Source organism: Pogoniulus pusillus, chromosome 32, assembly GCF_015220805.1.
Source record: "Pogoniulus pusillus isolate bPogPus1 chromosome 32, bPogPus1.pri, whole genome shotgun sequence".
In the NCBI taxonomy this organism is placed as follows: Eukaryota; Metazoa; Chordata; class Aves; order Piciformes; family Lybiidae; genus Pogoniulus; species Pogoniulus pusillus.
Genome location: NC_087295.1, coordinates 12,196,600 through 12,338,130, shown reverse-complemented (window position 1 = coordinate 12,338,130; position 141,531 = coordinate 12,196,600). Strand labels below are relative to the sequence as shown.

The window sequence follows — 141,531 nt, the reverse complement described above, 5'->3', positions numbered from 1 at the left end:
CATCCTGTGTTGCTGCCCTGGGCTTGTTGCTGATCTTAGGCACTTTGAGCGGAGTTTCGCTATCTGGGCAGCTTTGCAAACTCCGAGCGAAGAGGCAAGCAAAGGGAGGTGCAGCGCACACACTCCTGCAGCATAATTGTCTGACATCTGTAGCAGTTAATTGCTGGAGATGAGAAGCACATCAATCTCGGGTTTATGACTACACAGAGATCAGCAGCATTACAAAGCAGGGTCTGTTCCACATAATGGCCACGGAACAGGCACAAATTGATTTTCATTTGCATTGTAAATGACTCGGCGCTGCTTCCCATAGCTCTCATAAGACAAGGAGTTGGGCTCAGCCCAAGATGCTTTCAACTTCTCTTTCTCCAGCTACAGAAAGTTCAAGAATGAGTAACCCATTAAAAGGACTTTGCTGCAGTCTCTGACCAGAGACTCAACTCTGTCCAACCATAGTAACAGAGTTTATTTATAAAATAAACTTTGTTGGGCGAGTTCAGCAACATCTTAGTAAGTCAGGTAGGGAAGGCTTACAATGTGTGAACAGGTCCTTGCAGGAGGTGGAGAGCTGACACAGCTGCTTCTGCCCCTTGCTATCTTTAAAGCATCAAACTCTTTACTGAGGCTGAGCTTCACTTCCATTAGCATTGTAAAGTCAGTCGTGCTCCAAGGGCACGGAGGAGTGGATACTGGAATGGGCTGCCCAGGGAGGTGGTGGAGTCGCCGTCCCTGGAGCTGTTCAAGGCAAGATTGGACGTGGCACTTGGTGCCATGGTCTGGCCTTGAGCTCTGTGGTAAAGGGTTGGACTTGATGATCTATGAGGTCTCTTCCAACTTTGATGATACTGTGATACTGTGATACTGTGAGTCTCAGATGTTGAGCTCAATGGGAGTCTGCTCAGGCGCAGGAGTAGACTCGGGGCTGTGATGGTTGGAGTGTTCCCTGCCCCCCCACACCTAAGAAAATCAGACTCAGCCACTGAGAATTGAAGGAATGAAGCTTATATTTACAGTTTAGCACAATATGCCAGCAGATATTTACAATATACAGACAGAAGTAGACAAGGTAAAAGGTAATACAGAAACACAGCAGCCCTCCCAGAAACCTGAGTCCCCAGGAGGGGCTCCCAACCACCCTTCCACCTTCTCCCACCCCTCTACCTTACCCCAGACGTTGCCTTACGTTCAAAGATGACTTTGGAGGGTCAGCCAGGGGGTTAGGAAGCAGAAGGATTAGTTAGCAAGTTAGGGAGAGAAGTGCCTGTGGCCAAGAGCCCAGAGAGAGACTCTATTATCTATGTTTGTGTTCTTGTTCTAATCCATCTCAGCAAGCCTATGAGTGCAGCAGCCATCAGCATTGCTTCCTTTTCACAGCCTATCATCTAATTCTTCTCACCAGAACATCCCAGCTAGGCTCAAACTAGCATAGGGGCTAAAGGAGAAGCAGGCACCATATGTCTCATCTATTATTCTCCTGCTCTAAATATAGCCCAGGCTAGTGCTCAGAAGCTATGTGATGGGCTCACGCAAGCTGGGCAGCCTTCCAACCTGATGTCATCACATGGGACATCCTGCCTGCCACAGTGGGGCCTTGTCCAGCCAGCTGGCCCTGCAGTCCCCCTGCTTGTGTATCCTCCTGGAAGTGGGGGCCAGCTTTTGCTACCATAGTCAGGATCTCCTGCCATGGTTTTGCTTTCCCTTCCTGAAACAAGAACGTTCTGAGGGCCTTTGGAGCGTACTGGAAACCACTGGAACTACTGGGAACAAAGGCAGTCTGTTAGCTTCTCCCCAGCCCAGATGTCAGGATGACTTCATTATAAACTCCCTACCCCCCTCATGGAAATTCCTGTCAGGAAGAGAGGCTGGAAAGGGGCCCAAGCAGCTCCTCCAAAGACTGTTCACAGATTGGCAGCCCCGAGTGTTCACTACTTATAAATTAAGCCTATGAAACCCTGCAGTCACTAAAAATAACCCATCTGGGTGCCTGTCTATTTATCTGTCAGGTTGAGGGGCATGGCAGGTATGTGTCACATAATAACTTTTTGGCTGCCACAGTCTTATTCTTTTGGGTTTCTTTTTCAAGAGATCATAATAGGAGTTCCTTGCATAATATCTTGACTCCAGGAGCTGGGATGCTGGAGAGCAAAGCTACACCCCTGAAGTATGAAAGTTGATTGCCACAGTCATGCAGGACAGTCTCCCACTGCTAGGCAAGTCACTTCTACTGATTTTGCTCATCAGAAGAATGGTGACAGAAAGTGGTTGGCTCTTTTGTTAGCTAAGGGCTCACATGGGGCAGAGTAGGAAACATACTTAAGTCACCGCTGAACAGGTGAGGTTTCGACAGGAGCTACTCTTCAAAGCAATGAGTAGGCTACAATATGTGACAAAAAGCCACTTGGAGAAGGATCTTACAGGGTATCATCTGACATGAGGACATGAGGCACAACCTGAGCAACTCCTCAAAGCAATGAGGAGGCTACAATATGTGACAAAAAGTCACCTGGAGAAGGATCTTACAGGGTATCATCTGACGTGAGGACACGAAGCACAACCTTATGTGCAGATGGGGCTCTGTACTTTCCTGTTCTTGGGGATATGCAGCAAGAGCAGTGTGGGCAGCAGGGCAAGGGAGGGGATTCTGCCCCTTGGCTCTGCTCTCCTCAGACCCCACCTGGAGTCCTGTGTGCAGTTCTGGAGCCCCCAGCACAAGAAGGACATGGAACTGTTGGAGTCAGTGCAGAGGAGGCCACCAAGATGCTCAGAGGGTTGCAGTAGCACTGCTATGAGGACAGGCTGAGAGAGTTGGGACTATTCAGTCTGGAGAAATAAGGTTCTGGAGAAGAGAAGGCTTTGAGGAGACCTTGGAGTGGCCTTCCAGTATCTGAAGGGGACCTACAAGTGGGCTGGGGAGGGACTATGGACAAGGTCTTGTAATGACAGGATGAGGAGGAATGGGTTTAAACTGACAGAGGGGAGATTCAAACTAGATGTTAGGAAAAGTTTCTTTGCAGTGAGGGTGGTGAGACACTGGCACAGGTTGCCCAGGAAGGTTGTGGCTGCTCCCTCCCTGGAGGTGTTCAAGGCCAGGCTGGATGAGGTCTTGAGCAACCTGTTCTAGTGGGAGGTGTCCCTGCCTATGGCAGAGGATTGGAACTGGATGATCCTTGAGGTCCCTTCCAACCTAGACCATTCTATGAGTCTATGATTATGAGTATCTGGCCCCACACTACATTGATGATTAACATAACTTTGATTAAGAAAATGGAGAATGAACTTATTTTCTCTTGGGGTTGTTCTGTTTGTTTGGGTTGCTTTCTCTGCTTGCTTGGTTGTTTGGTTGGGGATTTTTTTGGCACATCATTAAAATAGGTTTCAAAACAAGGCAGTTAGGTATTCTTCAGACAGCAACTTTTGTGTCTGACAAAGTGTGAATAGCACCTAAAGATGAAATCCTTGATCCTGATGATCAGAGGGAAGAAGCAACTCCCCTGTGGGGACAGGCTGAGAGAGTTTGGACTGTTCAGTCTGGAGAAACAAGGTTCTGAGACCTTAGAGGAGCCTTCCAGTAACTGAAGGAGGTTACAGGGGAGCTGTAGAGGGACATTTTACTAAGGCCTGTAGTGAGAAGACAAGGGGGAATGTCTTCAAGCTTGAGAAGGTTAGATTTAGAGTGGACATTAAGAAGAAATTCTTTACTGTGATGGTTTGGGTGTTGCCTGCCTCCCCCCACTTTGGAAATCACCCAGACTAGACTCAGCTGGCTCTGGAAATTGAATGAAGCTTATATGTACAGCTCAGCTCAAGATACAAGCAGATAGTTACAGTACATACAGTTATAGACAGAAATAGACAAGGTAAAAGGTAATACAGAAACACAACATCCCTGCCAGAAACCTGAGTGCCCAGGAGGGGCTCTCAACTGCCCTTCCACCTTCTCCCACCCCTCAACCTTACCCCAGACGTTGCTTTGTGCCCCAAGGAAGAATGGAGGTCAGCCAGAGGAGTTAGGAAGCAAAGTGGATTAATCAGAGAGACAGAGGATGAGGTTAGAGAGAAATGTAGCTCAATGCCCAGGCGGTGCCTGAATGCCTTATCTGTGTTTTTACTCTTGTTCTTATACCTCTCAGCAAGCCTATGAGTGAAGTAGACATCACCACTGTTTCCCTTTCACAGCCTGTAATCTAGTTCTTCTGACCAAGACATTCTGGCCAGCTTCAAACTACCACATTTACTAAAGCCTGTAGTGAGAAGACAAGAGGGAATGTTTTCGAGCCTGAGAAGGTTAGATTTAGAGTGGATATTAAGAAGAAGTTCTTTACAAAGGCTTGCATTGATAAGACAAGAGGGAATGTCTTCAAGCCTGAGAAGGTTACATTTAGACTGGATATTAAGAAGAAGTTCTTTACAGTGAGGGTGGTGAGACAACTAGAACAGGTTGCTTGTGGAGGTCATGGATGCTCCCTCCCTGGAGGTGTTCAAGGCCAGGTTGGACTAGGCCTGGAGCTACTTGGTCTAGTGGAAGAGTCCCTGCCAATGGCAGTAGGGGCTGGAAATAGATGATCTTTAGGGTCCCTTCCAACCTAAACCATTCTGTGAAGCTATGAATCCTCCATTTCCTTCACGATGTACTTATCACAGTTGTCTGTATTTATCTGTACCACAGATATGATACAAACCTGTATTTATCACAGATACAGTCTGTATTTATATGTCTTTTACACACCAGAACAGGACTTTTTTATCTTGGGAATGTTCAGACAGGAGGCAGCAATGCTGACACAGGAAGACCAAACAACCTCCAACCCTCTCCCACCCACCCTGCACATCCCAGCCCCAAACACAACCTCCTTCCACACAACTGACTCCAACCTGCCTGGGGGTTGGAGGATGTCCCTCACAGCCCCACTGGCAGTGAAATGTGGGGGGGTAGGAGGATCTGCAGGGGACTGTTAACAGTCAAGGAGCAAGAGAAGTTGTAGAGCAAACTGTTTGCTGCTAGGTTAGGTAGGAGCAATGGTAGGAATTCCCCTACCACTACTTGAGTTCTGTTGCTTCACTTGAAGACAACTCAATGAATAAACACAGGCTTTAGCAACCTCTAGTGTTTTGAGTGCAGTGCTGTGATCTCTGCTCCAGAAGAATGTGGTGGCTGTGGTGAATCTCTGTAGACAACCATATGAGACACCCAAAAAAAAAAAAAAAACCAAAAACAAATGAGAAAAGTGGGAATGGAACAGGAAAATTGTGGGGAAGATGCACTGTAAAGGAAGTTGTGTCATTTACACTGAAACAAAGCAAAAATAATGGGAGAAACCAGAGGTGGCATTATAGATGCAGGTTGCCAAATCATAGAATCAAGCAGGTTAGAAGAGACCTCCAAGCTCATCCAGGCCAACCTAGCACCCAGCCCTATCCAGTCAACCAGACCATGGCACTAAGTGCCTCATCCAGGCTTTGCTTGAGCACCTCCAGGGAAAGCAACTCCACCACCTCCCTGGGCAGCCCATTCCAATGCCAATCACTCTCTCTGCCAACAACTTCCTCCTAACATCCAGCCTAGACCTCCCCTGCCACAACTTCACACTGTGTCCCCTTATTCTGTTCCTGTTTGCCTGGCAGAAGAGCCCAACCCCACCTGGCTACAGCCTCCCTTCAGGTAGTTGTAGACAGCAATGAGGTCACCCCTGAGCCTCCTCTTCTCCAGGCTAGAATTGCCAATGTTCTTATCTGTGCCCTTTGAGACTCTCTTCTCTTTCATTCTCTTTCACAAGCACTAACCCTTTGCCATGGAACACTGCTGGCATCCCTTTGTGTTCTGGCTTGAAGCTAATTGGAGTATTTTAACAAGAGAAGTTAGATTATTGACTGTGAAAAAGAAAAGTGATGTCTGTTTCACTCACAGGTTTGCTGAGACATATAAAAACCAGAACACAAGCATAGTCTTTCTCCCTGACGTCTGCCAAATTAACTGCTTCTGCCTGACCCTGCACATAACCCAACTAATCATTTTGCTTCTAATCCCCCTTGCCGAATCTTCCAACTCCCCTTGCACATAAGGCAGACTCTGGGATAAGGGAGGAGGGTGAAAACAAGGTGGAAGGATGATTGGGAGGCCCTCCTGGGCACTCTGATTGTTGGGAGGGGTATTGTGCTTCTGTATTACTTTTAACTTGTATATTTCTGATGCAGCTGTAAAGGTCTAAATCTGCTGTAACTATCTGCTTGTACATTGTGCTAAGCTGTGAATATAAAGCTCCATTCCTTAACTTCCAGCCAGCTGAGTCCAGTCTGGGTGAAATTCATTGTGTTTAGGGGGCGAGTGATGCCTAGAGCTATTACATCTTGCACTTTCATAGGCACAATAATGAGTAGGAGTGCTTCTCATGCAGAGTACAAGGCAGCTCTCAGACTCATTCATTCTCACTCTTGTGTCTGACAGCACTTCTATTATTTCCTTTTTTTTAACCCCCACTCCTTTCCTTTCCTTTCCTTTCCTTTCCTTTCCTTTCCTTTCCTTTCCTTTCCTTTCCTTTCCTTTCCTTTCCTTTCCTTTCCTTTCCTTTCCTTTCCTTTCCTTTCCTTTCCTTTCCTTTCCTTTCCTTTCCTTTCCTTTCCTTTCCTTTCCTTTCCTTTCCTTTCCCACTTCCTTTCCTTTCCTTTCCTTTCCCACTTCCTTTCCTTTCCTTTCCTTTCCTTTCCTTTCCTTTCCTTTCCTTTCCTTTCCTTTCCTTTCCTTTCCTTTCCTTTCCTTTCCTTCCTTTCCTTTCCTTTCCTTTCCTTTCCTTTCCTTTCCTTTCCTTTCCTTTCCTTTCCTTTCCTTTCCTTTCCTTTCCTTTCCTTTCCTTTCCTTTCCTTTCCTTTCCTTTCCTTTCCTTTCCTTTCCTTTCCTTTCCTTTCCTTTCCTTTCCTTTCCTTTCCTTTCCTTTCCTTTCCTTTCCTTTCCTTTCCTTTCCTTTCCTTTCCTTTCCTTTCCTTTCCTTTCCTTTCCTTTCCTTTCCTTTCCTTTCCTTTCCTTTCCTCTCCTCTCCTCTCCTTTCCTTTCCTTTCCTTTCCTTTCCTTTCCTTTCCTTTCCTTTCCTTTCCTTTCCTTTCCTTTCCTTTCCTTTCCTTTCCTTTCCTTTCCTTTCCTTTCCTTTCCTTTCCTTTCCTTTCCTTTCCTTTCCTTTCCTTTCTCCTTTCCTTTCTCCTTTCCTTTCTCCTTTCCTTTCTCCTTTCCTTTCTCCTTTCCTTTCTCCTTTCCTTTCTCCTTTCCTTTCTCCTTTCCTTTCTCCTTTCCTTTCTCCTTTCCTTTCTCCTTTCCTTTCTCCTTTCCTTTCTCCTTTCCTTTCTCCTTTCCTTTCTCCTTTCCTTTCTCCTTTCCTTTCTCCTTTCCTTTCTCCTTTCCTTTCTCCTTTCCTTTCTCCTTTCCTTTCTCCTTTCCTTTCTCCTTTCCTTTCTCCTTTCCTTTCTCCTTTCCTTTCTCCTTTCCTTTCTCCTTTCCTTTCTCCTTTCCTTTCTCCTTTCCTTTCTCCTTTCCTTTCTCCTTTCCTTTCTCCTTTCCTTTCTCCTTTCCTTTCTCCTTTCCTTTCTCCTTTCCTTTCTCCTTTCCTTTCTCCTTTCCTTTCTCCTTTCCTTTCTCCTTTCCTTTCTCCTTTCCTTTCTCCTTTCCTTTCTCCTTTCCTTTCTCCTTTCCTTTCTCCTTTCCTTTCTCCTTTCCTTTCTCCTTTCCTTTCTCCTTTCCTTTCTCCTTTCCTTTCTCCTTTCCTTTCTCCTTTCCTTTCTCCTTTCCTTTCTCCTTTCCTTTCTCCTTTCCTTTCTCCTTTCCTTTCTCCTTTCCTTTCTCCTTTCCTTTCTCCTTTCCTTTCTCCTTTCCTTTCTCCTTTCCTTTCTCCTTTCCTTTCCTTTTTCCTTTCCTTTTTCCTTTCCTTTTTCCTTTCCTTTTTCTTTTCCCTTTCCCTTTCCCTTTCCCTTTCCCTTTCCCTTTCCCTTTCCCTTCCCCTTTCCCTTTCCCTTTCCCTTTCCCTTTCCCTTTCCCTTTCCCTTTCCCTTTCCCTTTCCCTTTCCCTTTCCCTTTCCCCTTTCCCTTTCCCCTTTCCCCTTTCCCCTTTCCCCTTTTCCCCTTCCCCCTTCCCCCTTCCCCCTTCCCCCTTCCCCTTTCCCCTTTCCCCTTTCCCCTTTCTCCTTTCCTTTCTCCTTTCCTCTCTCGCCTCGCCTCACCTCGCCTCGCCTCTTCTTTCTCCTTTCCTTTCTCCTTTCCTTTCCTTTCTCCTTTCCTTTCCTTTTTCCTTTTCTGGTTGGCTCTGGTTGGCTTTCTGGGCTGCAAGTGAACACTGCTGGCTCCTGTTCTGCCTGTCTTCAGCAGAACACAGTGTGCAGCATGAATGAACTCTGTGAGCTGAAGTGCTAAGCTGGAGCAGCCTATGTGGGGGGTGTCCATATATATTTATTGTACAATGTAAAGATATATGTATTTATTTCACAATGAACTCTGTGAGCTGAAGTGCTAAACTGGAGCAGCCTATGTGGGGGGTGTCCATATATATTTATTGCACAATCTAAAAAATATATATATATTTATTGTACAATGTAAAAATATACACATTTATTGAACAATGAAATCTGAGCTGAAGTGCTAAGCTAGAACAGCATATTTGCTGTGTGTAGTTATATATATTTATGGTACAATGAAATCTGTGTGCTAAGCTAGAAGAGTATATGTGGGGTGTATATATATATTTATTGTCCAATGTAAATATATATATCTATTTATTGTACAATGAAATCTGTGTGCTAAGCTAGAACCAGCATATGTGGGGTGTGTATATCTATATATTTACTGTACAGTGGAAATATATATGTATTTATTGTACAATGAAATCTGTGAGCTGAACTGCAAAGCTGGAACAGCATATTTGGTGAACTCTGAGCTGAAGTGCTAAGCTAGAACAGCATATGTGGGGTGTGTGTATACATATATATTTATTTTACAATGTAAATCTATCTATTTATTGTACAATGAAATCTGTGAGCTGAAGTGCTAAGCTAGAACAGCATATGTGGGGTGTGTGTATATATGTATATTTATTGTACAATGTAAATATATACATTTATTGTACAATGAAATCTGTGAGCTGAAGTGCTAAGCTGGAACAGCATATTTGATGTGTGGATTTATATATATTTATTGCACAATTAAATCTGTGTGCTAAGCTAGAAGAGCAAATGTGGTGTGTATATATATATTTATTGTACCATGTAAATATATGTATATTTATTGTACAATGAAATCTGTGAGCTGAAGTGCTAAGCTAGAACAGCATATGTGGTGTGTATATATATATATTTATTGTCCCATGTAAATATACATATATTTATTGCACAATTAAGTCTGTGTGCTAAGCTAGAAGAGCAAATGTGGTGTGTATATATATATTTATTGTACCATGTAAATATACATATATTTATTGTACAATGAAATCTGTGAGCTGAAGTGCTAAGCTGGAACAGCATATGTGGGGTGTGTGTATATATATATTTATTGTACAATGTAAACATAGACATATTTGTTATACAATGTAAAAATATACACATTTATTGAACAATGAAATCTGTGAGCATAACTGCTAAGCTGGATGAGCATATTTGGTGTGTGTATTTATATATATATATTGTACAATGAAACCTGTGAGCTGAAGTTCCAAGCTGGAACAGCATATTGAGTGTGTGTATATATATATTTATTGTACAATGAAATCTGTGTGCTAAGCTAGAACAGAAATATGTGGTGTGTATATAAATATATTTATTGTGCAATGTAAATATATATGTATTTATTTAACAATGAACTCTGTGAGCTGAAGTGCTAAGCTGGAACAGCATATGTGAGGTATGTATATATATATTTATTGCACAATGTAAATATATAAATATATATATATTGTACAATGAAATCTGTGTTCTGAAGTTCTAAATTTGAAAAGCATATATGGGGTGTGTATATATATATTTATTGTACAATGTAAAAATATACATATTTATTGTACAATGACATCTCTGTGCTGAAGTGCTAAGCTAGAACAGCATATGTGGGGTGTGTATATATTTATTGTACACTGTAAATATATGTATTTATTGTACAGTGTAAAAATACACATATTTATTGTACAATGAAATCTGTGAGCTGAAGTGCTAAGCTACAACAGCATATGTGGTGTGTGTATATATATTTATTGTACAATGGAAATACACATATTTATTGCACAATGAAATCTGTGAGCTGAAGTGCTAAGCTACAACAGCATATGGGGAGTGTGTAATTATATATATTTATTGTACAATGGAAATATATCTATATAGTACAATTTAAAAGTATATATATATTGTAAGGTGTAAAAATACACATATTTATTGTACAATGAAATCTGTGAGCTGAAGTGCTAAGCTGGAACAGCATATGTGGAGTGTGTGTATATATATATTTATTGTACACTGTAAATATATGTGTTTATTGTACACTGTAAAAATACACATATTTATTATACAATCAAATCTGTGAGCTGAAGTTCTAAGCTGGAACAGCATATGTGGGGTGTGTGTATATATATATTTATTGTACAATGAAATCTGTGTGCTGAACTGCTAAGCTAGAACAGCATATGTGGGGTGTGTATATATATATTTATTGTACACTGTAAATATATCTATTTATTGTACAGTGTAAAAATACACATATTTATTGTACAATGAAATCTGTGAGCTGAAGTGCTAAGCTGGAATAGCACATGTGGGGTGTGTATATATATATATCTTTATTTTACAATGTGAATACATTTATTTCCTGTACAATGAAATCTGTGTTCTGAAGTGCTAAGCTGGAACAGCATATGTGGGGGGTGTATATATATTTATTGTACAATGTAAATATATATCTATTTATTGTACAGTGTAAAAATACACATATTTATTGTACAATGAAATCTGTGAGCTGAAGTGCTAAGCTGGAACAGCATATTTGGTGTGTGTGTATATATATATATTGTACAATGTAAATATATATATATATATTGTACAATGTATATATATTTATTGTACAATTTTAAAGTATATATATTTATTGTACAATGTATACATCTTTATTGTACAATGTATACATATATATATATTTATTGTGCAATTTAGAAGTATATATATGTATTGTACAATGTAAAAATGCACATATTTATTGCACAATGAAATCTGTGAGCTGAAGTGCTAAGCTGCAACAGCATCTGTGGGGGGTGTATTTATAGATATTTATTGTACAATGAAATCTGTGAGCTGAAGTGCTAAGCTGGAGCAGCATATCTGGGGTGCTTGTATGTATATATATATATATTTATATATTTAATGTACAACTATACAGTCCCTAAGTCTTCAGGGGCAGTGACTACTCCACACTTCAAGAACTCAAGCTATTCACTGGACCACATCTGAAAAGATCAGGCCAGCACTGACAGCATGCCAGTGTTGGCAGCTAACCACATCACTAGGTTCAGGTGGGAATCCAAGATCTGTTTCAAAGGGCCGTTAAGCCTTTGAATTTTGGATCAGTTAGTCTCAGGGGATCTAACGTGGCATAGCTCCTTCTTCTGCCACGCTCAGCACTTACATTAAACCAGCTTAAACTTGCTTGGGCTTGGTATAAATCCCTGAGCCTTGCATCCACTCACTGATAAGCATCTTGCACCCATTTATGCATTGCTTCTCCATGTGGCCCTTGAGTCAAAAGGAGATGCTATCAGCTTTACTCTCCTGCCTTCTGGGATAGAGGAAAGACTCAGCAAAAAGGCAGCACGAGGGAGCATGTCAGTTAAGCTAGTGGGTAACTCTCAAAGAATCAAAGCAGACAAACTTGTCCTTCTGGAAAGGGCAGCTTTTTTAACACTCTCATTTGGGTTTTCTTTTCCCCCTGAAGCATAACAGCTTCTGATGTCTCGTCGGATGGAAAGAGGGGAAGACAGGGGATAGCTTTGGAGTAGCTCAGGAAATGTCTGGTGGTGCTATCAGCACAGCTTTCATGACTGCTGTACCACAGGACTGAAATGGCATCTATTCTACAGGTTCTGTATGACACACGGCAAGTTTTCAGCTCCTGCTACGGTGAAGAAGTTGGGGGGGGAGGAAGGAGAGGAGAGGAGAGAGTGCTGACTCAGGGCTGCTCTCTCCAGCGGCAGAACGTGATTGTCTGAACACCTGCTTTCAGTATGCAGAGTGCTGCATCCAGTTCTGGTGCCTCCAGCATAAGAGGGACATGGAACAAATGGAAGTGGTCTAGAGGAGGGTCATGAAGATGACCAGAAGGACAGGCTGTTCAGCTTGGAGAAGAGAAGCCTCAGAGCAGCCTTCCTGTGACTGAAGGAGGCTACAGGGGAGCTGGAGAAGGACTTTGTACAAGGGCTTGTAGTGATATGATTCCACCTGGACTCCTGTGTGCAGTTCTGGAGCCCCCAGCACAAGAAGGACATGGAACTGTTTGAGCTAGGCCAGAAGAGGCCACCAAGATGCTCAGAGGGCTGCAGCAGCTCTGCTATGAGGACAGGCTATGAGAACTGGGGCTCTGCAGCCTGGAGAAGAGAAGGCTTTGAGGAGACCTTATAGAGGCCTTCCAGTATCTGAAGGGGACCTACAGGTGGGCTGGGGAGGGACTATAGGCAAGATCTTGTAGTGACAGAATGAGCAGTAATAGTTTTAAACTGGCAGAGGGGAGATTGAAACTAGATGTTAGGAAAGGGTTCTCTGCAGTGAGGGTGGTGAGACACTGGCACAGGTTGCCCAGGGAGGTTGTGGCTGCTCCCTCCCTGGAGGTGTTGAAGGCCAGGCTGGATGAGGCCTTGAGCAACCTGTTCTAGTGGGAGGTGTCCCTGCCTGTGGCAGGGGATTGGAACTGGATAAGCTTTGAGGTCCCTTCCAACCTAAACCATTCTGTGATTTTATGATGAGTTCTCAAGCTTTAAGGTTGAGAAGGTTAGATTTAGACTGGCTATTAGAAGGTTGTGCCAGGAGAAGTCTAGGCTGGATGTTAGGAGGAAGTTGTTGGCAGAGAGAGTGATTGGCATTGGAATGGGCTGCCCAGGGAGGTGGTGGAGTCGCTGTCCCTGGAGGTGTTGAACTAAAGCCTGGATGAGGCACTTAGTGCCATGGTCTGGTTGCTTGGACAGGGCTGGGTGGTAGGTTGGACTGGATGAGCTACTTGGTGCCATGGTCTAGTTGACTGGATAGGGCTGGGTGCTAGGTTGGCCTGAATGAGCTTGGAGGTCTCTTCCAATCTGCTTGATTGTATGATTCTATGATTGTGGTGAGACACTGGAATGGGTTGCCCAAGAAGGTCACGGGTACCCTCTCCCTGGAGGTGTTCAAGGCCATATTGGATGAGGCCTTGAGTAACCTTGTCTAGTGGAAGGTGTCTCCACCCACAGCAGGGGCTTTGGAAATAGATGATCTTTAAGGTCACTTCCAACCTAAATCATTCTATAGTTCTATGAATCTATGAATACACTCCTGTGGCACAGAAGGTTCTTTGCTTCCTGTTCCATCTGCATGTGGACTACTCTAGAAGCAAAGCATTCATACATGACAACAGAAGAATCACAGCTAGGAACCTCTGAGAAGAGCTCTAATTTATTTTCAACAGGCACAGCAACACACTCAACTATTTTTTCACACATTATCTATTATTTTAATACATTCTTCTGTGCTCTGAAGTGAGAACAGTAAAGTCATCATAATTCTACTTCTGAACAGGCTGTGGATCAAGTGCAATATTTAGACTTGTCTTGACCTTCATAAAATATCTCCCTGAGAATGGCATGAAGTCATCTGGCCTCATGCCTCTACAAAATCTGTATTAAGATGGGGAGGGGAAGGGTGAAAATTGACTCTTAAACACTTCTAAGCAAAACTTTTAAGCACTTCTAAGCCAAAATATCACTGTTTGTGTTTATTTCAACATTCAGGCTTTTTGCTAAAACTAGAGAACTGTGATTTAAAACAAATGGCTGTCAGCTATGATGGATTATACTTTCTTTTCACTGTTCCTGTAAGTCAAATGGTACTGGCATGAGGTTCAAAGACAAAGTCCAAGTGGTGAGTTACAGTTACAAGACTGCAGTCTGTGCCTTAACAGTTAGAAGTGAAATAAAAAGAAACCAACTCAGAATGCAAGACAACTGAGAGTATTCACAACAATGCCACCAAGTTAGCTGAGCACACCTGGCAATTTGTTTTCTTCAAACTATGGCAAGTTTCCTGCAAGAGTGGTCAGGCTTTGGAACAGGCTGCCCAAGGAGGTGGTGGAGTCACCACCTCTGGAGGTGTGAAAGAAATGTGTGGACATGGCACTCTGGTTTAATGGCCATGGTGGTCTTAGTTTGATGAGTGGACTCAATAATCTTGGACAACTCTTCCAACTCTGTGGTTCTCTGATATTACTGTCTTTTGAGAATCATAGAGTCAGTGGGGTTGGAGGAGACCTCCAAGCTCATCCAGTCCAACCTATCACCCAGCCTCTGTCCAATGAACTAGACCATGGCACTAAGTGCCCCAATCAGTCTTGTCTTGAACACCTGGCAGGGGCGGTTGGACTTGATTATTGCCTTGGGTCCCTTCCAACCCCTAATAACCTATGATCGTGTGGCCCCCAGGGACAGCTACTCCACCACCTCCCTGGGCAGCCCATTCCAATGCCAATCACTCTCTCTGCCAACAACTTCCTCCTAACATCCAGCCTAGACCTCCCCTGCCACAACTTCACACTGTGTCCCCTTCTTCTGTTGCTGCTTGCCTGGTAGAAGAGCCCAACCCCACCTGGCTACAGCCTCCCTTCAGGTAGTTGTAGACAGCAATGAGCTCTGCCCTGAGCCTCCTCTGCTGCAGGCTGCACACCCCCAGCTCCCTCAGCCTCTCCTCACAGGGCTGTGCTCCAGGCCCCTCCCCAGCCTTGTTGCCCTTCACTTCATCTACTTATTGGAGAGGTCTACTTCAAAATTAATGGCAAGTCAGGATCTGCCATCTCAGAGGCAGTAGGGAAAGGATTGTCTGTCTAGACTCAGCTTCTCCTTCAGACTGGCAGTTGAAATGTTGCCAAAACAAGTAAATTAAATACTGCTGTAAGCAGGGCTATGTATTAACAATGTGTAAGTCATGGAGCAAATGGTCTTTAGTTTTCTGCTGCTTCCACTGCCTGAATAGCTTTGCTAGTGGACATTATCCAGTGAGCATGACCTGAATGAAAATGATTACTGAAGTCAAATTAATACTACCACTGCAAAATGGCATATTATCAGAAAGGGAGACTCACAGCTCTCATTCCAAATGCACACATGGCTAATAAATTTGGGGCAGACTGTAACACTCTATCTTATATTACAGAATAGAATCATAGAATCAGTCAGGGTTGGAAGGGACCGCAAGGATCAGCCAATTCCAACCGCCCTGCCATGCCCAGGGACACCCTACCCTAGAGCAGGCTGCACACAGCCTCAGCCAGCCTGCCCTTAAACACCTCCAGCCATGGGGCCTCAACCACCTCCCTGGGCAACCCATTCCAGCCTCTCACCACTCTCACGCTCAACAACTTCCTCCCCACCTCCGGCTTTGCTCCATTCCCCCCAGTCCTGTCACTCCATGAGAGCCTAAAATGTCCCTCCCCAGCTTTTCTGTAGGCCCCCTTCAGATCCTGGAAGGCCACAAGAAGGTCACCTGGGAGCCTCCTCTTCTGCAGACTGCACAGCCCCAACTCTTTCAGTCTGTCCTTGCAGAAGACAGTACTGACCCCAAAGTAGCCTTCCAGAAGTCAAAAGGGATGATTTGGAGTAAGGAAAATGTGAAGTAAGAAAAAAGTGGAGGAAGAAAAATTGTTCAAGACCTCATCCAGTCTGGCTTCAAACACCTCCTGGGAGGGGCCATTCACAACCTATTCCAGAGTCTCACCACACTTCCACTGGAGAACTTTTTCCAAAGATCCAGTTTAAACCTACTCTTCCTCATCTTAAAGCCATTCCTTCTAGTCCTGTTGTTCAACCCCCTTGCAAAAAGGGACTGAGGTGGATCTCAGCTCGTCAGCAGCCCTTGCATTTCCCTCATCTCGTTGATCATTATCCCCTACTGCCCCTCAGGAAGCAGTGGAGCCATCACACCATCCCACAGGTGTCCAGGACTCTTTCCAGCAAGCTTGATTCTTTCTCTTTCCCTCTTCCATTCCAGTTTAAAGCCCTGTCAGTGAGGCCAGCCAACTCCCACACTAAAACCTCTCTGTCCTTCTGAGTGAGGTGTACGCTGCCTGCTGCCAGCAGGTCTGGTGTCAGGTAAAGTGACCCAGGATCAAAAAAAACCACCCAAAATTCTGCTAGTGGCACCAGGCTAGAACCCAGGAATTAATCTCCTCAGTCTTTTCCCATATCTTTGGGTCAGTCCCTGCTACTGGGCTGGAGGAGAACACCACCTGTGTTCCCAAGCCCTCGAGCAATCTTCCCAGAACTCAAAAGTCTATTTTAATTGCCTTCTGGCCCTCATCTGCAGTGGCTCAGTCAAGTTAGCACCTTCCTAGAAATGTCTTGACAGATAAAAGCAAAACTGCTTTATTTTTGATGTGGAGACATATGCCCTCTGTTTGGGTGGAGTTATTCAAAGCTCTGGTGCCTCAGGGCACTTGGGCACTATGCCAAGGTAACAGTTAAACTAGATCCCTACTGGCTCATGCTCAGTCAGTGTCAATACTTCTCCAAGGTGCTTTTCCACTTCCAGGCCTGGGGCTAGGACAGGCAGTGAGAGTTTAGGTGCATCCATGTCACTTCTAGGAGGGACACATCACATATGGATCATAGAGGAGAGAGAAAAGGGATCAAGCAGTGCTACAGGCTGGGGACAGAGTGGCTGGAGAGCAGCCAGGTAGAGAGGGACCTGGGGGTGCTGGTAGATAGTAGGCTGAAGATGAGCCAGCAGTGTGCCCAGGTGGCCAAGAGAGCCAATGGCATCCTGGGCTGGCTCAGGAGCAGTGTGGCCAGCAGGACAAGGGAGGTTCTTCTGCCCCTGTACTCAGCACTGCTCAGGCCACACCTTGAGTGCTGTGTCCAGTTCTGGGCTCCTGAATTCAAGAAAGATGTTGAGGTGCTGGAAGGTGTCCAGAGAAGGGCAAGGAAGCTGGTGAGGAGCCTGGAGCACAGCCCTGTGAGGAGAGGCTGAGGGAGCTGGGGGTGTGCAGCCTGCAGAAGAGGAGGCTCAGGGCAGAGCTCATTGCTGTCTACAACTACCTGAAGGGAGGCTGTAGCCAGATGGGGTTGGTCTCTTCTGCCAGGCAAGCAGCAACAGAGCAAGGGGACAGAGTCTCAACTTGAGGCCATTTCCTCTTGTCCTATCATTAGTAATTCGGGAGAAGAGACCAGATCCAGCCACAGCTTCTTTCAGCAGAGATTTTCCTGCTCTCCATTCTGCCTTTCCATTTGGTACACTTTGCAGGGAGTCCTCCTGTGGCTAAGTCACTGAAGACTCTTCTGTCGCAATCTCTTGATAAGTACTACAACTTGGCTGCCTTCTGATGTGCTTTTGCTTTGCGATCCATTCTCCACATTCAGTGGAAACGCCTAAGAGTCAATTGAGAGTGATTGCCAGAGAGTGATTTGCATCGGAATAGACTGCCCGGGGAGGTGGTGGAGTCACTGTCCCTGGAGGTGTTGAAGAAAAGCCTGGATGAGGCACTTAGTGCCATGGTCTGGTTGATTGGCCAGGGCTGGATGCTAGGTTGGCCTGGATGAGCTTGGAGGTCTCTTCCAACCTGATTGATGCTATGATTCACAGATTCTGATGGGAGGGATGGAAGACTTGCCATCCAGTGCCTGCAGGTAGAGAAAGAGTGACTGTTGCTCAACAGCTGTTGACCAACAGGTTTAGCACTGAGTGGGTGAGGACCATCTGGAATCTCATCAGCATGTGGGAGGCTGGGCAACAAAGGCAAGATGCTCCAGGTCCACATATGCAGAGGATTGCCTAAGAAAGCATGGCATGTCTGAAAGAGATCAAGGGAAATGATTTAATTAGAGACAACTGGACAAGGCCCATTTCTGACTCTTTATCCACCAAAAAGGCAGCAGACTGACCTGCTGTAGAGCAGTGAAGGGGAAAGGGACCTGGGGCTCATGGAGGATGGAAGAATGACCATGAGCCAGCAATGTGCTCTTGTGGCCGGGAGGAGCAATGCCATTCTGGGGTGGATTAGAAGGGTTGTGGTTAGTAGGTTGTGAGAGCTTCTCCTGCCTCTTTACTCTGCCCTGGTGAGGCCACATCTGGAGTACTGTGTCCAGTTGTGGGCCCCACAGTTCAACAAGGACATAGAACTGCTTGAGAGAGTCCAGCACAAAGCCACAAAGCTGCTGAAGGGAATGGAACAGCTCTCTTACGGGGAGAGCCTGGGGGAGCTGGGGCTGTGCTGCTTGGAGAGGAGACTGAGAGGTGACCTCAGCAATGGTTATCAATATGTGCAGGCTGAGTGCCAGGAGGCTGGAGCCAGGATCTGCTGAGTGATGCCCAGTGACAGGGCAAGAGGCACTGGGTGGAAGCTGAGGCACAGAAGTTTCAATTAAACACGAGGATTATTTTTTTCCCCTGTTAGGTTGACAGAACACTGGAACAGGCTGCCCAGGGGAGCTGTGGACTCTCCCTCTCTGGAGATATTCAAAACCTGCCTGGATGCATTCCTGTGTGATCTGGTAGAGGAGATCCTGCTTGGGAGGTGAGTTGGACTGGATGAGCTTTGGAAGTCCCTTCCAGCCCCTGACATTCTGTGATATGTTCTACTGTCCATTTCCAACCCAACAAACACTTGGGTTATCTGGGAGAAGGCAAAGAAATTCCTATTCTAGTCCCCCAGTTCGACTGCAAGCTTTCCCTAAGGTCACAGTCAAGGAACATACTTCTTAAATCCTCCTGATGTTTATGTGTGGTTCACATTATCATGTAAAAAATACATTGCAATATGTTATTTGCTTTGTTTTGGAATTTCAAGGCCTTTCTGTGGCTTTTCCATGCCACAGACTTTCACATATAAATCACAGGGGTGGGAGGAAAGGCAAATCTTCTCCTGCTCCTCTTCAACATTCCAAAGAAAACAGTTGGGGAGAAAGTTGCCAGTGGCTAATGTAAACTTCTGCATCAGCTCATCCAAATTATCTCAGCTGGCAGAACTCTCTCTGAAAATGGCAAATCCTTCCCAACTGAAAACATAACCTGTTCTAAGTGGTACAGTGTGCTAGGCTGAAGCTAGCTAGAATGCTTTGGTGAGAAGAACTAGATTACAGGCTGTGAAAGAGAAACAATGGTAATGTCTACTTCACTCATAGGCTCACTGAGATGTATAAGAACTAGAGTGTAAATATAGATAAGGGAGTTGCTCTCTGTCCGGGCTGTGGGTTGCATTTCTCTCTCTAACCTAACCTGTTGTCTCTCTGATTAATCCATCTGCTTCCTAACCCCCCTGGCTGATCCTTCAGTCTTCCTTGGGCACAAGGCAACGTCTGGGGTAAGGTAGAGAGGGGTAGGGAGAAGGTGGAAGGGCAGTTGGGAGCCCCTCCTGGGGACTCAGGTTTCTGGCAGGGCTGTTGTGTGTCTGTATTACCTTTTACCTTGTATATTCCTGTCTATAACTGTCTATACTGTAACTATCTGCTTGTATATTATGCTAAGCTGTACATTTAATCTTCATTCCATTTCCAGAGCCCCTGAGTCTAGTCTGGGTGATTTCTAAAGTGGGGGTGGGTAAGACCCAAACCATCACAGATAGGTTGGGGTTAGCTGCCAAAGGAAAGTGTATAAATTGAAAGATAAACATATTAACTTCTCTAAATTCCATTCAATTCCCTGTGTCAAGTATTTTTCCTGTTGCCTGCATCTTCATGGCTGCTAGCTTTGACTGAATTGCCCACTGAAAGACTTCAAAAGGATGAGTGGGTGTATTTCCAGTCACAGAATCACAGAAGCATGCAATGCTTATATTATATATTACTTTTATTTCATTTTATATGATAGCATGCCATTGCTGTACTAATAAATATCTTGAGGGTCATATCCTTAGAATAAGCTAAGAAAACATGACCTAAGTCTCTCTCTAAAGTGCCTTGAAATCATAGAATGGTTTAGGTTGGATGGAACCTCAAGGATCATCCAGCCCCAAACCCCCCAACATAGGCAGGGACACCTCCCACTAGAACAGATTGCTCAAGGCCTCATCCAACCTGGCCTTGAACACCTCCAGGGAGGGAGCAGCCACAACCTCCCTGGGCAACTTGTGCCAGTGTCTCACCACCCTCACTGCAAAGAACCCTTTCAATCTCATTGCTGTCTACAACTATCTGAAGGGAGGTTGTAGCCAGGTGGGGTTGGGCTCTTCTGCCCAGGCAACAAGCAACAAGGGGACACAGTCTCAAGTTGTGGCAGAGGAGGTCTAGGCTGGGTGTTAGGAGGAAGTTGTTGTCAGAGAGAGTGATTGGCATTGGAATGGGCTGCCCGGGGAGGTGGTGGAGTTGCCATCCCTGGAGCTGTTGAAGCAAAGCCTGGCTGAGGCACTTAGTGCCATGGTCTGGTTGCTTGGCTAGGGCTGGGTGCTAGGTTGGACTGGATGAGCTTGGAGGTCTCTTCCAACCTGGTTAATTCTGATTCTAGGACTGTTTGTTCACTCATTGTCATTTTTAGGACTGTTCATTCCCCAGTCAAGTAGAAGGTGTCCCTGCCCATGGCAGGAGAGTTTGGAACTGAATGACTTTTAGGTCCTTTCCAACCCACAGAATCCCACAATTCCATGATTTCATTTGCATGAAGATCAGTGGTGCTTTGAAGAGCAAAGCTGTCTTCAAACTTGCCCACAGAGCCTCCGTTTTTCCTTTACTTGCTGCTCATAAATATTGTCCTGGCCATACTCATCACTAGCAAGTGGTTGTCTTTGCAGTGGTGCCCAGTAATAAGGCAATGGGCAATGGGCACAAACTGGAATTTCTTTACTTTGAGGGTGCCAGAGCCCTGGAGCAAGGTGCCCAAAGAGGTTGTCAAATGTCTTTGTCTAGAGAGATTCCCAATCTACCTGGCCATTGTGATCCTAGGCACCTTGTTGTAGATGATCCTGCTTTAGCAGGGAGCTGGACCTGATGATCTCAGCCTGCAGAAGAGGAGGCTCAGGGCAGACCTTATTGCTCTCTACAACTACCTGAAAGGAGGTTGTAGCCAGGTGGGTTTGGTCTCCCCCCAAGCACTCAGTGACAGAACAAAAGGACACAGTCTCAAAACTGCACCAGAGCACATTGAGGTTGGATGTTCACAGGCTCACAGGATGTTAGGGGTTAGAAGGGACCCAAGGAGATCATCCAGTCCAAGCCCCCTGCCAGAGCAGGACAATCCTATCTAACACAGATCACAGAGGAACACATCCAGACAGGCCTTGAAAGGCTCCAGAGAAGGAGACTCCACAACCTTCTGGGCAGCCTGTGCCAGTGCTCTGGGACCCTTCCAGTCAAGAAGTTCCCTCTTCTGTTGAGGCAGAACCTCTTTTGCTGCAACTTACACCCATTGCTGCTTGTCCTATCCCAGAGAGCAAATGAGGAAGTGATGTTAGGAAGAAGTCATTCATGGAAAAAGTGGCATCGAAATGGGCTGCCAGGGGAGGTGGTGGAGTCCCCATCCCTGGGGGTGTTTAAAAGCAGCCTGGATGAGGCACTTAGTGCCATGGGTCAGTGAATTAGAAGGGTTAGGTGATAGGTTGGACTGGATGATCCCAGAGGTCTTTTCCAACCTGGTTAATTCCGTGACTCTGTGATCTCCAGGGGTCCCTTCTGCTCCCCACCATGCTGGGACTGAGTGATTCTGTGAACTAGGCAAACGCAAAGCACAGGTTCCGCCAAACGAGTGCCTTGTTCTGCCTGCAGCTGAACGCACCCCACACCTGCAGAAGCAACTCGCTGCCAAAGGCAGCCTGTGACCTTGCTCCTGCGCTTTCAAGGGCCGCTTCAAAGTGCTGCGGAACGCCATTTCGAGCAGAGGGCTTCCAGCAGTGCGAAGGGAAGGTTAACCGGGAACTTTGGGGCGAGCAAAACACGTCCTGCAGAGTCATGTGGCTTGGCAGCACAGCCCAAACCCCAGCGAGACGCAGCCACGAAGCTGGGCAGAAGGCTGCTGCTCCTTTCTCCGGAGGAGCTGCAGAGCGGAGGCAAACAGGCTGTGGCCGCGGCGAGCCGCGGGCTGGCTGCTGCCGGCTGGAGCTGGTACCCGCCGCTGCACGGAGCGGACACACGGGCACGGCGGAGCCGCTCTGCGGCGCTCCCCGGCCCGGCGCTGCGGACGGGCGGGCAGTGCGCGGCGGAGGCAGCGCCGACCTCGGGCTGACACGGGCCGATGGCTGCGAGCCCAGCCGCCTCCCCGAGCGGGACCGGGGACAAAGGGCGAGGGCAGGCCCATGGTGGGCAGGCGCCGCGGGCTCGGCTAGGCTTGCTCCGGCCGGCAAGGAGTATGCGCCCGGGCGCGCAGGGCCTGGCAGCGCCGGCGCGGGCAGGGCAGGGCAGGGCGCAGCAGGCCGGGGCCGGGAGGGGCAGGGCAGGGCAAAGCGGTACAGCGCCCGGCGGGACACGGCAGAGTAGGGCCGGGCTAGGCAGGGCGCAGCAGGCCGGGGCCGGGAGGGGCAGGGCAGGGCAGGGCAAAGCGGTACAGCGCCCGGCGGGACACGGCAGAGTAGGGCCGGGCTAGGCAGGGCGCAGCAGGCCGGGGCCGGGAGGGGCAGGGCAGGGCAGGGCAAAGCGGTACAGCGCCCGGCGGGACACGGCAGAGTAGGGCCGGGCTAGGCAGGGCGCAGCAGGCCGGGGCCGGGAGGGGCAAGGCAGGGCAGGGCAGGACACCTTGGAGTGGCCTTCCAGTATCTGAAGGGGGTACAGGAAGGCTGGGGAAGGACTACTGACAAGGTCTTGCAATGACAGTCCAAGGAGTAATGGGTTTAAACCAGCATAGGGGAGATTCATGCTAGCTGTTAGGAAAGGGTTCTTTGCAGTGAGGGTGGTGAGACACTGGCAGAGGTTGCCCAGGGAGGTTGTGGCTGCTCCCTCCCTGGAGGTGTTCAAGGCCAGGTTGGATGAGGCCTTGAGCAACCTGTTCTAGTGGGAGGTGTCCCTGCCTATGGGGTGTGTGTGTGTGTTGGAACTTGATGATCCTTGAGGTCACTTCCAGTCTAAACTGTTCTGTGATTCTATATGGCATTTCAGGACATGGTTTAGTGGTCACTGTAGTGCTGGGTGGATGGTTAGACAAGATGATCTTTGAGGTATTTCCCAGCCTTAACGAGTCTACAATTCTGTCTTCACTGGTATAGACCAAAGGTCCATCTATCCAGTTCCTAAGTCTGGCTGTTGAGTTGATTCCCAGGAAAGAGTGAGAACAGGGCAACCATATAGGACATATCTCCTGACTGTTCTCCTCATCTCTGGCTGTTGTCAGTTCAGGGGATTTTCTGTAGCTGATGTGGTTTGGCTATTTAGCAGATCTCAGGAGACCTATCTTCCAAATACTTGTCCAGTCTGCCCTTGAACCCACAATAACCCTTTTGCATGCAGAAGACTCAAAGTCTGTGTTTATACTACTAAACTAAACAGCCAGTTCACAAGTACAAGCCATGTCCTGCAGTGCTGGGTGCTGTCAGATTGTTGGTAAGGACTATGGCACAAGCTGACCATTATTCCTCCCTAAACAAAGCCTGGGCAATCTAAAGCATCAGCACACAAAATGCTCATTGGTCTCCCTCCTTTCTAGGGCAGTAAGGCAATTGTACACTGAGACCATTCCTGAGGCTGTAACCCAGTAAGGCCCTGTGGTTGAATGGTTGGCCTGAAGGAGATGTGTTGGGCAGTCTGAAAGTGGCTGCTTGCTTTGAGAGGATGGGAAAGCTTAGCAGTGGAGATGCATGTCATGTCATACTAGTGAGTTTTGATGCCAGATATGGTTCTTGTTCTTAGCCTGTTTTACATATAAGCACTTACACAGCTAAGGGACTGGCATCATCTTTTGTGCTCCAAAGCTGCTATGAGACTCTGTTGTCCTAGAGTCAGGAGCAGGACATTTCATTTTGAAAGAAGACAGGTATTACAAGCATCCCAAGAGTTTTCACTTCCTGACACAGGCAGAGGGTAAATAAGAGTTATTTCTTAACCTCAATAACAAGCCCTTGCTTTAAAGCAATGAAAGTGAGGCCACTGCTGGAAGGAGTGGGGACATCCTGATCAGCTCTATTGTTGAGCCTTTTTGTCTTGGTTTTCACTGAGCACCCGGCCTGGTGTGAGCCAGACCAGCACTGATTCTGCTCGGTGCTGTGACTGTCCAGCTTGGTCTCTACTCGGAGCCATCACTTTCTGCAGATAAGGCAGGTTTGCACAGGCAGTGACAATGCTGATGAGGAGAGTTAGCACCATGGGTTGGATTGCAGACCAAGGGCACTGCTACATCTTGTGTGCCACCTTGGGGTGCAGGAAGGAAAAGACTGCAGCTATGGGAAGGATGGAACAAGACAGGTGACCTTAAACTAACCGTCAAGGGATTCCATCCCATGGATGGCATCTTCAGTATAAAGCTGAGGAGACAGCAAAGTCAAGTTCTCTTCAGTGGTTAGCATCCCATGAGGACTCTGTCTGTTCTGCCTTTCACAGGATCACGGGATGTTAGAGGTTGGAAGGGACCCAAGAGATCATTGAGTCCAACCCCCCTGCCAGAGCAGGACAACACACTCTAATACAGATCACAGAGGAACACATCCAGACAGGCCTTGAAAGTCTCCCAGCCCATGACTTCCTAAATTCAGTCTCCCAGTCCATGAGTTTGTAAATTCAGTCTCCCAATCCATGAGTTCCTAAACTCAGTCCAAGAATCCAGATGCTGAATTTGGTTCAGCTGCTGCTGAGTCCAATCTGGGACTTCCCCAGTTTCTGCCCTCAGCATCAGTGGTGACATCATTGCCATCAGGGCTTGGCTTTGATACTGGTTTGTATCTATTTGTATCTCTTTCATTTTATTGTTCTTATTTCCATCCCAGATAGTTTAGTTTCTTTCCCAACACATCAGTGTCTCTCCCTTATTCCCTTCCTCTTCCCTTTTGGAAGCAGGATTTACAGAGAGCTTTTGGCAGTCCTCTAGGGGACAGCCCAGCCCTGACCCTTGACAGAACTGAATGTTTTCTATTGGGAAGACAAACTTTGCACAACTGTACAAAAAAATCTCCTCTCTGATTTCTAGGTTAGGGGACTCTAAAGTAGAACATGGTGTACCATGGGAAACCTCTTTAATTCTCTTCCTTCTGTTCTCTGCAGGGTGGCTGTGGTGAAGGCTATCTCTTTCTTATGGTTATACACAGAATCATAGAGTCATTTGGTTTGGAAAAGATGTTTAAGGTCCTACACATGGACTCAGGCATCCAAGCTGCCCAGTTTGGGTTCAGAACTTTCTGTTCTTGTTATAGAAATAATAGCAGTACTATGACAATAATATGTAACTGGGATGGTAACATGGGATTGAATGAAATGCTCTGCTTCTAAATCTCTGTTACTAATACAGAAGTCATGGCAGACTCTTCTGCACATAAACCTACACATAAGATGATATAATTGGTAAACAAAAGATATGATAGTGCAAATTTTAGTGCAACTACCACAACAAAGTATTGTTCAAACTCTTCCTGTGGAGCAATTTGTCCTTTTCCTCATGGTGTTTTTGGGCAGGAGCACTGAAGCTCATGCTGTCAGTAATAAAAAGGTAGAAATAAGATGATTTTTCAACTGTGATTTTACATACCCTGTTGAAGGGAATCCATGGATGAAGAAACTCTCTAAGTTTTCTCTTTACTACATTTATCACACATAGTGGGGTCTAAGTTGTAAATACTGTTTTGTTTTTATTTTCATCTAAACCTATAGTTAGATTTCTATGGTTTTTTTTTCTTACAATCATAGAATCAATCACTTTGGAAGAGACCTCCAAGCTCATCCAGTCCAACCTAGCACCCAGCCCTAGCCAATCAACCAGACCATGGCACTAAGTGCCTCAGCCAGGCTTTGCTTCAACACCTCCAGGGGTGGTGACTCCACCACCTCCCTGGGCAGCCCATTCCAATGGCAATCACTCTCTCTGCCAACAACTTCCTCTTAACATCCAGCCTAGACCTCCCCTGCCACAACTTCACACTGTGTCCCCTTCTTCTGTTGCTGGGTGCCTGGCAGAAGAGCCCAACCCCACCTGGCTACAGCCTCCCTTCAGGGAGTTGTAGACAGCAATGAGCTCTGCCCTGAGCCTCCTCTTCTGCAGGCTGCACACCCCCAGCTCCCTCAGCCTCTCCTCACAGGGCTGTGCTCCAGGCCCCTCACCAGCTTTGTTGCCCTTCTCTGGACACCTTCCAGCACCTCAACATCTCTCTTGAATTGAGGACTAATGAATTGAGGATTAATGAAGTATTACCATTCTCCCAGAAATGCCAACTGTAGTCATACCCAAAGCCTAACAGCCATTCTCAGATTCAAAATGTATGGAACAAGAGGCACTAGCATTTAAGAATTTCAATTAGTGTGGTACTTTGCCAGCTGCTGATATACATGTATGTATCAGGAGCATTGGAAGGGATTGTCCCCCTGGACTCAACACTGGTGAGGTCATACCTTGAGTATTTGGTTTAGTTTTGGGCCCTTCAGTAAAAGAAAGACATTGAGGTGCTGGAGAGGGTCCAATAGAGGGCAATGAAGTTGGTGGAGGTTCTGGAGAACACATACTATGAGGGAAGTGGGTTTGCTTCTGCTGGAGAAGAGGAGGCTGAGGGGAGACCACCTGGCTCTCTACAACTCCCTGAAACTATCTGAAGGGGGCCTACAAAAAAGTTGGGGAGAGACTTTTCAGGCTATCAGGGAGTGACAGGACTAGGGGGAATGGAGTGAAGCTGGAGATGGGTAGGTTCAGACTGGATGTGAGGACAAAGTTCTTCATCATCAGAGTGGTGAGATCCTGGAATGGGTTGCCCAGGGAGGTGGTGGAGGCCCCATTCCTGGAGGTGTTTCAGGCCAGTGTGGATAAGGCTGTGGCCAGTCTGATCTAGGGTAGGATGTCTAGGGTAGGGGTTGGAACTAGATAATCTTTGTGGTCCCTTCCAACCCTGACTGACTCTATGATTTTATGATTCTATGATTCTATGAAAGGAGGCTGGAGCTGGCTGAGTGTTGATCTCTTAGGAACTAGTGATAGGAGGAGAGGAGATAGCCTCAGGTGGCATCAGGGGAGGTTTAAGTTGGACATTAGAAGAAACTTCTTCACAGAAGGGGCTAACAAACACTGAAACAGGGTTCTCAGGGAGGTGGTTGAATCCCCATCCCTGGAGGTGTACAAAAGACAGAGGTGTGATGCCTTGGTAGCATTAGGGAGTGGCTGGACTTGGTGATCTTAAGTAAAGGTTTCTCCCAACTGCAGTGATTCTCTGATTCCCTGACTTTGCTGCTGTTTCTGTGTCATTTGTGCTGCTTGTTGCTCTTCTGAGCGCATGCACAACTCTACTCCAGCAAAGCCCAGCCCTCATGTTTGTGTTCAGCTCCCAGAGAAATCCCTCCACCCACACAGCTCAGCATCTGACCAGCCATGCATGTGGCCAGTGTTCTGGGCGGTGGCTCCCTATTGCTTCAGCAGTTGCATTGAATAAGGATTTAACTTCTCCTGATGTAGGGCAACTACACTGAGCAGCTTCAGCCCCAGCTCATTCAGTGGTAGCAGCGTTCACCACTGTGAGCAATGCAAGGATTAGTTGCTGTCTTGGGCTTCAGCCTGCAGTTAGTCTTTTATAATGTGCTAGTTTGAAGCTAGCTAGACTGTTTTGGTGAGAAGAACTAGATTATAGGCTGTGAAAAGGAAACAGTGGTGATGTCTGCTGCACTCATAAGAGGGGATTTTGGGAGGGGTGTTGTGATTCTGCATTACCTTTTAACTTGTATATTCCTCTAGATAAGTCTATCTGTTGTCAATGTCTGCTTGTATATCGTGCTAAGCTGTAAATGTAAAGCTTCATTCAATTTCCAGAGCCTCTAAGTCTAGTCTAAGTGATTTCCAAAGTGTGTTTTGGGGGAGGTGGGTAACACCCAAACCATCCACATATAACAATGGAACTAAATGATATGCAAAGTTTGAAGCAGCTCCCATTTCACACAGTATCACACAGTATCATCAGGGTTGGAAGAGACCTCACAGATCATCAAGTCCAACCCTTTACCACAGAGCTCAAGGCCAGACCATGGCACCAAGTGCCACGTCCAGTCCTGCCTTGAACAGCTCCAGGGACGGCGACTCCACCACCTCCCCAGGCAGCCCATTCCAGTGTCCAATGACTCTCTCAGGGAAGAACTTTCTCCTCACCTCCAGCCTAAATCTCCCCTGGCACAGCCTGAGGCTGTGTCCTCTTGTTCTGGTGCTGGCCACCTGAGAGAAGAGAGCAACCTCCTCCTGGCCACAACCTCCCCTCAGGTAGTTGCAGACAGCAATAAGGTCTGCCCTGAGCCTCCTCTTCTCCAGGCTAACCAATCCCAGCTCCCTCAGCCTCTCCTCGTAGGGCTGTGCTCAAGGCCTCTCCCCAGCCTCGTCGCCCTTCTCTGGACACGCTCAAGCATCTCAATGTCCCTCCTAAACTGGGGGGCCCAGAACTGAACACAGTACTCAAGGTGTGGTCTAACCAGTGCAGAGTACAGGGGCAGAATGACTTCCTTTCAGCACTGTAGGCTCCTCTCTTATTCTATACTGAATGATTGCAAGCAGTATTTGTGGGATCAAATCTATCTTGTTTCCAAGTGTCTGTCATTTGGAGACCTTCAGTACAACAAATAAAAGGAGGCAGAGTTACCTCAGCGACAATCAGAATGTCAATACCATGAAAAGCATCACCCCATATGGAAACAATAACATCTGCAGAAGGCAGAAGGCATTGCCTCCATCTTCCTACTACCCCCAGCATATTTTCCTTACTGCACAGTTGAAAATCACACTGCTGTTGCTTTTGAAAAGGAGAAAATTCACAGCTTCACAAATCAATTCCAAATGTAGGCTTCTTCTAAGAACTTTGTGTTTTCCTATCATCTGTTATTGCCACATCTCTCACAGATCCCACAACATAGGACAGCAGATGATTTAGTTCAAATGATTCTCCATTGTTTTTAATATTTTTGCCATCCCAAAGGGGGTGTGTGTGTGTGTGTTATTTATATGTTTAATAATTTCCAGATTGTTGAGCTGCTAGCCTGTGCAGTTGTCTGGAAGAAAAAAAAATGGCTATTATTCATCTTTATTCAGTCAAAAATGGCTCTGGACCTCTGGTTGGATTATTAATGCAAAACTGCTCAGGCTGGATTAGGTTTGTAATTTCACTTTTTTTGTTTAGATCTAATTAAGAATGAGGAAAAAGCCTTCTTTGGTCAGACTCAGAGAGGAGGGAGTGACTGCATGACTGACATCATCTGACAGCAAGTTTAACATACTTCTGTATGTCTGTGTTTCCATTCACTTAGCCATAGAGCTATTTGTGTTATGTATCACTTCTATTTCATTTTATAGAATAGCATACCATTGCTATACTTAGAAATGTCCTGAGGGGCTTGTCCTTAGAATAATATAGAAGTCACCTAGCCAAGAATCATAGAATCAGTCAGGGTTGGAAGGGACCACAAGGGTCAGACAGTTCCAACCCCCCTGCCATGCCCAGGGACACCCTACCCTAGAGCAGGCTGCACACAGCCTCAGCCAGCCTGGCCTGAAACACCTCCAGCCATGGGGCCTCAACCACCTCCCTGGGCAACCCATTCCAGCCTCTCACCATTCTCATGCTCAACAACTTCCTCCTCACCTCCAGGCTGAATCTCCCCACCTCCAGCTTCGCTCCATTCCCCCCAGTCCTGTCACTCCCTGGTATCCTGAAAAGTCCCTCCCCAGCTTTTCTGTAGGCCCCTTTCAGATACTGAGAGGCCACAAGAAGGTCACCTCAGAGCCTTCTCCAGACTGAACAGCCCCAACTCTCTCAGTCCGTCCTCATAGGAGAGCTGCTGCAGCCCTCTAGTCTCTCTCTAAAGAGAATCATGGAATGGTTTAGGCTCACAGGATGTCAGGGGTTGGAAGGAACCAAAAGAGATCATCCAATCCAACCCCCCTGCCAGAGCAGGGCCATACAATCTAGCTCAGGTCACACAGGAACACATCCACACAGGCCTTGAAAGTCTCCAGAGAAGAGGACTCCACAACCTTTGTGGGGAGCCTATTCCAATGCTCTGTGGCCCTTCCAGTAAAGGAGTTGCCCCTTGAGTTGAGGTCCATAATAAACAGAGCACTGTCCTTTTCCTCCAAGCAACAAGAGAAAATTCCCAAGGGAGTGTGCTGTAACTCCAGATGCCTCTACATGTCTACATGGACAAGTAGTTTGTGCAGTGCACTCAGATTATTGCATTGAATCAGTGAGTAAGGAAGTTCCTATTTCTGCACAGAGTCCACTTCAGGGCTGTGTTCTTGACTAGTGCTCTAAACCCAGTGTCCCTTTATGCACATGAATCAATGGGGCACTCACTGGTTCAGACCCAAATGTTCCCAGATCATCAGGAAGCAGCAGGAAGAGGATTTGATTTACTCCCCTTGTTTCCTGGTCATGTATAACAAGGATATGTGCATATCTTTCCAGCACTGACCTGGGAATTCTGGTTCACCATGTTCACCATGAGACAGCAGTGTGTTCTTGTGGCCAAGAAAGCAAATGATCTCAAGTGCATTAAGAGTGAAACCTGCAGGTTGAGGGAGGTTCTCCTTCTGCTTTGCCCTGGTGAGGCCACATCCAGAGTATTGGGTCCAGTTCTGGGCTCCCCAGTTCAAAAGAGACAGGGAACTACTGGAGTGAGCCCAGCAGAGGCTACAAAGATGCTGAGGAGACAAAAGCATCTCTTTGAGGAGGAAAGGAGGTCTCTCAGACCTGGGTCTGTGTAGCCTGGAGAAGAGCAGCCTGAGAGGGGATCTTCTCAATGCTCATCAGGAGCTGAAGGGCAGGTGCCAAGAGGATGGGGCTGGACTTTTCTCAGTGATGCCCACTGATGGGACAAACTGGAACTCAAGAGATTCCATGTAAAGATAAGGATAAAATTCTTTGGAGTAAGGTCCCTGGAGCAGGCTGCCCAGAGAGCTTGTGGAGTCTCCTTCTTTGGAGAGATTCCAAACCTGCCTGATCATTGTGATCCTGGGCAACCTACTGTGTGTGATGCTGCGTTAGCAGGAGCCTTGGACTGGATGATGCACAGAGGTTCCTTCCAACCCCCACCCACCATGTTGTGATTGTGGGATTTATCTTTCTGAGAAACTACTGAACACAGAAGCAGCAGAATGTTTGTTTGGATGCTGTCATTTGACTTCCCAGACTCTCCTAAAAACTGACAGAGGGAGGTTTTATTTTTCTGGCTCCCAGCCAAAAGCAAAACATACAACACTCTTGTGAATTGCTGAGATAGGCTTGGTGCAAGGATAACTCTGCTGAAATTTGGAACCAGCCTATTTACAGTCTTTTTCTAGAAAAACTAGTAATAATAATAATAATAAAAGTTCTAACTAGCCCTGAGGGAGATGAGAGTTTGAAAACCAGAACAACCACAAGAAGCATCAGACAACATGGGATACTGAGAATGCGTCATCAAATACGTCACGTGTATTTTGGTCTCTTTCTAGGTATGGCTTCCCAGGCTTGAGAATGTGACTAAGGGGGGAAAAAATACAAAAGAGAAAGAAGTTTTACTGCTCTGGTCCTGGGAAAGTCTTTTTTTGTTGTTTTTTTCAATTTGTAGTAGATCATAGAATGGTTTAGGTTGGAAGGGACCTCAAGGATCATCCAGCTCCAACCCCCTGCCATAGGCAGGGACACCTCCCACTAGAACAGGTTGCTCAAGACCTCATCCAACCTGGCCTTCAACACCTCCAGGGAGGGAGCAGCCACAACCTCCCTGGGCAACCTCTGCCAGTGTCTCACCACCCTCACTGCAAAGAACCCTTTCCTAACAGCTAGTTTCAATCTCCCCTCTGCCAATTTAAACCTATTACTCCTTGTCCTGTCATTACAAGACCTTGTCAATAGTCCCTCCCCAGCCTTCCTGTAGGTCCCCTTGAGATACTGGAAGGCCACTCCAAGGTCTCCTTCAAGCTTTCTCTTCTCCAAGATGCAGAGCCCCAGTTCTCATAGCCTGTCCTCATAGCAGAGCTGCTGCAGCCCTCTGAGCATCTTGGTGGCCTCTTCTGGACTGACTCCAACACTTCCATGTCCTGCTTGTGTTGGGAGCTCCAGAACTGCACACAGGACTCCAGGTGGGGTCTCAGGAGAGTAGAGCAAAGGGGCAGAATCCCCTCCCTTGCCCTGCTGCCCACACTGCTCTTGCTGCAGCCCAGCACAGGGTTGCTGTCTGGGCTGCACTCACACTGCAGGCTCATGTTGAGCTTTTCATCAGCCCAGACCCCCAGGTCCTGTTCCTCAGGGCTGCTCTCAGCCATTCCCCACCCAGCCTGGAGTTGTGTTTGGGATTGCACTGACCCAGGTGCAGGACCTTACACTTGGCCTTGTTGAATGTCATGAGGTTGGCCTGGGCCAACCCCTCCAGTCTGTCCAGGTCCCTTCCTGATCTGAAGATCCATGCCTAGCTATATGGGAGTCTTGGGCTGATGGTTGGACTTGATGATCTTGAAGTTCTCTTCCAACTGGAACAATTCTATGATTCAGTGATTCTAAAAGACAATTCATGGTTGTGGAGCCATTTTAATTTTCCAGCAACTCTTAAACTCAGTTATGCTTTGAATTTGCTCTTCCTGTTCTGCTTGGGGAATAGGCTGAAATGCCCAGCCCATATGCCCACAGTCAAAAAGAATCTATCAAAGAAGGCCTGCTTGTGAAACAAGGAGTGAAGCACCTCATATCCATAAGATATTCACACCCACTTTAAAGTGCCACACCAATCCTAATTAGCAAAGCAAACTAATTTTTCCTACAAGAAGGTGCAATTTTGTACCTTGACTTTGGTGCTTTATAATTCTTTGTAACTCTTCTTCTGTGCCACTGTAAAGAAAATAGGTTTCAGGCTGAAAGTCTTGCAGGCCTCTTTGGCATATCATAAAATCATTGTTTCAGTTGGAAGAGATCTTTAAGAAAGAGTCCTCTGGACCTGCTCCAGCACTTCCATGTCCTTCTTATGCTGGGGGCACCAGAACTGGATGCAACACTCCAAGTGGGGTCTCATGAGAGCAGAGTAAAGGAGGAGAATCACCTCACTCATCCTGCTGGTCACACATGTTCAGATAAGCAGCACAGGCTGGCATTTGTGAGGGATTCAGTGCAGCTTTCTACTGTGTAAGAAATGAGTGCATCCTTTTTGTGCTTCCATAAATGACACAGCTCTGTAAATTCAGTTCTCTGATATCTTCTATCCATGATCTGCATGAGAGGATTGAGTGCACTTTCAGTAAGATGCATCTGAATCTGTAAGAAATGAGTGCATCCTTTTTGTGCTTCCATAAATGACACAGCTCTGTAAATTCAGTTCTCTCTGATACCTTCTATCCATGATCTGGATGAGAGGATTGAGTGCACTCTCAGTAAGATGCTTCTGAATCTGTAAGAAATGAGTGCATCCTTTTTGTGCTTCCATAAATGACACACCTCTATAAATTCAGTTCTCTGTTATCTTTTATCCATGATCTGGATGAGAGGATTGAGTACACTCTCAGTAAGATGCATCTGAATCTGTAAGAAATGAGTGCATCCTTTTTGTGCTTCCATAAATGACACAGCTCTGTAAATTCAGTTCTCTGATATCTTCTATCCATGATCTGGATGAGAGGATTGAGTACACTCTCAGTAAGATGCATCTGAATCTGTAAGAAATGAGTGCATCCTTTTTGTGCTTCCATAAATGACACACCTCTATAAATTCATTTCTCTGATATCTTCTATCCATGATCTGGATGAGAGGATTGAGTACACTCTCAGTAAGATGCAGTCTCATCATTCATTCTGAACAATCTCAACTGCATCCTCCCCAGTCATACAGTGGAAACTAATGCTTGCATGATACTTTGAATATGGCAAGGGTCTTACCATACCTGAAGTCTCTCTTCATGTCTGTGAGCCACCATCCTTCTTCCTGTGCTTATTTAGGCTAAATTCCTATTTGGAAAGTCCACTCATGAAGATGCTAAGAATGTTTTATTTACAGTACTCTGCTTCAGGTACTTTAAGGAATGAGTGGGACAGAATAATGTATTTAGCTGGCTACATCTCATAAGCTGGTGGCAGACAAGAAGAATCTTAGCTAAGATTTAGATATCTGCTCTAAGCTGGTTGTTTACCATGGCTCTATAAATTGTGGTCAGAAAGAGCTATCTTGGGAAGGTGATTTACTCTGTTAAATTACCTCTCTAAAAGAAAACTTTCCCCTAAAAAGGTCCTCTTTTGGAAATATCTGTTTTATTAAACTGAGAATGAAGGCCTCATGCAAGGCTCCAGGACTGGGACAGAGTGGTTGGAAAGCCTCCTGACAAAAAAAGACCTGGGGGTGCTGGTTCACAGCTGCCTGAAGATGAGCCAGCAGTGTACTGGGCACTGCTGAGGCCACACCTCAAATACTGGTTTTGGTTTGGGGCAGCTTGCTACAGAACAGATATTGAGGTTCTGGACTGCATCCAGAGAAGGGCAACAGATCTCTAAAGGACCTGGAGAACAGGTCTGGTGAAGAGCAGCTGAGAGAACTGAGGTTGTATAGTCTGGAGAAAATGTGGCTGAGGGGAGACCTTCTGGTTCTCTACAGCTCGCTGAAAGGAGGTGGGAGTGTGATGCAGGTTGGTCTCTTCTCCCTGGTATCAAAGGGTAGAATGAAAGGAGATGGCCTGAAATTGTGCCAGGAGAGGTTCAGGTTGAGTATTAGGAAAAGCTTCTTTACTGCAAGAGCAGTCAGGCATTGGAACAGCCTGCCCAGGGAGGTGATGGAGTCACTGTCCCTGGAGGTGTTCAGTAAACATGTGCACATGGCACTTCAGGGCATGGTTTAATGGCCACAGGAATCTTAGGTGGATGGTTGGACTCAGTGATCTTAGAGGGCTTTTCCAACTGAAACAGTCCTATGATCCTGTAGTAAAATAGATGGTTGTATTTTCAGATGACTGAATCCTACCCCTAGGAGATGGAAAACAAGACTATAAGAACATGCTTGCATTGCAATCCTGGGCAACAGGCTGTGGATGACCCTGCATTAGCAGGAGCATTGGACTGGATAGAATCATAGAATCATAGAATCAAGCAGGTTGGAAGAGGCCTCCAAGATTATCCAGTCCAACCTAGCACCCAGCCCTAGCCAGTGAACCAGACCATGGCACTAAGTGCCTCATCCAGGCTTTGCTTCAACACCTCCAGGGATGGTGACTCCACCACCTCCCTGGGCAGCCCATTCCAATGCCAATCACTCTCTCTGACAACAACTTCCTCCTCACATCCAGCCTAGACCTGCCCCGGCAGAACTCGAGACTGTGTCCCCTTGTTCTATCGCTGGTTGCCTGGGAGAAGAGGCCACCCCCCACCTGGCTACAACCTCCCTTCAGGTAGTTGTAGACAGCAATGAGCTCTGCCCTGAGCCTCCTCTTCTGCAGGCTGCACACCCCCAGCTCCCTCAGCCTCTCCTCATAGGGTTTGTGTTCCAGGCCCTTCACCAGCTTTGTTGCCCTTCTCTGGACACGCTCCAGAGGTCCCTTCCAATCCCCACCACATTGGGATTCTGAAATCCTGTGCATCCTTCTTCTGACTGCCAGAGCTTCGAATCAAATGCTGTGGTTCACTCAGATGTGCTGTAGTGCAGCACCCATTGGTGTGATCTCTGACATATCACTGGCTTTCCACACCCTTGCTACAAAGGCAACTCAGCCACACTGTTGGCAGAGTTAATTTTCCATCTGCACTTGTCAAACGACCCTGCATTGACCTTGGCTTGTGCTATTTAAAAGTCTAGACTAAGCTCACTAATTGTGTATTTGAAAAGAAAAAGCAGACCATTTTCCTTTGGTGACATTGCAACTATCTCATCATATTAATTTGCCTTCCAAATGGTGCACCACAAAGTTTCTGGAATCTTATAAAAGGAAGAAGAAAAAAGGGGGTGGGGGAGAAAGAAATAATTCTGATGGTAGGAATCACATTTCAGCTTGATCAAAACTTTCTTGTCACAATTTGAATTACAAGTTACACTGATGATAACATGTAAATGAGAGGTGTGTGGTTGTGGTGAAAGAACAGGGCTGCTCACTTTCATACGTCTGTGGAATCATTAAGGTTGGAGAACACCTTCAGTATCATTGAGTCCAACTGTTAATCTAACACTGCCAAGTCCATGATTGACTGGCTAGGGCTGGGTGCTAGGTTGGACTGGATGATCTTGGAGGTCTCTTCCAACCTTGTTGATTCTATGATTCTATGAGTTACTCAGCAGTGTTACTCTGCTGTGTTACTGTGCCCTGCTCTGAGCAGGACCAGCACTGACCAGTGCTGTGAGTTCCCAGCTCAGTCTCTACTCAGGACCAAGACTCGCTGCAGCTCAGGGCAGGTTTGCAGGTTTGCTGCTGCTAGCAGTGGCAATACTGATGGGGAGAGTTAGCACCAAGGGTTAGACTGCAGACCAAGGGCATTGCTACTTTGTGCCACATTGGAGTGCAGGAAGAAACACGCTGCAGCTGCGAAGAGGAAGGGACAGGACAGGTGACCTTAAACTGATCAATAAGGGATTCCAGCTCACAATCATCTTCATGAGAAAGCTGAGGGATCATAGAATCATGGAATCAACCAGGTTGGAAGAGACCTCCAAGATCATCCAGGCCAACCTAGCACCCAACCCTATCCAGGCATCTAGACCATGGCACTAAGTGCCTCATCCAGTCTTTTCTTGAACACCTCCAGGGAGGGTGACACCATCAGGGGCAAGATCGCTTCTTCAGTGTCTGGTGTTCCATGAGGAGAGCCCATGAGGTTTCTTCTGCCTTTGCTCCCAATACATGAGGCCCTGAATCCAGTCCCAGAATCCAGCTGCTGAATCTTGTCCCCATCTGCCACCAAGTCCAGTCTGGGACTTCCCTAGTGTGCATTCACAGCATCAGTGCTGACTCTGACATAATTGTCATTATGGAGTTGGTTGGATGTTGGTTTGTATCTATTTCATTTTATTGTTCTTATTTTCATCAGTTTTAGTTTCTTTCCCAACCCATCTATCATAGAGTAGAACCATAGAATTCAGTTGGAAGAGGCCACTAAGATTATTGAATCCAAACATCAGCCTAACACCACCACGGCCACTAAACCATGTCCTTAAGTGTGACATCCACACGTTTCTTGACACCTTCAGGGACAGTGACTCCCAGGGAAGCCTGTTCCAATGCCTTTTCTTAAAGACATCTCTCTCCCTTATTGCCTTCCTCTTCCCTTTAGGAGGCAGTGGGATTCATAGAGAAGACCTCTTACTTGTTTAGTGGCCGGTGCTGCCCTGACCCTTGATCAGTGCTAAAGCAGAAAAGGAGAAGGCTTCCTCTTTCTGTTAGACTTAATCTGAGCCCTGATACTCACTACTAGACCATCCCAGTGATTTTCAGCCTTCATCGCCTATAAACAAACAGAGCAAACCAGAGAGTTAACAGGAAGCTTTTCTGCAACAGAGGAAAAACTCCCCAACCCAACCCTGTGTATATTGTGCTTGATGAATTCCCGCTCTGTAGATGGAGTCGCCTGGATTTAGTGAGGTTCTAATTCAATCCTGGGCAACGTGCGACCTCTCTTGGTCAATATACAGAACGAGCAGAAGGACAGAGGGCTAAAAAGCTTCATCTCTCCTCCAGCATATCTTTATTTCCCGAGGAAACGCCTCGGTCTACTCTTACACCACACTCTTCACACATAAAATCAGCCTTCGTTTATCCTGCTGTATTTTATCCTTTCAAGATGGTATCTGGAAGGTATCATTACCGAATAAAGTGAATAATAATTACCTACACAGACCCATTTTGTTACCAAAGTGCACGTGGTGTGATTTGCAGTGCCACGACCTACTGGTAACATATTTACTGCACTCTTCCACTTGAACTTAGGCACCCGAACAGCTGATGCATTGCTGGTGGGTGCGGCTCAGTGTTAGTGATGGAGCTGAAAACAGAGCCATAGTCTGGCCCTTACCATACTCAAAGCAGAACATATTTGTCTAAAACAGCATTTGTGAGCATTATTGGGTTTATTTTGCATGAAGAGAAAGCTTCTATCACTGAAACACAGCATATATATATATATATTCACAACTATGTCTTCACCTCACCATCTCCCTCCTCATCAGCTCACATGTGAGCATCATCACACAGGACAGACACAAATTTTGGTGTTTATCAATTGGGATTTTCACTATTAAAGCTAAGCTGAGGTTAACAAGGAGAATGAGATGAGCTGGGCAGAATGGGAGTGGAATTCACAGGGGCTACCAATAGAAGGCTCAGGTTAACAAGGAGAATGAGATGAGCTGGGCAGAATGGGAGTGGAATTCACAGGGGCTACCAACAGAAGGCTCAGGTTAACAAGGAGAATGAGATGAACTGGGCAGAATGGGAGTGGAATTCACAGGGGCTACCAACAGAAAGCTCAGGTTAACAAGGAGAAGGAGATGAGCTGGGCAGAATGGGAGTGGAATTCACAGGGGCTACCAAAAGAAAGCTCAGGTTAACAAGGAGAATGAGATGAGCTGGGCAGAATGGGAGTGGAATTCACGGGGGCTACCAACAGAACATCACCGCCTGTGTGGTGTGAAAAAGACAGAGGGTTTTCACTGTGGGGTTCTTTTAGGGTTTTGTTTTCCCCTTTCTGGATTTGGAAGGATGTTGCAATGGAAATTTGTCTTATGGAAGGAGAAGTTGCATGGGCTCAGGAAACACTTTAAAAAGAAAGAGGAGGCACAGCCATGAGACTGGAGCATAACGCAGACTGTGTCCTGCTTCAACACAATGTATGTCCAGGCATTTCCTCCCATCGCCCTAGGAAATGCAGCTGTCTTGTAAGTTGTTAACTGGCCCCAATATATAGAATCATAGACTCATAAAGATTGGAAAAGACCTCTAAGATCAAGTTCAACGATCGACCTAACACCATTTTGTTCACTAAACCATGCCCTGCAGTGCTGCATCTACATGGGGTTTTTTGACACTTCCAGGCATGGTGACTCCACTCCACCCCTCCGGGGAGCCTGTTCCAGTCTTTGATAACACTTCCAGTGAAGAAACTTTCCCTATTAGTATCCAATCTAAACCTCCTCCAGAGAAGGGCGACGAGGCTGGGGAGAGGCCTTGAGCACAGCCCTACGAGGAGAGGCTGAGGGAGCTGGGATTGGTTAGCCTGGAGAAGAGGAGGCTCAGGGCAGACCTTATTGCTGTCTGCAACTACCTGAGGGGAGGTTGTGGCCAGGAGGAGGTTGCTCTCTTCTCTCAGGTGGCCAGCACCAGAACGAGAGGACACAGCCTCAAGCTGTGCCAGGGGAGATTTAGGCTGGAGGTGAGGAGAAAGTTCTTCCCTGAGAGAGTCATTGGACACTGGAATGGGCTGCCCGGGGAGGTGGTGGAGTTGCCGTCCCTGGAGCTGTTCAAGGCAGGATTGGACGTGGCACTTGGTGCCTTGAGCTGTGTGGTAAAGGGTTGGACTTGATGATCTGTGAGGTCTCTTCCAACCCTGATGATACTGATGCTGTGATACTGATACTGTGATACAATTTCTGGCCCTTTCTGCTCATCTATCGCTTGGTACCAGGGAAGAGATCGGCCACCACCTGGCTTCAGCCTTCTTTCAGGGAGTTGTAGAGCAAGGTCTCCCTTCAGCTTCCTCTTCATCCAGACTAAACAACTCCAGTTCCCTCAGCCGTTCCTCACCAGACCTGTTCACCAGCTTCATTGCTCTTCTCTGGACATGGTCCAGCCCCTCAATGTCCTTCTTACAGTGAAAAGCCCAAAACTGAATGCAGTCCTCCAGGTGTGGCCTCACCCGCTCTGAGTCTCTCCCCTGATCCTGCTGGCCATACCCTAGCCCTGAACGTGCGTGTCTGTGCCTGTGAGCAAAAGTATGGCTCCTCCGTAGCTAGGGCTCTCAGCCCCACAGGAGACAGGGCTGAGTGCGGGAGTCCAAACCAGGACACTCTCCGCAAGCTTTGCTCCGCTCTTCTCTCCAGCTGCCAGGGACACAGGCGGCAGCAGCAGCACGGCGGGGGCAGGGACACACGCTGAGCCACATAGGCTGCCCCTCTCCCCTCACAGCTGAACCACAATGCCCTAACCCCCACGGCACTACTACTGCTGCCGCCGCACTCCCTCCCTCCCTCCCTCCCTCCCTCCCTCCCTCCCTCGCTCGCTCGCTCGCTCCTTCCTCTCCTTCCCTCCCTCCCCCCGCAGCGCCCTATGACCGAAACCTGCGCCTGGCGAGCCCGGCGCTTCCCGCCGCTCGTTACTCACGGCGCGGGGCGGGCCGGCGCAGCGGCCCCTATATAGGGGCGGGCCGGGGAGGCACGGAGGGGACAGATGGGCGCGGAGTGGTGGGGAGCGGAGCTGGAAGGCTACGAGCGAAGGGAATAAACCCCAAAGGAACACTGCTCTCTTAATTCCCCTCCCCCCTTCCGCTTTTTCTCCTTTCTTTTCTCCTTTCTTTTCTGAGGAGTTTTTGACTTAAGTTTTCTTCAGATCGTCTGGGCTTGGCTTTTTAATTTTTTTTTTTTAAGTCTTTTTTTTTTTTTTTCTCCTGGGTGTTGTGTGTGGCCAAAAAAAGAACCAGCTTAGTGTCAAGCCAAGTGATTCAGGCGCTCTGCAAGGAGGAAGCAGGGAGAAAAGAAGGAAAAAAGTTGCCTTTGTCGCCAGCGAGCTCGTAACTGCGTTTATGTGACCAAAGGCAGGCGGCTGAAGAGCGGGGTCGTGCCGGCTGCACAGCCCTCTCGCCTGCAGGCGCTGCTGGTGGGGCTCCTCTTCTCGCAGCCCCCTCGGGCCGTGCCCGCCGCTCCGCTCGCCGACCCGCGGCCTCAGGCCGGACTCCGCCTGTGCCGCTTCCCTTAGCCGGGGGTGCGCGGCGGCACCTCCCGGCGGCCCCCCTCCCGCTCCGCCCGTTGCCATGGTGCGGCGGCCCGGCGTGCTGTGGGCAGTGGCGGCGCTGGCGCTGCTGGTCCGGCGGGCGGCGGCGCTGGCGGGGCCGGTGGTTCGCTGCGAGCCCTGCGACGCGCGGGCGCTGCAGCAGTGCAAGCCCTTGCAGCCCGACTGCGCCGAACGGGTGCGGGAGCCGGGCTGCGGCTGTTGCCTCACCTGCGCCCTGCAGCTGGGACAGCCCTGCGGGATCTACACGGAGCGCTGCGGCGCCGGCCTCAGCTGCCAGCCGCGCCGCGAGGAGACGAGGCCGCTGCAGGCGCTTCTGGAAGGCCGCGGGCTCTGCACCAACACCTCGGCGGGCGGCAAGCTGCGGGCCTTCCTCCTGCCCGGCCCGCACGCTGCAGGTAAGCGGCTGCGCCTCGGGGCGGGCAGGGGGGTGCTGAAGCGTGAGGAGGTGGCTTGCATGCGCGCCTCTTGCCTTGCTCTCTGTCCCCTTAGTTTGTGTGAAGTTCAGAAGCAAGTTGGCGGCAGCAGGAGCGGCTTGCGGCAGGGCTGCGCCTCCAGAAAGGCCCCTCGCTCGCCGCCGTTCCTCGGCAGCCACGTAGCCGAGCCTGGGGTCGATTGGAAGCTGGCAAAGGGGAGATACAACACAGATAATCTTATTTACCTCTATGTCTGTGCGCCTCACCGCCTCTGCCGTGAGGGAGCTGCGCGCAAAGGCGGCAGAATTGCTCTTTGTGAAAGGAAATCGGGGGGAAGGGATCGCATGTTGGTTCTGCGGGTGCCTGGGGCTGGCAGGCTGCAGAGTCTGGATGGAGAGAGAGGGTGAAATCGTCTGCATTTGGCCCCTGGTGTTCTTGGAAAGAGGGTGCAGGAAAGCTGCAGCGTGGGTTAACCCCACCCCGCGCAGCAGCTTGGCCAAGGCAGTGCAGTACTCTGCACAGAGAACCAAAAAGGAAAAGAAGCAGCTAAAAGAGTTAAACGTTCCCCAGCCCCGGGTTATTCAGAACAAAGCCTTCGCACAGCAGTATTTAAGAGGACGTTGGTTTTTCTGCCTGCGCTGCAAATCAATCTTTGATCGAGCGAAGCTTTCCTGTACCTCTTGGATGTCTTGTAAATGAGACGCTCACAGAGAGGGTTTTGTTTTGTTTGAAGAGGAAGGGACGGTTGGAAAAAGTTCTGTTAGCCTGCACATTTGGAAGCTTAAGACTGGGAAACTTGGGATTCAGATCAAGAAAGCACAGTCCCTCTGTGCAAACATTTCATTACACTGTTTGCTAACCGACAGCAAGTATGTTAACATTTATTTAATAGAAAAGTGTGTCAAAAGGCTTTCCACTGTTTGCATTTTTTAAATAGCCAGTTTTTCTGCTGGGTTGCAGGGACTCTTTGGCTGGCCTCTCCTTAGCCGAGGAAGCGGCACCAGTTCTCCGGTTATCTCTGGCTCCCATGGCTGCCAGCCGCCTCATGTTAATTATTCATGCGCTGCTCCCAAGCTGTGCCAATTTGCATGAGAGTTCAGGGTTTCCCACTGAAATTCGGACTCTTTCTGGGACGTGGAGCAGCATCCCTCATCACACGAACGCGGTTCTGCGTGTGCATTCTTCCCAGGAGTGGGAAGGAGGGGGTCTTCTCCATCCTTGAGAGCTGGTGCTGTTTAATGGAGGAGGAGTGCTCCTGGCAGTTCACTTAGCAAAAGAGAAAGGAGAAAGGCAGAGCTGCACTTTGCTGGAAGTCTTCCCACTTTCAGCCTAAATAGTCCAAATGCCAAGTTCCTGCTTCTGCACTCTGGTTTTGAAATCAGTAGAAGCTTTGATTCCTTAAGAATGCAAAGGAGGACCCTTAAAGTTTACAGACGAGGAGTGAAGGTTTTTAACGTGGTGTATAAGGAGAAAGAAAGCCGAACCTGTGTGTGACCCATAATGTGTGCCTCCTCATGGAGCCCCTCTGCTTCCAGCTCTGAATCCAACACGTACCATCTCCTTTACATGCAGCTAGGCTACGTTGCTTCACACACTTTGGGCTATTCCTAGTTGATGGAGGTTGCCAGTAATCACTGTGATGTGATGTGTATTACAGTAGCTTCTTCACAGCAACCCTAGGAGGCCGCTGACTGACTTTCCAGTTGATTTTTTTGGGGGCACAAAAGGGTTAAGTATTGGTATGCATGTGTGACCCTTCTAATCTGCTTTTTAAAGAGAGCAAAGTAAGTCTGATAGCAGGTTTTGTTTCTGTTAGGAGCAGGTAAAGCTGAGGAAGCCACCAAGTTTTGCATAACCGAATTCATCACCTCTGCTTTACAGTTTGAAATGTGGCACTCTGAGTGTCCCAAACTGGAGTGTAAGAAGTGCTGGTGGAACATGCTGGTCTATCTAAACTGAAATGACCAACCTGGGAATTACTTCTTGCTCATGAAGAATTTTCTGCCTTTTTGGTAGGGGAGGCAAACTAATGAACTGGATTGAATGCAGTCAACCTAGTAGGCAGTAGTATTTATATTTAGGAGATTCAGGTTTGCAACATGGTAACGTTTTTATTCTGTCTTTTCTTCATTGACTTCATTGAGTGTCTTTTTTCAAACTTCATTGAGAATGTGGAGGAAAAAAACCCCACTGTTTAAAAACAGGACATTAAACCACTAAAAATATGTTCAAATACCGCTGAGAGTCTGAGTTATACCCACAAAAGCCAGAAAATTCAGACTTAAGACTTAAACTTCCTTAATCCATTTGCACTGGGAGTTAGATTTTCCTGGTCAATTATGTCTGTTGCCAGCAGTGGCTACACCAAAACCGCCAGTACCAAGATGTTAACTGGGATCCCTCCTCCTCCTCGTGTGCCTCCCCCTGTTCCTGTGCATTGGCAGCATGACTGTACAGCCTGTGTTGAAGTATTTAGAGCCAATGGACTGCGTGAATGTGGGCTTTCAGGTTTAGTACTGAATTTCTTGGCTTTTGTGGGTTCTTTTTTTTCAGCGAGCCACGAAGTAGAACTTTTAATCCAGATTTCCAGGATGTTCCTTGCACAGCAGTTATCATTGTGCATTCCCAACGTGATTTCCTTAAATAAAACAACCCCCTCCCCCCAAGAAAGGGCCAGCAGCCAAAGCAGCAACTAATGGGGCTGAGCTGCTTAGCTGATAGGAATATCCAAAGTTGAAAGATGGCCTGGGGGGGATGCAGTCGGTTAGTTCTGCTTGCGGGGAGCCTCCTCGGAGGGAGAAATGCAGTGTAGACGAATACCTCGGGAGGTACGGGAACACTGGGCTTATGCAGTATTTTGGGAAGGGAAAAAAAAAACCGTGCTTCTGCTGTGTTTTTTTGTGGAGGGCAGTTTAAAGAGAAAATATTTTTCGAGGCAGGTGTTTGTCCCTTTGGCACGGGTGCAGCGTGCACGGCGTTTTTTTGTCCGTTGCCTTTTAACTGTGCTTTGTGCACCTAGAAGTGTTTCTGACTTTAACAGCGGAAGAATAAAAATATGCTGGTTGGTTTTTGGGTTCGTGTCCCCCCCCACACACACCTTGTCCTGTACGGTCAATAAAATTAAGACATGAAAAAGCGTTAAAAATAACTTAACGAGAACCATGAGTTGTGGCAGGATTTGTTACATTAACGCCTCCTTTCTGTAAGGGGGGGAAAAAACCCAACCCAAACCAAAACGTTGCCATCCCCGGGAAGGACAAAGAGTAGCGCACACACCGCGGCTCCTAAGCTACCCAAACCAGCCGCCATGAACCGAAGCTGATTGAACAGCCCCGGGGTGAGCAGTGGCGGCGGGGCCAGCCCCGAGCTCCGCGGTTGGGGATCCCAGCGCTCCGCCGCGGGGCCTGCCGGCGCTCCTGCACCACTGGCCGCGCAGACCTGCCCCCTGCTGCCGGCGGGCGGAACTGCAGCGAGGGGCGAGCTTTAGGGCTTGGGGTGATGGTTTGGGTGTTCCCCGCCCCCCCCCCCACTTTAGAAATCACCCAGACCAGTCTCAGTCGGCTCTGGGAATATAAATGAAGCTGTTTATTTAGAGCTAGCACAATAGATAAGCTAGCTTCAAACTAGCACACTTGGGTAGCAAGCACCGGCAGTGCCGGCGTACCTTGCCAGGTGTGCTAGTTTGAAGCAGGGTAGAGTGTTTTGGTGAGAAGAGCTAGATCACAGGCTGTGAAAGGAAAACAGTGGTGATGTCTACTGCACTCAGAGTCTTGTTGAAGAAGAAAGGAAAACATTAGATAGCACTCTCGCCTTTTTGTCTCACACTCTGCCTTGAGCTTCTGACTGAGCTGCATCTCCCTAACCTCACCTTCCACTCACCTTTGCTTCTTAACCTCTTGGCTGAACCTCTGTTCTTCCTTAGGACTAGGGTAAGGTTGAGAGGGGCAGGGGGAAGGTGCAGGGGTGGTTGAGAGCCCCTCCTGGGCACTCAGGTTTCTGGGAGGGGAGTTGTGTTTCTGTATTACCTTTTACCTTGTATATTTCTGTCTATAACTGTATATACTGTAACTATCTGCTTGTATCTTGTGCCAGCTGTAAATAAATAGCTTCATTTATATTCCCAGAGCCGACTGAGCCTAGTCTGGGTAACTTCTAAACTGTGGGGGGCTGGGGAACACCCAAACCATCACACCAGGTTGAGGGGGATGCTTCAGTTACCACAGTCACCGCTTGCACGTTCAATAGGGAGTTCATCACTATTTGGTCCAGGAAAATTAAGCACCTAGACTAAATACATCTGGCAATTGATTAACATTGTTTCTTTGCTGCATTTGTTTTTTCTTGAAGAGAATTCCAGTGATTCTGAAGAAGACGACCAGAATACCAGCAGCATCGAGAGTCAGGCCTTCCCCAGCTCCCACAGGGTGCCGGACTCCAAATCACATCCGCCCCACATCAAAATAGACATCATCAGGAAAGTGCAAGCCAAAAACACACAGCGTTATAAAGTGGAATATGACTCTCAGAGCACAGACACACTGAACTTCTCTTCTGAATCCAAACAAGAGACCGAATACGTAAGTACTTTTGGGAATAGAAAGTCATTGCTCAGCCCCTGAGTGTCTTCATGTTATGTGCGTGCATGTTGTGCATGTGATAAGATATACTAAAGAACTACGTGGTGGAAACTGTTGTAGCCATTTAGGACTTAGTGACTGTTTAAAAACTACTGGCTCTGCAAATGCCCACAATCAGCAGATCACGTTCTGAAAACATGGGGGCCTGACACTGTAACAGTTATATCGTTACAAGTGTGATTTTCAACCAGTCGTTTCTTAGAGATCAGAAGTTCTTGTTGTTCTTCCCAAGTGGTGTAATTACCACCACTCGGACCTGGGACAGATTTAATAGTGTCATCATTAAATTTGGTTGCAAACAGCCTTGTTGAATTGCAGTAATTGAAAAAAAAGGTGGTTTATATCCCATGTAGCAGCACTGTGCTCATGCTTCACAGCACAAGCCAAGGGTGGAGGACTTAGCCTGGGCTGAGAACTATTCATGTATATATATATATATACACATTATTCTGAACTACTGGTTTTCAGTTATCCATTCCATTGAAGCTTTCAAATTCAGCAATATGATGAAAGTCAAATGCCATTAGGGTAAATCTACCAAGAAATGTATTTCAGTTGCCCACTTCTTTACCTACTTGGTGCAAAGGCAGCTTTTCCAAACCTGAGCTGTGTTATGTAGGAGCGACGTACGGACTAGGCAAGACTTCCCATAGCTATATGTGGCTGTGATTTCAGCTGGGAATGCCAGTCTCTGCCTCTCAGCATGGGGCCTTTGGTCTTCACAAGTAGGTTTCTCCTCACTAAAGCAGAAAGGCAGAATTTTGTCTGTGAATGGTCTGCAAGAGTGCTGATCTGATAGTGCTGTTCAGCCTGGAGAAGATAAGGCTCTGGGGAGACCTCCTAGGGGCCTTCCAGTACCTGAAAGGGACTACAGGAGAGCTGGGGAAGGACATTTTATATGGGTTTGTAGTGATTGGACAAGAGCCAATGGCTTGAGTTGGAAGAGAGGAGATTTAGATTAGATATTAGAAAGAAATTCTCTACAATGAGGGTAGTGAGATCCTGTAGCAGGTTGCCCAGGGAGGTTGTGGAGGCTCCAAGCCTTGAGTGCCACATTGGATGAAGCCTTGAACAACCTAATCTAGTGGGAGGTGTCCCTGCCTGTGGCAGGGGGCTGGCACTAGGTGATCTTTAAAGTCCCTTCCAACCCAAACCACTCTAAGATTTTGACATATCCAGCCATCTCTTTGTTCTAATGGAGCTGTTTGGGTTTATGTTTGTGGCTTGCTAGAGACATGTTAACCTCCACGTGAAAGAGAGCTTTTGGGAGCAACAGTTTCATTTGTGTTTTCTAAAACATGTTCATTCACAGGGTCCCTGTCGCAGAGAAATGGAGGACACTTTAAACCACCTAAAGATCCTGAACGTCCTGAGTCCCAGGGGCTTTCATATTCCAAATTGTGACAAGAAGGGGTTCTACAAGAAAAAGCAAGTAAGTACAGAGTCTGGATCATTTCAGTGAGAACACTTCACCTTTTTTGCTTCTTTGCTGATAGGTCTTGCCAGCAAGGTGCATTGGGTTATCATTTTACAGAATAACCTGTTGATTTCCAGTTTTAGGACCTGATCTGATAGTGCTGAACCTTGTCAAGTGGGGACAGTGTTTTTATTTTCTCTTGGTCATGACAACAGATTCATTTGAGAAACTTCATACCTAATCACACATGGGTTGGCTGCTGTCCTAGATACTAATGCCCTTTGGTTTAAAAAAAGCAGTGCCTCTGTAATAAGGCACAGAGCTAAATGCTGCAGTCGCCATATGACTGCAATAGATCAATGCTTTGAATTGTAAATAGCTACTGGAGAGTTCCTAGAAGAACGGCCTTGGATCATGTTACAGAGAGCAACTTGAGAGAGGGATATATCTGTCCTTTATGTGCTACCCTGATCACTTCCAAAATCCAGGTCATGTCATCAGGAAAGTGATACATCTAGGAGTTACTCTGCAGCAAAGGATGATTTCTCAGCCCTCTCTGCTTCTGGGGTCGTGACCTTTCTTGACAAATGCAGACCTAAACTGCAGATCTTTCTGCTGTAGTTGTGTCAGCTTGAGCTATGGCATCATTCTTCATTCAGTGCCACTGTTGAAGCTCCTGAATTCAGGAGCTTGGGAAGTGCGAGGCATGCCAAATTCTTTGCTTAGAGTGTATACCACATCTAATTCCAGTGTTTAGTTAGTGACCTGCCTTCAAATGTGTGTCTTGGTATAATTCCAACATTTTCTGAATTCCAGAGATCCTTAAACATTTTCATAGAATCATTTGGTTGGAAAAGACCTTTAAGATCAAGTCCAACCATTCCCTAACTCTACCGAGCCTGGTGCTAGACCATGTCCCTCAGCACCACATCTCTGCCTCTTTGAAACGTCTTCAGGGGTGGAGATTCAGCCACCTCCCTGGGGAGTCTCTGCCAGTCTTTGAGAACCCTTTCAGTGTAGTTTCTTCAAATATCAAACCTAAACCTCCTCTGGTGCAACTTGAGGCTCTTTTCTCTCCTTCCATCAGTTGCTACCTGGGAGAAGTGACTGATGTTCTGTGGCTCCCAGTGTCCTTTCAGGGAATGGTACAGAGCAGCCTCCTTTTCTGAAGACTAAATATCCCCATTTCCCTCAGCTGCTTTTCACCAGACCTGTTGTCTAAACCCATCACCATCTTTGTTGCCCTTGTCTGGACCTGCTCTGGCACCATAATGTCCTCCTTGCAGCGAGAGCCCCAAAATTAAACCTAGTACTTAGAGTGGGGCCTCACCAGTTCTGAGTCCAGAGGGACAATCACTGCCCTGGTTCTGCTGGCCACACATTCTTCAGGGCAAACCCTTTGTAAGGGACAGATTTTGTCTGTGGACTGTCTTGTCTCTCCCATTTGGTTTCAGATGAGTCACTCTCTCTCCAGGAACCAGAGGATTTGTTGGTTCTGTTCTTACTAGCTAATGCTGTTCATTAATTGGAAGTGAGAGGCCAACCTCTAACTAGGCAACCTTATTTTAGGGATGGTAACTCCCTGCTTTTTGGCTTTCAGCTCTCAGAAACAGCCTTTCCCTTTTGGGTATTCCCTGGAGCTCTGCATTAAGCTGGCAGTGTCAGGTGGGGTGTTTGCAGTAAGGAGAGGTTTCCAGCCTTCCCTTCTGCCATCAGCTCAGCATTGACTGCGCTGTTTGACCTTCCATGCATGCTGCTGAGCTTGTCTACACTCCCCAGCTTTTCCTGAGCAGGTGGTGGCAACTCCCAAGCAGGGACAGAGTTTCTTTTTTGTTTGGAGTTTTGAGAAGCCTATGCCACTGATGTCCTGCTGCGTGTAAAGCAGCAGAGAGCAGCGCTCACATCTTGGCCTCCATTTGCTCTGCAATGGTTAGACTGCTGAGTGGAGTGAGCCTGGGCCTGTGCCATGAAAGCTTTTGCTTACTGAGTCCAAAGCAGCACAGCGTTTAGCTGTGTGGAAGGCACACAGGCCTACTGTAGCCCTTTTCCAGCTCTGTGTATTACAGAAGCCCGCAGATTGGTATTTACTTTGTTCAGCAGATCTTCCTTTCATCTGCCTTCAGACTCTGAGGGTTTTTGCTCCGTCAGCAAAAAGCTGGTGGTTTGCAGGCAGCCTGCAGCTTGTGTATGTAGTAAAGCAGAGACACAGTAAGCACGTATTAAAGTGCCTGGCTTTAGAGGATGACTGTACTTAAAAGGGCAGTCATAGTTCTGCTGCTGAGGTAGGAAAAAAAGCCCAAAATGTGAAAGAAAAAAAGCCAGGAAAGACAGCTAACTTCCCTGCTCATTGTTCCTGGAAGGTGGTTGGTGTGAAATAAGGTGCAGAAGACAGATGAGGCTTCTGCTCTTTGCGCGGTGTCCCTGCGGTCTGGAGACCTTCAGGTTGCTTTAGCCAAGGCTCCTGCACTGTAGGCAACAGCCCATCCAGTCAGCAAATGCAGAGGGTGAAGAGGCATCTTCATACCTGGCCAGCCTCCTGAATCACCCTGCCAATTTATGCAGTGGTACTTGGAGACAACTCGGCAGCTTGTAGGAGATGCCCACAAATGGAACCCCTGTGATTAAAACGTTTGAGCCGAAATCCAGTTGGAGTGCTTCTCCTGGAAGTGAACTCCAGTCAGCCCTGGGAGCAGGCCTTCATGGGTGGGGCTCACTGAGGCAGGCTGCTTCTCAAGGGAATGAAATGCAACTCCAAAATAACGCACTGCACTTGTCCTCAGAGGGAAAAAAAAAACCACACAGCAGTCCTAAGAGTGAGTCCTGTCCAGGCTGAGCTCCCTGTCCACAAGGCAGTGTGATACTTGTGTGTTTTTTCTTTTCCTTTTTGGAGCATCAACACATAGCCCTGATATTCTGAGATCTGTGAGCAGATGTCTAAGCTCCTTAGCAGAAGCTAGGCTATTTTATTAATTTCCTTCATAGAATCAGCCAGGTTGGAAGAGACCTCCAAGATCATCCAGTCCAAACTATCACCCAGCTCTATCCAGTCAACCAGACCATGGCACTAAGTGCCTCATCCAGGCTTTTCTTGAAGACCCCCAGGGACGGAGCCTCCACCACCTCCCTGGGCAGCCCATTCCAATGCCAATCACTCTCTCTGTGAAGAACTTCTTCCTAACATCCAGCCTAGACCTACCCTGGCACAACTTGAGACTGTGTCCCCTTGTTCTATTGCTGGTTGCCTGGGAGAAGAGGCCACCCCCCACCTGGCTGCAATGTCCCTTCAGGTAGTTGTAGACAGTAATAAGATCACCCCTGAGCCTCCTCTTCTCCAGGCTAAACAGGCCCAGCTCCCTCAGCCTCTCCTCGTAGGATTTGTGCTCCAGGCCCCTCACCAGCTTTGTTGCCCTTCTCTGGACATGTTCCAGCACCTCAACATCTCTCTTGAATTGAGGGGCCCAGAACTGGACTCAGCACTCAAGGTGTGGTCTGAGCAGTGCTGAGTACAGGGGCAGAATAACCTCCCTTGTCCTACTGGCCACACTGTTCCTGATGCAGGCCAGGATGCCATTGACTCTCTTGGCCACCTAGGCACACTGCTGGCTCATCTTCAGCTTACTACCTATCAGTACCCCCAGGTCCCTTTCCTCCTGGCTGCTCTCCAGCCACTCAGTCCCCAGCCTATAGTGCTGCTTGGGGTTGTTGTGGCCAAAGTGCAGAACCCTGCACTTGGCCTTGTTCAATCTCATCCCATTGGCCTCTGCCCACCCATCCAGCCTGTCCAGGTCCCTCTGCAGGGCTCTCCTACCTTCCAGTGCTATTATTGGCAGCCTTCAATGTGTAATTCAATTACATTCTGTTGTGACAACAAAACTCAGAATAATAGGTTAGGAAACAGTAAATCCATCCAAAACCATTCTTAATTCTGCAAACAGCTGCCAAAACCACCAACTAGAATAATGATGTAGATAGGTGTGTGCTGGTAGGAATCTGATAAATTATAATCACCCTGGGAAACATTAAAGCCTATTCAGGAGGCACTTTAGCTGTTTGAGGTTTTTTTTCCAGCTTTCCCAGTTACCTGCAGTTATTTTTTCCAGACATTTTTGGATATCTAGAGATTAACTTCTCCAGGAATAACCGTGGGAAACAATAGGCAGGTGATGTTTAAGAACATAAATTGAGCTGTCAGGGTATAACATACAAAATATTTCACAGGTGTTTGTGTATAAAGTTTAAAAGACTCAGACGTTAAAATTTGGAGTCTTTGACTTCATAAATCACACACGGAAGGTTCTGCTATTCAGCCCTGGTGTTTGGGGATGTTTATGTGGAATAGATTGTTTCTGCCTCAAGAATGGGGGGGGAAAAAAAAGGTTTTGATGAAGTTAGAATTATTTTACAGGGCAATTACCAGATTTGCCCCATATTTGTGTCCTGGACCCAGATACTCACCTAAATGTGAGCTGGCATCATTCCACTGAAAACAGAGCTGGGCTTGGCGGGAGCCAAACGGCTCGAGGTATATGTCAGTGCTGTCTGCTGTCTGTTCCAGGAGACCACAGTTGTAGCTCCACAGAGACCTCTGGGCTGACCAGGAATTCAATGGGATACCATATGCTTTGCTGTGCCCCACGAATGCCTCTGTGGCATTTCTTTGTGGAAGGGAGAGGAGCAGGTGGCATGGAAGCTGGCAGCTGGTGCTCCTATCAGAAGTAATTACTGGCTCCACTGGTTGGGCAGTTTTCCAGCTTTTTGGACTTCTGAACTCGTGCAGAAGCACTAAGCAGTGCCATGAAATGTATGTGGAGCAAAGAATTCGTTAGAGAGCATATTAAGCAATTGCATTTTCTCTCTGTGTGCTTGCCACCATGGGCGACTCCATGGAACTGTTGCAGCATGTCCAGAGAAGTGGGCTTATTACTGTCTACAACTACCTGAAGGGACACTGTAGCCAGGTGGGGGGTGGCCTCTTCTCCCAGGCAACCAGCAATAGAACAAGGGGACACAGTCTCATGTTGTGCTGGGGGAGGTCTAGGCTGGATGTTAGGAGGAAGTTGTTGTCAGAGAGAGTGATTGGCATTGGAATGGGCTGCCCAGGGAGGTGGTGGAGTCACCATCCCTGGAGGTCTTCAAGAAGGGACTGGATGAGGCACTTAGTGCCATGGTCTAGTTGACTGAATAGGGCTGGGTGCTAGGTTGGCCTGGATGATCTTGGAGGTCTCTTCCAACCTGGTTGATTCTATGATTCTAAGGGCTGAATCCCCTGCTGTGGGGATAGTGTCAAGAAACTGGAGTTGTTCAGCCTGGAGAAGACCCTGGGGGGGACCTTATAGCTGCCTTCCAATACCTGAAGGGGAGCCTGCAGGAAAGCTAGAAAGGAACTTTTCATAAGGGTGTCTAGTGATAGGACTTTGGTTTTAAACTGAGGGAGGTTTAGACTGGATCTTGGGAAGAAGTTCTTAAGTAGGAGGGGGGTGAGACTCTGGAACAGGTTGCTCAGAGTGGTCGTGTATGCGTCCTCCTTAAGGCCAGATTGGATGTGGCCTTGAGCAACCAAGTCTAGTTGAGAGGCAGACTTGTCCATGGCAGGGGAGTTGGAGTGGATGATCTCTGATGTTCCTTCCAACCTAAGCCATTCTGTGAATGCCACTAGCTGCTTTGAGATGAAAGCATTACTGGTGTATGAGAAATGCTTTCTTATTATCAGCGTGGCCCAGCAGGTAGCACCCAATGGCGGCTTGGAGAAGGTGAAATTGTGTCCTCACAGAGCTTATTTCAGTTGTAGAATGATCTAAACATTTTGTTCTCCAGCTGAATTGTCTAGAAGAAAGACAAAATAAATCCTAGGAGTATGCAAGGTGTTCCTGCAGACAGGCTCCACGTGGTTGTGAATCCCCAAAATCCATTATGCAAATGTCAAAAGCAACCAAAAGCTCCAATGGCATGAGATAACTTTAATTGATCATTTGTTTTGAGGGTGATGCAAGCCTATGAATCAGCAAGGGTTGTGTAACAGCCTTCATATAGTGCTGCTAAAAGGGGAGGTTGTGTTACTATTATTAGCAGAAGTGTAGCTTCATTGCCCAAGCCCCAGGCTGGCAGCCAGGAGCCCTGTGCTCTAATTCCAGCTCCATCTATGCCTGTGCTCTTCAGAAAAACAACTCAAGAACTGCTGCCTCAGTTTCCTTTTCTGTCAGATTGGGAGTCAGACAGAGGTGGTTGTTTATGAATTCTTCAGTTCTGAGCACAAACAACTTAAACCACCAAATATTGATACCGCTGAAGGTAGAGTCCAGTCCGTTTGACATAAAAATGGAAGGCAAATTTCCCGCTGATGTCAGTGGATGTTGAGCAGCCCTTCACAGACCTACTGGAGAATAGGCATAAGCCCAGGCTGGGTCTTTCAGACAATAAATATCAGTTATAAAACTTGGGTGTAAAGATTGATTGCAGAAAACCAGCCACACAGGTAACAGGGACTCAGATGCAGTTCGTCACATAGTTTGTCACATAATTAATGTAGCTATGTCCTCAATAGGTTTGAACATCTTCAGCCTGGCTTATAACAACTTGACAGGTACTTTGAGCTTGATCTTGTCATGCAGTCATAAAATCACTGCCTCATTTGGGTTGGAAATGACCTTTAAGATCAAGTCCAACCATTATCTAACACTGCCAAGCCTGGTGCTAAAACATGTCCCCCAGCACCACATCTTTTGCCTCTTTAAAACACCTCCATGGATGGGGATTTGACCAACTTCCTGGGGAGCCTGTTCCAGGTTTTGAGAGCCCTTTCTGTCAAGAAATTGCTTCTAATATCTAAGCTGAACCTCCTCTGATGCAACTTGAGGCCATTTTCTCTTCTATCACTTGCTCCTGGAGAGAAGAGATGAAGCCTCACCCAGTTCCTACCTTTCAGGGAACTGTAGAGAGCAGTGAGGTCTCCTCTCTGTCTCCTTTTCTCTGTGGTGAACAACCCCAGTTTCCTCAGCTACTCCTCACCAGACATTCTCCAGACCTGTCACCAGCTTCGTTGCCCTTCTCTGGACATGTTCTAGTACCTCAGTGTCTTTCTTGCAGTGAGGGCTTCAAAACTGAATCCATTACTCAAGCAGTGGCCTCACCAATGCTGAGTTGAAGGGGACAATCCCTTCCCTGGCCCTGCTGGCCACACTAATGCTGATTCAGGCCAAGATGCTATTGGCCATCTTGCTTGTCTTGTGTTGCTCTCCACTTCTGTGAGTTTAGTGCAGAAGGACTGCAGATTCAGAGAAGAGAGGGCATTTTGTGATTGCTGCACTAGGCTTGTTACTCAAAAATACACCACAAGGGTAGATTAATTTGCAATTAGGGTGATTAACATTACCTCATCTGCTCTGAAATAAAATAAACAAGATGGCAATGTGTTACAAAATGTGTGTCAAACATGTCATATACTCTCATCTCTTGCACAATTTCCTAGGGAAGACTCTGTACCCTTCCACATGCTGCCACAAATTAGTTGGCTCAGGAGCCAATGTGCTGGTGCAAGCTCTCCCAGGAGTGATCCTGTGTTCACAGCTCCCTCCAAAATGCCACCTTTTCACCTGAGCTCTGTAGCTAGAGGTGGTAGAGGTCAGGCATTTTGGGCAGCATGGGAAGTGCAATCTTTGCTTGTTGTAGTCTTATGTACCTGCACATGGACAAGAGCTGTTGTTTTGTGAACCACATGGGAGATGGGGATGGTCTTGTTAGATGTTGAAGAAAAACATTTACCTGCCTTGTACTAGCCTGAACCTCTGAAACACTTGGAGACTATTTGATCTTGGAGACAGCATTTGCTTTGCTTGCATGATAGGCTTTGCAGTGTTGGCAGCTGTCACCTGGCTTTAGCCCAGCCTGTCATCTTTCAGAGAATCACAGAATTGTTTGGGTTAGAAAAGACCTCTAAAATCATTGGGTGCAACTGTTGACCTAACACCACCATAGCCACTAAACCACGTTCCCAAGTGTCTTGTCCACACATTTCTTGAACACCTTCAGGGATGGTGACTCCATCACCTCTCTGGGCAGCTTGTTCCAATGCCTGGCCACTCTAAAGAAATTTTTCCTAATATGCAACCTAAACCTCCCTGGCACAATTTCATGTTGGTGATGCAACATTTGAAACCTCAGTCTTGGCAAGGCTGGTGCTTGCAGTTTGCAGTGAGTCCTGCATCACCCAATCTCAAAATTTGAGCTGGTGTGGAGGCAGTGAGGTTGATGGTGGCAAACTCAGTGAGATAATATGTCCTGAATACATGGGTAAAAGCCTTGCAGGGTCCCAGAGGTTCACAGTACAAGCAAAGCCTGGATGAGGCACTTAGTGCCATGGTCTGGTTGACTGGCTAGGGCTGGGTGCTAGGTTGGACTGGATGATCTTGGAGGTCTCTTCCAACCTGGTTGATTCTGTGAATATGAATATATAACTGGAAGCACACTGAATGCAGTCTGCAGCGTGCCACCTCAGTCTAGTTTCTGCCGTTCTTGTTTCCTAGACACTTCTATGATCATTTAGTACACACTGGACTTAATAATGTGTTTTTACTGCCATACTCTTCCTGAAGTTTGGTGTGGCTGCCTCCAGTAGGATCAGGTTGGTCTGCAATGCTGTCAAATCCCACCAGGCAACTTCTAAAGCTGATGTGGATTATAGACTAGTATATGAGCACCCTTATTTATAGGCAGAGACCCGTGTAAAGTTCTAGCACACCTAGCAGTTGTTGAAGTGATGACTCCAGTACAGAAGGATTATGTATCTGTCAATAAATGGCAGCTACAGGATGGAAATGCCTCCAGCCAACAGATGCAAGCCAAGGCTGTTTATTGCTGCAGCAGTTGGCTTTGCCAGACCTGCACTTCAGTGTAGAATGAAGCCCTTAACTGTCTGTTCCAAAGATGGGCCCCACTCACTCGCCTCACCGTCGTAAGCAATGCTGCTATTCCAAGTGGGTATGCAGTCACAAGTGGTGTTCCTCAGGGCTCAGTGCTGGAGCCAGCTCTCTTCAGCATCTTTATGAGTGATCTGGAGGTGAGGGAACTGAGACACAATCATTAAGTTTGCAGGTGACACTGAGATGGGAGAGAGTGTTGACCTGCTGGAGGGTAGAAGGGCAGTACAGAGGGATCTGGACAGGCTGGATTGATGGGCCATGACCAGTTGTATGGAATTTAACAAGGCCAAGAGCTGGGTCCTGCATGCACTTGCATCAAAACAGCCTCATGAACACTTCAGGCGTGGGGCAGAATGGCTGGAAGCTGCCCAGCAGAGGAAGACCTGGGAGTGTTGATTGACAGCCAACTGAACGTGAGCCAGGGTGTGCCCAGGAGGCCAAGAGGACTGCCAGCATCCTGGCATAAATCGTGACTGGTGTGACCAGCAGGACCAGGGAAGGGATTGTACCCTTGTACTCAGCACTGGTGAGGCCACAGCTGCAGTACTGGGTTCGCTTTTTGGGGCCCTCACTACAGTAAACCCATTGAGGTGCTGGAGAGGGTCCAGAGAACAGCAGTGAAGCTGGTGAAGATCTGGAGAACAGGTCTGGTGAGGAGCAGCTGAAAGAACCAGGACTGCTTAGTCTGGAGAAATGGAGGCTGAAGGAGGACCTCCTTGCTCTCTACAGCTTCCTGAAAGGAGGTTTGAGCCTCTTCTCCTTAGTAATAAACAATAGAAGAAGAGAAAATGTCCTCAAGTTGCACCAAGGGAGATTTAGCTTGGATATTAGAAGACATTTTTGACTGAAGGGATTCTCAAAGACTGCAGCAGGCTCCTCCAGAGGGTGGTTGAATCCCCACTGCTGGGAGTCCTCTAAAGACGCAGAGATATGGTCCTGAGGGACCAGTTCAGCACCAGACTTGGTAGAGCTGGAGAGGGGTTGGACTTGGTGATCTGGTCTAGTCTAAGCACAGCAGTTGTGTGGTTTGCACTGTGCTGCCCAGTGATCCATCAGGCTGTGCTTAGGTCATGCTCTGAGCAGTTTCATGGTGTAATTAGCCCTGGAGGATGAATGGCCTTGATTGCCATGCTTCGGAGTGGTGCTGAATGTTCCAGCTGATTCTGTCAGATACAAGCCAGACATGGAAGCAGAGGTATCCAGTGAGGAGGACTCCCTGCCCTGTAGCACTGAAGAACAGAGCAAACAGGAGTGCTGCTAACTGGGCCTTGTCTTTTCTTGCAGTGTCGCCCATCCAAGGGCCGAAAGCGAGGCTACTGCTGGTGCGTGGATAAGTATGGCCAGCCGCTGCCTGGCTACGACGGCAAGGGCAAGGGGGATGTCCACTGCTACAACTTGGAAAGCAAATGAGGGCTGGCTGCCAGCTCTTCTGGCACCTGTGCATGGCCATTGGACCTCGCAGAGACCTTGGAGGGGCTGGGCAAGCGCTGTGGACTGCGTGGAGCAAGGAGCTCTTTGCTACGTCTGGGAATGGGGAGCCGCAGCCTCCACAGGCTCTCCTGCAGCTGCACCCTGCCACCCACATGCCTTGGGCTTCCTATGGACGTGTAGGGAGCTCTGGATTCCCACCCAAACCTGCACTATTGATACCCAGAGAGAGAGAGAGAGAAGAACAAAAGGCACTTGAGAATGGATTCAGGGAGTCTCCACTGACTGTTGGAAAGAGCAGCCTGTGACCAATTTGATCCCGAAAGAAACTGTTGTGGGGGTTTCTTTTTCTTCCCCCCTTTTTTTTTTTTGGTTGTTTTTTGTTTTGGTTTTTTTTTTTTTTTTAAATAATTGTAAGCTTGTAAAAGTATTAAAGCAAAAACAAAAAAGAAACCCAACAAAAATCCCACAAGGATTTAAAGGTTTTTTTGGTATTTTTGGTACAGCTCTTGACGGGAAACTTAAATCTTCACGGGTAAAAAGTTTTATACTCTAAAGATCTGAAAGAACTGTTTCAAGAAGCATATTTCTGAACTAAAAGATGTGGCTATTTTTTTTTTTCTTCTTCTTCTTCTTCTTCCTGTAAAATATAGTATGGATATTCTGTTTAGTCTGTATTTAATATAATTGTGTTGTTTGTTTTGGGTTTTTTTGTTGTTGTTTTGGGGTTTTGTTTTGGTTTTTTTTTTAATAAATCTTATTTAAATGTAACATGTGAACACCAAATACTAGGCAATAATTATCCTTCTGTAGGCAAGGAGGAAGTTAAGGGTATGGAATGGTGTACAGATGTGTATAGATCCATGTGCACTCACACTGACCTATTCTAGACAATAGAAAGGGATTTTGTGGAGCCAAGGATGTGTTTCTGGAAGTGATGGTGGGGTAGGATAAGAGGCAATGGATTGAAGCTGGAAGAGGGGAGATTTAGACTGGAGATCAGGAAGAAATTCCTTGCAGTGAGGGTGGTGAGCCACTGGAACAGGTTGCCCAGGGAGGTCATGGATATCCCTTTCCTGGAGGTGTTCAAGGCAAAGTTGGACCCAGCCCTTGAGCAACCTGATCTCATAAGTGTCCATGCCCAAGGCAGGGGGCTTGGAACTAGGTGATCTTTAAGGTCCCTTCCAACCCAAACCATTCTGTGATTCCATTAATTATTTTTTTGAATCATTATTTGAATTAACTTCAACCACCAAGACAATATCCTTTGGGGTTTTTTCTTTCTTGACTTGTGACTATTTCATTGGTGTTTCTAACGTACCCGTCACTGAATTATGCCACTGGAAAGGACTCAACGTTGCACTGAAGCTGTCCATAAAGCCTTCTTCCCTCTGTCCTTCACTTCAGTTTATGCAACTGGGCTCACATTTCCTGCTCATGCAAACAGACAAGAAAAACTTGGCCACTCCACTGCCAGCCCTTTCGAGTTGCTTATTTATTCTGAGAAGCTCTATCTACTCTGTGTCACCTTGGTACACTCTACCGACAGCAGATGTCCTGCTTGAGGAACTCCCGTGTCAGACACCGCCAAGGAGATGGCCGAGAGGGAGGGATCATGAACTCTTGTTGCTTCTTTTGACTTTGGTAGAAATGATTCACCTGCATCTAAGCATAAGACTAAGGACCCTTTGAGTTTAATGACTGAAGCCAACTGTCTGCCGCGACGTCGCGCGTCGTTTTCATTGGAAGGGAAGGGATTTGGTTTCGTGTGATGCTTTCAGATGAGGAAGACTTGGGCAGAGTTTCTCCTGTTTGCTTTGAGGCTGATTGTTTCCTGAACTTGGATGGAAAAAAAAAATTGTGGATGATGATGATGATGATGATGATGATGATGAAGAAATCTGGAGAAGCACAAGGGCGGCCGGTGATAATGTAACATCTCTCTGGAAAGTAATGCCATATTTTATATATATGTATTTATTTATATATTTTATATAAATATTTTATATATTTATATAAATATATAATATATTCTTATATGTGTCACTATCAATCTTTGATGTTGCTGTAGTGGGGGGAAAAAAAACCCAACCCAAACCCCAACAACAACAAAAAAAACGAGAGAAGAGAAACCAGCGACACTGTAATTTGCTGTTGGGTTGGGAAATCTCTGGAGAATGAGGGGGGGTGGGTTTCCAGCTGGATGTGCTGATGGGGACAGAAGGCTGTGGGGATGAGGAGCCTTATCTTCCCCCACCCCATGAATTCAAAGCATCCTTCTTCCTGCCAGCAGTGGGAAATGTCTTGAAACACTTGGTGTTTGATGTCACCAGCTACTGAAGCTCTTAACACTTCAAGGCCAGGTTGGGTGGGTGTTGGTCTCTTTTCCAGAGTAACAAATGATAGGACAAGAGAAAATGGCCTCAAGTTACACCAGGAGAGGTTTAGGTTGGATAGTAGAAGAAACTTCTTCACTGAAAAGGGTTATCAAAGATTGGAACAGGCTCCCCAGGTGGAGAGATAAGGTGCTGAAGGACCTGCATTTTGCACCAGACTTGGTAGAGTTAGAGAGTGGTTGGATTTGATGATTAAATATCTTTTCCAACTGAAATGATTCTGTGATTCTGTGACAGGAGAGGGCTGGAACTGCATAATCTTTACCCCTGAAGAACACAAAAGCCAGGCTGAATGGGGCCTGGAGCAACCTGGTCTGGTAGGAGGTGTTGCTGCCCATGGCAGGAGGGTTGGAACTGGATAATCAAAAGTCCCTTCCAACTTAACACAATTCTGTGATGCTATGAGGTGGAGATATTTGCTTACCATCACTCAGACGTTTAGAAAGCCTTACACCAAAGTGGATTTGTTAGTTGAACAGCCCTGTGTGGCTTCTGAGCATCCTCTTAACAATATGAGGTCACATCACTGTTGCAACTGAAACTTTTCTAACCTCAGAGCAGAGAAGTCTCTGTGAAATGTTGCTTTCTGGAGGCTAGCAGAGATTCCCTAACAGTTCCAGAAAGCTTTGTGAGGTGGAGACTTACTGCAATCTTTTTTATTGCTAGTACAAATGCCTGCTAAGATTTGTTGGGGGAGAAAAAAAACAAACCCAAACCAAAACACCCAAACAATAATTTCTGAGCCTTTTTGTTTTTATAAAGAGTTGTAAAGCACTTCCCTTGCCATCATTTCACAGAGGGAAGAAGGTTAAAAACACACCAGTATTTGGAAAGGTAACCATAGAAAGGAAAATGAGAGGCAGATTCAGAGAAGTTAGCATTTGGCCTTATTTCTAATTGCTATCTCTTGAGCCTTCTGAAAAAGAAAAGCATCTTCTCTTCCCCCTCCCCCCCCCTCCAAAAACCACAACCAAACAACTAACATTGATGGCTGCCTTGCAGGCCACGTTTTAGCACTATGCAAGACATTTTTAAAGCACTTGGTGGTGTTCAGCTGGGGTGGTTTAGTCTGGAGAAGAGGAGGCTGAGAAGGGATCTTGTTGCCCTCTACAGCTACCTAAAAGGAGGCTGTAGTGAGGCTGGAGCTGGTCTCTTCTCCCCAGTTACTAAGGATAGGACAAACCGAAATGGCCTCAAGGAGGTTTAGGTTGGCTGTTGGGAGGAAGTTCTTCCCTGAGCAGGTGGTCAGGCACTGGAACAGGCTGCCCAGGGAGGTGGTGGAGTCACCATGCCTGGAGGTGTTTAAAAGGAGAGTGGCTGTGGTGCTTGAGGCTATGGTCTGGTGATGAAGGCTGCTGGGATGAAGGTTGGACTGGCTGATGCTGGTGGTCCTTTCCAGCCATAGCTATTCACAGTGATGAGATGTTGTGCTGAGGGGTTTGGTTTGGTCAAGGACTTGTCAGTGTGAAACTACTGCTTGGACTCAATGATCTTGAAGGGCTTTGCCAATCTAAGCAATTCTGTGATTGTATTTTGTTCAGTTTTTAAGCTTTTGGTGTTTTGCCCTGCCATGAAAAGCATATCTATGCAGAAGCAGCTGCCTAGTGAGGGTCCTTTGATGATGTTAAATTTGCCTAATCTGTGCAGAAAACCAACTTTATTTTTAAAGCAATTGTCCATCTAAAGGAAATCAAAGAGATTTAAGCAAGCATTCTGTCAGAGATGGGCAGCAAAGCTGGTGAAGGGTCTGGAGAAAAGGTGTGGTGAGGAGCTGTTGAGGGACTGGGTTTGTTCAGGCTGGAGAAGAGGCAGAGAGGAGATCTCATTGCTCTAACTCCCTGAAAGGAGGTTGGAGCCCAGTAGGGGTTGGTCCTTTCTCCCTAGTGACAATTGGTAGGATGAGAGGAAATGGCCTGGAATTGTGCCAGAGGAGGTACAGGTTGGATATGAGAAGGAACTTCTTGGCTGAAAGGGTTCTCAAAAAAAGCCTGGATGAGGCACTTAGTGCCATGGTCTGGTTGATTGGACAGGGCTGGGTGCTAGGTTGGACTGGATGAGCTTGGAGGTCTCTTCCAACCTGGTTGATTCTATGATTCAAAGACTGGCACAGGCTACCCTGAGAGATGGTTTGATCCCTATCCCTGGAAGTGTTTCAGGGAGACAGAGATGTGGCTCTGAGGTATATGATTTAGCACCAGTTGGTGGAGTTAGAGAATGGTTGCCTTTGATGATCTGAAAGGTCTTTTCCAACCTGGCTAATTCTGTGGTGCTCTGAATGATTTAAGACATGGCAATCAGCTCCTTTAGTGACACTAAAGTAACAGAGAAAACATTAATAGCCATAAGGAGGGAGGGGGGATGAATATTGTCACTCTGCAAGCCATTTTGGTTATTTTCCTTCCAATAGATGCCTTTACAGCAAGGGCTTTGTCTAAAAATAGTCCCTGCACAGTTTCTCACCTGCAATTTCAGGCTTCCCCTTTGACAGGAGTTGCCTTGCAGTTACTTGCACCCCTGTTGGGCACTCCTCTTTTTCTGTCTGATGTTCCTGGCAGCTGCCAATCTTGGTGTGAAATGCAAAAGTAAGATTACTTATCCCACCCCAAAAAATGAAACTAACAGAATCAGTGGTGGGCTGGTCTCTTCTGCCAAGCAACCAGCACCAGAACGTGGGGACACAGTCTCAAGTTGTGCCAGGGGAGGTCTAGGGTGGATGCTAGGAGGAAGTTGTTGTCAGAGAGAGTGATTGGCATTGGAATGGGCTGCCCAGGGAGGTGGTGGAGGCACCGTCCCTGGAGGTGTTGAAGCAAAGCCTGGATGAGGCACTTAGTGACATGGTCTGGTTGATTGGCTAGGGCTGGGTGCTAGGTTGGACTGGCTGAGCTTGGAGATCTCTTCCAACCTGGTTGATTCTATGATTCTATGATTCTTCTTTTAACATTTGTTCAACCTTGCTGTTTGGATGAAGACAGAGTGGCTGAGAGCAGCCAGGCAGAGAGGGACCTGGGAGTGCTGGCAGATAGTAGCTGAAGATGAGCCAGCAGTGTGCCCAGGTGGCCAAGAGAGCCAATGGCATCCTGGGCTGGATCAGGAGCAGTGTGGCCAGCAGGACAAGGGAGGTTATTCTGCCCCTGTGCTCAGCACTGCTCAGGCCACACCTTGAGTGCTGTGTCCAGTTCTGGGCCCCTCAATTCAAGAGAGATGTTGAGGTGCTGGAAGGTGTCCACAGGAGGGCGACAAAGCTGGTGAGGGGCCTGGAGCACAGCCCTGTGAGGAGAGGCTGAGGGAGCTGGGGGTGTGCAGCCTGCAGAAGAGGAGGCTCAAGGCAGAGCTCATTGCTGTCTGCAGCTACCTGAAGGGAGGCTGTAGCCAGGTGGGGTTGGTCTCTTCTGCCAGGCAAGCAGCACCAGAACAAGGGGACACAGTGTGAAGTTGTGTTGGGGGAGGTCTAGGCTGGATGTTAGGAGGAAGTTGTTGTCAGAGAGAGTGATTGGCATTGGAATGGGCTGCCCAGGGAGGTGGTGGAGGCACTGGGCCTGGAGGTGTTTAAAAATCGTTTGGATGTGGTTCCTGGGGCTCTGGTTTGAGGGTGAACTGTGTAGAGTAGGGTTATCAGTTGGACTTGGTGATCCTGAGGATCTTTTCCAGCCTGAATATTTCTGTGATTCTGTAAACCATGTCCCTCAGCACCACATCTCTGCCTCTCTTCAACACACCCAGGGGTGGGAATTCAATCACTTTTCTGGGCAGCCTGTGCTAGTCTTCTGGAGCTCTACAGTGTGGTGTCTTCACCTCCTCCAGCTGAGGTGACTTATTTTTTCATGTGAACATTTCTCACCTTTATTTCCTCCCCCCCTCCCTATTTTTAACCTTTTGGAAGAGTTTTTTAAGCTGTTAGAAAAATCTCAGGTGAAGTCTCAGAAAACCCCTTGCAACTACTATCATTCACACCTCACTCACCTGGGAGGGCACTTCAAGAGCTTATTCTGTGCTCTGCAAAAGCTGCTACTTTCATTTGGAGACTTTTCATCTCTACTGCCTGTAGCCCAGATTGATGGGGCAAGTGTTTCACAGGCTCACAGGATGTTAGGGGTGGGAAGGGGCCCAAGGGGATCATCCAGTCCAACCCCCCTGCCAGAGCAGGACAATCCCTTCTAACACAGATCACACAGGAACACATCCCGACAGGCCTTGAAAGGCTCCAGAGAAGGAGACTCCACAACCTCTCTGGGCAGCCTGTGCCAGTGCTCTGGGACCCTTCCAGTCAAAAAGTTCCCCCTCGTGTTGAGGCAGAACCTCTTTTGCTGCAGCTTACACCCATTGTTCCTTGTCCTATCCCAGGCAGCAGTGAGCAGAGCCTGTCCCCCCTCCTGGCAGCCCTCAGATATTTATAAACATTGATCAAGTCCCCTCTAAGTCTTCTCCAGACTAAGCAGCCCCAGGTCCCTCAGCCTCTCCTCAGCCATGCCCTCCACTCCCCTCATCATCCTCCTAGCCCTCTGCTGGACCCTCTGCAGCAGATTCCTGTCCCTTTTCATTCAACTGGGGAGCCCAAAACTGAACACAGTATTCAAGATGAGGTCTCAGCAGGGCAGAGCAGAGGGGTAGGAGAACCTCCCTTGATCTGCTGGACACACTCTTCCCAGGATCCCATTGGCCTTCTTGGCCACAAGGGCACATTGCTGTGCCATGGGTAACTTGTTAGCCACCAGCACCCCCAGGTCCCTCTCCACAGGACTGCTCTGCAGCAGATCCCCTCCCAGCCTGTACTGCTGCAGTTTATTATTCCTCCCCAGATGCAGGACTCTGCACTTGTTGCCTTTGCCCAGTGCAATAAATAGTTGCATAAATCCCTATAATTGACCAGAATGCAAGTTAAAGATGCCTGCAGGCAGCTCTATTATCTTTCTAACTAGTTGAGAAACTTCTCTTTTTCTTTCCTTTCTTTTTTTTTTTTTTCCTAATGGACTTCATGTGCTATAATCTTGAGCTCAGAATATCCCTTTCCACCTTTTTGGCATGCACATCCTTCAGGGCATAATGTTTAGCTATTTGTGCACAGGGGAAGAAGGAGGCTTCAATGAACAGCAAAAGCCACAGAATTAATTAGGTGAACAGGCTGAAGTTTTTATGACTAAATTCCATAGCAACCTTAACACATGATTCCATAGCAACCTTAACAGCATAATTCTTTATTGAACCCAGCCCTAAATTCATAGCTAATGGTTTTACAAACCTTCTGGGAAATCAGTTTTTGGTATCTCTTAAGCTGCTCACTGAAACCCTGAAAGCAAGGATGGCTCCACAGGGATTCGATGTCTCAGCAATAGGAGTTATGTTTAAAGTATGAAAACTGCTGAGCAATTTTCTCTGGGTGCCAAAGCATCCCCTGCTAGGGTTCAAAATGAAGGGTTTCCATAGGTAGCTTGGTTGTTCCTGGCTGTGGTTATCCTGTAGGAACGCCTTCCATCTGGGGACTTCTATCAGAAGGTGCTTAATTCCCATGTTAGAAAGGACTCCTTAATCTTCACCCCCTCACTCTTCCCTGAGATTCAGACAGGAGATCATAGAATCATAGAATCAAGCAGGTTGGAAGAGACCTCCAAGCTCATCCAGTCCAACCTAGCATCCAGCCCTAGCCAATCAACCAGACCATGGCACTAAGTGCCTCAGCCAGGCTTTGCACCAACACCTCCAGGAACAGCAACTCCACCACCTCCCTGGGCAGCTCATTCCAATGCCAATCACTCTCTCTGACAACAACTTCCTCCTAACATCCAGCCTAGACCTCCCCTGCCACAACTTCACACTGTGTCCCCTTGTTCTGTTGCTGCTTGCCTGGCAGAAGAGCCCAACCCCACCTGGCTACAGCCTCCCTTCAGGTAGCTGCAGACAGCAATGAGCTCTGCCCTGAGCCTCCTCTGCTGCAGGCTGCACACCCCCAGCTCCCTCAGCCTCTCCTCACAGGGCTGTGCTCCAGGCCCCTCACCAGCTTTGTTGCCCTTCTCTGGACACCTTCCAGCACTGCAACATCTCTCTTGAATTGAGGAGCCCAGAACTGGACACAGCACTCAAGGTGTGGCCTGAGCAGTGCTGAGCACAGGGGCAGAAGAACCTCCCTTGTCCTGCTGCCCACACTGCTCCTGATGCAGCCCAGGATGCCATTGGCTCCCTTGGCCACCTGGGCACACTGCTGGCTCATCTTCAGCTCCTATCTACCAGCACCCCCAGGTCCCTCTCTGCCTGGCTGCTCTCAGCCACTCTGTCCCCAGCCTGTAGTGCTGCTTGGGGTTGTTGTGGCCAAAGTGTAGAACCCTGCACTTGGCCTTGGTCGATCTCATCCCATTGGCCTCTGCCCACCCATCCAGCCTATCAAGGCCCAAATCAAGCTTATCCTGGCCAGTATCAGGAATGCCTTCATCTGCCAGCATGCAAAATGTCATTTGTTTAGGGCCATTAGAAGTGCTGTGGTGTGTCTAAAGCACTCAACCTTCATTTGAATTCGGAATCCCCATCTGTGCAGATATCCAAACACTGTTCAGACATGGTCTCAGGCAACCAGTTCTAAGTGGCTATGGTTGTGCAAGGGGCTTGAACCAGATGATCTCTAGAGATCCTTTCCAACCTCAATTATCATTTGATCCTACAAAGCTGTCAGGATGTGGTAGATTGGTGTCTGGCATTGCAGCAGAAATGTGTAATGTCTACATTATAGAACCTGTTATCATATGGAGAGCAGCCAAACAGAAAGGGATCTGGGAGTGCTGATCAATACCCACCTGAACATGAGCCAGCAGTGTGCCCAGGTGGCCAAGAGAGCCAGTGGCATCCTGGCCTGCATCAGGAATGGTGTGGCCAGCAGGAGCAGGGAGGTCATTCTGCCCCTGTACTCTGCACTGGTTAGACCACACCTTGAGTGCTGTGTTCAGTTCTGGGCCCCCCAGTTTAGGAGGGACATTGAGATGCTTGAGCATGTCCAGAGAAGGGCAACGAGGCTGAGGAGAGGCCTTGAGCACAGCCCTACGAGGAGAGGCTGAGGGAGCTGGGATTGGTTAGCCTGGAGAAGAGGAGGCTCAGGGGAGACCTTATTGCTGTCTGCAACTACCTGAGGGGAGGTTGTGGCCAGGAGGAGGTTGCTCTCTTCTCTCAGGTGGCCAGCACCAGAACAAGAGGACACAGCCTCAGGCTGTGCCAGGGGAAATTTAGGCTGGAGGTGAGGAGAAAGTTCTTCCCTGAGAGAGTCATTGGACACTGGAATGGGCTGCCCGGGGAGGTGGTGGAGTCGCCGTCCCTGGGGCTGTTCAAGGCAGGACTGGACGTGGCACTTGGTGCCATGGTCTGGCCTTGAGCTGTGTGGTAAAGGGTTGGACTTGATGATCTGTGAGGTCTCTTCCAACCTTGGTGATACTGGGGTACTGGGATATCTATTTTCTGCTAAAAAAAAAAGGATTTGCTGGGAAATTTGGGCAAATCCATTGTTCATCAGGAGCAGTTTTAGTTTTGAAACTCTGCATTTTATGACTCATTCCTCCCAGTTCTGATTATTGCAGCTGTAGGGGCACATACAGAAAATCCCATTCTAAAAAGCCTTTGCTTTTGCTTTTGCTTTTGCAAACAACTTCAAGGCTGAAAGCTGCAGCTGAAAAAAAAAAAACCAACCCTGGGGAGCAGGAATTAGCAGAAGCAAAGGGTAATGCTGCAAATCTCAGCTTATCCTTGCAGAATGCATGTCCTGCTGCAGGATGGATCCTGGCTTTCCACTTCTGCTGACCCCTTGACATTCCTGAAGAGCCTTTCTCTGTCGTGGCTAATTTCACCCAACCGCTCTCTGGGTGAGCAGCGATGGAAAGAAAGGCAGCCAAGGGAATGCTGCAGAGAGCTCTTCAGATCTCCTCCCCTGGCATCTTCTGAAGCTGCAGATGTCATTGAGAAGGAGGGCTTTCCACAGCCACAGGTGGTGGAGCCAGAGGCATCTTGGCCTGGCTCAGGAGCAGTGTGGCCAGCAGGACAAGGGAGGTTATTCTGCCCCTGTGCTCAGCACTGCTCAGGCCACACCTTGAGTGCTGTGTCCAGTTCTGGGCTCCTGAATTCAAGAGAGATGTTGAGGTGCTGGAAGGTGTTCAGAGAAGGGCAAGGAAGCTGGTGAGGGGCCTGGAGCACAGCCCTGTGAGGAGAGGCTGAGGGAGCTGGGGGTGTGCAGCCTGCAGAAGAGGAGGCTCAGGGCAGAGCTCATTGCTGTCTGCAGCTACCTGAAGGGAGGCTGTAGCCAGGTGGGGTTGGGCTCTTCTCCCAGGCAACCAGCAATAGAACAAGGGGACAGAGTCTCAAGTTGTGCTGGAGTAGGTCTAGGCTGGATGTTAGGAGGAAGTTGTTGTCAGAGAGAGTGATTGGCATTGGAATGGTCTGCCCAGGGAGGTGGTGGAGTCACCATCCCTGGAGGTGTTCAAGCAAAGCCTGGATGGGGCACTTAGTGCCATGGTCTGGTTGACTGGCTAGGGCTGGGTGCTAGGTTGGACTGGATGATCTTGGAGGTCTCTTCCAACCTGCTTGATTCTATGATTCTATAATTCTTCAGTCAGTTCTTGATCAACACTCCCAGGGCTTTCTCTGCTGAGCAGTTGCCAACCACTCTGCCCCAAGCCTGGAGCATTCATGGGGTTGTTGTGACCTAAGTGCAGGACCCAGCACTTGGCCTTGTTGAATTTTGTACAAGTGACCATGGCCCATCAGTATCCAGGGGCCTGTGTAGAGCCTTCCTAACCTCCAGCAGAATCATAGAGTCATAGAATGGTTTAGGTTGGAAGGGACCTCAAGGGTCATCCAGCTCCAACCCCCTACCATAGGCAGGGACACCTCCCACTAGAACAAGTCACTTAAGGCCTCATCCAACCTGGCCTTGAACATCTCCAGGGAGGTTGTGGATGACAGAAGCACAGAATGTGATCTTTGATCACATTCTGTGCTTCTGTCATCCACAACCTCCCTGGGCAACCTGTGCCAGTGTCTCACCACGCTCACTGCAAACAACCCTTTCCTTACATCTAGTTTCAATCTCCCCTCTGCCAGTTCAAACCCATTACTCCTCATCCTGTCATTACAAGACCTTGTCAATAGTCCCTCCCCAGCCTTCCTATAGGTCCCCTTCAGATACTGGAAGGCCACTCCAAGGTCTCCTCGAATCTTTCTCTTCTCCAGGCTGCAGAGCCCCAACTCCTGTAGCCTGTCCTCACAGCAGAGCTACTGCAGCCCTCTGAGCATCTTGGTGGCATTCCTCTGGACTCACTCCAACAGTTCCACATCCCTCCTGTGTTGGGGGCTCCAGAACTGTGCACAGTGCTCACCATCAGATCAACACTCCTTCCCAGCTGAGCACCACCTGTGGACTTACTGGGGGTGCCTCGGTGCCCTCATGCAGTGGCTTCCTTGGCAAGTCCTGACCACGCTTTCCCAAAGGCTCAGCAGGATAGCCCTGCTGTCACATTTGGACACCAACCTGATGGGCCCCCACTGAACTGCCACGGCAGCAAGCACATTCAGCAAGCACAAAGTCATGAGGCAGGGAGGAGAGACCCTCCAGACTCCAGCCCTGCAGCTCCTGAGAGCCACTTGCCGCTCCCGTTTCAAAGGCACAGCCTGTGCCAGCAAGCAGCAGCAGGGGGTTCTGCCTAGTTTCTGCCCTGCCAGGCTCTTGTAAAACATTATTGCTCTATTAGGCAGGGTTGGTGCAGGCTGTTTCGACCTCTGGGATTTGCTAAGTTGCATACCAGTTTCTCCAGGGACAACAGCAGCTCGAAGCCAGCAGGGCAGTCACTTGTTTTCTCTCTCCTTCTCGCTGACCGCTGAGTCGAAGGAACGAGGGAGAGAAACTGCAGCCCAAGCCAAGGGCACCTACTGTGCTTTCAGCTGAAAGAGTCAGCCTGGGCTGTTCACTAGGCTCACTTTTATGACCTCTGACTTTCTGGGCAGTGAAAGGCTCCTTCCAGAACCAATGCAGAGCCAGCAAAGTGCCCTTGTGGTCAAGAAGGCAAATGGTGTTCTGGGGTGCATGAAGAAGACCATGACCAGCAGGTTCTCCTACCCATCTACTCTGCCACAGGGAGGCCACACCTGGAGTATTGTGCCCAGATCTGGGCTCCCCAGTTCGAGAGAGACCTGAAACCACTGGAGAGAGCCCAACAGAGGCTACACAGACACTGAGGAGCCTGTGAGGTGGGAAGGCTGGGACACCAGGGTCTATTTAGCCCCGAGCAGCCTGAGAGGTGATCTTCTTAATGCTCAGCAAGAACTAAAAGGTCAGAGGCAAGAGGATGGGGCCAGACTCTTTCCAGTGGTGCTTAGTGACAGGACAAAGGGCCACAGGCACAAACTGGAACTCAGGAGGTTCCACCTAAATATAAGGGAAACCTTTGCTGTGAGGGTGCTGGAGCCCTGGAGCAGACTAGCCAGAGAGGTTCCAAACCCACCTGGACATTCTGATCCTGGGCAACCAGTGGTGGGTGACCCTGCTTTAGCAGGGGGGGCAGATGGATGATGCCTGGAGGTCCCTTCCAATGCCCACCATGCTGGGATTCATAGAAGCAGAATCAGTCAGGGTTGGAAGGGAGCATAAGGATCAGCCAGTTCCAAGCCCCCTGCCATGCCCAGGGACACCCTACCCTAGAGCAGGCTGCCCACAGCCTCAGCCAGCCTGGCCTCAAACACCTCCAGCCATGGGGCCTCAACCACCTCCCTGGGCAACCCATTCCAGCCTCTCACCACTCTCATGCTCAACAACTTCCTCCTCACAGCCAGGCTGAACCTACCCATCTCCAGCTTTGCTCCATTCCCCCAAGTCCTGTCACTCCCTGATGTCCTGAAAAATCCTTCCCAGCTTTTTTTGTAGCCCCCTTCAGACACTGGAAAGCCACAAGAAGGTCATCTGGGAGCCTCCTCTTCTCCAGACTGAACAGCCCCAACTCTTTCAGTCTGTCCTCATAGCAGAGGAGTCTGTGATTATCTTTTAAACTCACTAATACTTTTGAGTGGGTAAAAGTGTCCAGCTTTCCTATCCAAGAAACCTCTTCAGAACTTTCCTTGGAATCTGCTTTGCCCAAGGCAAAGGCTTGCAGGGCACAGCCAGGATTGGAGAAGCTGAAAGAAGCAGAAGAGGGTGGTGAGAGCTAAGGAAGAAAACTCAGTTCTGGAAAATGGAGCTAGAAACTCAGGAGGCAGAGCTGCCTGAGCTGCCTTTTTCTCAACACTTCCACCTGCCACTGAGGTCAGGACCAAGCAGAAAGCAAGGAAGTAATATGGTATAAAGGGTGTGATTGAATAGCTGATCTTGAATGACATGACAAGCATAGAATCATAGAACCAACCAGGTTGGAAGAGACCTCCAAGATCATCCAGCCCAAGCTAGCACCCAGACCTGTCCAGTCAACCAGACCATGGCACTAAGTGCCTCATCCAGGCTTTGATTCAGCACTTCCAGGGATGGTGACTCCACCACCTCCCTGGGCAGCCCATTCCAATGCCAATCACTCTCTCTGACAACAACTTCCTCCTAACATCCAGCCTAGACTTCCCCTGGCACAAGTTCACACTGTGTCCCCTTGTTCTGGTTCTGGTTGCCTGGCAGAAGAGCCCAACCCCACCTGGCTACAGCCTCCCTTCAGGTAGCTGCAGACAGCAATGAGCTCTGCCCTGAGCCTCCTCTTCTGCAGGCTGCACACCCCCAGCTCCCTCAGCCTCTCCTCATAGGGTTTGTGTTCCAGGCCTTTCACCAGCAACAGGTGGAGAACTTACACCTGCCCAAAGGTGGCACAGACTATCTTGTGTTGTGCCCTGTCTAGAAAACAGAGAGGAATCCTCTCCCATCAGGAGCTTCTGGTTATAACCAAGGTTGACACAGAAACTGAGGTGCAACAGGAACATGATACATGAACAACACAGGTTTGAAATAAGTTTCTAAGCCTGTTCTCTACTGAAGGCTTTTTTTTATTCAGTTTTTTGTCTATAAATACCCAGTACAAAAAAAAAAAAATATAAGCAAGTTTACAAGCCCTTTTTTTGTTGTTTTCAGCCCAAAAGGGTTATGCCATTAGGAGTTCTAAGTAGCAACATTTCCTCCAACGTAGGATCCATACATTGAAGAGCAATAACATTAAGTATTTACACATAAAGTTATGAAGTGTTTGAGGTTATAAATTAGTAACAACACACATGGACACCAAAAAAAACACCAAAATACAGAGAGTGTGAAATAAATAATTCAACAGCTTTACACAGGAGAGTATCTCTACTATTATACAAACAAGGTACAGGCAGGGTTGTGTAGGACTTGGTCTTGCAGGTGCTGGTATCTGTCACTCCAGCCTCTGAGTAATCCAAGCACAGTACAAAAAGCTACTTTGGGAGGTTGCTCACAGGCTGAAAATCAGGCACACAAAAGCTACCTTCCTGAATTGTCAGGCCCCAGGGGAAACCTGGTGGGGATGAAGGTGTTGAGTTTTATTCTTGTGAGTCGAGATACTGCTGGCATTCAGGGTCTCCTTTCATTTCTGGAGATCCAGGGATTCTTCTGCCGTTTTTGGGATAGACACACCAGCAGCCAGCAGACTCTCCATCCAGTGAGGTTTCACACTAGGTGATGAGCAAAGCAAAACCCCAGCATCAGTCCCCGTAAGCAGGAGGGTAGCGGTGCCATGCTGCAAGCAGAAGCGTTGGGCAGAACTAGGAGCAGAAGCTGGGGGGACCTGGCTTGGGCTGAGTGTTTTGGAATGTGGTGGTCCCTGCTCTGATGGAACAGCTGCTCAACACACTTGGATAGGCAGCCATGGATTCATGGATTCATAGCTTCAGAGAACAGGATGGGTTGGAACAAACCTTCAAGATCATCTAGTTCCAACCCTGCCACCGTGGGCAGAGACACTTCCATAGAATAGAATCATAGAATCAACAAGGTTGGAAGAGACCTCCAAGCTCATCCAGGCCAACCTAGCACCCAGCCCTAGCCAGTCAACCAGACCATGGCACTAAGTGCCTCATCCAGGCTTTGCTTGAAGACCCCCAGGGACGGTGACTCCACCACCTCCCTGGGCAGCCCATTCTAATGCCAATCACTCTCTCTGCCAACAACTTCCTCCTAACATCCAGCCTAGACCTGCCCTGCCACAACTTCACACTGTGTCCCCTTGTTCTATTGCTGCTTGCCTGGCAGAAGAGCCCAACCCCACCTGGCTACAGCCTCCCTTCAGGGAGTCGTAGACAGCAATGAGCTCTGCCCTGAGCCTCCTCTTCTGCAGGCTGCACACCCCCAGCTCCCTCAGCCTCTCCTCACAGGGCTGTGCTCCAGGCCCCTCACCAGCTTTGTTGCCCTTCTCTGGACACCTTCCAGCACCTCAACATCTCTCTTGAATTGAGGGGCCCAGAACTGGACACAGCACTCAAGATGTGGCCTGAGCAGTGCTGAGTACAGAGGCAGAAGAACCTCCCTTGTCCTGCTGGCCACACTGCTCCTGATCCAGCCCAGGATGCCATTGGCTCTCCTGCCCACTTGGGCACACTGCTGGCTCATCTTCAGGTACTATCTACCATCACTCCCAGGTCTCTTTCTGCCTGGCTGCTCTCAGACACTCTGTCCCCAGCCTGTAGTGCTGCTTGGGGTTGTTATGGCCAAAGTGCAGAACCCTGCATGTAGCCTTTTTAAATCTCTGCCCACCCATCCAGCCTGTCCAGGTCCCTCTGCAGTGCTCTCTTGCCTTCCAACAGCTCCACAGCTGCTCCTAGCTTGGTGTCATCTGCAAACTTACTGATGCTGGACTCAATCCCCTCATCCAGATCATCAATAGAGTTATTGAACAGGATACTTGGACACTTGGATAGGAAGCTATGGATTTGTGGATTCCTAACTTCAGAGAATGGGTTGGATTTGAACAGACCTTGAAGATCATCTAGTTCCAACCCCACCACCATGGGCAGAGACACTTTCCACTAGCCCAGGCTGCTCAAGGCCCCATCCAGCCTGTCCTTGAATACCACTAAGGAAGGTGCATCCACAATGTCCCTGAGCCACCTATTCCAGTGTGTCACCACCCTCACTCTAAAGAATTTCCTCTTATTATCCAACCTAAATCTACCCTCCTGACCCATGCTCAGCAACTTTGGATTGAAAACAGTATAGCCAGCCTTTGGTAAACAACCCTGTAAAGCAGAAATGTTTCCCAGCATGAGAAACCAAAGGAAGTTCCTCTCCACAACTCCCTGGCAGGAGGTTGGAGTCAGGTGGGGGTTGGTCTCTTCTCTTTGGTATCAGGTGATAAAATGAGGAAATGGCCTGAAATTGTGCCAGGAGAGGTTCAGGTTATAGAATCATAGCATCAGTCAGGGTTGGAAGGGACCACAAGGATCAGCCAGTTCCAACCCCCCTGCCATGCCCAGGGACACCCTACCCTAGAGCAGGCTGCACACAGCCTCAGCCAGCCTGGCCTTAAACACCTCCAGCCATGGGGCCTCAACCACCTCCCTGGGCAACCCATTCCAGCCTCTCACTACTCTCATGCTCAACAACTTCCTCCTCATGTCCATCCTGAGGAGGTCTCCAGGTTGGAGATTAGGAACAATTTCTTCATGAAAAGAGTGGTCAGGTGCTGGACCTGAGGGGTGGTGGAATCACTGCCCCTGGGTGCACTCAAGAAATGTGTGGACATGGCACTTTGGGACATGGTTTAAGGTGGTGTTGGACTCGATGATCTTAGAGGTCTTTTCCAACCACAGCAATCCTATGATTCCATGGCTCTATGAAGGCAGCCTCTGGCAGCTGCTAGGGAGAGGGCAGTGACTGGATGGGCTGAATCTCAATAGAACAAGGGGACACAGTCTCAAGTTGTGCCAGGGTAGGTATAGGCTGGATGTTAGGAAGAAGTTCTTCACAGAGAGAGTGATTTCCCATTGGAATGGGCTGCCCAGGGAGGTGGTGGAGGCACCGTCCCTGGGGGTCTTCAAGCAAAGCCTGGCTGAGGCACTTAGTGCCATGGTCTGGTTGATTGGATGGGGCTGGGTGCTAGGTTGGCCTGGATGATCTTGGAGGTCTCTTCCAACCTGCTTGATTCTATGATTCTATGATTAATGTGAGGAGGCAAAAATGTGTTTGTTTTCCCAGGGGGGGGTGGGGAGGGGGTTAAAGAGATTTGTGTTTGCGCCTGATTAGATGCCGGGTCAGACTGTTTGTGAGTCACAGGGCACTGCCATGCCCAAAGTCTTGATGACACAGATTTATACAGACCTGCTAAATTTGTGTGCACGGCCTGTGGTTAGCAGGGTGTGGCTTGAGGTTTGGAGCTGTAGTTAGCTTTACAGATTGCTCTTGCAAGGGCTGTTTTTGGAGGCTGCAATGGAAACGAGCATATCACATCAGCCGTAAGCAGCATGGAGCCATTGTTTGGTGACACTTTCAGAAGGCTAAATTTGCTCCTGAGGGTTTTTCTTTTTTTTCCCTGCCTGTGTGAGTTTTTCAACTGCCTGGATGCTGAGAGCCTCCTTTCTCTGTAATGCTTCCCATCATTTTGATGGTAGGGAGGTAGTGGAGTCACCGTCCCTGGAAGTATTCAGGAAAAGACTGGATGAGGCACTCAGTGCCATGGTCTGGTTGAGAGGATGGGCTGGGTGCTAGGCTGGACTGGATGAGCTTGGAGGTATCTTCCAACCTGGTTGATTCTATGATTCTGTGATGGCCTTTGCAGGCAGTAGGGTGGACAGTGTGAATTAATGTCAACTGTGACTATGTGAACAGACCACGAGCTTGATTTGGCCTGGGAGCAGACAGGGTTAAAAGATTTTGGAGACAGCCTTGTGTGCACCTGTTCTGTGAATGGAAAAGCCTCCTGCCTCCCTTGCTGTCAGCCCACAGCATGCAGCTCACTTCTAAGGGAAGAAGGACAAACCATCTGCTCTCACAACCAAGTATCCCTGTTCTCACAACCCACTTTTCCAGCAGCTGCAAGCTCCTGAGTCTGGAAGCAGAGGATCAGGGAAGGGTTGGCTATGGCAGGCTGGTGGCAGGGCTCTGTGAGAAGGCAGGGGAAGCAGCAGGTACCTGTTTGCTGTGGTAAAAGCCATTCTGGTTGCAGTTGGGCAAGTAGAATTTGTAGATCTCCCCTCCGCTTCGCTGCTGAGCCTTCGCCAGTTTGTACAGGGCTCTGTAGAGTTCCTTCTGACAAGGTCCCTGCAGGAGCACCAAGCAAAGGTTGTCAATACCAAACTCACACAAGAAGCAAGGTAAACAAAAAGTGATCAGCTTAAAGCCAGCAAAAGAAAAAGCAGCTGAAAATGCTTATTAGTCATATAATCTGCAGCAGGCTGCTTGGCAGGTAGCTTTGACTTGTTTCAGTAGGAGCACAGCCAGAAAACTCTGCTGGTGCACTTAGGCCTTTGTTTTTTATTCTTTGAGGTATTTTCTGTCCTCAGAAACACGAGGATTTAAGTCCTGAAATTGCCACACAAGGAAATTTAACCTGTGCTAAGTAAACACATTACTGCTCCAAGGGTACAATCTCTCCTATTATGGGGAGGTGCACGTTAGGAGGCTGGTGTACGTGAGCCCAGCCACGTCTCCTGGGTTGCCATGGCCCTGCACTCTCTTGCTGCATGGAGAATAGGTGCAAGGCATATAGAGATGGTGCAAGAACAAACATCTGAGTGTTTATCTTTTGTGCAGGACAGAGCTGTCAGCAAAGCAGAGCAGAGGGCAGCCTTGTGGCTTTGAGACCCAGACCCAAAGTGCCCCGAACTGAGAAAGAAGGACTCACAGGCTCACAGGCTGTTAGGAGTTGGAAGGGACCCAAGGAAATCATCAAGTCCAACCCCCCTGCCAGAGCAGATCACAGAGGAACACATCCAGACAGGCCTTGAAAGGCTCCCGAGAAGGAGACTCCACAACCTCTCTGGGCAGCCTGTGCCAGTGCTCTGGGACCCTTCCAGTCAAGAAGTTCCCCCTTGTGTTGAGGCAGAACCTCTTTTGCTGCAACTTACACCCATTGCTCCTTGTCCTATCCCAGGCAGCAGTGAGCAGAGCCTGTCCCCCCACTCCTGTTCAGCCTTCAAATACTTATAAACATTGATCAAATCCCCTCTCAGTCTTCTCTTCTCCAGACTAAGCATCCCCAGGTCCCTCAGCCTCTCCTCATCAGCCATGCCCTCCAGTCCCCTCATCATCCTCCTAGCCCTCTGCTGGACTCTCTCCAGCGGATCCCTGTCCCTTTTCAACCGGGGGGGCCAAAACTGAGCTCATTGCATCGTTTGGTGTTGTCACAGTTTGCTCCCTCCCTTTTCCAAAATCACAGCTTTTCCAGCACCTTGTGTGCTCAAAACAGTGAAAAAGAAGGAGAAGTGACTGAAGAAGCATTTTGAGTTCAGAGTGTGAAATCACAGGCTCACAGGATGTTAGGGGTTGGAAGGGACCCAAAGAGATCATCCAGTCCAACCCCCCTGCCAGAGCAGGACAATCCTATCTAACACAGATCACAGAGGAACACATCCAGACAGGCCTGGAAAGGCTCCAGAGAAGGAAATGCTCATGCCCTTTTGCACGACCTCCCTGTGCCAGCCCCTCACAGAAGCAGTCCTGCTCAAGCCAACGCGGGGCTCTGGGTGGGACAAGCCAAGTCCACACATTGCAGCTGGAGCTGACAGCACTTCTGTAGCATTAGCTCAAAGAAAATCAGCGTCCTGCTGTGGGTATGGAACCAAACCCCCTCGGTTGAGACGGTGGTGAGCTAGGGCTTTGCTTTGCTTTCTCGCTGTGTCCGTGCCCAGTGGGCTCCAGTGGTGCCCAGCTCTAACTGGCTTGCATCAGGAATGGTGTGGCCAGCAGGAGCAGGGAGGTCATTCTGCCCCTGTACTCTGCACTGGTTAGACCACACCTTGAGTCCTGTGTTCAGTTCTGGGCCCCCCAGTTTAGGAGGGACATTGAGATGCTTGAGCGTGTCCAGAGAAGGGCAACGAGGCTGGGGAGAGGCCTTGAGCACAGCCCTACGAGGAGAGGCTGAGGGAGCTGGGATTGGTTAGCCTGGAGAAGAGGAGGCTCAGGGGAGACCTTATTGCTGTCTACAACTACCTGAGGGGAGGTTGTGGCCAGGAGGAGGTTGCTCTCTTCTCTCAGGTGGCCAGCACCAGAACAAGAGGACACAGCCTCAGGCTGTGCCAGGGGAGATTTAGGCTGGAGGTGAGGAGAAAGTTCTTCCCTGAGAGAGTCATTGGACACTGGAATGGGCTGCCCGGGGAGGTGGTGGAGTCGCCGTCCCTGGAGCTGTTCAAGGCAGGACTGGACGTGGCACTTGGTGCCATGGTCTGGCCTTGAGCTGTGTGGTAAAGGGTTGGACTTGATGATCTGTGAGGTCTCTTCCAACCCTGGTGATACTGGGATACTGGGATGCTGTGATGCTGTGACACTGTGACCCTGTGAACTCCGCGCCGTGCCGCTGGCTCGCTGGCCGCCTGGGACGGCTCCAGCTGCGGTGCTCTGGTGCCCTCAAGTGGAGCTTGGACCTGCTTGCAAAGGCCCCGCAGCTCGGCTCTGCTTCTGCAGTGTGGCAGTTAGAAGCTCACTTTTCATTGAGGAGCTTTTTTTTTGGACACCCGTCTACTTAATGGTGAATCCTCGTTGGGGTTTGCATTGCCCTGCCATCAGTACTTGGATATAAGGACTCCCTTGTCTGCCACTAGCACAGGACCAGTGACAAACACTTTAGTTTAGACATAAAGAGTCCAAGGTTTGAACATGGGCTCGGGGAAATTAAGGACTTATATTATAATTGGATAGGAAATGCAAAGGAAGGTTCTCTCTCTGCATGGGGTCTGTGCAGGATGCACCTGGTCACAGAGTCACAGGCTAGTTGGAAGGAGCCTCTGAAGATCATCCAGTCCAGCCCCCCCTGCCAGAGCAGGATCACCCCAAGTAAATCAGAACACACCCTGGCAGGTTTGGAATGCCTCCAGGGACAGAGACTCTACATTTTCCCTGGGCATCCTGGTCCAGTGCTTTGCCACACCTCAAAGATTTTCCTTACTCAGGTGGAGCCTCCTGTCTTCCAGTTGATGTCTGTTGGCCCTTGATGTACTTCATGTTTTTATTACCTCTGCCTTGTTGTCTGTTCCTCAAGCACCTGGTAGAGGCATTCCAAAAGTCTCTTTTTCTGGCCACCCAAAATATTGTCATCCCAGTGCTGCCACTAGGATGCCATGCACATTTTAATCTTGTGTTCTGGATCAGTAGCATTTCCTATGCTAGGGCCATGAGGGTGCTCAGAGGGCTGGAGCAGCTCTCCTATGAGGACAGACTGAAAGAGTTGGAGATGTTCAGTATGGAAGAGGAGGTGACCTTATTGTGGCCTTCCAGGATCTGAAGGAGGCCTCCAAAAAAGCTGGGGAGGGAGTTTTTAGGCTCTCAGGGAGTAACAGGACAGGGGGGGAATGGAGCAAAGCTGGAGATGGGGAGATTCAGCCTGGACATGAGGAAGAAGTTGTTGAGCATGAGAGTGGTGAGAGCCTGGAATGAGTTGCCTAGGGAGGTGGTTGAGGTCCTGTCCCTGGAGGTGTTTAAGGCCAGGCTGGATGAGGCTGTGGGCAGCCTGCTCTAGGGTAGGGTGTCCCTGGGCATGGCAGGGGGGTCGGAACTGTCTGATCCTTGTGGTCCCTTCCAATCCTGACTGATTCTATGATTCTTAGCTAGGTGACTTCTATATTATTCTAAGGACAAGACCCTCAGGACATTTCAGTGTTCTCTGAAAGGTCTGCAAAGAAAACCAACCCACCTGCTCTTTCCACTTCTTGAGCTCGGAGACTCTCTTGGCTTTCATATTTTCATAGGCAGTGATGGCATTCCAAGGGATGGATTTGTCCTGGCCTATGGGAAACATCAGCTGATAGTTCAGTAGCTGATCCTGTGTCAGTTCAGTGCTTTCCAAAGACATGTCTTCAGGTTCAACAGAGTCTGGAAAGGAATGATAAGAAGGGGAATATCTTCAGTCAGCTTTCACCTGTATTTCTCCAAGTCAAAAAGAATCAGTAACAGCAACAGAAAGTAACATCTGAGACAGATCTGCTGCAGTAGCTCTTACAGAAGCAATAAAACTCCATCTGCAGCACAGCAAATTAAATCTGCTGTAAATTCCTATGAGGAGACATCAGCTGCTCTTTAACAAGTTTGTTATTTGGTGATCCTTCAAGATCACTCAAATGTCAAAGAGGAAGCTGCAGCCAGACTGTTAGAAATTAAAAAAACAACAAACCACTCTGAACTGCAGTGGCTTGTTGAGACTTTGCTAGATGAGGAAAGACTGGGATTAAACTTGGAATGAATTTGTGGTTTTGTCACCAGGATGCCTTTCAGTTGTAATTCAGCAGAGGTACTGGTCCAGACCCTAGCCCATGGCATCCTGTACTTTGTTCCATGGCATGCCTCACATATATGATGGGGCAGCAATCCACAGAAGCCAGCAGTAGCTCAAGCTGGCCTGCACTGGATGCTTAGCCTGGAGAAGAGGAGGCTCAGGGCAGAGCTCATTGCTGTCTACAACTACCTGAAGGGAGGCTGTAGCCTGGTGGGGTTGGGCTCTTCTGCCAGGCAACCAGCAACAGAAGAAGGGGGGACAGTCTCAAGCTGTGCCAGGGGAGGTCTAGGCTGGATGTTAGGAGGAAGTTGTTGTCAGAGAGAGTGATTGGCATTGGAATGGGCTGCCCAGGGAGGTGGTGGAGTCACTATCCCTGGATATGTTGAAGCAAAGCCTGGTTGGGGCACTTAGTGTCATGGTCTAGTTGACTGGATAGGGCTGGGTGCTAGGTTGGACTGGATGATCTTGGAGGTCTCTTCCAACCTGGTTGATTCTATGATTCTATGATTCTAAATAGTCAGGGTCTCTTTGGATGAGTCTGATCATGGCCTGCATGCCAATGCCTCCTTTAGCACATGTGAATTCTCCCACTGAAAGCCAAGAAAGCACTTTGCACTTGGAGGGTCTCATAATGGGATAAAAGTGTCCAAATGAGAGTGGTGAGAGGCTGGAATGGGTTGCCCAGGGAGGTGGTTGAGACCCCATCCCTGGAGGTGTTTAAGGCCAGGCTGGCTGAGGCTGTGGGCAGCCTGCTCTAGGGTAGAGTGTCCCTGGGCATGGCAGGGGGGTTGGAACTGGCTGATCCCTGTGGTCCCTTCCAACCCTGACTGATTCTATGATTTTAAATGCCTCCAGACAGCTTGCTGGATCAAGGATGTAATCATCCAACGGACTGAAAAACATCTCCTCTCCCTTTGGTGATGTTTAAAAGAAAATGGAGGTGGAAGATTGAGTAGGGAAAGGATGAGAGCAAGCAAAAATTAATGCCAGGAAAGAATCACATCAAACCAAAACACAGACAAGAGGCTTAAACACCCAGTTCTAGTGACTGCTCTCTCCCCTGCCTGCCCTCTCAAGAATGAGAGAATCTCCACTTCCAGCCACCAACAGCCATTGGTGTTTTGCATCAACAGTGATTACATTTGAAGTGCTACTGAGACAGCACTGCATGAAGATAGCAGTAATGACAGTGAAAATACCAAACTGCAAGATAATGAAGTAACACTGCAAAAGTTCCTGCTTATCAAATACCATAGGGGGCTTGAGAAGTCTTTTTTTTTTGGTCAAGGATCTAACAGCCAACTACTTCAGATATATTTCAAGTTAAACCAGACAGGAACACTGTGTAGGTCTTCTGATTCCAAATCAGGGCTTTAGGAGATGGACATAAAGTCCAAAAAAAACATTTCTCATATTCCACTCATGGTTTGCTACTAAAACCCCAGGAACTGGGGTTGTTCAGTCTGGAGAAAAGGACACTGAGGGAAGAGCTGGCTCAGTACAACTCCCTGAAAGGAGGTTGGAGCCTTGTGTGGGCTGGTCTCTCCTCCCGAGAAACAAGTGACAGGATGAGGGGAATATAGCCTCAAGTCACAACCAGGGAGGTTTAGGTTGGATATCAGAAGACACTTCTTGGCTGAAAGGGTTCACAAAGACTGGAACAGTCTGCCCAGGGATATGGTTGAATCCCCATCCCTGGAGGTGTTTCAAAGAGGCAGAGATGCGGTGCTGAGGAATGTGATTTGGCACCAGGCTTGGTAGAGTTAGAAGATGGTTAGAATCAGTTTTTGATGATCTGGTTTAGCACCAGACCGAGCAGAGTTAGAGAGTGGCTGGACTCAGTGATCTTGAAAGATCGTTTCCAACCCAAACGAGTTAATGATTCTATACAGCGAAACTGTCCGTAGCTTGCCCCAGACCCGAACCTGAATTTCGCGTCGCCCCGCTCCATCCTTCCCGGGTTCCGCCGCTCGCAGCCTGCGGGTAAGGCTCCCTCGGACCTGACCCGGCTCGCTCCCCTACGCCCCCCGATGCCCTCCCGTACATCACACGTCCCCACCCCCGGCTCCCCTCGGGCCACCCGCGGTACCTGCCGGTTCGGCCGCTCGCGTTCCTGCGGGCTCGCTGGCCGGCAGGCAGGTCCCTTGGCCCTGGATGAGAGCGGAGAGCGGCCGCTGCTCCCCCGGCGGGACGTGGCAGCGCAGCCCTTGGCGGCAGCGGGCCGTGTACACCCCGCAGGGCTGGCCCGGGCCGAGGGCGCAGGTCTGGCAGCAGCCGCAGCCGGGCTGGCGAGCGGTCTCCGGGCAGGCGGGCGGCACGGGCGGGCAGAGCGACAGCTTCTCCGGGGTGCAGGGGGAGCAGCGCATGGGCTGCGGGGCCACCCCGCCCAGCAGCGCCGGCAGCAGCAGCGCCGGCAGCCAGCAGCGGGGCGGCCGCTGCGCGCTGCTCATCTCGGCGTGAAGGCAGCGGGGCGAGGGCAGCTGTGCAGGCTGAGGAGCGGCAGGCACTTCGCATACATCGGGCTCGCCGCGCCATTTATACCCTGCTTTGGCCGGCCGTTAATCTTTAACCCCGAGTTAACTATTATCTGAGCAGGAGGGCTGGGGAAGCATCATTTCACTGGCGGCTCCGGGCCCCGACCGCTCTTCCCCTCCCTTTTCACTTTCCCCCTTTATCTTTGTCTTTCCCCCTCCCTCTTCCCTCCAGACATGCAGGAATGCTTTCATTTCCCCAACCCCACCCCTGCCCCCCAGCATTACTAACAGGGCGAAATGGCGAGGGGCAGTGGGGTGTTGGGCAGCGCCGGGGGTCCCCCCTCCCCGTCTGCTTGCCCCCAGTGTCTCCTGCTGCTGACATTCGGTAGCAATGTAAATCTTTGTAAAAGAAAAGCCAGAGCCAGCAAACATCAAAGGAGGGGTGGGAGGAAGAGGAGGGAAATCCCGTCGAAACCGAAGCCACTCGACTCGGTATTTCCACAGCAGCAAACTGCAACAAACCCTTGTTTAACTTTACCGTGCTAGCGCAGGTTGGGACGGGGACAGGGCACAGAGGAGGCCCCTAGGGCAGTGAAGCCACCAGGACCCTGGAACTGCTGCGCTGATGCACGGTGGAGGCTTTGCTTGGACCTCCAGCAGGAGCCTCCTGCCCCTGCGCTCAGCCCTGCCGCGGCTGCCGCTGGGATGAGAGGACTACCAGTCCTCCAAACTCCCGCTGGGGGACAGGCAGTGTTTGTCAAGCAGTAGGGAAAGGAACGAGGTACCTACTTCTCGGTCTGGCCTCTTACCCTCTCCTTCTCCTCCTGTATCACCTGGGGACAAAAATTAGCTGCCTTTCACCTCTGCGTGCGTGGGCTGTCGCTACAGTAGCAGCGAAAGTATCCCGGCTTTGCTGTGCTGAGCAGGAGAATTTCATCCTGGCGTTTGTACTGAGCTCGAAACAGCAAATTTCCCTGCTCTGTCACCTCAGGTAGTATGACTCTTCTCCCCAGAGAGAGTGATTGCCATTGGAATGGGCTGCCCAGGGAGGTGATGGAGTTGCCGTGCCTGGAGGTATCACAGTGTCACAGTATGACCAAGGTTGGAAGAGACCTCACAGATCATCAAGTCCAACCCTTTACCACAGAGCTCAAGGCCAGACCATGGCACCAAGTGCCACGTCCAGTCCTGCCTTGAACAGCTCCAGGGACGGCGACTCCACCACCTCCCCGGGCAGCCCATTCCAGTGTCCAATGACTCTCTCAGGGAAGAACTTTCTCCTCACCTCCAGCCTAAATCTCCCCTGGCACAGCCTGAGGCTGTGTCCTCTTGTTCTGGTGCTGGCCACCTGAGAGAAGAGAGCAACCTCCTCCTGGCCACAACCACCCCTCAGGTAGTTGTAGACAGCAATGAGGTCTCCCCTGAGCCTCCTCTTCTCCAGGCTAACCAATCCCAGCTCCCTCAGCCTCTCCTCGTAGGGCTGTGCTCAAGGCCTCTCCCCAGCCTCGTCGCCCTTCTCTGGACACGCTCAAGCATCTCAATGTCCCTCCTAAACTGGGGGGCCCAGAACTGAACACAGCACTCAAGGTGTGGTCTAACCAGTGCAGAGTCCAGGGGCAGAATGACCTCCCTGCTCCTGCTGGCCACACCATTCCTGATGCAGGCCAGGATGCCACTGGCTCTCTTGGCCACCTGGGCACACTGCTGGATCATGTTCAGGTGGGTATCAATCAGCACCCCCATATCCCTCTCTGTTTGGCTGCTCTCAGCCACTCTGACCCCAGCCTGTATCTCTACATGGGGTTGCTGTGGCCAAAGTGCAGCACCCTGCACTTGGAGCTATTGAACCCCATCCCCTTGGACTCTGCCCATCTGTCCAGGAGGTCAAGGTCCCGCTGTAGAGCCCTTCTGCCCTCCAACCCAGCCACATCTGCCCCCAGCTTAGTGTCATAAGGTGTTCAAGCAAACCCTGGATGAGGCACTTAGTGCCATGGTCTGGTTGATTGGACAGGGCTGGGTGCTAGGTTGGCCTGGATGAGCTTGGGGGTCTCTTCCAACCTGCTTGATTCTATGATTCTGTGATTTTATTCAGGTACAGTTTAGGCTTTGACCAGCTGCAAAGTAACTCCTGGGAATGCTGGTGGACAAGAAGTTTGCCATGAGCCAGCAGTGTGCTCCTGGGGGCCAAGAAGGTTGATGGTCTCCTAGGGTGCATTAAGAGTATGGACAGCAAGTTGAGGGAGGTTCCTTCTAGTTCCCTAATAAGGCTGCATCTGGAGTAATGTGTCCAGTTCTGGGCTTCCCATTTCAAGAGAGGCTGGGAGCTACTGGAGAGTCCAGCAGAGGCTACAAAGATGCTGAGGGGCCTGGATCATCTCTGTGAGGAAGAGAGGCTGGGAGACCTGGGCCTGTTTAGCCTAGAGAAGAGCAGCCTGAGTGGGAATCTTCTCAATGCAGAGCAAGAGCTAAGGGGTGGGGATGAGAGGATGGGGCCAGACTCCTTTTGGTGGTGTCCAGTGACAAGAGGAGTGGGCACAAAGCAGAACACAGCAGGTTTCACTTAAACATAAGGAAAAAAAACAACAACTTTGCTTTGAGGGTGACAGATCATTGGACCAAGCTGGCCAGAGAGGTTGTGGAGTCTTCTTCTCTTGAGAGATCCCAAATCTGCCTGGCTGTGATCTGGGCAGACTGATCTAGGGTGCTTTAGCAGGGGGGGGTTTGGACTAGGTGATCTCCAGAGATCCCTTCTCACCCCACCATCCTGTTACTCTGTGCTTTTCACAGGCTCACAGGATGTCAGGGATTGGAAGGGACCCAAAGAGATCATCGAGTCCAATCCCTCTGCCAGAGCAGGACCATGCAGCCTATCTCAGGTCACAGAGGAATGCATAAGGTCACTTTTTGGTTTTGCTTTTGGTTTGTAGCACTTAGTTCTCTTGTGAATGCATCTTTTGTGCACAAGACAGTGAAGCAAAATTGTGGAGCATTATTTAATGCTCACTTTTTTTTCCCCCTTCTACTGATACCAGAGACTTCTATTTAAGATGCTGTGAGTTTTTAACCCACTGCATAAGTCTCTTCTTAAAAGTATTCTCATTGAGGACAGTCCTCCACAACTCAAGACATTTTCAGTTCATCTGATTCATGCTTTAGAATCATAGAATCAGTCAGGGATGGAAGGGACCACAAAGATCATCTAGTTCCAACCATCCTGCCATGGCCAGGGACACCCTCCCCTAGACCAAACTGGCCAGAGCCTCATCCAGCCTGACCTTAAACACCTCCAGGGATGGGGCCTCTGTCTGGTTACACAGAAATTGAGATCACTTAGAACTCACTGGCATCTGTAAGCACTTTGGACAAAACTATTTGTATCGTTTTAAACTGAATTCTGTGGACTTCACATGTCTGACCAGGAGCAAATTTTTGGCTGAAAACCTTGGGCACACCTGTTTCTGGAGATCACAGTTAGACTTTCCAAGCTCCAATGCTCTTCCCTCCCCTCCCCCCTTAATTGTTAATATTTTTTTCTGGTACATCTTCTAAGATCATCCTGCTCTGATTATTCACTGTGGAGTAAAACCAAAATACAGATATATGTCTTTTTCACTCTCTCAGAAAGAACCTGATGCCAAACAAAGTCCCTTTCAGGAAGAAAGATGAAAAAAGACTTACAAGTGAGAGCAGACTCAGCAGTAAACTAACAAAGACCCAAAGAGCTCATATGCATTTGTATACATCCATGCATGTATTCATTCACTTATCTATGGATGTCTCCCTGCTGTCCTTGATAGCTTTGTATGAGCAGAACTGAGGATCTTTCTACTACTGACTGCTTAACATAAGCCACTTGCCTCTGAAATGACTGGGCTCCAGAGTGGCTTCCACCCTCCTGCCTGCATATTTCTGTCTCTAAAGAGAAAGCATGATCTGAGGGGAAACACGTTTTAATGAAACAGTCAAAATGTTCTTGGAAAAATACTCTTTTTTTTCTAGTATGAGTTCTAACAAGTCCTGCACTTCTATCACAATGCTGCAGGCTTGGGGCAGAGTGGCTGGAAACTGCCCAGTGGAAAAAGACCTGGAGGTATTCGTTGATAGACAGCTTAAGTTTAAGCTTGAAACAAGCCATTTTGTGTCGTGGTGGCCAAGAAGACCTTGGGCATCCTGGCCTGCATCAGTGTGGCCAGCAGGACCAAGGATTGATTGTGTCCCTGTACTCAGCACTGGTGAAGCCATAGCTTGAGTACTGTGTTCAGTTCACTACAACAAAAAACATTGAGGTGCTGGGAACATGTCCAGAGAAGCTGCTTAAAGGGTCTGCAGAACAGATCTTGGGAGGGGCAGCTAAAGGCACTGGGGGTTGTTTAATCTGCACAGGAGGAGTCTGAAGTGAGATCTTCTCACTCTCTACAGCTTCCTGAAAGGAGGTTGGAGTGAGGTGGGTGTTAGTCTCTTCTCAGCAAGAAGCAACAGGATGAAGGGAAGAGGTCTCAAGTTGCACCAGGGGAGGTTTAGATTGGGGCATGCTCAACAGTAAAGTGATGGAATCACTGTCCCTGGAAGCATTAAAAAACCCCATGTGGATGTGGTGCTGAGGGACATGGTTTAGTGGTGGACTTAGCAATATTAGGTTACTGCTTGTACTTGATAGTCACAGAATCAGAGAATTAACCAGGGTGGAAAAGAACTTTGAGATCATCGAGTTAAACCTATCACCTAATTCTTCTAATTAACCAGACCATGGCACTAAGTGCCTCATCCAGGCTTCTCTTCAACACCTCCAGGGATGGTGACTCCACCACCTCCCTGGGCAGCCCATTCCAATGCCAATCACTCTCTCTGACAACAACTTCCTCCTACAGTCATCAGCATCCTGGCCTGCATCAGCAACAGTGTGACCAAGGGAAGGGATTCTTCCTCTGGACTCAGTACTGGTGAGGCCACATCTTAAATACTGACAAGAAAGACACTGAGGTACTGGAGCAGATCCAGAGAAGGCCAGCCTGATGTAGGGTAGGGTGCCCCTGCCCATGGCTGGGGGGTTGGAACTAGATGATCCTTGTGGTCCCTTCTAACCCTGACTGATTCTGATTCTATGAAGGGCAACAAATCTGTTGAAGGGTCTGGAGAACAGGTCTGTTGAGGAGTGGCTGAGGGAACTGGACAAGAGGAGGTTGAGGAAAGACCTTCTCAGTCTCTAGAACTCCTTGAGAGGAGGTTGGAGTGAGGTCTTGGTTGATCTCTTCTCCCTATTAACTAGTGACAAGAAGAAATGGCCTCAAGTTGCACCAGAGGAGGTTTAGGTTGGATATTAGGAAAGAAATCTTGCCTGAAAGAACTGAAGCTGTTAAATTTACTTGTCAGCAGTTTTAAAGCTCCTCAAAGGAGAGCACACTTTGCAAACAGAGATGTGAAGGGGTTAACACAACCTCTTATTATATCAAAATCAGAGTGGAGATAAGATTGAATGTCAGACGAGTATTTGCCTGACCGACTGTATACATAATCTCTGCCATCAAACACAGAGATCACACAGAGGTACTGGATTAACAAAAAAGAAAACAAATCAATGCAATTAATGTATAATGAAGCAAAACAGCCCAGGTTAGACTGTGGAGGCACTTTGTTAGAGAGGAGAGCAGAGAGCCTCTCTTTACAGAGAAAGATTTGACTGCGTTCAATGAGTCGCTGTGATTTTACCTCCTGTAACAAAGCTGTGTGGATGAGGGTGAAGCTTCTCCTGACCCACAGCTTGGTGGGGATGGGTCAGCTGTGGAAACTAAGGCAGCCTCAGGCAGCTATTACTGGATGTCTCAAAAGCTGTTCTCTCCTGAGATTTGATTAACAGCAAATCTGGCAGAGTGAGATAATGGTTGGACTGGAGGGTTTTTGAGGCCTTTGCCAACAGGACAGATTTTATTCTGCCCCTGGACTCAGCACTGCTCAGGCCACACCTTGAGTGCTGTGTCCAGTTCTGGGCTCCTCCATTCAAGAGAGATGTTGAGGTGCTGGAAGGTGTCCAGAGAAGGTTGATGAAGCTGGTGAGGGGCCTGGAGCACAGCCCTGTGAGGAGAGGCTGAGGGAGCTGGGGGTGTGCAGCCTGCAGCAGAGGAGGCTCAGGGCAGAGCTCATTGCTGTCTACAGCTACCTGAAGGGAGGCTGTAGCCAGGTGGGGTTGGGCTCTTCTGCCAGGCAAGCAGCACCAGAAGAAGGGGACACAGTGTGAAGTTGTGCCAGGGGAGGTCTAGGCTGGATGTTAGGAGGAAGTTGTTGTCAGAGAGAGTGATTGGCATTGGAATGGGCTGCCCAGGGAGGTGGTGGAGTCACTGTCCCTGGAGGTGTTGAAGCCAAGCCTGGCTGAGGCACTTAGTGCCATGGTCTGGTTGATTGGCCAGGGCTGGGTGCTAGGTTGGGCTGGATGAGCTTGGAGGTCTCTTCCAACTTGGTTGATTCTGTGATAACTCTTCTTCTATGACAACTCTTCTATGACAGCTACTAGTCTAGGATTTTATAAGGAAGCTGATGCAAATATGTTCATATCTCTAAGACTTCCATTTTAATCTTTCCTGTTGCTGCTGTTATGATCAGTGACCGATTTGCTGCCACACGGTCAACATGACAAATATAGGCAATCTTCCCAACACCACCTTCTTCTTAATGTCATCTCCTACATTTTCATCTAGGGAGGTTCTCTTCCCCCTCTACTCTGCCCTGGTGAGAGCTCATCTTGAGTACTGCCTTCACTTTTTGGACTCTCCAGTTGAAGAGGGACAGAGATCTGCTGGAGGAGGTCCAGTGGAGGGCTAGGAGGATGATGAGGGGATTGGAGCACTGCCTGATGAGGAGAGGCTGAGGGACCTGGGGCTGCTTAGTCTGGAGAATGCTGAGAGGGAATTTAATCAATGTTTATAAACATCTGAGGGCTGGAGCAGGACAGGCTCTGCTCACTGCTGCCTGGGATAGGACAAGGAGCAATGGGTGTAAGCTGCAGCAAAAGAGGCTCTGCCTCAACACAAGGGGGAACTTCTTGACTGGAAGGGTCTCAGAGCACTGGCACAGGCTGCCCAGAGAGGCTGTGGAGTCTCCTTCTCTGGAGCCTTTCCAGGCCTGTCTGGATGTGTTCCTGTGTGATCTGTGTTAGATTGTGTGGTCCTGGTTGTCCTGGGTCCTGTATACCCCAAAATTCCTCTCCCTCTGTGGTGTGAATGGGAGAGGAAAAGGTGGCATGAGGGGGGCAGCAAGGGACCCTCCCGACACAGGGGTCTCCATGCAGTGCCCGTGGGCAGCAAGGGACCCTTAGGCACGAGGGGTGTCCGTGCGGTGCCTGTGGGCAGCAAGGGACCCTTAGGCACGAGGGGTGTCCGTGCGGTGCCCGTGGGCAGCAAGGGACCCTTAGGCACGAGGGGTGTCCGTGCGGTGCCCGTGGGCAGCAAGGGACCCTTAGGCACGAGGGGTGTCCATGCGGTGCCCGTGGGCAGCAAGGGACCCTTAGGCACGAGGGGTGTCCGTGCGGTGCCCGTGGGCAGCAAGGGACCCTTAGGCACGAGGGGTGTCCGTGCGGTGCCCGTGGGCAGCAAGGGACCCTTAGGCACGAGGGGTGTCTGTGCGGTGCCCGTGGGCAGCAAGGGACCCTTAGGCACGAGGGGTGTCTGTGCGGTGCCCGTGGGCAGCAAGGGACCCTTAGGCACGAGGGGTGTCCGTGCGGTGCCTGTGGGCAGCAAAGGACTCTCCCGGCACAGGGGTGTCCGTGCGGTGCCTGTGGGCAGCAAGGGACCCTTAGGCACGAGGGGTGTCCGTGCGGTGCCCGTGGGCAGCAAAGGACTCTCCCGGCACAGGGGTGTCCGTGCGGTGCCTGTGGGCAGCAAGGGACCCTTAGGCACGAGGGGTGTCCGTGCGGTGCCCGTGGGCAGCAAGGGACCCTTAGGCACGAGGGGTGTCTGTGCGGTGCCCGTGGGCAGCAAGGGACCCTTAGGCACGAGGGGTGTCTGTGCGGTGCCCGTGGGCAGCAAGGGACCCTTAGGCACGAGGGGTGTCCGTGCGGTGCCCGTGGGCAGCAAAGGACTGTCCCGGCACAGGGGTGTCCGTGCGGTGCCTGTGGGCAGCAAGGGACCCTTAGGCACGAGGGGTGTCCGTGCGGTGCCTGTGGGCAGCAAGGGACCCTTAGGCACGAGGGGTGTCTGTGCGGTGCCCACAGGGGCAGCAAGGGACCCTTAGGCACGAGGGGTGTCTGTGCGGTGCCCACAGGGGCAGCAAGGGACCCTTAGGCACAGGTGTGCCTGTGCGGTGCCCGTGGGCAGCAAGGGACCCTTAGGCACAGGTGTGCCCGTGCGGTGCCCGTGGGCAGCAAGGGACCCTTAGGCACAGGTGTGCCCGTGCGGTGCCCACAGGGAACAAGGGACTCTCCCGGCACAGGGGTGCCCGTGCGGTGCCCACAGGGAACAAGGGACTCTCCCGGCACAGGGGTGCCCGTGCGGTGCTCACAGGGGCAGCAAAGGACTCTCCCGGCACAGGGGTGCCCGTGCGGTGCCCACAGGGAACAAGGGACTCTCCCGGCACAGGGGTGCCCGTGCGGTGCCCACAGGGAACAAGGGACTCTCCCGGCACAGGGGTGCCCGTGCGGTGCTCACAGGGGCAGCAAAGGACTCTCCCGGCACAGGGGTGCCCGTGCGGTGCTCACAGGGGCAGCAAGGGACTCTGCCGGCACAGGTGTGCCCGTGCGGTGCTCACAGGGGCTGCAAGGGACTCTCCCGGCACAGGGGTGCCCGTGCGGTGCTCACAGGGGCAGCAAGGGACTCTCCCGGCACAGGGGTGCCCGTGCGGTGCTCACAGGGGCTGCAAGGGACTCTCCCGGCACAGGGGTGCCCGTGCGGTGCTCACAGGGGCTGCAAGGGACTCTCCCGGCACAGGGGTGCCATTGCGGTGCTCACAGGGGCAGCAAGGGACTCTGCCGGCACAGGGGTGCCCGTGCGGTGCTCACAGGGGCAGCAAGGGACTCTCCCGGCACAGGGGTGCCCGTGCGGTGCTCACAGGGGCTGCAAGGGACTCTCCCGGCACAGGGGTGCCCGTGCGGTGCTCACAGGGGCAGCAAGGGACTCTCCCGGCACAGGGGTGCCCGTGCGGTGCTCACAGGGGCTGCAAGGGACTCTCCCGGCACAGGGGTGCCCGTGCGGTGCTCACAGGGGCTGCAAGGGACTCTCCCGGCACAGGGGTGCCCGTGCGGTGCTCACAGGGGCAGCAAGGGACTCTCCCGGCACAGGGATGCCCGTGCGGTGCTCACAGGGGCTGCAAGGGACTCTCCCGGCACAGGGGTGCCCGTGCGGTGCTCACAGGGGCTGCAAGGGACTCTGCCGGCACAGGGGTGCCCGTGCGGTGCTCACAGGGGCAGCAAGGGACTCTGCCGGCACAGGTGTGCTCGGGGGCAGCAAAGGACTCTCCCGGCACAGGTGTGCTCGGGGGCAGCAAGGGGCCCTTTTGCAGGAGGGGTGTCCGTGCGGTGCCTGCGCTGGAGCCGGGCTGGGGATCGGCTGTGCTCTTGCCACAGTGCTAACTCGGCTCCTGTCCTGGAGTGCTGCATAGCCCTGAATTCCTCTCCCTCTGTGGTTCGCACGGGGGAGGGAGAGGCGTGAGGAGCCCTGTGTGCCCCCCTGCCCTGCAGGCGTTATGGGGGCAGCAAGGGGTCCTCCCGGCACGAGAGCTGCCCGTGGCGTCCGCGTGCTGGAGCGGCTGGGAGCGGCTGGGACCGGCTGTGCGCTTCGCACCCCCGCAGGGCTCACTCTGCTCCGCGCCTGGGGAGGGGACGAATACTGGGCGACTTCTCGCCTCGGGGCGTGCGCCTCGGAGATCTCCCCGGCCCGGACAGACCCTGCAGCAGGAGCCCCTGGCGCTCCGCTCCGAAGGACGGCTTCCTACCCTTGGCGCCCTGTATGCAGGCTCCATAGGCCTTAGCGACGTCGGAGCGAGCAGCTGCACCGCCCTGCTGTTCAGCCGGCCCGGCCCACCTGTGAGTAACTGCGCTGGCATTCGAGGAGCGAGAGCGGGGCTGTGTGTGCAGTGCTGTGCTGTGCTGTGCTGTGCTGTGCTGTGCTGTGCTCGCCGTGTGCACCCCTTCTCCAGAAGCAGCCCTCGCATTGCTTTGCTTTGCCGGGCTCATGTAAGGGTTTTGCTCTGTGTTTTGTTTGATCGGTTTTTAATCACCACCCAGTTGTGGCCGAAAAGACCCTGACTATGCTAGGCAAGGTCAGGAGACGCTGCTGGTTCGTATGCTTGCGTCGCAACCTTTGTAGTGGTACTGCCAATCCTCTGCTCTTAGTGGGCTTTTTCTCAGGGAGCCAGAGGCATTCAGGGTGGCAAACAGCACTTCTCCCTCACCCCAGCTCTGCCCGTTCTTTCTCCCTCACCCCACTTCTGCCCGTTCGTTCTCCCTCACCCCAGCTCTGCCCAATTCTTCCTCCCTCACCCCAGTTCTGCCCGTTCTTTCTCCCTCACCCCAGCTCTGCCCGTTCGTTCTCCCTCACCCCAGCTCTGCCCGTTCGTTCTCCCTCACCCCAGCTCTGCCCGTTCTTTCTCCCCCACCCCAGCTCTGCCCGTTCGTTCTCCCTCACCCCAGCTCTGCCCGTTCGTTCTCCCTCACCCCAGCTCTGCCCGTTCTTTCTCCCCCACCCCAGCTCTGCCCGTTCTTTCTCCCCCACCCCAGCTCTGCCCGTTCTTTCTCCCTCACCCCAGTTCTGCCCGTTCTTTCTCCCTCACCCCAGTTCTGCCCGTTCTTTCTCCCTCACCCCAGTTCTGCCCGTTCTTTCTCCCTCACCCCAGCTCTGCCCGTTCGTTCTCCCTCACCCCAGCTCTGCCCGTTCGTTCTCCCTCACCCCAGCTCTGCCCGTTCGTTCTCCCTCACCCCAGCTCTGCCCGTTCGTTCTCCCTCACCCCAGCTCTGCCCGTTCGTTCTCCCTCACCCCAGCTCTGCCCGTTCGTTCTCCCTCACCCCAGCTCTGCCCGTTCGTTCTCCCTCACCCCAGCTCTGCCCGTTCGTTCTCCCTCACCCCAGCTCTGCCCGTTCGTTCTCCCTCACCCCAGCTCTGCCCGTTCGTTCTCCCTCACCCCAGCTCTGCCCGTTCGTTCTCCCTCACCCCAGCTCTGCCCGTTCGTTCTCCCTCACCCCAGCTCTGCCCGTTCGTTCTCCCTCACCCCAGCTCTGCCCGTTCTTCCTCCCTCACCCCAGTTCTGCCCGTTCTTCCTCTCCTACCCCAGTTCTGCCCGTTCCTCCTCTCCTACCCCAGTTCTGCCCGTTCCTCCTCTCCTACCCCAGTTCTGCCCGTTCCTCCTCTCCTACCCCAGTTCTGCCCGTTCCTCCTCTCCTACCCCAGTTCTGCCCATTCTTTCTCCCTCACCCCAGTTCTGCCCATTCTTTCTCCCTCACCCCAGTTCTGCCCATTCTTTCTCCCTCACCCCAGTTCTGCCCATTCTTTCTCCCTCCCCCACCCCAGTTCTGCCCATTCTTTCTCCCTCACCCCAGTTCTGCCCATTCTTTCTCCCTCACCCCAGTTCTGCCCATTCTTTCTCCCTCACCCCAGTTCTGCCCATTCTTTCTCCCTCACCCCAGTTCTGCCCATTCTTTCTCCCTCACCCCAGTTCTGCCCATTCTTTCTCCCCCACCCCAGTTCTGCCCATTCTTTCTCCCTCACCCCAGTTCTGCCCATTCTTTCTCCCTCACCCCAGTTCTGCCCATTCTTTCTCCCTCACCCCAGTTCTGCCCATTCTTTCTCCCTCACCCCAGTTCTGCCCATTCTTTCTCCCTCACCCCAGTTCTGCCCATTCTTTCTCCCCCACCCCAGTTCTGCCCATTCTTTCTCCCCCACCCCAGTTCTGCCCATTCTTTCTCCCCCACCCCAGTTCTGCCCATTCTTTCTCCCCCACCCCAGTTCTGCCCATTCTTCCTCCCTCACCCCAGTTCTGCCCATTCCTCCTCTCCTACCCCAGTTCTGCCCATTCTTCCTCCCTCACCCCAGCTCTGCCCATTCCTCCTCTCCTACCCCAGCTCTGCCCATTCCTCCTCTCCTACCCCAGCTCTGCCCATTCCTCCTCTCCTACCCCAGCTCTGCCCATTCCTCCTCTCCTACCCCAGCTCTGCCCATTCCTCCTCTCCTACCCCAGCTCTGCCCATTCCTCCTCTCCTACCCCAGCTCTGCCCATTCCTCCTCTCCTACCCCAGCTCTGCCCATTCCTCCTCTCCTACCCCAGCTCTGCCCATTCCTCCTCTCCTACCCCAGCTCTGCCCATTCCTCCTCTCCTACCCCAGTTCTGCCCATTCTTTCTCCCTCCCCCACCCCAGTTCTGCCCATTCTTTCTCCCTCCCCCACCCCAGTTCTGCCCATTCTTTCTCCCTCCCCCACCCCAGTTCTGCCCATTCTTTCTCCCTCCCCCACCCCAGTTCTGCCCATTCTTTCTCCCTCCCCCACCCCAGTTCTGCCCATTCTTTCTCCCTCCCCCACCCCAGTTCTGCCCATTCTTTCTCCCTCCCCCACCCCAGTTCTGCCCATTCTTTCTCCCTCCCCCACCCCAGTTCTGCCCATTCTTTCTCCCTCCCCCACCCCAGTTCTGCCCATTCTTTCTCCCTCCCCCACCCCAGTTCTGCCCATTCTTTCTCCCTCCCCCACCCCAGTTCTGCCCATTCTTTCTCCCTCCCCCACCCCAGTTCTGCCCATTCTTTCTCCCTCCCCCACCCCAGTTCTGCCCATTCTTTCTCCCTCCCCCACCCCAGTTCTGCCCATTCTTTCTCCCTCCCCCACCCCAGTTCTGCCCATTCTTTCTCCCTCCCCCACCCCAGTTCTGCCCATTCTTTCTCCCTCCCCCACCCCAGTTCTGCCCATTCTTTCTCCCTCCCCCACCCCAGTTCTGCCCATTCTTTCTCCCCACCCCAGTTCTGCCCATTCTTTCTCCCTCCCCCACCCCAGTTCTGCCCATTCTTTCTCCCTCCCCCACCCCAGTTCTGCCCATTCTTTCTCCCCACCCCACAGAACAAAAGGAAATAGCTTCAAGTTGTGCCAGGGGAGCTCTAGGCTGGATGTTAGGAGGAAGTTGTTGTCAGAGAGAGTGATTGGCATTGGAATGGGCTGCCCAGGGAGGTGGTGGAGTCACCATCCCTGGAGGTGTTCAAAAGGAGTCTGGATGAAGCAGTTAGTGCCATGGTTTAGTTCATTAGAAGGTGTTAGGTGATATGTTGGACTCAATGACCTCAAAGGTCTTTTCCAACCTGGTTAATTCTGTGACTCTGTAAATTCTTTTGTGCAGCACTGATTTGCTGTCACAGAATCACAGAATGCCAGCCTGGTGGGGGTTGGAAGTGACTTCTGGAGATCATCCAGTTCAAGTCACCCACAGCAGGTTGCCCAGGATCACAATGTCCAGGTGGGTTTGGAATGTCTCCAGAGGAGGAGACTCTGCAACCTCTCTGGGCAGCCTGCTTCAGGGCACCAGCACCCTCACAGGAAAGATTTGCCTTATGTTCAGATGGAACTTTCTGGGTTCTAGTTTGTGTTTGTTGGTCCTTGTCCTGTCACTGGGCACCCTTGAGGAGAGTCTGGGTCCATCCTCTTGACAAGTATTTAACTGGATGCTGTATGGTGCAATACATGGCTTGGTGCTGTCTTGGCTGAGAATTGTGCTTTGAAATATATTTTCACCCAGGCACCTTGTAAGTGCTTTTTTGGATCTAGGTTCTTTTCCAGTGAATTTGTCAGCAGTGCTGCCTACAGCTTCTTTCCTATATCTGAATTCACATCACCTTTCCATGCTAGAAAGTTGAGTTATCCACTTTCTAAAGCAGTGAAGCTTCATTTTTCTATCCTACAGGTATTAAATACTTGATTTCCATCTTTTCATTGCTGGCATCTTCTTTTTAGGAGAAGATGTAAGATTTAGGGGGGGGAGTAAAAGAGTGTTACTGCAGAGGACAAAACTGATATGATCTGAAGAGCTCAAAGCAGAAGGCAGTTAGAAGAGGATATGCAGAGCTGGGAAAGGACAAAATGGAGGACAATGGAGGGATCAAAATCATAGAATCAGCCAGGTTGGAAGAGACCTCCAAGCTCATCCAGCCCAACCTAGCACCCAGCCCTGGCCAATCAACCAGACCATGACACTAAGTGTTCCATCCAGGCTTTGCTTCAACACCTCCAGGGACAGTGACTCCACCACCTCCCTGGGCAGCCCATTCCAATGCCAATCGCTCTCTCTGACAACAACTTCCTCCTAACATCCAGCCTGGATCTCCCCCTGCCACAACTTGAGACACTGTCCCCTATTGCTCCTTGCCTGGCAGAAGAGCCCAACCCCACCTGGCTACAGCCTCCCTTCAGGGAGTTGTAGACAGCAATGAGCTCTGCCCTGAGCCTTCTCTGCTGCAGGCTGCACACCCCCAGCTCCCTCAGCCTCTCCTCACAGGGCTGTGCTCTAGGTCCCTCCCCAGCCTTGCTGCCCTTCTCTGGACACCTTCCAGCACCTCAACATCTTTCTTGAATGGAGGAGCCCAGAACTGGACACAGTGCTCAAGGTGTGGCTTGAGCAGTGCTGAGTCCAGGGGGAGAATAACCTTCCTTGTCCTGCTGGCCACACTGCTCCTGATCCAGGCCAGGATGCCATTGCCTCAAGAAAAGGCTATGACTCCTTTCTTTTTTCTTTCCCTGGGAGTAGTGAAGGCTGCTTTCCCCTCTTCTGATTTACATTTCTTCAATAAAAATGAATTAAAACAAGAGAAAAAACAAGCAAGCAAACAACCCATAACTCCCACCCTCCCCCCAGAAATCACACCCCCCACAGATGGAAGGCAGTGAGTCACTGACCTATGATGCAAGTTCAGTCTTGTGTTTTAGTGACTATTTAGGCAAAGTAGAATGGCTTTGATGGGCAGCTCTAAAAAGCTCTGACTCCACAATAAGTCTAGAGATGGTGATTAATGCCTGGTGGCCTTGGACGCTCTGTTTCAAGGTCTTATCTCAGAGGAGGGGGCTCAAAATGCAGTGTCTTGCTTCCCAAAGTTTCATCCCTTGGGCTGGTGAAACTACAGGCAGATGGGTATAACTCCTGGCTGACTTTTATCTGATGTGTGTCTCCTCTGCACACCTCCCATTTCAGAGTGGAGGAGTAGGGTTGGTGTAAAGTACTGTGAGATCATGTGCTAAGCCCCCTAGGAGGGTGGCAACCAGGAGCTGCTGGCAAGTCTAGGGACCAGTGCTGTTCAGTATCTTCGTCAGTGGTACAGACAGTGAGTCTGAGTGCCACCTGAGCAAGTCTGCAGATGATACTGTACTGAGAGGTGAGGTTCATAAGACTGAAGGACAGGATGGGTGCCATCCAGAGGGACCTGAACAGGCTTGAGGGGTGGGCTGAGGAGAATCACATGAGGTTCATTAGGGCAAAATGCAAGATCGTGCACTTGGGTCAGGGCAACCCTCAAATATCAATCCCAGCTGGAGGATGCTTGAGAGAGAAAGATTGCAACATGTTGTTTGACACTCCAAATGAGCCAACACCTGTAAATCAATTAGAATCATAGAATCAACCAGGTTGGAAGATGAGACTGAGAGAGGCCTTGTAGAAGAGGTCTAGGGGATGCTGGTGGATGAGAAGCTGGGCACAAGCCAGCAGTGTGCACTTGCAGTCCAGAACACCAGTGGCATCCTGGGCTGCATCAAAAGACGTGGCCAGCAGACACAGGTCTGCCCCTCTGTCCTGGTGGGACCTCACCTGAAGTACTGTGTCCAGCTATGGTGCCACCATCAGAAAAGAGGCGTGGACGTCTTGGACCAGGTGCAGAGGAGCCTGCAGAGATGATCACAGGGCTGAGGCACCTCTCCTACAAGGAGATGCTGAGGCAGTTTGGGCTGTTCAGCCTGGAGAAGAGTAGGCACTGGGGAGACCTTAGAGCTGGATTTCAGTATCTGAATGGGACCTACAGGAAGGCTGAGGAGGCACAGCTTAGAAGGGCTTGTAGTGACAAGATGAGAGGCAGCAGTTTGAATCTAGAGTAGGGTAGCTTTAGTTTGGACATAAGGAAAAAAATCTTCACAATGAGAATGGTGAAATACTGCAACAGGCTGCCCTGGGCCCTGTGCAGACATTCAAGATGAGACTTGATGTGTCCTAGGGCAGCCTGATTGAGCTGGAGGTGTCTCTGCTGACTGCACTGGTGAGAGGACAAGATGACCTTTGTGGGTCCTTTCCAAGCCGGTGCAATCTGTGGATCTGTGTGTTCCCATGCCCCGAGGACTGACTGCACTGCCAAACACAATGTTACTGCGTACTTCTAGAGCAGCACAAAGACTGAGCAGCAGAGCTGTGGGTCTCAGGCTTGGGAGCTTCATCCTAGGTGGGGTCCTGTGCTCTGTGTCTAGGTCTAGTCTTTATTAACATTTGAAATGTCAGTCATAAGCCTCAACTGGTTCAACCATTCCAGGTGCTGTTAAACCTGGCCCAAAATTCAGTATCTTAGTTAACTTTGTTTTTCTAGTAACTCCTAAGTGCTGAGGAACAAGTGGCTTTCATGGGCACTCTGGACTGCAGGAACAGATGGAGCTATGGGAGACTGCATCCAAGCACTGGTGGTGTTCCTCAGGGATCTGTCTTGGGACCACTTCTTTTTAATGCCTTTATTGATGACCTTGATCAGGCACAGAGAGTGTCAGCAGTAAGTTTGCAGGTGGCACCAGGTTAGGTGGCAGTGTTGATTTGAATGAGGGTAGAGTGACTCTGCAGAGGGCCTTGGCCAGCCAACATTAATGGGATGAGCTTCAACAAGGCCAAATGCCAGGTCCTGCACTTGGGTCTCAACAACCCCAAGCAGCACTACAGGCTTGGGGCAGTGTGGCTGGAGAGCTGCTGGCAGAAAGGAACCTGGGGGTTGTCATAGAGAGGAGCTGAGTATGAGCCAGCAGTGTGCCCAGGTGGCCAAGAAGGCCAGTGGCATCCTGGCTGGGATTAAAAATGCTGTGTCCAGCAGGAGCAGGAAGGTGATTGTCCCCTTGGACTCAGCTTTGGTGAGGCCACACCTTGAGTGTTGTGTTCAGTTTTGGGCAGTGCAATAGAAGAGATGTGGAGGTGCTGGAGTGGGTCCAGAGGAGGGCAACAAAGCTGGGGAAGGGCCTGGAGAATAAATCTTATGAGGAGTGACTGAGGGAGCTGGGGATGGTTAGTGTGAACCAGAGGAGGCTGTGGGGAGACCTCATTGCTGCCTACAGCTACCTGAAGGGACATTGTGGAGAGGCTGCTGCTGGTCTCTTCTCACAGGTAGCTGGAGACAGAAGAAGGGGGAATGGCCTCAAGCTGAGACTGGGGAGGTTTAGACTGGACATTAGGAAAAAGAGGTCAGGGACTGGAATGAGCTGCCCAGGGAGGTGGTGGAGTCACCCACCCTGGATATGTTTAAGGGTGGTTTGGATGCGGTGCTTAGGGCTATGGTTTAAGTTGACCCTCATAGAGTAGAGTTGTAGGTTGAGCTTGGTGATGCTGAGGGGCATTGCCACCCTGCCTGTGCCTGTGGTTCTGTGTGTCCTAGAGAACAAACCACAGCAGAGAGCAGTGACAGTGCTGTGCCGATGACTGCTCTGTCCGCAGCAGGAATGTCAGAACCTTGTGATTTAGGGGGAAAAAAAAATCATCTGTTTTCCTTCCAGTTTTCCACTTGTCCTAGTTAGCCTAAACTTGCTCATCTGTGATCAGCAAAGAGGCAACTTGGTTACCAGTTGAAATATGTTAAAAATGTGTGCTAAACATTTCTCTCTTCGATCTGGCCTCCTGCAGAAGCACTGCAGCTGGGCAGAGCGCTCTCAGCTCTGTCAACAGTCCTCTTACCGTTGCTTCAGTGGGAACAAAGCCGAGCTCATAAATCCAGGGTGAAGACATTTCTGTCTCTTCACTCTGTTCTGGGTAGTGTTTTTGTTCTTCTCCATCCAACATCATGCTTAGTCACCAGCAGCAGGTAGGTTGTGTAATATCCGTTCAGAGACAAGTGTACCGAAAACAGTTCCCTGGGTCAAGGTCATAGCTTAGAACCTAAAGGAAAAATACTGCCCTAAAAGAGCACCTGCAGTGGGAAGACTTCTCTGAACTTACAGACAGGTTCAGGGCTGCAGTTGAAAGCCAGAAATGAGGCATGAGACCCTATTGCAACTCTGATTCACCTTCAACCATACAGAAAAAGGGACCTTTTATTTTACCAAGCGTGGTGCCTTGGGGGTTGTTTGCTCCTAAGGGTCTGATGTCTGTTGTCCCTGTTATTTTCTGACCTTGGTACATGCAATCCATACTTAAAGACACCAATAGCTATACAGACCTATTTTTTCAGAGGTGTGGGACTCTCTGGCTTCCTTTGAGTTTTGGGTATTCACACTGTGGTGATAGTGCAATATAAATATGCTTAAAGAACTTTCCATGTGAAGAGAGTTGCCAACCAAATGGTAATTCACCACTGCTGCCTCTATAGAATTACAGGACATAGTAGGACAAGGGAGGTTCTTCTGCCCCTGCACTCAGCACTGCTCAGGACACATCTTGAGTGCTGTGTCCAGTTCTGGGCTCCTCAATTTAAGAGAGATGTTGAGGTGCTGGAAGGTGTCCAGAGAAGGGCAACAAAGCTGGTGAGGGGCCTGGAGCACAGCCCTGTGAGGAGAGGTTGAGGGAGCTGGGGGTGTGCAGCCTGCAGAAGGGGAGGCTCAGGGCAGAGCTCATTGCTGTCTACAACTGCCTGAAGGGAGGCTGTAGCCAGATGGGGTTGGGCTCTTCTGCCAAGCAGTCAGCACCAGAACAAGGGGACACAGTGTGAAGTTGTGGCAGGGGAGGTCTAGGCTGGATGTTAGGAGGAAGTTGTTATCAGAGAGAGTGATTGGCATTGGAATGGGCTGCCCAGGGAGGTGGTGGAGTCACTGTCCCTGGAGGTGTTGAAGCAAAGCCTGGCTGAGGCACTTAGTGCCATGGTCTGGTTGACTGGATAGGGCTGGGTGCTAGGTTGGGCTGGATGATCTTGGAGGTCTCTTCCAACCTGCTTGATTCTATGGTTCTGTGATTCCAAAATCCTGGAAGCCCTTGGTTTTTCTGCATCTGTGTGCCTGACAGAAACTCAGGATTTGCAAGGACTTGGTCATAGTCAATTCTCTTACCACTCTGAGCAACTAGTTCCAGTTCAGTTCTACTGTGTGCCAGCCTCGTTCCCTGGAAAACTTTCCCAGCATTTACTGTGTTCTGAATCTTAGAAGGTTTTGTGCTGCACTTGGCACAAACCCAAAGACTCTGTAGATCTTACGTAGCCATATTCCCAGGATTCCTCTTGCATTTGATGTGGTCCAAAGCAGGGCCTGAGAAGGACTTTCCCAGCAACTACATCCCTGGCCTGCTAAGGGCTGGAACCTAGCCCAGTTGGCCTGGGTAACACTTGGCTTAGTATCATGTAGGGGGTCAACTTAAGTAGACAAAGACACTTAGGAGAGTGACAGCTCTTCTGACAGAAGACTGACATTGGGTACTGGAGGGTACCAGATGGGAAAGGAATCCATCAGAGAAGAGCAGGCATGGAAGACAGGTGACTCACATGTCTTATAAGGAGGGAAGCCACTAGAGGCCAATTTGGGAAAGGTGTTAGGTAAAGACATTTGAAGACCAAAGAACTGGATGGGCTCACTCAGGTGCGAAGAGCCACTTCAAGAGATGAATGGGAGGGTGAAAATCAGAAGCAACATCAAGACTTCCAGAAGAAGCCTGAAGAAGAAAGGAACAAGTGGAACTGGCTATCTGGGAAGGTACAAATAAACAAGAGGCAGAACTGGGTCATTTGGATTAAGCACCAGGTCATGTGGCCAGACTGATCTGTGCTTGTCCCAGGGGTAGAGGAGGGTTTTACACTAACATTGCACTTGCCTGATCTTAGTTGGCTGCTGGCACGAATTGTCGATGCTGATGAAATGCCTGCAAGCTCAAGGGGAATAGCAGGACATCTGCAACCATGCCTATTTTATCTCCAAAGCAGCTTGGGATGCACATCAGCCAGGAGCTGCCTGGTTGCCAGAGGAGCCTGTGGAGGCCAGACAAGCAGCCAGGGTAACACATACAAACAAATACCAGAACTAACTAAACATCAAATCAAGTGGTCATGTCTTGGATGCTGGTGACCCAAGGGGCAGCGTCGTCGTCCCGCTGCCTGCCTACCACAGAAGGCCAGGTCTTAGGACAAGGCTGTTCTCCTGAGAAACTATGAAGAGTTTCACTCCAGGAATCATTAACAAAAACATCCTAATGTCCTTTAAATCCTGAGTGAGGTTGTAAAATTCTTAACTCTTGTAGTTTTTTAGCCCAGCACAGCGGCTGTGGGTTAGCCAGCCACACAGTGTTGGCTTGGGCCTTGCTTCTGCTTCTCAGCCATCTTGGATGTGAAATATTACAAGTTCCAGCATGTGAGAAGGAAAGTCAAAAGCTTCTCTTCATCCTTCATTCGCAGAGCTCTGCTCTTCGGGGTCATCAGGCAGTGCCACACAGGAACCAGTACAGGCAGTGAGTGTGTGCTGTGGAATGGCACAAGTGCAGGGATACAGAGTCATAGAATCGTAGACTCAGACAGGTGGGAAGAGACTTCCAAGCTCATCCAGCCCAACCTAGCACCCAGCCCTGGCCAATCAACCAGACCATGGCACTAAGTGCCTCATCCAGGCTTTGCTTCAACACCTCCAGGCACGGCGACTCCACCACCTCCCTGGGCAGCCCATTCCAATGCCAATCACTCTCTCTGACAACAACTTCCTCCTAACATCCAGCCTAGACCTCCCCTGCCACAGCTTGAGGCTGTGTCCCCTTGTTCTGTTGCTGCTTGCCTGGCAGAAGAGCCCAACCCCAGCTGGCTACAGCCTCCCTTCAGGGAGTTGTAGACAGCAATGAGCTCTGCCCTGAGCCTCCTCTTCTGCAGGCTGCACACCCCCAGCTCAAGAGGAACAAAGAACTACTGGAGACAATCGAAGGCAGGGCCACTGATATGCTGAGGGGACTGGAACACCTGCCAGATGAGGACAGGCTGAGAGAGCTGGGGCTGTTTAGCTTGGAGAAGAGGAGGTTGAGGGGGGATCCTATTAACACTCATAATGGGGCCAGAAAGATGGGGCCAGACTCTACTCAGTGGTGCCCAGTGCCAGGAGAAGAGGGCAAAGACTTGAACGTAGGAAGTTCCATCTAAACATGAGAAGAAACTTGTTTACTTTGAGAGTGGCAAAGAACTGGAACAGGCTGCCCAGGGAGGTGCTGGAATCTCTGTGTCTGGATACCTTCAATCCCCATTTGGATGTGTTCTTCTGAGACCTGCTTTGGGTGGTCCTTCTCTGGTAATGGAGTGGGGCTCAGTGATCTTCAGAGGTCCCTTCCAAGCTCTACCATTCTGTGACTCTTTTCCAGTAGAGCTGCCAGGGAAGCCAGCTACTCCCACCACCACCCAGCAACTCCAGAGACCACCAGAAAACCTTTACCCCCTCAAAGCACAGAGATGAGCATTAAGGACCTCTACCAACCCTGAGGTGTACTTCCAACCCAGAGCTGGCCCAAATTCATGTTTAACCCAAAACTTCAAAACAAGCTGTCATTAATTAGTAATCTCTGGAAGGTGGCCTCCCTCCTTTGTGCCTCTCACTATTTCCTCATCCCCCTAGCTAGCAGCAAAAACATTGCTGATTGCATCAGCTTTGATTACTCTTTAGATCAGGAGATTCTCCTATGGCTCACTGGGATTATGCACCATGTGGCCACTGGGACTTTGTTACTTAAGGAGCATCAGCAGGCCCAAAAGATAGAATCATAGAAGCAGTCAGGGTTGGAAGGGACCACAAGGATCATCCAGTTCCAACCCCATTGCCATGCCCAGGGACACCCTACCCTAGAGCAGGCTGCACACAGCCTCAGCCAGCCTGGCCTTAAACACCTCCAGCCATGGGGCCTCAGCCACCTCCCTGGGCAACCCATTCCAGCCTCTCACCACTCTCAACAACTTCCTCTTCATTTCCAGGCTGAATCTCCCCACCTCCAGCTTTGCTCCATTCCCCCCAGTCCTGTCACTCCCTGGCAGCCTCAAAAGTCCCTCCCCAGCTTTTTTGTAGCCCCCTTCAGATCCTGGAAGGCCACAAGAAGGTCACCTGGGAGCCTCCTCTTCTGCAGCCTGCACAGCCCCAACTCTTTCAGTCTGTGCTCACAGCAGAGCTGCTGCAGCCCTCTGAGCATCCTCCTGGCCCTTTTCTGGACACACTCCAGCATCTCCACATCCTTCTTGTCCCAGGGTTTCCAGAACTGGATGCAGTACTCCAGGTGGGGTCTCAGCAGAGCAGAGTAGAGGGGGAGAATCACCTCCCTGGCCCTGCTGGCCACACTTCTGCTGCTGCAGCTCAGGCTCTGGTTGTCTTTCTGGGCTGCAAGTGCACACTGCTGGCTCCTGTTGAGTTTTCCATCCACTGGAACCCCCAGGTCCCTCTCCTCAGGGCTGCTCTCCAACCACTCACTGCCCAGCCTGGATCTGTGCTTGGGATTGCTCCGACCCAGCTGCATGACCTTGCACTTGGTCTTGTTGAGCCTCCTGAGGTTGGCTTGTGCCCACCTTTCCAGCCTGTCCAGCTCCCTCTGGATAGATCCCTGCCCGCCAGCCTGTCTGCTGCACCACACAGCTTGGTGTCATCAGCAAACTTGCTGAGGCTGCACTCAGTGCCTCTGTCCTTGTCATGGCCAAAGCTGTTGAACAAGACTGGTCCCAGGACTGAACCCTGAGGGACTCCACTTGGACATGGAGCCATTGACAGCCACTCTTTGGGTGCAGCCATCAATCCAGTTCTTTATCCATCTTGTGCTCTACCCATCAAACCCATGTGTCACCAGCCTGGAGACCAGGATGTGGTGTGGGACCGTGTCAAGATTTGAATGCTACACAAAAGACTATGATCAAGAAGAGCTATGGCAGGATGAAGAACAATTCTCACACCAAGTTCTCTCTCCTTTCTTTATTCCAGGCCTCCAGCCATCATAAACTAACATTGTCTTTCTTGCCGAGGCACTTCTTCATTTCTATCTGACTCCTCTTACATTTAAGAAGCAAAAAGAACCATAAACCAAGCAAATAACACCACACACACACAAAGGAACATTTTTAGAGGGCAGAGGAAGAGTTGCTACAGAGGAGTGTGTGCTTTGTTGGGAGCAGCTATGCTCACAAGCAGGATGCAACACCACTACTTCTGAGGGTAGCTCAATCAAGCTTCTTCAATTGTCAGTTCATGTTCTGTTGCTTCCTCAATGTCTTTAAGCTGGCGAAGCAGCCACTGCCTTTGCTTCTTTCTCTGCCATAGAAAAGAAAAACACTCTTTAGTCAACCCTGGCCATTCAGATGCCACCTGCTTGAAAAAACAACCAACCTCCACCAAAGCATTATGAATCTAACTCAACTTTGGCTAAGTTTCCCATTTCTTTGCATTAGATTCATAGAAGGGTTTGGGTTGGAAGGCATCTTAAAGATCATTTAGTTTCAACTCCTCCTGCCATGGGCAGGGACACCTTCCACTAGACCTGAGTGCTTGAGGCCCTGTCCAGTCTAGCCTGGAAAAGGCTGGATATTAACCAACTTTGAAGCTGTAAACTGCTAGTGCCTCTCTCAAAGCCTGTTGTTCTCAAGGTATATGTGCATACCATAACAGAAGACTGCCTGCATCATCAGGGGTCCAACTTAAGTAGATGAAGGCACTTGAGGGTGTGACAGCTGGGCTGAATTTTGACAGAAGACTGACATTGGGTACTGGAGGATATGAGACAGGTTAGGAATCCATCAGGAAAGAGCAGGCATGGCAGATATGCTCCACTAAACTAAGAATCATAGAATCAGCATCATCCAGTCCAACCTTCATCCCAGCAGCCTTCATCACCAGATCACAGCCTCAAGTGCCACATCCACTCTTTTTTTAAGCACCTCCTCTTTGATCAATAACCTGCTCTTTGATCAGTAGAGTTCCACAGCATTCCTTGTCATATACCTCTCTATGATTTTAGTATTGGAGCTGTACTAAAGCATTGAAACTGTACCCAGAGGGGGGGTACCCATGTGAGAGAGCATTCTCTGTCCCCAAAGAACTCACTGGATGTGCTAGTTTGAAGCAGGCTAGAATCTTTTGGTGAGAAGGGCTAGATCATAGGCTGTGAAGTGAAACCAAGAGTGATGTCTACTTCTCTCATAGGCTTGCTGAGATGTATAAAGATATAAGTCAAAACATAGATAAGACACTCAGCACTCCACTCTCACTTGAGCTGCATCTCTCTAACCTCACCCTCCATTTTTGGGCCTAATACCCTTTGCTTCCTAACCTCCTGGCCAAACCTCTATTCTCCTTGGCACTGGGGTAAGGTTGAGAGGGGTAGGGGGAAGGTGAAGGGGTGGTTGAGAGCCTCTCCTGAGGACTCAGGTTTCTGGGAGGGCTGCTGTGTTTCTGTATTACCTTTTCCCTTGTATATTTATAACTGTATATACTGTAACTATCTGCTTGTATATTGTGCTAGCTTCATTCATATTTCCAGAGCTGGCTGAGTCTAGTCTGGGTGATTTCTAAAGTGTGGGGGACAGGGAACACCCAAACCATCACACTGGAACATCATGCAAGGCCACAAGCTGAAGCAAGTACTAGTTTGAGAGAGTGCATCCCATCTATTCTGCTGTTAGGAAACAAACCACAGAGTCTAGCTGGTTCTGACCCAAATCCTGCAGGTGGTGAGCCCAACCATATATGCTCACTGCTGATGCTGTGGAGATGTTCCTTAAGTAAAGCAGTGATACCCTGCAAGAAATATCTCTGTATACAGTACTGGTAGGAAATCACACAGCTATGTCATTGCATAGAATCATAGAATCAAGCAGGTTGGAAGAGACCTCCAAGATCATCCAGGCCAACCTAGCACCCAGCCCTATCCAGTCAACCAGACCATGGCACCGAGTGCCTCATCCAGGCTTTGCTTCAACACCTCCAGGGACAGTGCCTCCACCACCTCCCTGGGCAGCCCATTCCAATAACTAAGGCAAAGTCTTTACCACAAGGGCTTTATCAGTTCTATTCTTTCTTGCTTTTCCTATTGGGATATCTTTTATCCCTGGTATTCCAGTCAGAAGCCATGAAGGTCCACTCTTGGGAGTTACTGTGTCCTCCTCAGTTGCTGTGGCAGAAGCTTGAGGTTCCATGTTTGGGACAACTTTATCACTTGGCTCTTCATTTGATTCCTCAGAGGCCAGCACTGTGGAAAGCCTCCTTCTAGAAAATACAACCTGAGAGCTTTGGCTTATCTCTTTGTTTAATTCTTGTGAGCCAAACGCTGGTGAAAGCCTGCCCGAGGACACGCGAGGGAAGTACGCTTCAACACGTGCGAATGATGCCTGGGCTAGTGATCTGCTGAGGTTTAGTTTTGGCACTGGTGATCCATAAACCCTCCTAGTGACATCTGGGTCCTTGACTGACTGATCTGTCAGATCAGTAGGAAGTGACATTGTTCTTGAAAGCGCCGAGTCCACTGGAGTGCTGTGTTGCAACAGTCTTCTTTTCAGGGATCTTTTGACGTTCAGAAAAGAATATTCATCCTCTGACATCTTGAATTCAGGTTTGTTGCCCTGAGGAAAAAGAAGGGGGGGGAAAAAAATGTGTCATTGCTCACATAGCAAGAGGTGCTCTTAAGGTGTCCAGCAGCTACAAACCCAAACTCAAGGTTTTCCTGTTTTCATAGAATCAGCCAGGTTGGAAGAGACCTCCAAGATCATCCAGTCCAACCTAGCATCCAGCCCTAGCCAATCAACCAGACCATGGCACTAAGTGCCTCATCCAGGCTTTGCTTCAACACCTCCAGGGACAGCGACTCCACCCACCTCCCTGGGCAGCCCATTCCAATGCCAATCACTCTCTCTGACAACAACTTCCTCCTGACATCCAGCCTAGACCTACCCTGGCACAACTTGAGACTGTGTCCCTTTGTTCTATTGCTGCTTGCCTGGCAGAAGAGGCCAACCCACCTGGCTACAGCCTCCCTGCAGGTAGTTGTAGACAGCAATGAGCTCTGTCCTGAGCCTTCTCTTCTGCAGGCTGCACACCCCCAGCTCCCTCAGCCTCTCCTCATAGGGTTTATGTTCCAGGCCCTTCACCACATCTGCATTCTGTCTTGTCTTCATATTTATCACAGATCATATAATGGTTTAGGTTGGAATGGACCTTAAAGATCATCTAATTCCAACCCCCTGCCATGATCAGGGATACCTCCTACTAGATCAGCTTGCTCAAGGCTCCATCCAATCTGGCACTGGATGTTCTTCAAGGGTAAAAGATCATCCAGTTCCAGGCCCCCTGCCACAAGAACCACAGAGTTGTTTCAGTTGGAAAGGACCTTTAAGATCCAATCCAAACATTCTCTAAGTCTGATGCTAAACTGTATCCCTCATCACCAATCTCTGCATGTGGGGAGCCTATTCCAGCATTTGACAACCCTTTCAGTCAAGAAGTTGCTTCTGATAGCTAACCTAAACTTCCCCTGGCACAACTTGAGGCCATTTCCTCTTCTCCTATCACTTGTTACTAGGGAAAAGAGACCAACACCCACCAGGCTCCAACCTCTTTTCAGGGAGTTGTAGAGAACAATCAGGTCTCTCCTCAGCCTCCTCTTCTTCAGACTAAACATCCCAGTTCCTTCAGCTGCTCCTCACAAGACCTGTTCTCTACATCCTTCACCACCTTGTTTGCTCTTCTCTGAAACCTTCCTACCAGACCATGTTAAGGCTCCATCAAACCCAGCTTTTTATAGATCAATGTTCTTCAAGGGCTTGGAAGAACCAAACTGAGCATAGAAGATACCTTGTCACACATACAAGACTTCCTCCTGCACCAACCCTCTGCACCCACACATCCTACACTTCTTTCAGCTGATTTAAGAGATTTTGTGAGCTGCAACATCATTCAGAGAGTTTTCTCCTGCAGAGTGCACAAATAATACACTTTCAGGGTTGCATCTGCTACTGCTGTGTAGGCAGATGAAAATGACGAGATACCAGAGTGGCTACCAGCAAAAATTCTAGAAGTTCTAGATTCAAGCCAGCCTCTCTTAGCCCAGTTGCAATTTTGATTCTCTTATTTTCTTCAACATGGTCTCCCAAATCTCTTATTCCCTCTTGCTTACCTGACATTTGGTTTGCTTGCTATTGGCCCATGCAGCATAGAATCATAAAGTCAGTCAGGGTTGGAAGGGACCACAAGGATCATCCAGTTCCAACCCCCCTGCCATGCCCAGGGACACCCTACCCTAGAGCAGGCTGCCCACAGCCTCATCCAGCCTGGCCTCAAACACCTCCAGCCATGGGGCCTCAACCACCTCCCTGGGCAACCCATTCCAGCCTCTCACCACTCTCATGCTCAACAACTTCCTCCTCACCTCCAGTCTGAACCTCCCCACCTCCAGCTTTGTCCATTCCCCCCAGTCCTGTCACTCCCTGATAGCCTAGAAAGTCCCTCCCCAGCTTTTTTGTAGCCCACTTCAGATCCTGGAAGGCCACAAGAAGGTCACCTGGGAGCCTCCTCTTCTGCAGCCTGCACAGCCCCAACTCTTTCAGTCTGTGCTCACAGCAGAGCTGCTGCAGCCCTCTGAGCATCCTCCTGGCCCTTCTCTGGACACACTCCAGCATCTCCACATCCCTCTTGTAATGGGGGCTCCAGAACTGGATGCAGTGCTCCAGGTGGGGTCTCAGCAGAGCAGAGTAGAGGGGGAGAATCACCTCCCTGGCCCTGCTGGCCACACTTCTGCTGCTGCAGCCCAGGCTCTGCTTGGCTTTCTGGGCTGCAAGTGCACACTGCTGGCTCATGCTGAGCTTCTCATCCAGCAGCATCCCAAGTCCCTCTCCTCAGGGCTGCTCTCCAGCCACTCACTGCCCAGTCTGGATTTATGCTTGGCATTGCCTCAACCCAGGACCTTGCACTTGGTCTTGTTGAAGAGATTGGCTTGTGCCCTCCTCCCCAGCCTGTCTAGGTCCCTCTGGATGGCATCCAGCCATGTTCTGAAAGAGTCTGGTTTTAATTTCCCACAGTGGCAAGATTCATTTTGCTTGTAGTGTTTCCTCTCCCCATTTGCCAACCCTCAACACAAAATAACTTGACTTTGTGCAGGTGGAGGAGCCCGAGAAATCTATCCAGTTTGAGATAGAGTTAAGAGAAATACTTCAACGAGATGAGCAGTTTAGTACTTCCAGTAACTGCTGAACTCTTTGCTTTCATACAGCAGTTCAGATATTTCATGCAGTTGGCTGCTCATCAAGAGGACAGTATGTTTTAAATGCTCATGTTCCAAGCTCAGTAGATCAAAGGCCTTGGCAAGAGTTGGAGGCAAGGATGGGATGGGACAACAGGAATATATATGGCGAAGAGGGACACAGGAAGATGGGAGATGTGTCTGCTGCAGTCAAAGGCATTAGGTATGCATTCCTTGCCAATGGTTTGCACCTGCATAGGATCCAAGTTTAGCAAAGTTTCACTTTGTGCTTCTAAAGAAGAGAGGACAAAAGGCAGAGTGTTGACTCTTCAGTTCAGGAAATGTTGGGTGGTTTCTTTTTCTCCTTAGGAGCAGGAGGGAACAAAAGAGGATCCCCTGATCACTTCTATTTGGAGACTCGTTGGGCCTCTCACTCTGCTAGCTTGTGTGACACATTGCAAGCAGCACAGCCTTTGTCCCTTCCTGTTCAGCCAGACTGACTTCCTTTATACTTTGTCACAGAAGCTTCCTGGCAGTAAGCTCATGTGATTAATCAACCAGGTTGGAAGGTAGCTCCAAGATTATCTAGTCCAACCTAGCACCCAGCCCTAACCAATCATAGAATCAACCAGGTTGGAAGAAACCTCTAAGGTCATCCAGCCCAACCTAGCACCCAGCCCTAGCCAATCAACCAGACCATGGCACTAAGTGCCTCAGCCAGGCTTTGCTTCAACACCTCCAGGGACAGTGACTCCACCACCTCCCTGGGCAGCCCATTCCAATGCCAATCACTCTCTCTGCCAACAACTTCCTCCTAACATCCAGCCTAGACCTCCCCCACCATAACTTGATGCTGTGTCCTCTTGTTCTGTTGCTGGCTGCCTGGCAGAAGAGACCAATTCCCACCTGGCTTAGAGAGGGAATAAAAAGCTTGCAACACCCTCCCCGAGTTCATCCTCAGCTATGCATTTTGATGCCTTCCTCTTACTCACTGAAACATAAATGGCCAAATTAAGTTAGTTTTCAAAGAGTTTTTCATCCAGAGCTGCAGAGGAGAAGAACAAAATGATGGGGGCTGTGCCTCCCACTTCTCTCTTCTCTAGAGACACATAGATGGAATCAGAGAATCATAGAATTGTTTAGATTAGGAAAGACCTCTGAGATCATCGAGTCCAACCACAGAATCAACACCACCATGGCCATTGGGCCGTGCCCCAAAGTGCCATGTCCATATGTTTGTCAAACACCTTCCAGGATGATGACTCCATCACCTCCCTGGTGTGCTAGTTTGAGGCTAGCTAGAATGTTTTGGTGAGAAGAATTAGATCACAGGCTATGGAAGAAAAACAGTGCTGATGTCTCATTCACTCATAGGCTTGCTGAGAGGTATAAGAACAGGAATCCAAACATAGAAAAGGGAGTCACACTTCTGCTTGGCAACTCTGAGCTGCATTTCTCCCTCTAGCCTCTCTGCCATCTCTCTGATTAATCCACTTTGCTTCCTAGCCCCCTGGCTGAACCTCCATTCTTCCTTGGGACTGGGGTGAGGTTGAGAGGGGTGGGAGAAAGTGGAAGGGCAGTTGGGAGCCCCTCCTGGGGACTCAGGTCTCTGGGAGGGCTGCTGTGTGTCTGTATTACCTTTTACCTTGTCTATAACTGCATACACTGTAACTATCTGCTTGTATATTGTGCTAAGCTGTAAATAAGCTTCATTCAATTTCCAGAGCTGGCTGAGTCTAGTCTGGGTGATTTCCAAAGTGTGGGGAACACCCAAACCATCACACCTGGACAGGCTGTTCCAGTGCCTGACCACTCTTGCAGGAAAGCAGTCTTTCCTAGTCTCCAAACTAAATCTCCCCAGTGCAATCTCAGGCCATTTCCTCATCCTATCACCTGGTGCTAGGGAGAAGAGGCCAATCTGCACCTCGCTTCAGCCTCCTTTCAGGGACTTGTGGAGAGCAGTGAGGTCTCTCAGCCTCCTCTTCTCCACACTTCTCCAGCTCCCTCAGCTACTCCTCACCAGACCTGTTCACCAGACCCTTCACCAGCTTTGTTGCTCTTCTCTGGGCAACAGAGGCAGCAAAATCACAGAATTTCTTAGACTGGAAAAGCTCATCAAGCCCAATCATTAGTTTCACACTGATAAGTCCATGAATAAACCAAATCCCTCAAATAGAAGCAGTAAAACATTTTTTGTTGAGCTCTTTGAGTTTACACCACTAGAGGTACAGGAGGAGAGAAATCTCAAGCCAAGAGAGAGGGTTAACCTATTTAATATTGTCAGAGTCTGCTGTGGAGAATATATCATTGACAAAAGAGAAGAGTCTTACCAGACCTGCCAGATTCTATCTTACAGCATCATCTTCTCAGGTGATCTGGCTTCAGCTGCTGCTTCACTTCTTATGGCCCTTCCAACATGCTTTGTCTCAAAGACTCCCTAAATCACACAGCCTTCTTCATGGGTCTCAGTAGTGGTGCTGGATTAATAAACTACTGAATAGGAGTCTAGGATGAGCTGGTTTTAGGGAAATGGACTACCCAACCTATCTACCTGCTCCATTTGCTGCTATTTAATTGCTAAGGGTCAGGGCTGGGCCAGGCACTAAATGAGTGACAGATGCTCTCTATTAAGTCCTCTGACTTAATAGAAGGGGATAAAGGAAGGTGACTGATAGGGTGGGAAAGAAGCTAAAGCAGCTGGGGTGCAAATAAGAACAATCAAATTACATAGATACAGATACATAGAAAACCAATATTGACCCCAACCCCTGATGGCAGTGATGTCACTGTCCCCACTGGTGGTGTGGGCAAGCACTGGAGAAGTCCCAGACTGGACTTAGAAGCAGATGGGAACTAGACCCAAGATCTAGATTCTGGAACTGGATTCAGAAACACCTAGATCAGTTAGAAGAGAGAACAGATAGAGTCCTCCTGGGATGCTAACTACTAAGGAAGAGAACTGGTGGTCCCTCAGCTTTCTTCTAAAGATGACCTCCATGGGATAGAATCCATTTTGGTCAGCTTAGGGTCACCTGTCCCATCCCCTTGCAGCTGCAGCCTTTTACTTCCTGCACCCCAAAGTGGCATGTAAGATGTAGCAGTGCCCTTGGTCTGTACCCAACCCTTACTGCAACCTCTCCCTGTCAGTGTTGTCACTGCCAGCAGCAGCAGCTGCTGTCTGTGCAGACCTGGTTGTGGATGCTGCTCTGAACTGCAGAAGGTGCTGGCACTGAGCAGAGGCCAGGCTGGGAAGTCACAGCACTGAGCAGAGTCAGTGCTGGTCTGGCTCAGAGCAGGATGTGAATGATTTACCATTGGAATGGGCTGCCCAGGGAGGTGATGGAGTCACCATCCCTGGGGGTGTTCAAGAAAAGCCTGGATGGGGCACTTAGTGCTATGGTCTGGTTGATTGGCTAGGGCTGGGTGCTAGGTTGGCCTGAATGAGCTTGGAGGTCTCTTCCAACCTGCTTGATTCTATGATTCTGCTGCTTGCTGCCCATTTCAACGATGAGAGCAGATCTAGAGGGTAACTGGCTCCACATGGCTGCTTACAGCACATGGAGCATCTGTCACAGGCTGGGTGAATGTCAGTGCATGGAGCATATCTGTTCTCATCCAGAATTAACTTTCTCACTGCTTCTCTTATCCAAAAACTAAACTAGAAAAGCAGTGTAACCACTGCCACGAAAAAGCCTTCTTTTAGGAGCGTACTTAGCGAGAATAAAGCAAAGACTCTTTCCCTGCAGCTTGAATTCCATGATGGTTGCAGCTAACAGCTGTAGCATTTTCTCCTGAAGCAAAATATGAACATTCCACATGACAAAAATGCACTGGCTCAAAGTGGTATGGTCCAGGTGGAGGACTGTCATTTTTTGCTGGCAGAGAACTGAAGCTAAACTGCACTAGCCCTGCTGAACTGGAAGTTAGCTCTGTGATGGGTTGTGGTGAACAGCTGCTGTCAATGGCATCAGGGAGCATGGGGTAGTCCCTTCTGACTATCCAGAGATGTGCAGTTTGAAGTCTAGCCTGATGAGGCATTTAGTGCCATGGTCCAGATGACTGGCTAGGGCTGGGTGAGAGGTTGGACTGGATGAGCTTGGAGGTCTCTTCCCACTTGGTTGATTCTGTGATTGGACAGACCTGATTTCAGGGCTCTGTGTAGGTGAGCTGAGCTTGTAGAGAGGAGCCCTGCAGAAAAGGGTTTGGGGGTCCGGGTGGATGAGAAGCTGGACATGAGCCAACAATATGCATTTGCAGACCAGAAGGCCAATGACATCCTAGGCTTGCATCAAAGGAAGTGTAGCCAGCAGGTCACAGAATCATAGAATGGGTTAGGTTGGAAGTGACCTCAAGGATCGTCCAGCTCCAACCCTCCCCATAGGCAGGGACAAATCCCACTAGAACAGGTTGCTCAAGGCCTCATCCAAACTGGCCTTAAACACCTCCAGGGAGGGAGCAGCCAAAACCTCCCTGGGCAACCTGTGCCAGTGTCTCACCACGCTCACTGCAAAGAACTTTCTCCTAACATCTAGTCTGAATCTCCCCTCTGCCAGTTCAAACCCATTACTACTCATCCTGTCATTACAAGACCTTGTCAGTAGTCCCTCCCCAGCCTTCCTGTAGGTCCCCTTCAGATACTGGAAGGTCACTATAAGATCTCCTCAAAGCCTTCTCTTCTCCAGACTGAAGAGCCCCAACTCTTGTAGCCTGTCCTCATAGCTGCTGCAGCCCTCTGAGCATCTTTGTCGCCCCCCTTTGCACTGGCTCAAAAAGTTCCATGTCCTTCCTGTGCTGGGGGCTCCAGAACTGCACACAGGACTCCAGGTGGGCTCTCAGGAGAGCAGAGCAAAGGGGCAGAATCCCCTCCCTTGTCCTGCTGCCCACACTGCTCTTGCTGCAGCCCAGCACAGGGGTGCTGTCTGGGCTGCACTCACACTGCAGGCTCATGTGGAGCTTTTCATCAGCCCAGACCCCCAGGTCCTGTTCCTCAGGGCTGCTCTCAGCCATTCCCCACTCAGCCTGGGGCTGTGCTTGAGATTGCTCTGACCCAGGTGCAGGACCTTACGCTTGGCCATGTTGGGTATCATGAGGTTGACCTGGGCCCACCTCTCCAGTCTGTCCAGGTCCCACTCACTTGGAGTGTTGTGTCCAGCTCTGAGATCTTCAACACGGGAAGGACATGGACCTGCTGGAGTGGATATAGAGGTCACAAAGATGATGAGAGGGCTGGAGCACCTCTCCTACCAAGAAAGGCTGTGAGAGTTGGGACTGTTTAGCCTGGAGAAGAGAAAGCTCCAGGGAGACCTTACAGATACATTTCAGCTTCTGAAGGGGGCCTACAGGAAGGCTGGGAAGGACCTGTTTAGAAGTGCTCATCGTGATAGGACAAGGGGCAATAGTCTGAAAGTGGAGCAGGGTAGGTTTAACTTGGACATTAGGAAGAAGTTCTTCACAGCGAGGGTGGTGCAGTACTGAAACAGGTTGCCAAGGGATGTGGCTGAGGCTCCATCCCTTAACACATTCAAGCTCAGACTTGATGTGGTCCTGGCTAGCCTGATCTAGCTGGAGGTGTCCCTGCTGACTGCAGGAGAGTTGAACAAGATGACCTTTGAGGGTCCCTTCCAACACAATGCAATCAGTGAATCCAGGAAAGGCAGAAGGGTGAAGGGCTGATCTCAGCAGGGTCTGAATCTGTGGTTCCAGGGAGTCTGGGCATTGCAAACCTAATCACAAACCACTCTTTCTTGCTGCATTAATAATTGCACCACGAATAGAGAACTGGAGCTACCAGTTCAATATTTAGGCATAGCAGTCTGTCAGTATATGGGGAAGGTTGCTAGGTTTAAATTATGTGCCCCTAAGGAACTGAAAGAGAGCTTGAGAAATGGAGGCACTTTACAATCACATGGATTGCATGAGTAAACATCCTGGAAATAAATAGTCTGTCCAGGATAAGCTATTTATTCCCTAAACTCCCAGGGGGAGGTTCCTGCAGGAATATTTTGAGAACTAAACAAAAACTATTTAGAGGTATTTGTGGCTGAGCAGAAAAAAAATAATATAAAAGATCTCATTCCTTTATAAAAAGAGAAGAGGCTGGACCAGCCCTTCCTTAATTTTGAATATTAGTAGGTGGTTTTCAAACCAGTGGCCTTGTGGCTTGGTGAGCACACCCAGGGGGGTCAGCCTTACTGTACCTTTCAGAGCTTGGCAAGACAGTTCCTTATATAGCACAGAGTGGAGAGGGATGTCTTGAGATGCTCTTGTGATGTCCTGCTGGGTCAGTGAGACATCAGATCTGCCCAGCAAGGCAACAAAGCAAAAGTGATGTACTCGAAGTGCAGGGTGCTGCACTTTGGCCACAGCAACCCCATGCAGAGATACAGGCTGGGGTCGGAGTGGCTGAGAGCAGCCAGACAGAGAGGGATCTGGGGGTGCTGATTGATACCCACCTGAACATGATCCAGCAGTGTGCCCAGGTGGCCAAGAGAGCCAGGGGCATCCTGGCCTGCATCAGGAATGGTGTGGCCAGCAGGAGCAGGGAGGTCATTCTGCCCCTGTACTCTGCACTGGTTAGACCACACCTTGAGTGCTGTGTTCAGTTCTGGGCCCCCCAGTTTAGGAGGGACATTGAGATGCTTGAGCGTGTGCAGAGAAGGGCGACGAGGCTGGGGAGAGGCCTTGAGCACAGCCCTACGAGGAGAGGCTGAGGGAGCTGGGATTGGTTAGCCTGGAGAAGAGGAGGCTCAGGGGAGACCTTATTGCTGTCTGCAACTACCTGAGGGGTGGTTGTGGCCAGGAGGAGGTTGCTCTCTTCTCTCAGGTGGCCAGCGCCAGAACAAGAGGACACAGCCTCAGGCTGTGCCAGGGGAGATTTAGGCTGGAGGTGAGGAGAAAGTTCTTCCCTGAGAGAGTCATTGGACACTGGAATGGGCTGCCCGGGGAGGTGGTGGAGTCGCCGTCCCTGGAGCTGTTCAAGGCAGGACTGGACGTGGCACTTGGTGCCATGGTCTGGCCTTGAGCTCTGTGGTAAAGGGTTGGACTTGATGATCTGTGAGGTCTCTTCTAACCCTGGTGATACTGGGATACTGTGATACTGTACAGCAGGAGACTATGGGAGAAGCTTTTTTTGATGGCAAAATGAACAGCATTTCACTGGACCTCTTCAGAAACACCTCCCATGGAATCTCAGCATGGTGAGGGTTGGAAGGGTTCTCTGGGCATCAGCTAGTCCAAGCTTCCTACAGTCACCTACAGCAGGGTGCACAGGGCCATGATGTCCTGATGGGTTAGGAATCTCTCCAGAGAAGGAGACTCCACAACCTATCTGGGCAGCTTGCTACAGGCCCTCACACCAAACAGGTTTCTCCTCCTGTCCAGGTGGAACCTCCTGGGTTCCAGTTTGTGCCCATTGTCTGTTGTTCTATCACTGGGCACCACTAACAAGACTCTGACCCCACCCTCTTGACCCTTGTGATTTAGCTATTGATTGGGAAGGTTCCCTCTCAGGCTGCTCTTTTCCAAGCTAAACAGCCTCAGGTCTCTCAGCCTTTCCTTCTCAGAGAGATGATCCAGGCCCTTCACCATCTTTGTAGCCTCCACTGAACTCTCCAGCATTTCCCTGTCTCTCTTGGACTGGGATGGCCAGAACTGGACACAATACTCCAGGTGTGGGCTTTCCAAAACAGAGCAGAGTGGAAGGAGAACCTCCTTAACCTTCCAGCTTGTACTCTGCTCTCCTCACCATCTTTCCCTTCACTTTCTAGTGTATCTTTTTTCCTGGCACCTGACAGTCCTCTAGTGCTGTCTGCATCCACATCATCTCTGTGCCTACCTTCCATTGCCTTTTCCTGCAAAGCTCCTAAAGAGCCTTCCCCTTTTCTGCAAAGCCATTACTTGCCATTTCCTAATTCCTTGCCACTTAGGAGATTTTCAAGCTCTCCTCACTGTTAGCCATGGTTTCACTCATCTCCTACACATTTATCTTCTTAGGAGGTGAGGGCTGGGTTCTGCAGAGAACAGGAGCAGGCAGAGATCAGACAGCAAAGAGTCCAAAGTTGATGTAAGCATGTGAATCTCAGCAGACCAACTGCACCAAATCACAGAACTTTAGAGGTTGGAAGGGACCTCCAGGGATCACTGAGTCCAACCTCCCTGCCAAGCAGGATCCCCTAGGGTAGTTTGCACAGGAATGCATCCAGGTGAGGTTTGAAAGTCTCCAGAGGAGGAGACTCCACAACCTCTCTGGCCTTGCTATGTCTGTAGCCTGACCATGAAACACCCAAGCCCTGGCACGAGTGACCCCCAGGGGATTCCACAAGCACTCTGGCTTTGGTGTATCTGTAGCCTGACCATGAAACACCCAAGCCCTGGCATGAGTGACCCCCAGGGGATTCCACAAGCACTCTGGCTTTGGTGTATCTGTAGCCTGACCATGAAACACCCAAGCCCTGGCATGAGTGCCACCCAGGGGTCTCCACAAGCACTCTGGCTTTGCTGTATCTATAGCCTGACCATGAAACACCCAAGCCCTGGCATGAGTGACCCCCAGGGGACTCCACAAGCACTCTGGCTTTGCTGTATCTATAGCCTGACCATGAAACACCCAAGCCTGGCACGAGTGACACCCAGGGGTCTCCACAAGCACTCTGGCTTTGCTGTATCTATAGCCTGACCATGAAACACCCAAGCCTGGCACGAGTGACACCCAGGGGTCTCCACAAGCACTCTGGCTTTGCTGTATCTAGCCTGGACATGAAACACCCAAGCTCTGGCATGAGTGCCACCCAGGGGTCTCCACAAGCACTCTGGCTTTGGTGTATCTGTAGCCTGACCATGAAACACCCACTGGCATGAGTGACACGTGGAAAGCTTCAGCCATCTTTCACACTTACTATGACCCAATCCTTCACTAAAACTACATTCCTTGGTAGGACCATCTTCCTCCTCAGCATTGTCTGCCTGGCAGAGCAGGAACTTTCAGGTCAAGCTGTTTGGTGTGTGTTTGCAGACCTCTTTTGCTGTGAGATGCAAGTTGGCACTCAACTCTAGCATTATTATGCCCCCCCCCCCCCCGCATACTTTATATCAGATCTGCTACTTTAGCTTTATGTCCTGGAAGATGCTTCTTTTGATCTCATTTTAGGAGATAAATTCTTCTCCCTTTCCGAGTATGCTCCAATATGACAAAAATCCCATGGAAAAATATTTGCCCTTTTTTTTCCTACATTCTCTGCTGCAAAAGTGGAGACAGAAAAAAGCAAATTTCAGCCTTTTCATTCCAGTTCAAATGTACAAATTCACAGAATCCCAGAATCTCAGCGTGGTGGGGGTTGGAAAGGACCTCTGGAGAGCATCCAGTCCAACCTCCCTGCCAAAGCAGAGGCACACACAGCAGGTTACCCAAGATCACAATGTCCAGGCGGGTTTGGAATCTCCCCAGAGAAGGAGATTCCATAACCTCTCTGGGCAGCCTGCTCCAGGGCTCCAGCACTCTCACAACAAAAATGTATCTGCTTAAGTTTAGGAGGAACCTCCTGGGTTTGTTCCCATTGCCCCTTGCCCACTGACTCATTTCAGACATGTGGGAGTTTGAGGTGGCCTCACAGGAATCATAGAATCAGTCAGGGTGGGAAGGGACCACAAGCATCAGCCAGTTCCAACCCCATTGCCATGCCCAGGGACACCCTACCCTAGAGCAGGCTGCCCACAGCCTCATCCAGCCTGGCCTCAAACACCTCCAGCCATGGGGCCTCAACCACCTCCCTGGGCAACCCATTCCAGCCTCTCACCACTCTCATGCTCAACAACTTCCTCCTCACATCCAGGCTGACTCTCCCCACCTCCAGCTTTGCTCCATTCCCCCCAGTCCTGTTACTCCCTGGCAGCCTAAAAAGTCCCTCCCCAGCTTTTTTGTAGTCCCTTTCAGATCCTGGAAGGCCACAAGAAGGTCACCTGGGAGCCTCCTCTTCTGCAGCCTGCACAGCCCCAACTCTTTCAGTCTGTGCTCACAGCAGAGCTGCTGCAGCCCTCTGAGCATCCTCCTGGCCCTGCTCTGGACTTGCTCCAGCATCTCCACATCCTTCTTGTAATGGGGGCTGCAGAACTGGATGCAGTACTCCAGGTGGGGTCTCAGCAGAGCAGAGTAGAGAGGGAGAATCACCTCCCTGGCCCTGCTGGCCACACTTCTGCTGCTGCAGCCCAGGCTCTGGTTGTCTTTCTGGGCTGCAAGTGCACACTGCTGGCTCCTGTTGAGCTTCTCATCCAGCAGCATCCCAAGTCCCTCTCCTCAGGGCTGCTCTCCAGCCACTCGCTGCCCAGCCTGGACTTGTGCTTGGCATTGCCTCGACCCAGCTGCAGGACCTTGCACTTGGTCTTGTTGAACCTCATGAGGCTGGCTTGTGCCCACCTCTCCAGCCTGTCATGAAACAGAGTGAAACTGAGTTTAGTTTTCAGTTTATCAAGGAGAACCATAGACAGAAAACTAAACACATACATACAGAAAGGGTCACCATTTTCCCTTAGTGTTCTGGTCTAACCAGAAAGGCAGCACTTCTGCCATTTCTGCTCCATTCTTTTATTCATCTCCCACTCTGATGATGCTGCCAAACAGCTCTGCTGAAGGGAAGCAGGATGCTGAGCCAGCCCTTGAGCTCATATGGTTCTTTCACATAGGATATTGAATTTCTGAAGAAAAAGACTCAGAGGTGTTGATGGATGAGAAGGTCAATATGAACCAGCAGTGCATTTATGTAGCCCAGGAGGCAAATTGTGTCCTGGGCTGCATCAAGAGGAGTGTGGCCTGCAGGTCCAGAGAGGAGATTCTTCCCCTTTACTCTGCACTGGTGACCCTATCTTGAATGAGGCATCCAGTCGTGGGTTCCTCATCATAAGAAAGACATAGAACTGCTGGAGCAAGTCCAGAAGAGGATCACAAAGGTGATCCAAGGGCTGGAGCACTTCTGCTATGAGGATAGGCTGAGGGAGCTGTAATTGTTTAGCCTGGAGAAGAGAAGACTCCAGAAGGACCTAATAGCTGCCTTCCAGTACCTGAAGGGAGCCTGCAGGATAGCTGGAGAGGGACTTTTCATAAGGGTGTCTAATGACAGGACTATGGGGAATGGTTTGAAGATGAGTGAGGTTTAGCCTGCATCTTAGGAAGAAGTTCTTCAGTAGGAGGGTGGTGAGACTCTGGAATAGCTTGCCCAGAGTGCTTGTGGATGTCCCCTGCCTGGAGGTGTTTAAGGCCAGGTTGGATGAGACCTTCAGCAACCAAGTCTAGTTGAGAGGTGTCCCTGCCCGTGGCAAGGGTGTTGGACTAGATGATGTCTAAGGTCTGTTCCAACCTAAGTCATTCTGTGATTCTAGTTGAAGTCACAAATCTTGCCAAAGTCTACAGGCAATTAGGACCTGTGTGTAATCTTTCATGGGCAGAGCAGTACCAGACCTTCTCTCTCAGGCCTTTTGCCTGCTCTTGCAACTAGCCCAATATTCTTTGGTGTGGAGTTTGATTCCATGATGAAGCACCTAAGAGGCAGTAGAAGCTGGTGGAGCTCAGGACTCTTCTGTGCCTGACAACCCAGGGTGGTATGGCCCTTGACTGGGGAACTGGAAGGAAGAGCCATAAGAAGAACGTAAATGGTGGTGGGAAAGAAGAGGAGCCTGGAGAAGAGAAGGCTCAGAGGAGACCTCATTGCTGTCTACAACAACCTGAAGGGAGGCTGTAGCCAGGTGGGGTTGGGCTCTTCTGCCAGGCACCCAGCAACAGAACAAGGGGACACAGTGTGAAGTTGTGGCAGGGGAGGTCGAGGCTGGATGTTAGGAGGAAGTTGTTGTCAGAGAGAGTGATTGGCATTGGAATGGGCTGCCCAGGGAGGTGGTGGAGTTGCCATCCCTGGAGGTGCTCAGGAAAAGCCTGGCTGAGGCACTTAGTGCCATGGTCTAGATGATTGGATAGGGCTGGGTGCTAGGTTGGACTGGATGAGCTTGGAGGTCTCTTCCGACCTGATTGATTCTATGATTCTAAGAGAGTGAAAGGAAGAAGAGGAAGAAATGAAGAAATGACCACAAAGGTAAAAACACCTCCCTAAATTCAGAGCCATGTGAAAAGAATAAAATAGAATGAATATTAAAGTGATGGACAAGAGGAAGGGAAGGAGAGAAAGGAAGTTAAGCTGTTTTTCATAAATGATTTCAGAGACTCAGGCCCACATTCTGAGTTGCTCATGGATGAAACTCCATGAAAATGCAACTCTGGTTCAAATTCCCATCTTTGTTACTTCCTTCATCTGAGTTTTAGCCATAGGCACAGTAAGTAGGAGTGCTCTAAGACTGATGAAGAGGCTGAACTCAGAATCACAGAATTCTTCAAGCTCACTGAGTCCAATCATTAGTTTCACACTGACAAGTCCATGACTAAACCAAATCCCTCAGCACAACCTCTAATCACTGTGAATCACTGTGGTTGGAAAGGACTACCAGGATCAGTGGAACCAAGATTGGAACTTCTCTTTCATTGACATGAAGCCTCATCATGAGCTAACCTCTAAAGGATTGTGCCTCCCTTGGTTTTTCCAGCATTGTGCTACAGTGAGGGGTGCCAAAGGAGCAGAGCCTCTGTGCCAGTGAGTAGTTGGTTCCTTGGACACTGAGATGGAAGCAGTCCAATGCTGCCTTTGCTTCTTTAGGTACATAAAAGCTGCACAGTAGAACCCTGTGAGAATTGGATGTGTTTTTTTTCAGTTGGAAGGGCTCTACAATGAACATCAGGTCTGACTGCCTGGCCACTTTGGAGCTGTCAAGAAGTTAAAACATGGTGTTAAGGACATTGTCCAAATGCCTCTTAAACACTGACAGGCATGGAACATTGACCACCTCTCCAGGAAGCCTGTTCCAGTGTTTGACCAGACTCTTGGGAAAGAAAAGCTTCCTAACATCCAGCCTAGACCTCCCCTGGCACAACTTGAGACTGTGTCCCCTTGTTCTGTTGCTGCTTGCCTGGCAGGAGTGACCAACCCCCACCTGGCTACCTATTAAACAAGTTTCTAATACACAAGGAGCCAATCTAAAACCAAACTGAGATGGTGACATCATGAGTCAGGCTGTAGGAAGATGCATGGCACAGATGTGCTTATTCTTCAGGATGGATGATTTCCCTCCAGGGCCTGACAGATGAGAAAGATCTTTCCTAAACTGTTTCTTTCTGTATAAAGGGAGTGGAACATCACCCTTGTGGGGAAAGGCTGAGGGAGCTGGGTCTGTTTAACTTGGAGAAGACTGAGGGGTGGCCTCATTCATGATTGTAAGTATGTGAAGGGCAAGTGTCAGGAGGACAGAGCCAGGTTCTTCTGGGTGATATCCAGTCACAGGACAAGGGGCAATGGGTGTGCGGCCGCTTGAGCTGGATTTCTAGCTCAGACATGAACAGAGTCCAATGGGATGGCATTCAATAGCTCCAAGTGCAGGATGCTGCACTTTGGCCACAACAACCCCATGCAGAGATACAGGCTGGGGTCGGAGTGGCTGGAGAGCAGCCAGACAGAGAGGGATCTGGGGGTGCTGATTGATACCCGCCTGAACATGATCCAGCAGTGTGCCCAGGTGGCCAAGAGAGCCAGTGGCATCCTGGCCTGCATCAGGAATGGTGTGGTCAGCAGGAACAGGGAGGTCATTCTGCCCCTGTACTCTGCACTGGTTAGACCACACCTTGAGTGCTGTGTTCAGTTCTGGGCCCCCCAGTTTAGGAGGGACATTGAGATGCTTGAGCGTGTCCAGAGAAGGGCGACGAGGCTGGGGAGAGGCCTTGAGCACAGCCCTACGAGGAGAGGCTGAGGGAGCTGGGATTGGTTAGCCTGGAGAAGAGGAGGCTCAGGGGAGACCTTATTGCTGTCTACAACTACCTGAGGGGAGGTTGTGGCCAGGAGGAGGTTGCTCTCTTCTCTCAGGTGGCCAGCACCAGAACAAGAGGACACAGCCTCAGGCTGTGCCAGGGGAAATTTAGGCTGGAGGTGAGGAGAAAGTTCTTCCCTGAGAGAGTCATTGGACACTGGAATGGGCTGCCCGGGGAGGTGGTGGAGTCGCCGTCCCTGGAGCTGTTCAAGGCAGGACTGGACGTGGCACTTGGTGCCATGGTCTGGCCTTGAGCTCTGTGGTAAAGGGTTGGACTTGATGATCTGTGAGGTCTCTTCCAACCCTGATGATACTGGGATACTGTGAAATTCAGAACAGGGAAACTTAGCAGTGGAGAGGTGAGCATTGTAGAGAGAGGCCATAGAATGGCAGCAATGGATAAGTTACTATCATTCCATTGGAGCATCAAGAGCTTTATGTCTGGAAGCACAGCTTGGACCTTCCCCTTGCTGGCTTCTTCTGTGCCTGCTGCTATCTTCCCCCGCTGCTGCTTTGGCTGCTGCTGCTTTGCCACCTCTTGAGCCCTTCCCCATCTTCCTTAAGGTTGTTATATTTCTGTAGTAGTTTTTTCTCCTCATACTGTTGTATTTAGTTTAAACTGTAAGAAATACCATTTTGTTCATCCTGACTTTCCAACAGTCCATGTTGTAGTGAGTTCACTCTGCTGGGGGAAGGATCCACCCTAAGCCAGGGCAGGGTGCAAGCTGAAGCGTCCAAGGTTCACGTCAACATAAAGAAAAACACTTTTCACTGTGAGGGTGACAGAGCACTGGAACAGGCTGCCCAGAGAGACTGTGGAGTCTCCTTCTGTGAGGGTGACAGAGCACTGGAACAGAGAGCCCAGAGAGATTTTGGAGTCTCCTTCTCTGGAGGCATTCAAAACCTGCCTGGATACATTCTTGTGTGACTACTCTCCAGTGATCCTTCTTTGGCAGCGGAGTTGGGATCAATGATCCTATGAAGTCCCTTCCAGCCCTTAACACTCTCTGATTCTGTGATTCCAATGATCCTATGAAGTCCCTTCTAGCCCTTAACACTCTCTGATTCCAATGACCTTATGAAGTCCCTTCCAACACTTTAGCACTCTCTGATTCTGTGATTCCAATGATCCTATGAAGTCCCTTCCAGCCCTTAACACTCTCTGATTCCAGTGATCTTATGAAGTCCCTTCCAGCCCTTAACACTCTCTGATTCTGTGATTCCAGTGATCTTATGAAGTCCCTTACAGCCCTTAACACTCTCTGATTCTGTGATTCCAATGATCTTACAAAGCCCTTTCCAGCCCTAAACATTCTCTGATTCAAATGATCTTATGAAGTCCCTTCCAGCCCTTAACACTCTCTGTTTCTGTGATTCCAATGATCTTATGAAGTCCCTTCCAACCCTTAACACTCTCTGTTTCTGTGATTCCAATGATCTTATGAAGTCCCTTCCAGCCCTTAACACTCTCTGATTCCAATGACCTTATGAAGTCCCTTTCAGCCCTTAACACTCTCCGATTCCAATGACCTTATGAAGTCCCTTCCAACCCTTAACACTCTCTGATTCTGTGATTCCAGTGATCTAACAAAGTCCTTTCCAACCCTTAACATTCCCTGATTCTATGATTCCATGAGAAGCATCCTTCCCCCCAGCCCCAAAGTTCTGTGGGATTAATATTTGACTTCAAAAGGTCTAAATTACCTCAGTAGTAAGAAACCAGGTACACTTCAATAGCAGCAGAGGTCACTGCCCCTGATAAAGTCGATGTGCCTTCACCTGCCTTTGTAATTACGTCAATGCCTCCTCTTCATGAGATGCTGATCCACTCCAGTCTTACCCAGGTGCCACAACGTGTCCCACCTGCTTGTTGTTTATCCACTCCACGCTGTCCTATACACTTCCTACGTGTTCCTGCGCCCCGCATGTCAGTGGAGGTTAATGTTCAACCGGGACCTTTCCTCAGCAACTCGCTGTGTGCTTTCTGATACGACTGCTCCTTTCTAATGCTGTTGGCAGTGCTGCTGAGGAGCACATCATATTATTGCCAAAGCTCAATAAACATACAGAGTAACTATAGAGTTTGGGGGAAAACAGTCAGCGGTGCTTGCGTGACCTTTGGCAAGGCTGCGAGCATAGCTTGGCCCGCGCCAAACAAGTGTCTGACTTCAGACTCTCTCAGCGACCAGCAACTGATGGATTTGCTTTGCTTTCTTACTTCTAATAATAAACAAAGCATGTGGTGTCTGTGCAGCACAGCAGCATGGCCAGACCCAGTGCAGGCCTCTGCAGGAGGCCAGGCCACATGGATCTCAGTGCCCCTCTTCCCTGCTGTATTAGAGTCGCGCAGGTGGATTCCCATGTGGGCTGAGGCAAGGATGATGAAGTCACTGGAATGCACTGCCTTGGTGAAGCACAACATGTGTGATAGGGAAGCTCATCACAGAATCATAGAATCAACCAGGTTGGAAGAAAGCTCCAAGCTCAGCCAGTCCAACCTAGCACCCAGCCCTATCCAGTCAACCAGACCATGGCACTAAGTGCCTCATCCAGTCTTTTCTTGAACACCTCCAGGGATGGTGACTCCACCACCTCCCTGGGCAGCCCATTCCAATGCCAATCACTCTCTCTGACAACAACTTCCTCCTAACATCCAGACTAGACCTCCCCTGCCACAACTTCACACTGTGTCCCCATGTTCTGTTGCTGTTTGTTTGGCAGAAGAGCCCAACCCCACCTGGCTACAGCCTCCCTTCAGGTAGTTGTAGACAGCAATGAGCTCTGCCCTGAGCCTCCTGTTCTGCAGGCTTCACACCCCCAGCTCCCTCAGCCTCTCCTCACAGGGCTGTGCTCCAGGCCCCTCACCAGCTTCCTTGCCCTTCTCTGGACACCTTCCAGCACCTCAACATCTCTTTTGAATTGAGGAGCCCAGAACTGGACACAGCACTCAAGGTGTGGCCTGAGCAGTGCTGAGTACAGGGGCAGAATAACCTCCCTTGTCCTGCTGCCCACACTGCTCCTGATGCAGGCCAGGATGTCACTGGCACTGTTGGCTCATGTTCAGCTACTATCTGCCAGTACCCCCAGGTCCCTCTCTGCCTGGCTGCTCTCAGCCACTCTGTTCCCAGCCAGTAGCACTGCTTGGGGTTGTTGTGGCCGAAGTATAGAACCCTGCATTTGGCCTTGTTCAGTCTCATCCCACTGGCCTCTGCCCACCCGTCCAGCCTGTCAAGGTCTCTCTGCAGGGCTCTCCTACCCTCCAGCAGATTGACACCCATTCCTAGCTTGGTCCATCTGCTTGGTCTGTTGTGGTGCAGTAATTGATGCATTATGGCATCTCCATGGAAGCTCTCATTGATGTCTCTGGACTATCCCTGGTGAATGAAAACATAATCAGGCATAATCATCATCACTACTTCACCACTAGCTCCTTCTGCTTCTTCATTCCTAACCTGACATTACTAGTCTAGTAAGAGTGGGCCAATGTCTGAATGTAAGTACAAAAGCAGCAGAAGCCTGGGAGGATTTAATTAATGTAATGCAGATGTATTAATAGAAGTTCTGGAGATAGTTCAGTGCAAGGGAGGGGATTCTGCCCCTTTGCTCTGCTCCTCTCAGACCACATCTGCAGTCCTATGTGCAGTTCTGGAGCCAACAACACAAGAAGGACATGGAACTGTTTCAGCCAGTCTAGAGGAGGGGCATGAAGATGCTCAGAGGGCTGCAGCAGCTCTGCTATGAGGACAGGCTGAGAGAGTTGGGGCTCTGCAGCCTGGAGAAGAGAAGGATTCGAGGAGATCTTATAGTGGCTTTCCAGTATCTGAAGGGGGCTACAGGAAGGCTGGGGAGGGACTATTGACAAGGTCTTGTAATGACAGGACAAAGGGTAATGGGTTTAAAGTGGCAGAGGGGAGATTTAAACTAGATGTTAGGAAGAAGTTCTTTGCAGTGAGGGTGGTGAGACACTGGCACAGGTTGCCCAGGGAGGTTGTGGCTGCTCCCTCCCTGGAGGTGTTCAAGGCCAGGTTGGATGAGGCCTTGAGCAACCTGTTCTAGTGGGAGGTGTCCCTGCCTATGGCAGGGGCTTGGAACTGGCTGAGCTTTGAGGTTCACTTCCAACCTAAACCATTCTATGATTCTGAGAGGGCCACAAAGACAGAGTACTGGAGCACCTCTCCTCTAGGGGCATGCTGTGAGAGCTGGGGTTGTTTTGCATGCAGAAGAGAAGGCTCCAGGGACACTTTCTGGCAGTCTTCCAGCACCTGAAGGGGGCCTTTGAGAAAGCTGGGAAAGGACTTTTTTTACAAGGGCTTGTAGTGATAGGATGAGAGGGAAAGATTTTAAGCTTGAGGAGGGTAGGTTTAGTCTAAATGTTAGGAAGAAATTCTTTCCTGTGAGGGTGGTGAGACACTGGCACAGATTGCCTAGGAAGGTCATGGATGCTCCCTCCCTAGAGGTGTTCAAGGGTCAGGTTGGATGAGGCCTTGAGCAACTTGGTGTAGTGGAAGATGTCCCTGCCCATGCTGGGGAGTGTGGATGATTTTTAAGGTCCCTTCCACCCTAAACCATGCTCTGAAGCTATGAATCTCTGAATACTGAAAGACCATTTCTATTCTCTGAGCCTTGACCCTGGAAATCCATGCAAACCTCTGCTGCAGCTAACAGTAAAAACAATCTGCACAGGACTGGATGTTCAGGATCAGATCAGGTTCCTAAACAGCTTGGCTATACCTCAAGATTCCCATCCTCAAAGGCTGTCTACACAGTTCAGTGGGTTTAATGAGAGCCAGAATTATCACAGCCCATTTCCACCACATGGCTTGATTTCTAGCTATGGATGCTTGCTTGCTTGCTCTTTTCTTTTCTCTTTTCTCTTTTCTCTTTTCTTTTCTCTTTTCTTTTCTCTTTTTTCTTTTCTCCTTTTTCTTTTCTCTCTTTTTCTTTTCTCTCTTTTTCTTTTTCTTTTTCTTTTTCTTTTCCTTTTCCTTTTCCTTTTCCTTTTCCTTTTCCTTTTCCTTTTCCTTTTCCTTTTCCTTTTCCTTCTCCTTCTCCTTCTCCTTCTCCTTCTCCTTCCCCTTCCCCTTCCCCTTCCCCTTCCCCTTCCCCTTCCCCTTCCCCTTCCCCTTCCCCTTCCCCTTCCCCTTCCCCTTCCCCTTCCCCTTCCCCTTCCCCTTCCCCTTCCCCTTCCCCTTCCCCTTCCCCTTCCCCTTCCCCTTCCCCTTCCCCTTCCCCTTCCCCTTCCCCTTCCCCTTCCCCTTCCCTCCCCTTCCCCTTCCCCTTCCCCTTCCCCTTCCCCTTCCCCTTCCCCTTCCCCTTCCCCTTCCCCTTCCCCTTCCCCTTCCCCTTCCCCTTCCCTTCCCTTTTTTTGTTTTATTTTCTCCTTTCTTTCTTTCTTTCTTTCTTTCTTTCTTTCTTTCTTTCTTTCTTTCTTTCTTTCTTTCTTTCTTTCTTTCTTTCTTTCTTTCTTTCTTTCTTTCTTTCTTTCTCTCTTTCTCTCTTTCTCTCTTTCTCTCTTTCTCTCTTTCTCTCTTTCTCTCTTTCTCTCTTTCTCTCTTTCTCTCTTTCTCTCTTTCTCTCTTTCTCTCTTTCTCTCTTTCTCTCTTTCTCTCTTTCTCTCTTTCTCTCTTTCTCTCTTTCTCTCTTTCTCTCTTTCATCAGTACAGTCCAAATGAGAATATGGTCCATGACTGGTACCTGTATAGTTGTTTCCTTCCTTTGAACATCATGTTCTGCCAGCTGGAACATTGCATTAGGTGATCCACTGCCCTAGGGAACGGCTGCTAAATGGGAAGGCTCTGACACAGATACAATGGCAGTGCACCAATAATGCCTGCAGAATGTACACAATGTTCTCATTCTCCAGTCTCCCCTTCCCCCTATTTAAAATCAACAATAGCCTCTGGCAACATTTCTGGACAAGAACACTAGTTCCAGTCCTGGTTGGTTTATGCTATAGCAAGGCAGTCTCTGAAACTCCTCATTCACAGAATAATCACAGAGTGGTAGGGATTGGAAGGGACTTCTGGAGATCATTGAGTCCAGCCCCCCTGCCAACGCAGGTTCACCTAGGAACAGAATCACAGAATTAATCACAGAATCAGTCAGGGTTGGAAGGGAGCACAAGGATCAGCCAGTTCCAACCCCCCTGCCATGCCCAGGGACACCCTACCCTAGAGCAGGCTGCACACAGCCTCAGCCAGCCTGGCCTCAAACACCTCCAGCCATGGGGCCTCAACCACCTCCCTGGGCAACCCATTCCAGCCTCTCACCACTCTCATGATAAAGAATTTCTTCCTCATCTCCAGCTTTGCTCCATACCAAAGCAGGGTCACATAGATTAGGTTGCTCAGGGTCACAATGTCATGGCTAGGTTTGAAAGTTTCCAGAGCAGGAGACTCCACAACCTCTCTGGGCAGCCTGCATTTGTGCTCCATCACCCTCAATGCACAGAAGTTTCTTCCTAAGTTCAGTTGTAACCTACTAGGTTCCAGTTTGTGCCAGCTGACCTTTGTCCTGTTCCTGGGTGCCACTGCAAAGAGTCTAGCCCCAGCCTGTTGCACCCTCCTCCCCTCCCCCCCCCCCCTTTTTAGCTCTTGCTGAGCATGGAGAAGACCCCCCTCTCAGGCAGCTCTTCTCCAGGCTAAACAGCCCCAGGTATCTCAGCCTTTCCATCTCACAGACGTGCTTCAGACCCATCAGTGTCTTTGCAGCCTCTGTTGGACTCTCTCCAGTAGTTCCCTGTCTCTCCTGAACTGGGGAGCTCAGAAGTAACCACAATAAATACTCCAGGCGCAGCCTTTCCAGAGCAGCATAGAGAGGGAGGAGAACCTCTCTCAACTTGTTAGTCACATTCTATTAATGCACCCCAGGAGCTCATTGGCCTGCTTGGCCACGAGGGCATGTTGCTGGCTCGTGGTTCTGTACAGCTCACACTGTGCTAACCTGCAGGGGAGAGAGCTGGAGAGCCTCAGTCTGATGTTTGGAACAAAGCCTCTCGCATCTGACTCCAGGCTGTTTTCCATCATGAAGGACTCTGCATTTCCAACTTATCTCAGGGCATATATGCATGGACAGGCTGACAGAACCTGGGCACCTCTGCTTTTGCTCTGAGCTAGCCAGATGGGAGTCTGCTGTCATTTGGAAGCAGTACAATCAAATTACTTTGGTGCAGTGTCCAAGCCTACAGAGCCTCGAGAGAGACATTGTTACCTGATATAACTTTATCAGTTTCCAAATCGATCTGAGTTTAACCTGTGTGATTTTGCACTTAGCTGGGCTCTGTGCCTTGCACAACATAAAGTGCCTGCTGGCCATCTAGTTCTGGCTTGTGGAAAGGGAGGGATCACAGGCTCACAGGATGTTAGGGGTTGGAAGGGACTCAAGGAGATCATCCAGTCCAACCCCCCCCTGCCACAGCAGCACACTATTATCTAACACAGATCACAGAGGAACACATCCTTGAAAGGCTCCAGAGAAGGAGACTCCACAGCCTCTCTTTGGAGCCTGTGCCAGTGCTCTGGGACCCTTGCAGTAAAGAAGTTCCCCCTTGTGTTGAGGCAGAACCTCTTTTGCTGCAACTTACACCCATTGCTCCTTGTCCTGTCTAACACAGATGAATACATCTAGAAGGAAACTGCACCAGTAATTTTGCCCAGTACTATTAGTGTGCCCAGTCTTGTGCCTCACTCTGCTTTGCACTGCTGGGAGATGGCTCTGATTGTACTTAGCTGTTCAGGTAAGTCACAGCTGCAAAACCCCTTTCAGCACTGAAAGTGAGATGGGAGCTTTTTTGTCCACAGATGCCAAATCATCTCACCCAGACCACTCTAAGGTCTCTCCGTAGCCTTTTCTCCAGCAAATCAAATCAAATCCTCTGGTCTTCAGGACACAACCCTTCCCATGCAATCCTTTACAAGCTGTTGTATGTCTTGGCTCTCAGAGGCCTTTCTCCCAGCCTTCTTACAGAGCAAGTTGCACTCTTCCCTTCACAGGCTCACAGCATGTTAGAGGCTGGAAGGGACTCAAGGAGATCATCCAGTCCATCTCCCCCCCCCCCCCCCACCAGAGCAGGACAATCCTATCTAACACAGAGGAACACATCCCAGACAGGCCTTGAAAGGCTCCAGAGAAGGAGACTCCACAACCTCTCTGGGCAGCCTGTGCCAGTGCTCTGGGACCCTTACAGTAAAGAAGTTCCCCCTTGTGTTGAGGCAGAGCCTCTTTTGCTGCAGCTTACACCCACACCCATTGCTGCTTGTCCTATCCCAGGCAGCAGTGAGCAGAGCCTGTCCCCCCCCCACCTCAGATACTTATAAACATTTATCAAATCCCCTCTAAGTCTTCTCTTTTCCAGACTAAAAAGCCCCTCCTCATAAGCCCCTCCTAAATGAGCCCTCTCCTCATCACCCATGCCATCCAGTCCCCTCATCATCCTCACAGCCCTCCACTGGACCCTCTCCAGCAGGATGGAGATGACCTTTGAGGGTCCCTTCTAGCTCAATGCAATCTGCCAACTATGTGTGAAGCATAACGACTGCAACTTGCTTTTAAAACCAATAAACCAACCTTCCCCTCACCCCCCCCAAGCCAAAAACAAGACTCCCAAATGGTGGTTTATCCAAGCAAGTTTTTCTTTCCTTTATTTTGAATTAGATTCCAGAAATTATAATAGTGCAAACACTCAGTATAAAAGTTGCAATATAAGAAATTTACATTCACATTTAACATTTCAGTCCATTCACTTTGTATTTATTTTTTTTTTCTTGTTTTGTTTTGTTTTAAACATAAAAATAGGACAAATATTCAATTGCTCTTCTTGGTTTTTAACAATCCTGGGAAAAAAAAAACAAAACCAAAACCAAAACAACCCCAGACTGAAAGATACTCTACAATATTCTATTTACATAAAAAATAGACCCGTATTATTAATGCAAATCTCTCCTCAGAAGTTACCCAGCATGAAGTTATTGTATTGTACTAGGTATATACATACATACATACACATAGATATATCTATAGTGTATAGCTGTGTAGGCAGAAAGCAATGAGCTATAGGTTCAGGAGGCTGCAGCAGTTGGGGAAAATGATAGCTTGACTTACTACCTCATTCCTTAACCTTAAGACTGCCCCAGTTAGCTTCGTGGGTGTTTTTGCTGTGTGCTAGTTTGAAGCTAGGTAGAGTGTTTTGGTGAGAAGAATTAGATGACAGGCTGTGAAAAGGAAACAAGGGTGATGTCTGCTGCACTTATAGGCTTGCTGAGATGGATAAGGACAAGAATACATAGATAAGGAAGTTGCTTTCTGAGCTGCACTTCTCTCTAACCTAACTTGCTGTCTGTGTGACTGATCCATCTGCTTCCTAGCCCCCCTGCCACCGTGAGCATAAGCCAAAGCCTTGGGTAAGGTAGAGAGGGGTGGAAGGGCAGTTGGGAGCCCCTCCTGGGGACTCAGGTTTCTGGGAGGGCTGCTGTGTTTTCTGTATTACCTTTTACCTTGTCTATTTCTGTCTGTAACTGAATCTATTGTAAATACCTGCTTGTATGTTGTGCTAAGCTGTAAAGATAAAGCTTCATTCCGTTTCCAGAGCTGCTGAGTCTAGTCTGGGTGATTGACAAAGTGTGTGTGTGTGGGGGGGGGAGACAGGGAACACCCAAACCATTGCATCCTGTCATACAGTACGCTTCTGCCTGCTTCCTTTGAAGTCACTTGCAACACACTGAAATTAGTGTTTCTGTTACTTTTAATGGGTTGGAACTCGAACTAAAAAGTCTTGTGAAGCATCCTATGCCATTGAAATAGAGAGGAGTACGTTTGGTTTCCCCTGTAAGGAACAGGATAGCTCCACTGGATGCAAAGAATGATATTTTCTTTCCAAAGCTGAAGCACAATACCCAAGTTAGCTCAGAAGGGATGCAGAAATGTGCTGCAAAGACTTGCAAGTTAAGCAGATGAGATGATTCCTCTTGCATGATCTCTTTACTAAACAGGTGAGTTCAACCAGTCTGATAGATCACTAAGGCTGTGTCTTTCCTTGTACTTGACAGAAAGAAGTGCCCAGATGCAGACAACATGACACAATCTCCTTACTAAACAGGTGAGTTCAGCCATCCTGCTAGAACATCAAGACTGTGTCTCTCCTTGCACTTGACCAAGAGAAGTGCCCAGATGCAGACAACATGACACAATCTCCTTACTAAACAGGTGAGTTCAACCAGCCTGACAGAACACCAAGGCTGTGTCCTTCCTTGCACTTGACAAAGAGAAGTGCCCAGATGCACACAACATGACTCCTCTTGACATAGAATCATGCAATGAACCAGGTTGGAAGAGACCTCCAAGATCATCCAGTCCACCCTATAATAGGTTTGCATGAGTTTAAGAAACTGCTAGGGAACATGAATTAGGCCACCCCATTCATGTATCTGTGTCTCTTTTTGGGGGACACGAGTAGGGATGCTGCTGTGTCTGCAGCTGGCAAGGTCAGACCTCATTGCTCAGCTTGTTGCCAGCTGCTGGTACCTGTATTCCCACCACTGGGTGTTTCTTCACTCTTTTTGTTTGCTTCCATGTGTACTGCTTCCTAACTAGATCATGTCAAAGCCATTTCTTTTCCCAGAAACACCTCTTATAAGAAATAGAGGTTTGCTAAAGGAGTTTGACAGCCATGTCATGGAGTTGGTAACCTGGAGGGAGATGGTAACCTGAGTGGATGGTAACTGCTTGCAACAAAAATGTGATGGCACTGAACAACTGAAGACAAGTTAATGGCAGCAGGGGCACTGATGTTTGAAGAAGTAGTGTTTTGTGAGCGTCAGGTCACGTTTTGACATGCAAAGAAGAGTAATGCAGTGTTGAGAGGCAGGCAGGCATGCCTAGCTCCTTCTCCTCAGTGCTATGATGCAGTGTTAAGAGGCAGGCAGGCTCCTTCCCCTCAGTGCTACGATGCAGTGTTAAGAGGCAGGCAGGCTCCTTTCCCTCTTAGTGCTATGATGCAGTGTTAAGAGGCAGCAGGCTTCTTTCCCTCTTAGTGCTATGATGCAGTGTTAAGAGGCAGCAGGCTCCTTTCTCTCTTAGTGCTATGATGCAGTGTTAAGAGGCAGCAGGCTTCTTGCCCTCTTAGTGCTATGATGCAGTGTTAAGAGGCAGCAGGCTCCTTGCCCTCTTAGTGCTATGATGCAGTGTTAAGAGGCAGGCAGGCTCCTTCCCCTCTTAGTGCTATGGCACTTATTACATTTAAATACTGCTAGGGTCCTCGGAGTTATGGACAAACCTATAAGGAACTTTGTGCCATCATGGTCTAGGGCAGACCTGGTTTGAGTGTAGGACACATGACCCATGTGGCTTTTTTCCTTCTTACCTTAGGCTGCTGATCATTTAATTATAAAAAGAAAGCCTCTCATGCACTATTAAATGTTTGACATTAACAGATCAGGAAAAAAAAACACCACTTAACATCTCATTTCCAAGCAGAACTTATAGACATATACCAGAAGGGCAAAAATCACCCTCCTGGCAGCAGAGAGTACAGGGATTAATCAGCAGGATAAAACCCAGACAGAGCAGAGCTGAAGCACAAATTGTAGCTGCAGGGATTTTAAGAGATGGGTCAAATTTGGGCCAAATCATCTTGAAACTTTAAGTGTGTGTTACTACTACTGATTTGAATCATCAGCCACAAAGGGTGTCTGCATACAGACAAGCATGTTATGGAAAAAGAGCCTCCAAGAAGAAGTTCTTTTAGCCTCCATTAGAATTTCACTGAAAATATGATCCCCACTCTGGAAATCTCTGGTTGGGGTTCAATCAGACTGGAAGCAAACCGCTCTTGGACCCCGGTTTTGAAACCAGTTACACTGAAAGCATTCTTTCCCTTCATTCTGCATTCTGCAACAGGTTCTAAAGGTAAGCTCTGTGTGCTACCCAGATGCTTTGAGTGCAGAAAAGAAACTCAGTATTTGCTTTACCTACACCTTAATTTCTATGGACAGACTGCTTGTAAGTGGGAGCAAGTTCCATAGTCGCCCCACTTCTTTTAATTGAACTCCAGCAAAACCAGTGTAAGAGAAAGTAGGAATTCTAAGCATATGAGTTTTCCTGTAACAGTTTAAGAGTGTACTAATGACAGAGCAATATTGTGGTGACATGGGCAGTTAATTTTCCTCTCCCTTTCACTGGATACTCTTGATATGCCACTTTGAAATGTAAGAGCGGACAACCTTTAAACCCCCAAGCACTGAGGAGGAGGAGACATGAGAAATCATCTAATAGCTTCAACATGACAGCTTAAGTTGTCCATAACTGATGCCACCATCGACAGGCCTGGGATCAAAGCAGCAGATGAGGCACTTGAAAGTAAGACACAATGGTCTGCACGACTGCAGTGCTCAAACCCTGCAAGAGGAACTGTTGGCTGTGGTACCGCCAACCTGTGTCCAGCAAACGTGGCAGTGCAGTTCCAAGCTGCAGTGTTCTGGATGTTTGTCATCCATGTGCTGTGTTCAGCCTGGTCTGAAGAGAAGGACAGACAGATTTTGGTCAAAGGAACTCCAAACTATCTCAGTGGATTTTCTTCAGAGAGCTCTAGGTAATCTGTTTGTATTTAGCTTAGAACTGCAGGTACTACCTGTGCGTTGCATCTCTTCGTAAGCGCTTGGAGCACTTCTTGTACCCACAGAGCTGTGCTGATAGTAAACCAAAGTAGGAAAAGAAGTAGTAAAAAAGCTTCACAGTGATGCAGCGCTGTCTGTTCCTTCAGTTTTATGCAGGTGTGACATGTCCCATGGCACAGAAGGCATAAAACAGGGATCTCAATATAAAGAAGCAGATCCTCCAGCATGCAGTAAGGCACAAGCGAAACCAAGTTCTTTCAACACGTAAGCTGTGCACATTAACCCACACTCATGGCAATTTCAAGCTGCTTCCTTATGATTAGAAAGCAGGCATTAAAGATGTCAACCTACACCTCTTTCTAGTAATCCCTTCTGAAATTCTGACAGCAGGTCAGCAAGAGGTGGGAGTAGAGCAGTAAAATCCAGTTTGTCATTAGTCACAACAGTTATGCCCCACTGACATGTAAAATGGACTGAATTTAAGGTGAGTTAGTTTATAACTGCGTTAGAAATCCTCAACTGCTGTCTGAAACCAATCACCACTACGAGGTAGTGGTTCTTGGAGGCTACTGGGCTGCGTTGCATGAATCTCCATCTTAGCTTATGACAGATGTGCTTACAAAAGCTGTACTGCTTAGTTAACTCCACAGCCAGCTGATGAAACAAATGAATGCATTTCTAGGCCTTGTTATGAAGCTAGCTCAAATAGGAAGTCCTTGTTAATCCAGAGTAGAAAGTAGTCACAGGCCCCTCTGACACCAGCTCTGCTGTTCTGCTCCTGCCATACTTCTTCGTTATCCTACAATAATATATAGCTAATGTAAGAAGTAGTCCTAAGATGGAGTGACCACAGGTGTGATAACTCTGCAAATGATGGATGCAAAATACCTCCTGCAGCTGAATTTTGGTTCAGCAGCAGTATAAGAGGAATGAGCAAGAGGATGAGGATGTTGATCTCCTACCTCACAACTCTGCAAGTGATGGATGGAAAATACCTCCTGCATCTGAATTTTGGTTCAGCAGCAATGTGGGGAAAAGGAGCAAGAGGATGTTGATGTCCTACCTCACAACTCTGCAAGTGATGGATGCAAAATACCTCCTGCATCTGAATTCTGGTTCAGCAGCAATGTGGGGAAATTGAGCTAGAGGATGAGGATGTTGATGTCCTACCTCACAACTCTGCAAGTGATGGATGCAAAATACCTCCTGCATCTGAATTTTGGTTCAGCAGCAGTGTGGGGAAAATAAGCTAGAGGATGAGGATGTTGATGTCCTACCTCACTAGCTGATGTGGGCCTCAAGCTGTGGGTTAGGCTGTGATTCCTAAGGGAGGCATCCTAGTAAGCATGGCTCTAGTGATAGCAGCACACAACCCAGATGCCTGAGAACTCTCTGAACCTTCTGCCAGCACTCCTGGTAAATACTTTCTGCTCAGCCACAGAAGTTACTTGGAAAACAAGTGAAAACAAACCAGAAAGCCAACAGAAATAAGGCAATAAAATGAATCTGTATCTATACACATACATATAGATATAGATATGTATGTATCTAGGGAAACAATCTCTTTGCATCATGTTCTTTTCCCATACAATAACTTATTAGCACATCAGAAGTATACTCTGGGTAACCTCAATGGGCCAAATTCACCTCCTTTACCTTCGGTAACGTTGCACCTGCATACAGCAATGATGGATTTGACACTTGGTCCTCCTTGGTGACAATACTACATCGACTGCAGTATCAGCAAATACCCATTGGATGGTCAATATTACACCATTACAAACTAGAATATCTGCTTCTTGTTGGGTGGGGTGGGGTTGGGGTTTTTTTTTTCTGTTCTTTTCTCTTTTCATCTTAATATATTACAGTAAAGTAGAGTTTATTGCTTCTAATGACCAGAAGGTACTTTATGAAGATAGCATAGATGTTGATAACACTTTTCATATACTGCATTATGGATCTTGGGACACTGAGGTTGGCAGATCACAACCATTAAGTTATTATTATTATTATTATTATTACTTTCTTTCTTTATTTGCTGTTTGAGTTTGCTTTGCTGAACGCACATGCAACAAGTGGATTTAACTCTGTGCTAGAAGTGATATGTCCAAAAAAAACCCAAAGAGCTCACTTAGGGAGCAAAAAAAACCAAAACCCCAACCCCCCCCCCCAACCTTTGTGGTTTCATTTTGTTTTACTGAAGTCAGGCATGAGTGGCATGCAGTAGATTGCAAGGGAAAGCCAAAAAAACAGAAGGACATCCATTCCCAAAGGGATTTCTCATCTCCATGCAGATGTAAAATGTCTCTTACAAAAAACCTTGTTAAGCTTTATTAAAAGTGTGTGTGTGTGTGTGTGTGTGTGTGTGTGCCTCTTTGCCTCTTTTTTATTACAAGTGTACATGCAATTACCTGTCCCAGCTAAAACTATTTACAAAGAAAACCAAACCTCAGAGTACAAGACACCTCTGGAAGTGAATGAATCCATGAAAGGCCAATGTTGTCCGTTGTTAACGCTGTACAAGATTACAAATCAATAAGGCCATTATAATACAGGTTTATCACCAATTAAAAACAGGTTGGGTTTTGCTTTTCACTGGAATACAAAAAACTCTTAACTCCAAAGAACTTTATGGCTAAATAGTCCTCCTGCCTGGGCAGAACACGTAGAGGAGGAGCTGGAGTTGCTGATAGAAAGAACAGGCTTTGCTGCTGCTGCTACAAGCACTGGAGACAGGAAAATGAGCGGCGCTACTTACTAGGGTGTGCAGACTCCTCGAAGAGCTGAAATGGCACAGGTTGTGTGCTGCTTCCCATCCAGCACTTGCTGCCAAGGGCTGTCTTTTGCCTTCTGAGTAACTTGGAGGCACGAGTTTGCATGAGATTGAGCCATGTCACCTACTCTCAGTTACAGCATTCATAGAATTGTAGAATCAACCAGGCTGGAAGAGACCTCCAAGCTCATCCAGTCCAACCTAGCACCCAGCCCTGTCCAATCATAGAATCAACCAGGTTGGAAGAGACTTCCAAGCTCATCCAGTCCAACCTAGCACTCAGCCCTGTCCAATCATAAAATCAACCAGGTTGGAAGAGACTTCCAAGCTCATCCAGTCCAACCTAGAACCCAGCCCTGTCCAATCAACCAGACCATGGCACTAAGTGCCCCAGCCAGGCTTTTCTTGAACACCTCCAGGCAGCCCATTCCAATGCCAATCACTCTCCCTGTCAAGAACTTCCTCCTAAGATCCAGCCTAGACCTCCCCCAGCACAACTTGAGCATTGTAACATACTCAGGTGAGTACTGCTGCGGGACCATCTCTGTGACCCAAAGCAGAACCTGGCCTACAGAAACTTAGCTCCTGACCTTCACAAGCATAGAATCATAGAATTGCTTAAGTTGGAAAGGATCTCAGAGAACATCTACTCCAGCCCCCCTGCCATGGGCAGGGATGCCTTTCAACTAGACATGGTTGCCCATGGCCTCATCTAATCTGACCTTAAACACCTCCAGGGAGCAGACATCCACAGCTGCTCTGGGCAACCTATTCCAGAGTCTCAC

The 141,531-nt window shown here is 49.2% G+C and overlaps 2 protein-coding genes and 1 long non-coding RNA gene across 5 annotated transcripts; 1 reads left to right on the top strand and 2 right to left on the bottom strand.

The window, feature by feature from the left end:
• Positions 1-40,614: 40,614 nt before the first annotated feature.
• IGFBP3 (insulin like growth factor binding protein 3) lies at positions 40,615-136,271 on the top strand. Of its 3 annotated transcripts, none has more exons than XM_064169924.1 (4): positions 40,615-41,570; positions 45,936-46,165; positions 47,538-47,657; positions 135,409-136,271. In XM_064169924.1, the coding sequence occupies exons 1-4, from the start codon at positions 41,195-41,197 to the stop codon at positions 135,460-135,462; spliced, it is 780 nt and encodes a 259-aa protein (XP_064025994.1). In that variant the 5' UTR covers positions 40,615-41,194; the 3' UTR covers positions 135,463-136,271. The 3 variants fall into 3 exon arrangements, with proteins under 3 accessions (XP_064025994.1, XP_064025993.1, XP_064025995.1); XM_064169923.1 differs by lacking the exon at positions 135,409-136,271 and adding an exon at positions 57,842-58,686; XM_064169925.1 differs by lacking the exon at positions 135,409-136,271 and adding an exon at positions 52,198-52,407.
• IGFBP1 (insulin like growth factor binding protein 1) lies at positions 72,344-83,239 on the bottom strand. Its single transcript, XM_064169674.1, has 4 exons — positions 82,837-83,239; positions 80,169-80,347; positions 76,454-76,582; positions 72,344-73,002 (listed from the first exon to the last, which is right to left on the bottom strand). The coding sequence occupies exons 1-4, from the start codon at positions 83,195-83,197 to the stop codon at positions 72,871-72,873; spliced, it is 801 nt and encodes a 266-aa protein (XP_064025744.1). The 5' UTR covers positions 83,198-83,239; the 3' UTR covers positions 72,344-72,870.
• On the bottom strand, positions 106,213-108,864 carry LOC135189371 (uncharacterized). Its single transcript, XR_010308058.1, has 2 exons — positions 108,297-108,864; positions 106,213-106,563 (listed from the first exon to the last, which is right to left on the bottom strand). It is a non-coding gene; the product is annotated as an uncharacterized LOC135189371 (long non-coding RNA).
• Positions 136,272-141,531: the final 5,260 nt, after the last annotated feature.

What these genes read in the sequence shown, in the direction of transcription:
- IGFBP1 (XM_064169674.1), bottom strand. Translation starts at nt 83,197, where the DNA reads ATGAGCAGCGCGCAGCGGCCGCCCCGCTGCTGGCTGCCGGCGCTGCTG. An exon ending in GCGAGCGGCCGAACCGGCAG is followed by an intron (nt 80,348 to 82,836) that starts GTACCGCGGGTG and finishes ATTCCTTTCCAG; the next exon opens with ACTCTGTTGAACCTGAAGAC. An exon ending in TCAAGAAGTGGAAAGAGCAG is followed by an intron (nt 76,583 to 80,168) that starts GTGGGTTGGTTT and finishes GTGCTCCTGCAG; the next exon opens with GGACCTTGTCAGAAGGAACT.
- IGFBP3 (XM_064169923.1), top strand. Translation starts at nt 41,195, where the DNA reads ATGGTGCGGCGGCCCGGCGTGCTGTGGGCAGTGGCGGCGCTGGCGCTG. An exon ending in CCAAACAAGAGACCGAATAC is followed by an intron (nt 46,166 to 47,537) that starts GTAAGTACTTTT and finishes GTTCATTCACAG; the next exon opens with GGTCCCTGTCGCAGAGAAAT. An exon ending in GGTTCTACAAGAAAAAGCAA is followed by an intron (nt 47,658 to 57,841) that starts GTAAGTACAGAG and finishes CTTTTCTTGCAG; the next exon opens with TGTCGCCCATCCAAGGGCCG.